This window comes from Calidris pugnax, unplaced genomic scaffold (assembly GCF_001431845.1).
Source record: "Calidris pugnax isolate Ruff unplaced genomic scaffold, ASM143184v1 scaffold60, whole genome shotgun sequence".
Classification (NCBI taxonomy): domain Eukaryota; kingdom Metazoa; phylum Chordata; class Aves; order Charadriiformes; family Scolopacidae; genus Calidris; species Calidris pugnax.
This window is the reverse complement of record NW_015090831.1, coordinates 2,887,478-3,031,656: the sequence shown is the minus strand read 5'-3', so window position 1 is coordinate 3,031,656 and position 144,179 is coordinate 2,887,478. Positions and strand designations below refer to the sequence as shown.

Here is a 144,179-nt window from a genome sequence, read left to right as displayed (position 1 = left end):
ACAGTATTACTGCTGTATTTCAAAATACATTGATAATATTATTCCAATGTATTCTGGTTTTATTTACATTTCAATATAGTACTAAATTTGCTATGTGCAGAATATGTTAGTTCTTTTATAGACGTCTCTCTGAGTCTGATGGGGTCCTGTGCATTTTGCCTGTCGCAATCTGGAGGCAAGTGATTAGCAGTAATATCCTGAAGGTGGAAAGTCCTCTCCTGGGACCTCCACCTGGCACATCCAACTTGCCATATGGCCATGTGTCCAGATGATCACTGTGCTGTTCTTGGCCACAGTCAGGATTTCAGGATAGCAGCTTCCCAGTACAAAGAGCTCTCCCGTGTCTTTTCCAGTGCCGGAATGTAAAAAGACAAAGAGACTGGCAGCTCTTACAGCACTCCCACTTTTCCTGTCCATTACACATATTTATAGTAAGCTCTGGACCACATCTGCTTGTGGAACTGAGGCACTTTCCTGAGCGATTGCCTGGGATTTTCCCAGGCACAGTCCCTAATTAGGTCAGGTATAGTTATAGCTGTACCTACCTCTGGTTACACATAATTCAGTGAAAATCCTTCCAGGTTTCTGTGCCCTGGTTGTGTCCTGCAAATGGCAGGATAAAGTTTTGACACTCAACAGCTTTCCTTTCCCAACCCAGTTTTCATGAAGGGAAACCTGCACACACAATTTGGAAGGGAGTAAGAGGGTCTCCTGCTCTGTAGTTTAAATGATGAGGGAAGCCAAATCCTCTAGTATGCCAAGGCACAGTGGCACTATCAGCTTGGTAGCAATCTTTTATTAGTTCTGGGTTCCCACAAAGCAATCCTCAAGCTCACTGTGCTCTATAAAAGAGAGAAATCTACAGGGACCATCCTCTGAAAGCAGTATAGTGGGCTATGTGCTAGATCAGATCCAAAATAGAGGCTGATGCTACACTGGCATGCTAACGATAGAATAAAACCTAAAGATTGGTCCTTGTCTTGTGGGCTGTATCTGGTCAGTTTCTGGTATCTTAATTTTCATGGGAATGATGGGTGCAGTGCCTGAGCTGAATCCAGTAAATGAGATGCCATCCCAGTATGTGATATTCTCTACAAAAGTCACTGTCATCACAAAGCAGCAGCAGTTTTAGAACATATGCAGAATACAGAAGGATGGAGAAAGAGGACTGGTAGAAGTATTTCAGAGAAATTTTCAACATTTTCTTATGTATTTCTTCTCAGGTCTAAATCTTTCTGCATGTTCTGCGCCTGGTAGTGTAATTAGTCGAAGTCTGCAGCAGTAGCCACTTAAGCTACCAGGTTTCAGAAGGAGTGAATATTTCTCAGCCTCCTCAATCCATTTTTGCAAATGTGCAAAAATGGGATTACTGGGAGGCTTTGTATGAGTTGCTTTAGCTGTAATTCCCGAAGAGTTTTTAGAGCTGCTAATCTAAGAGCTCGTCTCCAGGGGTTGATGACTCTTAAATCTATCTTACAGATTTAAATACCTTACCCTTAATATCCAGGGTTGGGGTTAGAAATGCCACTTACCCTTTCCATCCCTTCTCTGCTCTCTGAGAAGGATGATAAAATTACCAGGAGAGACAGATAAAGATGAGCAGAAGGGTTAGGAAGAAGGAGAGAGGCATTTTTCCTTGCTCAGCCCAGCTTGCACTCTAACAGGTATTTACAGTCTCTGGCTCGTGGTGCTTGTACTCAACTGTGTCAATCTGCTTCTATCCACAGGCTGACTGTAGCTAGGAGCAAGATAATTTATCTTTCTTGCTCTTACCCTTGTCTGTGTCCCCACACATTAAGGATGTTTCTCAGGCAGCACAAATATGTGTGAAATCTCTTGATTGCCTTTGCCCCTTGTGAGAAGGCATTGTGTGCTCTGTCCTTGACCAGCTATTGTTATGCCTTTATAGCCGGCTGATGAATTCTCTGTGCACAAGCACAAATTCTGATGGACTGAAAAAAATAAAAAACATATAATATATATATATATGTTCTGTACTGGAAGGGCATAGCTCTTGGTGACATTGCCTGCAGGAGAGCTGCCTGGCGTTCTCTGCGCTGGATTTTCATATTCATGGGATACCTTCTTAGCAGCTTGTCCCAGGTGCTTATGGACTCTGTGCTGTCCTCTGTCTTTGCAGATTAGTGTTTTTGGGTAGGGAAGGAAGGTGCTGTTGGCTGCTGCTCTTCTTAAAGGGCACTGCTCCTGAAAGGATCAGCAGCATCACTGGTACCATTACCCAGGCACAAGGTATTCCCAATTCTCCAAACCATAATGGCTCACAGTGATTTCTTACTTGTCAGCTGCAAGGAGAAAAAGCTGTGATTTCTTTTTTTTTTTTCCTCTTCTTTTTTAATGTAGAGAATTTCTGCAAGCATTTTTCACAATAGCTAAATATGTCTTAGGAAAAGACTAAGACTAAGTGAAAGCTGGGGGGGGGAGACACAATTTATTTTCAAGCAGTCATGTTCCTCATTGTCTATTTAATTCCTGATACAAATGGAGTCTTCCAGAGGTATTTATCAGGCTAAAGAGAGTTTCTGGTACTGGTAGACTGTTCACACTGCAAAATCATGCAGGTTGCAATTTTGTATTCACCATCTCTCAATTGACAAAATATAACATCTTGAATTTTAAAGAACAGTACCAGTAATAAAACAATATCTAAAGATTACAGAGGAATAACTTGTAAACAAAAGCATGACTGTAAATCACTTTTGGGAGACCAATACGTCATTCTGCCATTGCCTCAAAATATTTAGTTGTAAAGCTACTGGGGTAGTTTGTACAATGGAGACTCCCCTTCTTCTGGTCTATATGCATGACCAGTGGAATTGGCAAAAAAATGTTGGGTTTCTTATTCATTCAAAAAATGTATTGAAAATCAACTTCAATCTATGATTATTTTAGCTCTTGAAAATGGTTCAAGCACAACTAAAGGTACGAGGTAGAAAGTCCTTTAGTTTTTTTCTACATCAATGTCAGTGGAACAATGTCATTTTATATCAGGGGAACATCTGCCTGTGAGTGATTACAGATTCAAAATCCAAGGTTTGACTAAATTAATCATTTTTTATTTTGGGAAAAATGTCTGTGAAACATCACATAGCAGAGACATCAGTATTCATGATGTCTCCGAAATCCTCACTTCTGTCTTTTTCAAATGTATCAGGAAGAACATTATAGATTTAGTTCTAACTCTGTCTTCAAGAGAATTGCGAGTCAATTTGTATTTTACAACTATAATCAAAAGAGGCCTACAAAGATAAAGAAATACTGGAGAAATATTGGGAAATAGCAAAGAAAAACCTTTGCAGATTGATAAAATTTACAGGAAAATAATATTCTGAGGCTGCATAAATTGGCTTCATATGTGATATGCTAATACAATAATAAAGAATTAATTAGGATAAATTCTTGTAAGTTCTGTGCAGCTCTTTTGAAGCTTTTTTTTTTTTTTTTCCTGGCATAAGAGCTTCTTTGGTAGGCATATTTTGAGAACCATTGCTGGCAATATATGCTGCATGCATTCTCAGCAAAGCATTTTTGCAAATGTACGGCCATAGTCCAAATTAAAGATGAAAACGGGGCATAATTAATTCCAAAGAGAAAGCAGAGGCAACAGGAATATTTGGAGTGCTGTTTTTAGATAAGTAAGGAGATAATCAAATATATGGCAGCTGAAGCCAAAGCAAAACACTAGGATAAGAAGATGCTAATGTGCCTATAGCAATGTAGCAAAGAGCTAACCGATGGGACAAGGTCCAAGAGAAGCAGTCAAAGAGCTACCGTCAGCTCTGGGACCTCTGTATTAGGGAAGTCAAGGCTTACAACATGAAGGAAGTCCAGAAAGTCTTGTTTCTGACTTTATCTACTGCTACGATCTTGCAGGCACAAATATGCACCCACCAGATTGAATGGTTTCCTATAAATCAATGAGAAGATGGTATAAGCTGTATGTTGACTGTGACGCATCACTGTACTGGTTCATTACAGCCAGATGGATAATTACTGTCTTTAGATACCATCAAGACATTATCTGGAGGTTGTTCACATGCAATAAAGATGCTCTCAAGGCATAAAAAAAGGACCTATAATGCTGGCTGTATTTGAATACAGATGGAAGGTAATCTTCTCTATCTATCTGCCAGCGTGTGCTTGAGCTGCGTGTCTTCCAGTCACCACTTTAGTTAGGTCATCTTGTGAATTCTCTCATTTCCCTATGGGAGATTATTAAGCTGTATAAAACCCTTGACACACCTCATTTATTGGTCCGGGGGATGTCAAAAACCTTGAACAAGCAGGAATATTTTGATGTAGGAACAGTTTTCTTGCTCCTTGTTATGGGAGTGAAGTTAAGTGACCCAAAGGATACTGAGTTTGAACTGAAGCTCATTACAAGTGGATATATATCTATATATTCCTCAATATAAGCGGTAGACAGGAATAGAAAATTTATGGCAAATCCACATAAGTACAGCTCCTCCACCTCAGACCTTTGGCAAAACCCCAGTGCTTCAATTTTCTCCAGATCAGACCTAAAGGAACAGAAACTTTGTGCATTTAAGAAGCAGCACCAAGGGGAGTGAATCACATATTTTCACCCAAGCCTTTTGTTCTTTTGGGAAAAGTTTGGCCATGCTAAAAATATTTGAGCCTCAATTTGTATTTTCAATTTTTATTTTAAACGAATGCTTTTTGTGTTGCTCAGAATTGTGCTACTCCCCGTCACCTTGCCTGGTGTCTGTCAGAAGCATGTGTTGCCTTCAGATGTATGTGCAGCTCCTATTGAATTCAATGGCACTTCTTAACCACAAGGATTCAATTATCTGCTGTTAATGGCCCATCCATTTTGAAAACACCTATTGCTTTCTCTAAGTATTCTCTTAACTCATCCTAGTATTGACTAAGTTTGTCTGGAAAAGATATCTGCTGAGCGTGCTGTCAGGATACCACTTACCAGTGTAGACTTTTATTCATTTGTTGTTCTCTAATTCTTATTTGAGTAAAATTCTTTTCTACAGTGGTGCATGTACCATTGTGCTTCTGTCTGTGCGTGAATCTTAGAAAAGCGTCCAAAATTTTAACTTCAATGATATCCCTTAGAAAATATTGTCAGAATTTGAAGTAATATCTCTGGGAGAAGCCAGGAAAACAGTAGTGAGCTCAAACGTGTCACCAAAATGCCACCAGCTCATAAATGCTCAGATGGGACAGATATGATTCTACATTTTGACATTTCACCCCAAAGGAAATTAGGAGGTTGGGGGGCTGACCTGCTGGAGAGTAGCTCTGTGGAAAAAGACCTGGGAGTTGCGGTGGACAACAGGATGACCATGAGCCAGCAGTGTGCCCTTGTGGCCAAGAAGGCCAATGGCATCCTGGGGTGCATCATGAAGAGTGTGGTCAGCAGGTTGAGGGAGGTTATCCTCCCCCTCTACTATGCCCTGGTGAGGCCACAGCTGGAGTACTGGGTGCAGTTCTGGGCTCCCCAGCTCAAGAAGGTCAGGGAACTGCTGGAGAGGGTACAGCAGAGAGCTACAGAGAAGATGAGGAACCTGGAGCATCTGTTTTATGAGGAGAGGCTGAGGGACTTGGGTCTTTTTAGTCTGGAGAAGAATGAGGGGGCTGTGAGAAACTGGACTTGAGAAACCTACAGAAAACAGACTCCCTGACCTAACAGGGGGATCTGATCAATGCCTATAAATACTTAAAGGGCTGGTGTCAAGAGGATGGGACTGGTCATATTTTCAGTGGTGCCCAGTAACAGGTAAGAGGCAACAGACACAAACTTGACCATAGAAAGTTCCATCTAAACATGAGGAGGAACTTCTTTACTTTGAGGGTGGTAGAGCCCTGGAAGAGGTTGCCCAGAGAGGTGGTGGACATGCCCACCTGGACATGTTCCTGTGCAACCTGCTCTGGGTGGACCTGCTCTGTCAGGGGGTTGGACTAGATGATCTCCAGAGGTCCCTTTCAACTCTATGTGATTCTGTGATTCCCTCCACATAACAAAGAAAGCCACGATTTTTTCCCACGTCTTGTCTTAGCAGCAGCCCCTCCATGTGGGCACCTCCTGGCTGAAGCCTCACGCTGTGCATAAGAAGTTGAATATGTTCAGTATTCAAACACCAGTGAGGGTTGGCAAAAGCTTACTGACTCCCCGATGGCAGCAGCTTAGTACGGACAGCACATCTTTTTCCCCCTCCAACCAGTCTATGGAAAATTGAAGTCTTTCACGTGTTCACCTTGACAGATCTGGGTTAGCAGGATCCCTGACAGCCCAGCTGTCTTGCGTCCCTATGTCTCTATTTGGACACAGACAGCATATTTTAGGAGGGGCAGAAAGATGAACAAGAACATCTAATTTGCCCTTCTGAAAGAGCTGTGGTTTTATGAAATCCTGCCAACCGAGTGGTGCCACGCTTTCTGCTGCTGCCTTGTCACTGTCAAACAGGTTCGCACTCCCCATCCGTCGCTGACAGCCTGAGATGCAGAAACGGGAGATGTCCCTTTTTCTCTGTTTACATGTTTCATGTACTTGCTAATTACTTCAGAGGATAGTTAAATTTTACTTTGCAAACCATATTATGCAAGGCATTGTTTTTGTCTTTGTTCCTGGCAAGTGTAGTGTGTTGTTTCTTCTGGCACATAACATCGACAGTAGTCTCTGTGCTCGCTGTTATTATTTATTTATCAGTTCAGTGACTCCACTATGCTAAGGCAAATAAAAGGTATTGCCTTTGGCCGTGGGGGACAACACTGCTTTTGAATGCTTTTATTTACTGATTGATCCTTATTAATATGAATTCCTAGGTTTTAGTCAGGACATTTCCCTATTCATTAAAAATACATGGTTAAAAAAAAACCAAACCAAACTGATTGCACATGGTACTTGAAATCAGAGTCTTTCCAGATACAGGGCAGGTAGAAGTTTTCGTGGAGTGTTTATTTGTTTCGAGGATGCCAAGGAGCCTCACACTTCAGGTCACGATACTCCTGTGCAACACATGAAGGGTATAAGTGGAAATGCACACACGCAGGTGACTATTCCAGATATTTATCAGTTCACACAATGGAAGCAGGACGTTCTTCATCCCATTTCAGTGTTACACACAGGCACGCTCTGTGGGCAATGAACAATGTTAAGAAAATCTCGTTTTGGCCCGCACAAAGTTTTCATAGTCAGATTAAACAAGGATGAAGAATTCTCCTTCTTTGGCACTGCTGGCCCCATCCCAAGGCAGTAGGCTCACACAGATACAAAAGTTCTTCCCTGCACTCTAGCACTTCCCACACAGGAACAAGCTCTTCCAAAACACGTATGTGGCAGCTCCTGTTTGTTTGCACTTTCCCAGCAGTTGTTTTACATTCCTTCAAGGAGGTGTGACTGAGCCAAGTGAAACTTGCTGGTGGGAGGGGAGGCTGGCACGGGGGGGTTTGGCATGGCAGGGACCCCACTGGGAAGAGCTGGGAAGCACTGAGGGTAAGGTTTTGAGCTAAAGACATGCACATTAACGACTGATATAGATGTACCTTTAGCTTAGCCTCCGTGGAAATATTGCACAGTCTATTTTTTTTTTCTCTAATTACAGTAATATATGGAACTGAGTAAGTCTACTTTGTTATTCTAGCATGAAGTATTTTTCACATTAATCATTGTGTCCCAGCGGCCCACTAAAGTCCCTATGCTAATTTGAATTAATCACTCTATTCTGAGCAGGTATCTCATTGTATAGTCTTTCATTATTCCTATAATTTGTTTTGGTTTGTTATGGAGTGTTTTTTTTTTTTCTTCAAATATATGGGAGATGCCAAACAGGAGCTGGGGATAAACAGGCAGCATGCATGCATTAGTTTCTCGACTATGTTTATAAATTGCCAAACAAAGCAGAAGATGCAGTGGTTGCACCATGAGCGCAGCAATCATCATGCAAGTGAGATGGTGCACAGGTGTTTGGACTCAAACAAGGGGATGAATTTCTGTCTGCTGTTCCAGCGGGATGCTCCATCTCGGAGTCTGTTGGAGGAGGAGGAATGGCAATGGGGTGACAAAAAAAGTTATTTATTTTCTTGACAGCACTGATCTAAAGTAACTTACTGGAGAAATGGCTGAGCTCACAGGCATTGACTGGTGAGAAAGAATGATGACACAAACTGCTCACTGGTGGCTGAAATTAGGTCTGAGAAGGTCTGTTTTCTTAAAGACCTTTGCTGAGCTCATCTGTGTATTGTAGCAACAAAATGCTGACCTAAGTCTTCACCTCTGCATAAAGCAGTGAGTTGCTCTCCTCATCTGAAAATGGGTTCCTGGCTGCGTTAGTAGGAAAACTCCTGTGTTTAGAGATACCAAGTGGGTATAATTAGGTGGGAAATGAATCCCAGCAGCCTTTACTGATCTGTGGGATGCAAGGTACAAGAGCCTGGTGGGCAACACCAACTCAGCTGTGAAAGGAGCTTGTGATTGCACCCGTTTTCCTTCAGGCACTCCTTACTGAAAGCTCTTGAGTGAATTCACGTGGAAATACAGAGGGGCTCTGAAAGGCAAACCCCTCCTTGCCCAAGTAGCATTCCCCAGCTAGAACAGGAGGACAGCTAGGTAGCTGTCATCCAGAGCTCTGCCAAGGAGCTTCCACACCCTGATGGCAGTGGCCATCATATTATACACACTGATCCTCCAGAAGTGTTCAGTGGGTTAGAATACTAGCAAACTTTTAGTCATATTTATAAAGCATTCACCTTGAGGTTAATCTTAATGCCTGTTCTGAAAAGCCTTCATGGCACAATCTGGGTTATTTGCCTTGTAAAAGATGAGCAAATCATAAGCAGTTGCCTGTGCAACTTTTCTACCCCTTTGTTCTGTTCACCTAAGGAAAGGCATCTGTCTTGTGATGTGATTTATTTGTAGACTGATGTAGCTGACAACTTGCATGAAGGCTCAGGGGACTGTGCTGAGGGACAGGGCTTAGCAGTAACTTGGCAGTGCTGGGTTAATGGTTGGACTAGATGATCTTAAAGGTCTCTTCCAACCATAATGATTCTATGATTCTGTGGGTAGAGGGATCAGAGAGGGAAAATGGGCAGAAGCAGCCAGGAAGAGGGAAGGTGACCCCATAACTGCTAGGGAACAAGGTAACAAGGTGGCAAATAAGGACACTGCACTGGTGCATTTAAGCTCTCTGGAAAAGGAGGATATCAGATGTCATATGTCTGGGAATGAGCGTCCACATTGATATTTTTGTATAACATTTAAATCTGGTGAATCATACAGTTAATCACTATGTGGGATATTTCTGGTTGGTGTGGGCTTTGAAGGTCCGTGCTTCTAAATAATCTTATTCTTATGTTGAATCAAATTTGTATGTTGAATAACTCCTACTAATTATTGCAGGGGTGGAAGCAGTCTGTCAGAGTAGCATCCAGTCAAGGGGGTTTTCATACATTTGCTCACCCCTCCTCATAGAAGTGAGGTTTAACTGGGACTAAGGTAACTTTTCATGCACACCACTGAGGCATAATATAAATTGCAGCAGTCATGGCTGAATAAATCTGTTTTTGAGGATTTGATCCTTAATTGGGTGAGCTCATCACCCTTTCTACCACCACATTTACACCACACTAGCTACAAAACCGGTAAGAGGGTCTTTGGTTGCAAACTGTGTACTTTAGCTAAGGACACTTTTATACCTGTATGTGTGAAAATCTTGCTCAGAAAGGTCTGGTAACTGTGATTAAGCAGACCACTTTTTAAAGACTTTGAAGTGACAAACTCCACACTTTCTACCATGATTTTTTTTTAAAAGGTTTGTTAAATAGGGCATCACACTTGCAAAGGCTTTCTTGTTCTGACATTCCTGAGTAATTCAGATTGAGTTTCAGTCTACTGGACTTACTTATTTGCATTTCAAAGACCCAGAAAGTGAGCTGCAGAGCCCGACACTTCTTGGGTTGGGACTTTAAAAATAAAATAATCAAAAAAACTTTGGCAATTGTTAGTTGAAATGCTGACTCATCAGTGATGTCATGCCTTTGTAATCTGTCTCGGTGTCTAATTAAGGATTTCTAAAATGAAACGCGGTGAAAAATGGAGAAGAGCAAGGAGAATTTGGCTGACAGGAGATTAGCAAAGGACAGTGTTGGATCTAAAGGGAACATTATCCTCTGCGCATCCCTGAAACGCCTGACTGCGGATCAGAGAGCTGCAGGAGCATACCTGCTTGTGGGGACCGCTGATGAGTGCACAGGATTTATAATAAACTGCCAGGTCTACTATATCTCTCATTAGCTGACTGGATGCTTTTGTGGTCTCAAGTGAAGATGACACAGAGCTAATACCCTGTTAACCTGTATACTGCCTTGGAGCCGGCGATAAGCTGCCGAGACTTGATGAAGGGCTACTAAAAATGGTTAAGCCTGTGTTCCAGTAGCAACAAAGGAAAATGAGGGCAAAAAACTAGAAACACTGTTAATTTGTTTCCTTTTTTTTTTTTTTTTAATTTGCAAAAAAGAGCACAACCCATCGCTGAACATGGATCCCTTTAGACCTCCAGTCCCGCGTCCAACCCCTGGATTGGATCAGTTTGTACAAATTCTTCAAATAGCTGTAGTGAAATAAGTCACCTTTAGATATTGTTAATGATGGAATAGTAAACACATCCTTGTTTATGTATTTTGTTATTTCAAACACCTTCACTGACAAAGGAAATTAACCACACTTGAATTTTCCGGTTTAATTACCTAATGTCTCTAAATATCTATCTGATCTCAGTGTAGTATTGAGGAGAACTCATCAATTTTTTCAAGGTAATGGATGTTATAAAGCGATGGTGTGTTGTATTAGTTAAACCCTCAATTTTGGTGTCATCAGATAAGTAGATTAAGCCTGGAACTAAAGGCTAAGGTATATAATTACACAGATGGTCTTGTCCACTAGGCTAAAATACTGACAAGATGGTTTTGTCCTGATTTGTTCTGGTTATTTGGACTATCCCCAAATTATTTTAGTACTATATTATACTAATATAACAATGAATACTTATAAATATGTTATATTAACGGTTATGATAGCTGCTTTGCCAGAGATTTAAAAATTCTGGTGTGGAACTAATAAAACCACCTTTTTTTCTAGTTACCTTGATTACCACAGGAATTAAACCATTGACATATAATTTTTCAGAAGATCAAAAGACATCTTAACCTTAGCAATATTAGGCAAAATAATAGCACTCAGAACAAATGTTCTTTTCCTAACTTCAGAAAATGGGATGATTATTTTTGAAAAAAACAATATTTACCTAAAATTCACATTATACAGCTTGACTGTGAGTGGAAATCACAGAATCATGGAATCACAGAATAGAAATTCTTCTATCTTGTTAATTTATACATTTTTTCTAATCTCTTATTGGGATGAAAATTAAAAATAACAATCTTTCCAAGAAAACTTACTTCACATTAAACTAAACTTTTTACTTTCATGCTTTTGATATATTTGTTTGGGAGGATTTGTTTTTTGGGGTTTTTCTTCTTGGTGTTTGTTTTTTACTTTTTAGACTTGTTACAACATAAGGTTTCAAAAGGCATTCTGAAGTGGGAAACTAAAAATAAAAATAAGTAAAAATATACCTTTTCCCTTATTTCAAGTTTAAAGTAAATTATGCCAAGATATTAATAAAAGATTTACTCTTTTAAAAAAATGTTTTTCTTTTTATGTTTTTCATATTGGAGAACAATTAAAAATATTTTAAAATTCCAATGAGCGGTGAAGACAAAATCAGCACATTTTTATGTATGAATTTTCCTGAATCATATCATATTCTGTATATTCTTTTTTCTTTTTTTTTTTTTCTCTCCCCACCCATATGGCATCTGCTAATGAGTGTGCAGATTCAGCAGTGTGCAGTATGCCAACCAGGAATTGATTGAGATATTCCAGGTGAAGAGACAGGCACAAAACTTCTAGGGGACTCTAAAAGTTTAATTAAAGATGGAAACTGGAACCAATGTTACAATTTTAAAGGAGTTTGTAGAGTTCACTGACACAAGAAGTTTGACTAAATATCGATAGATTTGGCCAAAGGCAAGATAATTCAGTAATCAGTAACAAGACCACTCTTCCTGAAAACGAAAACAATGGACATAATGACTTGGGTAATCAAATCTTTACTATTTAAGTGTAAAAAGGTCTTTACACGAGAAAAAAAAAATATTTCTCTATGGCTCTGAACATCATAAATTTATTTGCAACTTGTCATTACTATTTCACAGCCCCAAGTACTAAGCTTGCACTGGAGGAAACTGAATAAGGATCAAAGATGGGTGGTGGTGAAATCATTAATATTTAAGATTTTAGAGGTCTGGTTAAGAAGTCTATCCTAACTTACAGAATATTCCTTGCAACTAAAAGCTGTGAGCGTTTCCAACTTGCCTATTCTGAGCTAAGATAATACTGGGTGTGCCGCTCCTGTAGGCTCCATATCTCTCTGTATTGTTACTTTATTTACTGTTTGGTTCCTTTTAAGCAATGTGGCAGTTAACAAGATACTTAAGAAGTCTGGCTTTGTCAACATCGAAATGATTGTTTTTTCTCACATCTTTTTTTTTTTTTTTTTTTTTTTTTTTCCTGAAACAATATATAGGCTACATCCCCTCAATCATTTGGGAAAGACCAGGGCAGGAGAGGGGGAGATGCTGTCCAAATATTTTCTCGCTATGATCATAATTAATAAAGCTTCTATCTAACCTGTCCTAAACTGTACTTGTAATATCACACACTAGGAGTCCCCAGATCTCTGACAGATACAAACATGTTTGCCCTGATGCTGCTCGAGTGTATTTCCAGTTCCATTCACATCTTCCACTTTCCAGGAACTAACTGGAGAAAGCCAGATTAATTATTTGTGTCTGCACATTTCCTGTCTAAACCACGCAAACTTTTATCTAGCGTCTCACAAGTTCAGGAGGTACTTTCCAGGAGACACCATTGTGTCCAAGCACAAGTCAGAGAATTCATCTGATATTATACAGCAACTTTTATTTTATTGTTTAACTTCTAGAATATGGAAGATATTTTTTTTCCACAAGCACAACTGTATTATTAATATTAAAGGAAAAAACCCATCACTATTATGTTGACATAGGAAAGATGAGTATTATGAGAAAAGTATTCATGATTTGCTTAATGGTGTTGCTGCTTCGGCTTTCGGATTAGGTTGTTCTCATGGTGGGATTAAGAGACATACATTGAAATAAAGGGCAGGAGTGTATGATGAATATTAACAAAAACTCAGACATCCCCATGTATAAGCAATGATTACCCACCTTGCTTTGCCTTTGCCAAAGCCCTAGAAACCAGGCTTTCTGCTTCTGCCACACAAGGTGTCAAAGTTTATGCAGTATAATTACCAACAAAGTCATAGCCAGACCACATAAAATATACTAACAAATGAAACGTAGTAAGAGGTCCTGCAGTGCTACGTATAGGATGAATGAAAGGTTTTATTTATATGTCTCAACAATTATTAGTCATGCTAATTTCTTTCATATAGTTTAAGTCAAAATTTGGTGAACAGCAATGTTGGTTTATCTGTAGGTCAGGTTCTTTTCCAGAAACTCTCACCTAGGTCAAGTCAATCTTTTTCATTGATTTCTCTTCTGTAATTTGTTTGAGACAAAATACCTTTTTTTTCTAATAAAATTAATTTCTTAGTGTCCCATAAACATAGTGGAATGAGTGTCTTCTCTGTTTCGTGCACTGCATTACAAATTCAGCACAAATTTATATTTACACATACGATGGTGCAAAATTCGAATTTTCCTTATCTTTTCAAAGAAGCAAAGACCTGAAGAAGGACTATTTTCTGAAGTTATCTGAAAATATACCCAATGTCACTGAGAATCTGGCTTTGGTCTTTTGAGATACGTGGAGCGAAGTCCTGGCTTGGCTGAGGGAATTCTGCCATGGACTTCAGGAATTCAAGGCTTTAGTCACCTTCTTCACCCCTGCTGCAAACTGGTTAGACATCTACTAAGATATAATAAGAATAATAAACCCTTAGGCTAGTCTGCACAGGAGTGATAATGGGGATGGACTGGAACAGGTGCAGTGGAGGGCCATGAAGATGATCAGAGGGATGGAGCACCTCTCCTATGAAGACAGGCTGAGGGAGCTGGGATTGTTCAGCCTGGAGAAGAGAAGGCTCCGGGGAGACCTTATAGCGGCCTTTCAATATCTGAAGGGTGCCTATAGAAGAGCTGGGGAGGGACTCTTTGCCAGGAAGGGTAATGATAGGACAAGGGGAAACGGTTTTAAATTGGAAGAAAAAAGATTCAGATTAGATCTCAGGAAGAAATTTTTTACTATGAGGGTGGTGAGACACTGGAACAGGTTGCCCAGGGAAGTTGTGGCTGCCCCATCCCTGGAGGTGTTCAAGGCCAGGCTGGATGGGGCCTTGAGCAACCTGCTCTAGTGGGAGGTGTCCCTGCCCATGGCAGGGGGGTTGGAACTAGATGATCTTTGAGGTCCCTTCCAACCCAAACCATTCTATGATTCTATGATTCTATGAATGTAAAGAGTCTTTTCCCTCCTGGGGTGTTAAACTGCCCCTTTCCCACCTCCAGAAGAGCTGAGAAGGGGGGTGACATGGTGCAAATCCATAATCTCCCCGGCTAAACCCCAGAGTAAGGGACACGCTTGACCTTTGCTTTGTGCTTTTCTCCAGTTTCAGTTCATGCACAGGGATCAGAGTAGGCATTTCTACCCCGAGTCTCTTCACGTGCCTCGTCCATGATCACCGCGGGGCAGCAGCCATCGTGCTGGTGCAGGGAGCTCGGCAAAGTTGCAAACACACTTTAAATTCATAACAGAGCTTGTTCTGCGCTGACCTCCCCATGTAGACAAGCCCTTTATGAGATCATCTGCAGTTTTGATGATAATGGCGGCTTTATTTTCTTCTATTAGGCCTTGGGGTGCGCGAGCTATTGTAAATCCTCTTGCACTTGTGCATGCTATTTCTCTTTACTCCTATCCTAATTCACATTTCCTATCCCCTAGACCAAAATACTGATGTAAATAAGCTTTTTATTTTCATTTTTCAAAGTTATAGCTCTGCACAGCACGACAAAAAAATCCACAGGCTTTATTTTTTTAAAAAAAAAGTGTTTTTTTCAGGGGGGGGCTTTACATAAGAAAGGTCAAATGCTCCCTCTCACATTTGATTCATTTAATAGCAGGATGCTCTTTCTGGCCATCTGCTTATTGTTGAATTAATTGTCAATTAATTGTCTCTTAATTGAAGCATTTGTTTCCAATTTTCAAAGATTAGCAGGGTATTAAACAAGAGAGGTCAACACAATTTAGGAGAATGTTTTAAATTTTGCGTATAGAAGCTGGGAATTGTAGCTTTCATTAAACATCACTCTGGTATAATTTGTGTCATTAAAAGTGGCAATTTCAGGCAATTACTGCAGCTGTTTTGAGTTTACTTGCTTGAATGATTCCTGATTCCAGGACTCAAGAAGATCTGAACTCTCACTATTGCCTGCTGTTGCTATTTCTGTTTAAAAGTAGAATTAATCATATGAAGAAACCTATTACAATTATTATATTTTACTGGAAAATTTAACTCTTTAATAATAAAAAAATATTAATATCTGTTGATAAAGGCAGGCACTAGATCCTAATTAAGTGGCTTTTAAACTAATCTAGGCATGTAAAAGAAAAGGCTGCTGCTGCTGGAAGTGAGATTCCAGCCCTGGCTCTTCACAAAGGCTGGTGAACTGGTCCCACATGCTTAATGACAATCTGTAGAGGCCAGAATCCAGCACAAGGAGCACAAAAACAGGCTGAGTTATATCAGGTGCAATTACACTGGGCAGATTATAAAAAGCCCTGGAACACTGAGGCACTGAGCTCTGGAGGTTGCATGGGACTGGTTGAGCTCATCCTCAGCACAACACTGGCTGTTGACCTGACCATCAGCTATTCAGGTGGGGAACCCTAGAAGTTGGCTTTGACTGATGAATGTTGTCCACAAAGTACCTGATTAAGCCCATGGCAGCTCAGGACTGCCAATAGCCATCGGTTTAACTTTTTGCTTCTGTTTTACATTCCATTAAGTAATTTAAAGGCTTTCATTGAATAACTCCTTGGTCCCTTAATGCATCTGCTTTATTAAAAGGAAATATTAGTTTTGGAAGAAATGTTTTTGAAACAGCTATTGTGTTTTATTCCCCAGAAAGTTCCATATTAAGGAAAAAAAAAATCATGCCTTAGTTTAATTCAATCTATAACTCTATTAACCAGTGATTCAGCAGGTCCTGGGGAGAATCTTTTCTTTGCATAGGGGATTTGATACTGCTTGTCTTTTCGCATTGAGTAATTTTAGATAAATTTTAGTAAATTTAGAGCTGGGAAAGCAGAGCCTGCTCCTTCTAATTTGACATTACTTTATTTAACAGACCACTACCTTCTGCTCAGAATTTGGGACGCAGACCAGAAGGGATCTGTTTTCCCAATATCAATGCCTAGACATCAGCGGCTGTGTATGCGAACTGATACAGCCGTTCATTTGAGCACATTATATCTGTCTAATCACAGAGAAAGATCTTCCAAAGGCCAAGCTAACAGAGTTTAGGAGATCAGAAATATCTGTGCCTGAGTAGATAATACTGATTGCTTGGACAATATGGTATGCTCTGTCTTATTTGATAGAGAAGAAATTAAATTGGAGTTTTGATGTTTGCATGCACTCAGTCTGTACGAGGATGAATGAGGATGAATGTATATTCAACTGTCACCATGTGGGGAGACTCTATAAACCCTACCCTTATCCTGCCCAGACAATCTTATTTGTCTCTTCTCAGACGTATAAAATACTATGTTCAGAATAGCCACAAGGAGAGCCAAGTTATATCAGATAGACTGTGATTAGCATATTTTGCAAACGGATAGATAAGACATCAAGAAAAGTAAAATGTTTTTTGATGCTACCCTTCAGCCTTGTGGTTCTTGTGGCTCTTCTCTGAGCCCTGCTGATTCACGGGACAACCTGCAAAGGGCAGCTCCAAGCCTGGCAGTGGCATTAATGCAGTGGAAAAAGGGATCAGGTGTTTTGAAGCTGCTCAGGGTTGGGAATTTTAGCTCAAGTCCTGAAGAAATGAATCCAAAAGAATGGTGAGCTAGGGGATACATTATTTCTCTCCCTGGCTCTGCAGTTTATCAGTAAATTGCCTCTATTGTGTGTGAGAAGCGTAGAGAAGAGGATGTTCAGGTGACAGTAGGATGTCAGCAAGTATCTGGGTCTGAATCACAGTTTAAATGGGATCACAAATCCTACTTAGAGTAATTAACACACTGTATACTTTCAGGGAAGATCAAAGTGATAATGAGTGTTACAAAACTCCAAATTTCAGGCTTGTTCTATAAACCAGGAGCAAAGACAAATCTGCTCTTTACTTGCATTTAGCATAAACCACAGAATCCTACAAATCTTTCCTGACTAAGCCCATACTTAACAGCTGGGAACCTGTTCTCACTGGGTCACGCCTGCTGGCTTCAGATGATTTATTTTTGATTTACATAAGCATGAGTGGGAAATAAGGCCTGATTGCTTTTACTGAATACTGCTGTAGAGGTGTGTTACAGTACAGTTCAGATAATTTAGTGGTTCAACATCAAGGTCTTTCCCAAAAAAGTAATAATTTTGTTAAGGGTACCTACACAATTTCACCAGCACAAAAGCACTGAAATGGAGGATGTTATTTATTTTTAAATAATATGCTTTGTGGAGGTCCTCACTAAATGCTGTGCAGAACAATCTTGCAGAGAAAGAGCAAGATTTAAAGTAAAAGTTAAAAGGTATAGGACCGTGTAGGTGAAAAATAAAGATTAAATAACCTGGAAAAACATGTATTTTCTATTCTGAAGATTCATAAAAAGCCTGTGTTCATTAAATAACCTGGAAAAACATGTATTTTCTATTCTGTTGAAGATTCATAAAAAGCCTGTGTTTGTTTATATTTATTTATTTATTGTGGAAATAATTTTAGATCGTGTGCACCAAAGCTCAGGATAAGGCTTTCACTACAGAAACTTTAGTTAATTCAGTTGTCCAATAATTTATCAATGTTGTGTATTTCTTTATGGATTTTTTTTCCTCTTTTAGTTAATTCAGTTGTCCAATAATTTATCAGTGTTGTATATTTCTTTATGGATTTTTTTTACTTCTGGAACCCTTTTATATCTAGGAATCACCTTTTTCAAATGCTTTCCAAATAACATCTCAGTACATCAGGAATCAGGTTAGAATTAATCTTTAACCACAAAAACTGACATCCCAAAAATATTGGCTTCACTGTCAAGATTAGCTCAGATGAGAGAGGCTCAACTGCATGCATTTCATTGACTAATTAGAAAAATTAATAGGTTTGCTATGCAAAATCTAAATAATTAGTTTGCACCCCATGTACTAAAACCCAAGCAGTCATCTACGTCAAGCCATTGAAGAAAGCAAGCAAGCTGAACATCAGCCCTTTTTTTTCTCTTTTTTTAACTTTTACAACTTTTTAATATGGTCTGGTATGTTGAGACGCTGTTGTGTCAATAGATATAGCCCAGGGAAAGCTCCAAATAACTACTCTCAGATGCTTTCATTAACTATGCATTCTTGCAAGCACATCTTTGCCCAAATTACACTTTTATATTTTCCTCAGACTGATATCAGCAATTTTCATCTTATTAGTGGAGCTTAACTATGAACATAGTTTCTAACAACAGCAATTCCTGCAGGCACCTGAAGTGTTCTAAATGTTTTAAAGTATCATTGTTTTCCTTTATAACTAACAGGTAAGGTTATTAATAAAGTCCTTATAGACTTTGATTAATGAACCTCCACTATTAATTCCCTTATGTCAAGCAAATTTCTGAAGCCTAATTTTTTTCTTCTTGCAATTTGGCAAAACTTAATCGTTCATAAAATCAATGCATATCACAGCTACTTAAATGTTGCTTCTTCCTGACATCCCTTTGAATTGGTAAACTGTTCAGCAAGACACAGAGCCATGTGGGGTGCCTTTATTTAAATGTTTAGAACCTCATTGCACATCCTGGTAAATTGAATACAAAAATTTGTGAGTTTTACCCTGGATGATATTAACTAGGTGTCTTGTTCCCGCTGTGAGCAAAACCCTTGCAGAAGAAAAAAATATGGGATGTGAGACGTGCCGCCACAGTGTAAAAATTGTCTGGCTTGTGTTACAAATGGCTTTATCTGTTTCAAAGCCATTGAAGAGAAAAATAATTTTAAATTATTGTGGAGTAACGTTCTAGCATATAAAATAAAAGAAGTGTCAGCTACAAACCACTGACTGTAACAGGTGACTTGCTCTTGAGACATCTGTCAGTAATATTGGGGGAAAATGCTGTGTTGTCAAAGAGTACTTCAGTTTGAGTGACATAATACTGGCGGCCTCATGCTGACAATTCTAAAATGTCCTTGAAATATTATCAATGGAAAATTCCTATAAAAACACTTTGAGGTATTCTATAAGAAATCTCATCTTGAAAGAGAAATAGATACTTACCACAGAAATAAAAATTAGTTCTCAAGTTGTTGAAAATAATCCTAATTTGATTGCCTTGGATATGTGCAAAAAATTTCAAATCCTTATTAATGTTAATGTTCTCAAACATGTAGACTCGGTACATCGCATCGTAGGCACTTTGCAAGGGGTGGCTTCACAATTTGGAATCAGTCATGAGCCTGATCAAAGCAGGGCAAAGAAATAAAAAATAACCAAGGGGTGGATATTAAATTGAAATGAATAAATTTACACATAGAGATTAGCAGATCCACAGGCTTCATTTAATAAAATTAAAAAAAAAAGTATTTTTGAGATGTTTGCATTGATTTTAGTACAGGAGCTCCATATATATTCATAAAGCATATATTACATAGAAAATAACTCTATTGGCTAAGCAGTATTTTAATTGCGAAGTTAAACATTTCAGAATTAAGATTGTAATTATGTAATTTTATCTTTGTTCGTTTGCATATCTGTCCTATAACAGCTCATCCAGGTGTCCCTGGGGTGGTAGTGGTAGTGGCCGTGGTGCTCACATGGGTTGTGACTGTCCTCTCCTGGTCATGGGCACCGCAAAATGTTGGTGCTGGTTCTGCTCAGCCTCCCAACAGTTCTTTTTCTTGCCCTTCATAGAAATGGGTTTTATAGTTTTATGAAGATTTTTCTGAGAACAGCCATGAGTTTCTCTTCTGATTTGAAGTGCAACCTACATTAGAAAAAAAGCTAATGTTTCAGAGCTTATTCAGATTAAGGAAGAGAGGCATACCTGATAAAATTTCAAATCTGAGAATTTTCTTAATTCTGACATCTCAATTAGTGGCGATAATGTTTCCTTACAAGTACTCCTATGTCTCATTTTTCAGCTTTCTGCTTTTAAATTCCTTACAGTCAGGATATGCTCAGTCCTGGGAGGGAGGTCGCAGTGTGCTTTGGCCGGCAGCGATGCTGAGATCTCGAATACTTCTGCGGATGCTCATGTTCAGCTCTGGGAAGAACATTAAATTAGACAAAATTGTCAGGGTTTTATCTTTGTTCTTTCCATCCCCTCCCTGTTTTCTTGAACAGTTGTGTACCCAAGAGAGCTGCTGACTGTACTAGCGGTACAGGCTCAAGGCATTTTGTTTGCTCCAGACCTGCAGCTGCAGAGTTTTCCCCACCCTCACACTGCTGCAAGCTGAGCCAGCCACTCTTCTCCCTGGGCGAGTGGTTTTATCATTCCTCACATCAGCTCATCTTGGAAACAGATGAGCCTTAATGCTGGTTTAGGAAAGGGAGCAGAAGCGTGTAAGACGTCAGCTCACACACAGTGCTTTAAATTCTCACGACACACTGATGGAACAGCACTGCTGCTGTGACTTGTAGGTGCAAATCAGCTGCAGGCAATGTTATATATGGTGGCCGTGTACAAGGAAAAAGTGCTCTACACTCTCTACACATACTGTGTAGAAATAGCCACGCTACAAATGATAATCTTTCAGAGAAAAAGATGGTATGGAAGCCTCCAAACGCTCCCTGATTGGGCTTTCAACAAAGAAATGAAAAGAAATGAAAAAGAGATTTCTAATATTTTATTTAATTAAAAAGAAATGCTATCATAATAACTACCAGTTCCACAGCAATAGAAGCACTGGGTTGTAATATAATTCACTGTCAGGAAAAATCAGCTTTATTAACGGTATAGCTACTCCCCTATGTCCAACTGATGTATAAGTTAGAGTATGTAACAGTGTATATACAAGACTGATTAAATGTATGGATATTGCATGTTTGTTTCTTTAGTCTCATTATAAAGTTAAAGAAAAATTATTGTCAAATCCATTTGGCTAGCGCCAAACAAGTAGTCTCATTATAAAGTTAAAGAAAAATTACTGTCAAATCCATTTGGCTAGAGCCAAACGAGCAAACCTGAGAAACAGATTCCTTTTTGAGCTGTTGTGATTGAACTTAAACCATGCTAAGGGAAGAACCTCCATTTCCTCCATTGGGAAGTAAAGGACCATGTTTCTATCACAGAATCACCCCCGTACTACAGCATTGACTTCATTTTTAAAGTCCACAGACAGAGAGGGTAACAGGAAAGAGGAGGTGTGAGACATCATAGATTTTCAGTTTGAATTTGTTTTTTCTCTATTGAGAGACAGGCAAAGCAATTTGTCAGAAGGATTCAGAAACACCAAGAGGGGTATGGTTATTAGATGTGTTCAACAGCTGCTTTTGAAACCCTATTAAAAGTTTCCACTAAGGAGACTGGTCTCACAGGTTCACCATCTGAACCAGCGAGAAGCAGAGGTGGGAGGAGAGTTACAGTATGGGTATTAAAGCCATTGCATAGATATTGGCCCTCTTTTTTTCTTCCAATTATCCACCACTAAAATATGTCTGCTGGCAAGGCTGCATCATAATATCTGCATCTCTGTGGTTATGAATGACCTGTGTATCTCTGAGTATGAATCACAACACTTCTCCCCATAGAAACGAACGAGACAACTGAAAGTGAGGGATCTGACAGCGACTTTTGAATATTACTTTGCGGAGGAGATTTTGAGTCAGAGGGGGAAAAACAAGAGTTTCTGGGCCCTGGAGAATCCAGTTAACAAACACAGGGTCTTTTAAGGTCATCTTAAAACCTAATTCTGTGGAATGTTCATAATATTGCTACACAAATATACCAGATGTAAAATATGCATATATGCTTTGGAACCCTGCAGCAAAATATATCTGTAATGTCAGCAAAGGTTTTTATTTTAATACAGAACAGCAAAGATTTACAACCAAGCATCTTTATTTAACACATTTTAAAGAATGAATCCTAAACCATTTGAAAATATTTAAGGACAAATTGATTTTTTTTTTTTTTTTTTCAGTAAATAATGAGGTACTTTCTCTGAGGCTGCCTGGCAGCTGGTACTATTGTTTTCTCTTTTTTTTGGTTAATGTTAAGCCCAGTGAGCTCCCTTGAGCCAGTAAGTTGGAGGGCAGGGAGATGTGGTTAGGGGCTCCATCCAGCAATCTGTGTTATCCCTTGCCCAGCTGTCTGGTGCTTTGGAGTCCTTTCTGCCTGTTTTGAGTGATTAAATCCAGATTTCTCAGTGCCAGTCAACATGCACTTATTTCACACACATATAGCAATACAAACCACAGAAAACAATGCATGAAACAGCAGAGGTTTTAAATGAAGAAATAGGGTTAAATATTTTGCATATTTTAACCTTGGCTCCTGCAAGTTTGGCAGGTCAAAGTTCTCAGCATGCTTTTGGTGACACTCACCCCTTGTGTTGGAAATGTGAATTTACAAAGATGAGAAGTTTGCTCTGAGCGTGACCAAGTGAATCCCATCAACCACAGGTTGTCCTCTGCATCATGGTTTTGCATTCCTTCTCTGCCTCTTGTCAAGGGCTGATGAAGTTTCTTGAAGGCTGGACCTGCCCAGGGCTTTGTTTCTCCTTTTTTTTACTCTTTGAATTAAGAAGGATATCCTCAGACTCTTTGTTGGAGATATTTGCCATTTCCTAGCAAATAGCTGTTTTGTACTTCTCTGAGGTTCCTTGGAATCCTTCTCTGTGCTGTTGTGCCCTGTCCTGCCTCATGGCCTTCTCCTCTCAAACCTGTTAGTAATTTAGCTTGGTGTCTTTGGGCTGGAAGGCATCAACCAGGTGAACTCTGGTGAATGTGATATTAATGTAGTAGGATAGATCTGGTCCTGTAATTTTATTAAGAAATGCATTGGCAAAAAAAAAAAAAAGTGGTTATGCATAAAAAGTGATATAAAAAGTGATTGGTTTCACCAGTTAGTAAGGAAAGGACACGGTTACTATGATCTTTTATTTCACTGTTATTTGCAAGACTTGCTCCAAATACATATTGGAGGAATAAGTAAGTGTGCTTAAAAGGCACATCAGATGGTAATAAATGTCATACTGCTTTTTATAAAATCATTGTTGGTTTGTTTTTCCTGTATTCCCTGATATTTTTGGGGGTCAGGGAAAGCATAACAGGCTTTCTGTGAATTCTAAAACTTCTGTGCATGCTGGGATTGTGTTATAAAGCAAAATGTGATAAGTGACCCATACATGCTTTGTGAAAATCCAGAACACTGTATCTCAATTTTCTCCTACCCTCTGGATCTTTTCTATTGTGCCCTGTTAATGCTAGAATAGCCTGTGCAGCCCCTATTTTACACATTTGTAATTAATGTTTTTTGTTTAATAAAAGCACTTCAGTAGAATGTGTTACTTCCGAGAAAAGTTAAATAACACTTTTGTTGCAACTTGGAAAAAAAAATCTCAGCATGTGTCTCAGTTAGATATATTTCATATACCTCTTCAATAACAAAAAACAAAATAACAGTGTGAGTAAGCTCTGTTGCAGATATATTACCACTGTTCCTGCAGGGTAGGTGATTGTAATCTTTTATAGTAAATTTTGAAAAAATGAACTGCTCCAATAAATTTCATGTTTTACAATGAACACACTCAACATGTTAATCTTTTATACGGTCATCGTCCAGAAGAAATATACATGGTGGATAGCTAAGACACCCCTGTAAGGCACTAGGGCAATGTGCTTTCTATTTCAAATTAGAATAGAATAGAATATAATCATCTAGGTTGGAAAAGTCCCTTGGGATCATCGAGTCCAACCATCTACCCTACACAGTTCTCCCCTACACCATAACCCTCAACACCACATCTAAATGACTCTTAAACTCACCCAAGGACGGTGTAGCCGAGCAGTTTTATCCTTTAAGGTTGCTGTAAAACCTTATCTAAATGAAAGGTATTAAATGAAGTTACGTGAAGGTGTGGTTCATTAAAATGTTACTGGAAGGTGATTCTGTTTTTTAACTATTAGTGTATTTCTGAAGGTATACTATAAAGCTAGGGAATTTATACTGGCACTGAAAAAGCCTTGCACATTTATTGCTTAATTGAAGATAATTGGCCTGGCCATAGGAGTGTAGACCTTGCCATCCCAAGATCATGAGATATAAAGGTTAAGTATCACTTCCAGTAAGATCTTCTCAGGGAATGTAAAAGTTGCAATACAAAGTTTGGTAAGACATCTAATTTTCTTGCTGACTGCAACTTTTCTATTTTTTAATTTAAGGTTAATATGGCATTTGAATTTATTTATAACGTGTATGCCCCAACCAAAAATTATCATTAAAGCACTTAATGTTACTTTAATAACTGCATTTTTTTTCTAAATAGCTACTGAATTGTTAAAGATATCTCAGTATAATATAGTTATTGTGAAATAGAATAAGACAATAAGGATAATCTTCTATGAAAACAGAAATAATAGGAAAAAAGTTCAATATTTCTACCTGCAAATTAACCTGCTTATTAGACAAAGCAAATTGTGAAATAACCACTATTCAAGATCAGTATACTAAGAAATTCATAAATATTTATCATTGCTACCTCAAAACTACATATCACAATTTAATGGCAATACTAGTATGCTGTAATTTATTTCGTGGGCTGCTGTAATAAACACTATGACTGAGGTAACTTCCAGCTGGGGCTAGATTGAGCTTGGTTCCTGTAGGTAAGCTGTATTGAAAAACTTACATTGCATCTTCCAGTCGTAGGTTTGCCATGGGGACACATTGGATTTTCTAGTGCTATATGTGCCACCCAGAAATGAAATATATTAACTTGTATCACATTTCTATCAGAAAACAAGATTCTTAGGTATTTATGACTAAGCTGTAAAGCTTGTTTCTGAGTGAAATGCAGAGACTTTCATCTTATCTAACAAGTTTGCCTCTCCCATTTTCAGACAGAACCAATTTGTTTTATTATATTGTGTGGTGTTTGCACTGCGCTTAATAGTTACAAACACAACATGAAAGATTGCACAGGTCTTCACGTAATGTGGACATCTATACTGCCTCAGACGAGGATGAATCAGGCTGCAAGTTTGCAACTAGTTTGAACAGGTCCAAGTACGTGTTAGCATTGAATATATCATCCCTTCATTCCCTCTTCTGTCTGTGCAAAACATCTTGGCATCTCCCACATAAGCCAGCAGTCCTAGTTTTGAGTTATCTTATAGTGAGCTGGATCAGGAGCTCACATGGCTGAAAATTAAGACAGGTTTTAAAAAAAAAAAAAAAAAACAAAAAAACAACCCAAAAATGGTTAAGAAAGGAAATAATTTCTCAACTACCTGATTATTGGTGCTGGCACGGGAGAGGTGCTGGAAGCATGTGGCCAAGACAAGAGAGGATCTTAAACCTTAATAAAACTGTGTGTTCAATTTTATTTCTTTGCCATCACAAGGCCAAAAATTTCATTTAAAGGGAAATGGGGAAGGACTTGCACTATTTTCCCAATGGCATGTACTGTTCATCTTCAGTTTTCACTGTGTTATGAGCTGCCAGAGGTCATTTTTAGCCACATGAATAATTAGAAAATGTTCTTATGCAAGTGGATGTGTTCTCTGCTAATCACATTTGTCCTTCTAAAGTCAGATGAAAGAGCGGAGGAGAGAGAGTGTGGCTTTTCACAACACACTGATACACAACACTAATTAAGTCCAGTATATGGTATCAGACTTTTAAAACTGAACACAGGTAGTGTTGAAACACTGATTTTATTTAAAAACGTCAATTTTTCTGCACATATGTGGCTGTTCCCACAAAGAATATTCTCCCAGAATTCTTCAATTTCCTTAATTATTACTAGAATTTTTATTCAGGACTCATTTTCCTGTGGAGCCCGTGTTGCAATTGCTTCGTGTGTGGGGTCATGGCTGATTCCTGCTGGGAACCTGCCCCTCTGTAGGCCATTATCTTCTGTGGGAGAAGAAAACCTGGTTTTGCATCTCTGCTGTGCTGTGTGCTGAGCAGCCACTTCACTCCCAGCACAATCACCAACAATATTTCTGTAGCTCTCTGTAGTTTCTGACTGATTTCACGAGTAGTGCTTGCTGAGGTTCTTTTAGCTGTACATATTATATATATTATTTTTTTTTTCTTTCCATAAAGATAACCCTCTGGGGGAGGCAAGGTACTACTCCAGCAGTGAAATCGTTAAGACTTGTACTGGGAAGAGGTTTTGAAGAGTAAGAAGTTTTATTGGTGGTATTTATAGACCTTTTGCACTACAGGAACTGTTGAAAAAGCCTGCAGTAAAGCTGAGAGCTTGGCTGGAAGGACTGGCCCTTCCCTGGTGGATACTGCATCTTAGCACCACTCAGAGAGACTTGAAAATAGTAATATTTTATGTGTGATACAGAACAAAATTAGATATTGACTAATAAAAATTTGTGATAGCCTGCAGTGAGGTGTTTTTCCAATCAGCTCCTGAGACATCAAAATTATGGTGTTGTCTTTTGTAAAGCTGTGATCAAGCGCTTCTGTAATAAATCCTGTTTTCAGGAATCTGTAATAGAGTATAGAGGCATACCTGGGAACATTTTGGGGTTAAGCCTGGCATTTTGTAGAAATACCTCATCACGTATGCAACCAATTTTCAAGTAGCTGAACTGGGATTTTTTTATTTTTTTTTTTAATGGGAAATACATTGAGAATTGCTTCAGGCAGGTATTTTATTTTCAAAGGTAGGTTAATATGTTTAACAGACTAGGGCAATTTGAAATGCTGACCAGAGATCCATAACCTGTATTAATGCAATCATTATCTTTTTTCTTTTTTTATTACTTTTTTTTTTTTTTTGGCAAAAGTTCACAGTGATTGCGGTGAGGTATTGGATCCTTGTGTATCACAGCCTGACCTGCCATAATGAAAAGATGCACCCTAATGCAAAAAGTTTATCTTAAACTTAGTTTTGCAACTGACTATGAAGTTGGGGGCTCATTTTTTCAACGCTCTATGGGAGAAGGATGGTGGAGAGTTCACAGATAAAACCGGTAGAACAAATATGTGGATGAGCCCTTGGTTCTAAATTGTTGGGAACTTTTTCCTCCAAGGTCAAATGAAACTTGCTTTCTGCCAGAAACGTGCAGCCTGTGCACATGTCAAGTAACATCATTTTTATGGGCCGTGTCTCTCAAAATCTCTGGCTGGTGTAAACTTCTTTTGCTTACACCAGTAGGAAGCACATTATACTTCATTAAAATAAGATCACAGAATAACCTTTCTCAGGGAAAAACTAGTGGGGGATAGTGACGGGGGCTTGCATATTCTTGTATTTTTGCAAAAAGGACCCTCCAAACCTTGTTGACCACCTCTTGTGTAAAAGATGATTTAACTGCACGGAGAGCAGTGTCTTTGTCTGAGCTAGATTGGGTGGAAACGTGGTGGAAACCTGAGACAATAATTCCTTTTGAAAGTATTTGTTCCTTGTGTTTCTTTTTAAAGGTAAATGCAATTCCTGGTAATCCAACCCCTTTAGATGGCCAGTGTGAGGAGACCCAAGCACCTGAGCTGGTGTGGGGACACAGGTTGTCCTTAGAAGCACAAATGTCCACAAATTCCCTTCCTGCTCTCTGATTTGGACACACTTCTGGCACTGCAGGATTCACGTACAATAAACCAAGATTAACAGAGCGGCAAGAAGTTGCCTTGTTGATAAAGGTCTTGTTCCAGCAAAGCAGTTCTGCACATACTTGACTGTAAGCATGTGTATTTTTTTGTTGATTTACGGGGCCTTAGATGAGTGAACCTGCATGCTCAAGTGCTTTGCTGAATCAGAAATACAAATTTTCCACCAGCAGAAGAGGGAAGGGTTGTTACTGGGGGCACCTCTGGCTTTGATCTAGCCACACTTAAGCAGGTGTTTCATTTTAAGTGTGTGAATAATCCTAAAGAATGACTTTGTGAAGTCAAGGCAGGGTGATAAGGGGGAGGCGGTGCTGGTGCACGAGTAACAGCTCTCTCCTGCCTTCTCACACGCGTTTCCCTGGAGCAGAGAATGGAAATGATTAAACAGGTTGAGAGCTACCTCCTTGGTACAGCAGCATGGCCACAACGTCTGCATTTATGCTTTGAATTGTTCGTTATAATAATTTTATTTGATTTATTACATTGGCATAAATGATTCTGAAGAAAATGCTTCGTGAAGAAAAAAACTTGCATTTCTATACAGGTGATGTTGATTTGGTATGAATTAAACCGATATAGAAGAAAATATTTATTTTTTTTATATTTGTATATCTTAAATAGCAATAGCCTTATTAAAAAAAAAACCACCAAAAATTCTGCATTTAATTTTTTTTGCAAAACATTTTAAAAATCTATTTTATTTTTTTGTAAGATAAAACTAATTTCCTCCCTCTAACAACTCTTCACAAAAGTTCTCAGTGCTATAAACTCTGGTTTTAGCGCGGTAATTTTATGTAAAATATTTCTAGCATTTTCTTTGAATCAATAAGCAATTTTCATGCCAATAGCTGGTAGAATTGGTGTGCTCTCTTGTAATTTACAAGCAAATTGTGTGCTTTCTTAAAATGTGGGACAAGTAGTTTTTCCCACATTGATATAATAACAAAAATTTTGCAACTGGATCTCACATTTTCAGCTCAAATTCTGGCTGAAGTCAATGGGCAGCTCTGAGAGGTGGCTCTTCTGCCACAAATGAATAAGCTTCTGTCAGGGAACTGAGTGATACCTGCCATCAGAAACTCTTTCAGGTTTCAAGGAGATGGTTGCATAGTTCAATTTACACAAATATTTTTTCCATTGAGGATATATTTACCCCACCATGCTTTTAATCTGTAAATATTTAGTCTCTAGAGTAATTGCAAGTTCTTCCTATGTTATATATGAGGGTTAATTTTTTTTAAAGAAAGATCCAGCACACTGAGAAAGAAACAACATAACGTTTGTCTGTGGAAAGCACTAAGGACAGTTCATGCCTTATAACTGGCCCATCACTTGGGACTCCTGTTGAGTTGCAAAAACCCTGAAATGACCCGTGAAGGAACCTGGCCTTTTGAATCTATAGTCTAAAAGCACATGGCATTACTACTTGAAAAAATGAAGTTGTTTGTTTAATGTTTTTCAAATATGTGGACATCCTACTGTGATTTACTTGCTCTTATTGGGCCAGATATTTACGTATGCCTTAGCGTTGCATTGCTAAACTCTGCGCATTCAAGATGTGGAGATGCATAATTCAGTAGCCACCCCCTTCAGGGCTGTAGTGGTTGATTTAGGCTGCAGAGCCATAGACAACTGAAGTCTGGACGACCCTACTTCGGAGTAGCTATTTATTTTTGTTATTTTTGCTATTTTCCCTATGTGAGTTCTAGCACCCCTGCAGATAATATGGCTGAAAATTAATCCAGCAATTCAATATATATAGCTGCAGCTCATGATTTGGTTATAGAAGTGCTACTGCTAGCAAAAAGGGGGGTGAACATTAACACACAGAGTAGACAGAGAGAGAGAGATCAAAAGAGTGATAGCAGTAGCCAAGCCTTGGGCCAAATTAAAGTGATTGTGGAACTGCACCTTTTAGGTCCTTTCTTCAACCTGAGAGATGCATCTTACCTATAAAGCTTTATGGAACAGCGAGTGAAGTGCAGGGCACCACAGCGTGTGTGACTCTTCTCCGAAGAGGCATAAATAATTAGCAAATGGAGCAGAGTCTGGCACAGTTGGGTTGAGTGGCAATGACCTTGAGCATCCTTAAATCCACTCTCACCAAGGCAATTAGTGGCTGATTCAAAGGGCAGAGAAAGCAGCCAGGAATCGATACGGTGCAAGACACTTCATGGCCACGGTCCTGTTTCCTCAGAACTGAATGCTTTCCGTACTGCAGAATACAGGGACAATGTGGGAACAACTGTATGATATTCTACTTATTATATGGAATGTTCACATACGTTTGCATGATATTCCTATAGACATCTATTTTGGCTTCAGCCTTTCTGGTAAAGTCTATATAGTAATTATATCATGCACTATTATTAGCTGAACATTTCATTAATTCTAAATACAGCCTCATTTTGTTATGTTCACAGAATCACAGAATTACAGAATTGCCTGGGTTGGAAGGGACCTTTAAGATCATCTAGTCCAACCTTAAAAAAAAAACAAAACAAAACAAAAAAAACAACCCCAAAAACCCACCACCATACCCACATGCCACCAACCAACACTAAACCATATCCCCAAGCACCGTGTCAACTCGTCTTTTGAATATCTCCAGGGATGGTGCCTCAACCACTTCCCTGGGCAGCCCATTCCAATGCTTGATAACGCTTTCTGTGAAGAAATTTTTCCTGACATCCAACCTGAACCTCCCCTGGCACAACTTGAGGCTGTTTCTTCTTGTCCTATTGCCTGTAACTTGGGAGAAGAGACCTACCCCTGCCTCTCCACAACCTCCTTGCAGGTAGTTGTAAAGAGCGATAACGTCTCCCCTCAGCCTTCTCTTCTCCAGGCTGAACAACCCCAGCTCCCTCAGCCTCTCCTCAGAAGACTTACTCTCCAGACCCCTCACCAGCTTTATTGCCTTTCTCTGAAATCACTCCAGCACCTCAATGTCTTTTATGTGGGAAGGGGCCCAAAACTGGACACATCCCTCGAGGTGAGGCCTCACCAGTGCCGAGTACAGGGGGACCATCACCTCTCGGGCCCTGCTTGGTCGGTCGGTTGGTGAGGCGGCGGCGGCAGCACCGGCAACGAGAACTAGGGTGAACTTGTGAGGAAGGTCGGATGGTGCTGGATGGAGGGGTTTCTGAGCTCAGGGACCCCCCACTCACAGCGCTTGGGCAGTCGGCAAGGCGGCAGCAGCCACCACAGCTTGTGGCGCGCCACAGGAGGAAAAAAAAAAACAAAAAAAACACCTCACACAGAAAACACCCGCCACCAGGCACAAAATTCGAAACAAATACATGAACCACACAACAGGTTACTGCTGAAGAGATCACATCAGGTCATGGTTGGGACTCGGTCAAAGATCGTTAGAAAAAAACCTGTGGGTGCCCAGACAGAGGCCCCACACAGGCACCCAGGCAACTGGTTGCAGCGAGTGCTGGAACCTGGCAATGGCGGATGATAGAGACAACACCTGTGTTAGGTGTGAGCAGATCAATGATCTGCTCCACATGGTGGCTGAACTGAAGGAAGAAGTGAATAGACTAAGGATCATTAGGGAGTGTGAAAAGGAGCTAGGTACATGGTATCAGGCCCTGCAGACCCCTGTAGCAGAGGGAGATGACACAAGGAACAGAGAGGAATGGAGACAGGTGCCTGTTGGAAGAGGCAAGGATAACCCTTCACAGCCCCCCTCATCTTTCCATTTGCCCCTGCATAACAAGTATGGGGCACTGGAGGTTGAAGGTGAAACAAATGAGAAGGCTGAAGAAACACCACCCAGGGTGTTGCCTGAAGCAAATCACACTCCCTCTCGCATCAAAATCAAAACTTCTACCCTAAAAAAAAAAGAGGAGGGTAATTGTCATTGGTGACTCCCTTCTGAAGGGAACAGAGGGCCCCATATGTCGGGCCGGATCCCTCCCACAGGGAAGTGTGCTGCCTCCCTGGAGCCCGCATCTGAGATGTAACCAGAAGGCTGCCTACTCTGGTACAGCCCTCTGACTACTACCCCTTAGTAGTTATGCAGGTGGGAAATGATGAGATCAACACTGGAAACTTAAAAACAATTAAAAAGGACTTTAAGACATCGGGGAAACTGGTTGAGGGATCAGGGGCACAGATAATTTTTTCAGCAATACCTTTAGTTGCAGGCGAGAATACTGAAAGGAATAGAAAGGCATATGCGATTAACAAGTGGCTCAGAAACTGGTGCCACCAACAAAATTTTGGGTTTTTTGACCTCAAGGGAAATTCACATGGCACCAGATATGATAGCAGCAGACGGAGCACACCTGTCTCAGAGGGGTAGAAAGATACTGGCCTGCGAGTTGGCAGGACTTGTTGAAAGGGCTTTAAACTAGGTCGGAAGGGGGAGGGGGTTAAACACAGGTCAAGCAGAAAAAAACTCAAGGAGAGCCATCAACCTACCATCTCAGCTAAAAAGTCATCCCCTTTAGGCACCCAGCTGAAGTGCCTATACACAAATGCACACAGCTTGGGGAATAAGCAAGAAGAATTAGAGATGTGCGCACACCTCCAAGGCTCAGTCCCAGTACCGAGCCCTGTGGGACACCACTCGTGACCGGCCGCCAACTGGATTTGACTCCATTCACCACCACTCTCTGGGCCCAGCCTCCAGCCAGTTTTTAACTCAGCGGAGAGTATACCCATCTCAGCCATGAGCAGCCAGTTTCTTCAGGAGGATACTGTGGGGTTCTTACACCAGGAATTAAGAATTAAAGCATTTGAGAAAGCTGTGGGAAGTGTGAAAATAACTTTTTCCCTGGAGTCTAAGAAAAAACAGGCCAAGTAGTTTCAAGAATTTGCTTTAATTGCAGCAAACAGCACGCAGCATAACTAGCCATCCATCATTTTTTGCCTTATATTTAGCAGAATGTCAAGAATTTAAAGTGGAAAAAAAGGTTAAGGAATAAATAAAAGGGTGACGGCACACTTGGTGCCCCTCACCCATCACAATCTGGTGTGGAAAGGGTCAAACATTTTGCTTTGTTGTGGTGACACTGACAACAGATGTTGCAGGACGCTAAGCTCCTGTAGCCATAAAGACAAGTTCTAGAGCATTGAAAATGATCGTGTGGATTTTCCTATGTCCTTGACTTCATCTTCCTTTGCATTTATCTCCTTTCACCTCCATCATCACCCTGGTATCCCCTTTAAGGCCTTCTCTTAAGGCCACCTGTGGAGGAACTCCTCTCTGAACTCACGCTAAGCACTCTGGGGGAAGGAAGACCTTCTGTATCACCTGAATTCACACATCTCTGCATGCATTCCACACAAGGTGTCCTACAGGGATTGTTGTGTGCCTCAGGTATCATGGCCACAGACTTTGGTGGTGACTAAGTAGATTACTGCACCAAAGTGTGCAGTTTTGGCAAATCTTCTTTATAACAGCAGGAAAAATAACAAACAGTAGGGGAGAGACGGTGAAAGACAGGGACGGAGAGCCATTTGTTTGTTTCAGGTTGCTAGTATACTTTCTCGTGAACAGTGACAGGTTTTAATCAAAATGTCTCAGGGCCAGTTATTCTGTACTGAATGAGCTTTTCTGTGAAAAGCAGAGTTACACCAGAAAAGTTTGTGGTTGCAATATGTGCAAAAGCATAGTTCAAATGACTCTGAACCCTTCTGGGGTCACCCTGGCCTAGTCCACAAAGGTCGGGGCCTTGCAAGGAGAGAAGAAGGTCTGTATCCACTTTTATGATAAACCCAACTGAGGGTTAAACACATAAAAGAGTTTCATTGTGGCTTGAATATAAGGCTGGCTGTGAGAAAAAACATAATTGTGTGAGAAAGGTAGCTCATAACAGGAACAGCTTGGTTCCCCAGACTGTGTCTGTGTCTGGTGATCACTGAAGACTAACTGCCCAGGCATTGTGCTGGGACATGTGAAGATCCATGAGTAGGTACCAAGGTGCCCACAGCCCCATGGACGTCTCGCATTGTGCCTACCAGGCGTTTGTTTCCCTTGAAGGAAATAAACAGTGAGTCTGCCAGGCACAAGTTGAAGAGACTTTACATCATGAAAAACCATCAGATGGCATTTCCCTAAGAGCATGCAAAATGTGCTCTGGGTGGCCATGATGTCTTCACAGGATGGTTCATTCTCTCCTGCTCGTCTCCATGCTGTCATAGCTGAAGATGCACTCCCTAAAGCTAATAGCTTTTAGGGACATTTCAGAGGGGACCTGCACAAGTACTTTAGCTCCTGTAAGGATGAGTAGGAGTTATCGTTCCTCCTGAGCCATGTACTTTGCACTTGCCTAAACTGCAAAGGGGTCTCAGCAAAGTGCCCCTCCCTTTGTGTTTCTCAAAAATTCCTGTTTGCAAAAGGCCTTTCCTGCAGTCCAGGTGTATCTCCTCCCAGCTATCATCTAAACTGTCAAAATACACAGATACACATGGTGATTTGGTCAGTGATGGCTACTAGCCCAGGAAAGGGGAGCAGGTGATGGTGCCCAACATTTTCTACCCACCAGCTGGTCTAATCACCCTTTCTGTGCCTGTTCATAATGTTGCCTCCCACTCTGGATTTTGGATATGTTCAGTTGTTTGGGAAGCTAAAACTCAGATGCCTACAAGTTTGGTCTAAGTCTGACATCAGATCATCATTGCAGTGCATCGGATATTCACATCTTTTCCTTTCTTCCCATTTTTATTAGAACATTTTTACTAAGTAGCTGGATGTCCAAATAGTTAATAATACCCACCAGACTTAGTATATTAAAAACCAGCAGCTGTGACATCTTTGATGTAATTTTCTGAGTTATGCTACTTTCACTGTATTATATGTTCTTTAAAAAATTTGGTATTTTAGCTTTAAAACCATGTTAAAATGATATGTGAAAAAAGCTAGCAGTTTTCCAAAAACCCCTGGCTTTTTCTTATCTTCTCTCTTTTTTTTTTTTTTTTTTTTTTTTTTTAAATGCAGAAGAATATACAAAGAACCTTGGCAAATAATTAAACATTCTAATTTGAGATAATCTTTGATTAATGAAGAAGCTGCTTTCGAATGCTCTTCTCTGGCTCTAATAATTGATCTCTAATTGTCCCATCTAAAGGTTATATATTGCCTTTCCTCATGATTGTGTCCTCCTAATGCCTTATAACTTGGATCCAGCTATTAGCAACGTTCATTAATTCCTCCTGAAAATGCTGTGAACTTTCCGAATTGAAATAGTGCTTTGTAAAACTAAGTTTAGTTTTGTACTAATTTTTAGCCTCTTGAGAAAAGCACACCAAAAGATGTCACAAACATGATGTGTAATTATTTAATTCTAAATTATTTTAGAATTTATAAACTATTTCAGGATGTTGGACAGAGCTTGTGTAGGAGAAGAACTTAATTAAAAATAATGGCACAGGTGCTTTTTGTTCTTTTACTGCAAGTAAACAGGTGATGGATTTGCAATTAAGTGTGTGATGTCTAAGTGGTAAATGCATTTATACAAACATTGGAGAACTATAGAATTTGGAATCTGGTAAAATGTTTGTGATAATAGAAAAACTCTGGGTTGTTTCAGAGGGATTTTTGTTGGATCTTTAACAAGCTTGGGACAGCTAAACATATTTACTTAATTGCTTACCTAATTGAGAGGTGAAGCTTCTTCATAGCATAAGTTATTAACTCATTTTTGGAATAAGCTGATTTTTAGCCTTATTCTATGTCGGCAAGACAAACTGTTTTAACCTGTCCCTTGGCAGGCTTGCTTTTACATGGCTTAAAGAAAATTGGCAAAATTGGCTAAACTTCTTTGTTTTTCCTGCTAGACATTAAATTATATACCTCAAATGTTGGTGTGTGCCTGATGCTTGACCACAGCATTACAGCACCAAAGGCTTGTAATTACCCAGCATATTTTCTGCGTAGTTTGATATTAAAAAATGCATAAGGCACTTGCATGAGGACAGATTTTTACAAATATGTCTAATTAATACAATTTGAAAATGCTTTTACTTCCTTTGCTCCTGAATTTTTCAGTCTAATTTCATTAAAGTAGAATACTTATTCATGTGCTGCTTTCCCCAATTTTGGCTTAATTGTTTCCAGTCTGTACAGCCCGGCTGTCTGGAGATGTTTATTAGTGAGTAAATGTATTCTGGAAGGAGAGAGCCTGGCTAAATTGCTGGAAAGAAAAATTCTACAATCTGACCTTATCAAGACAGGATCCAGAAGGGTCTTATTTTTCATCTTGACTGCGGACTGTTAACAAGGAATAAAAAAAAAAAATCCAGAGAAGTTAACAAAAGTCTATCACCACAGCTATTGGATCTGTGGGGAAAAAAAGAAGCAAAAAAAAAAAAAAAGCACTGTCAAATATTTATAAACCATTCTGCAGAATTGCAGAAAAAGTGTTACATATCCTGTAACGATACAAAGCTATTTTCTTCCAGCTTTGGAAAACACAAATCTATTCCACACAAATGCACTTGGTATTTAGGGAACCTTTTAATATACTTTAAGTATATGATAACACAGAAAGAGCGTATGGCATCAAAGTATTCAATAATACATTTTGAGTGATCTTTAGCAACTCTCCTGAGCATTTACGGCTTGCTGGAGGGAAATGCACTTTTCAAAGATCATGTGCAGTCCCTATGGAGACCTGTAACCTTCCTCAGAGCAATTCGCCACAAACTGATAGGTCTGATCACAGCACAAGTGAGACAGTGGGTTTAAAATGCTCTGGAAATGCCTCGAGAATACTAATGGGAGCCCTGCGACTGCTGAGTCACTGCCGGCAACCGGGGGGTCAAGCAAAGGCTTGTTTGAGGATTATAAATATCGGTAGGAAGCCGGGTATTGGCAAAGCTTCATTTAGACCTTGGCCGTTTCGCGGTCTGATTTGCTGCATAATCAGTTTATTAGTGAATCAAGCAAAGATAAAAATCTTCCGTTAGGGAGGGCTGAGGGGTTCAGATCTGGGGACAGGGAGGGAAGGAGTGATTGTACAGACATCAAAAGGCTGCTCGGAGTGGCACAAGAATCTGTGTTTGTTCTTCTAGAAAGAGTTTGGTACTTACCTGTTGTTCCCGCGGAACCTGCTGGATTTATGAGTAAAGGGCAAGTTTTTCTCCTCACCTCTGCCCCCGTGCAAGAGCAATGCTGTGCCCCGATGGCCTTAATACAGGAGCTTGTTGGTTTTCTTGTGTTATTTGGCATTAAAGTATTTTTCAGGAATTTCAGCTTTGCCAAAAAGATCTACCACTGTTTGAACGTGTGCTGCTAAACCCTCTCTGATAGAAAGCTGCAGATTGAGTTTCTTATCACAGAACATGTATGAATACATCCCCTTCCTAAGCCGTCTCTGGCTCTTTCAGTGGCCTCCCTGGGGTGTCACACACCCCTTTGCTGCCTCTCACGATCCTTTATGTACTGTTGCTTCCTCTACTGCTTCCAGGCCATCCAAAACAGTAGCATGCTATTTAAATCAAGCATAGCTTGTGTTTGCAATTTCCGCTCTTGGAGGGTCCGGATCCACGTGGTGCTTCTCATTAATCAGTACTACACTGTGTGTGCAGCTCTTTTTTTGCCTTTTTTTTTTTTTTTTTTTTTTTTTTTTTTTTTTTTTTATGTTACACACATGTAGTAAAAGCTCAGCTTGTTATTTTCTGACCTGTCTATTCTTCCTCCTTCTCTCCCTGAGTCTTGCTCCAGATGGGAACTGCTGCACGAGCTTAAAAATAAAAATGAGTGTGAGGGTGTGAGGTGCATTCACTTTTATGGAGCTGCAAACAGGGGGCAGAGCAGGAAGGAAAATGCACTGTTATCATTTGTCTGCCTTTGTTCAATTAATGTCCTCGGGTGCTAGTCAACCCACATTGGCACGAACTGCATCACAGAAGCCATGGTACACAAATATTTAAGAAAAAAAGAAAGCCCTGGTATACTGTGGGGAGCCTCTCCATGAGGGTTTGTTGTTATTATCCCATTGCATCTGGCCTGTAGCTGATTTCTGCTTCCCCCTTTCTCAGAAGCTCTTTGACCACAGGCAGGAAATGTGGGACAAGTAGATGAAGAAGTTGGCAATTGTCCTGTACTGTGAGTCCGGACACACAGCTAGTCGTTTGGTGGGTGATTAAACAGTGGCTGTGTAGAAAGAGGCTGTATCTGATGTACAGACACCTTTACCTGTCTTTGAGACCATCTTGGAGAAAGAGTACTTAGAAGATTTGCTGTAAATCCACCCCCAAAGCACGCACATTTACTTTTAAGAAGGTTAAGCAAGACGTAGCAAGCAGCTGCCGTGAGAAAAGGGGCTGCCAGGTCCCCCGTTTGGCTTTCAGTCTCTCAAGTGTCCCCTTTGCTGTCGTGCTGCTCCCCCTCCAGTCCCTGGGCTTGGTGAAAATGGCTTGAAAAGTCCTCGCTGTCCAAAGCAAACATTAACACCAAATATTTGACCAGAGGGGGAAAAAAACCCCAAACGTTCTTATCCTTTACAAAACATTAAGATAAACAACAGTGATAAACCATTTCTTAAAGCAAGTGGCTTTTAAAACTTATGTGTATGTGCATTCCACCTGGAAACACAGGTGAGGGCAACAGAAGTGCAGTTGTCTTTTATTAGTAGCAGCTAACTTGGAGAAATATAAGGAAGTTTCATCTGTTCAAAATATGTTCTCTTGCTGTTGCAGCTACTTTTGAGTTTTCAAAGCCAGGGGGAGTTACTGTTCTTGTGGGGTTTTTTACGTAGAAATCAGTTGACCCTGATTCCCTTATTGTCACTCTCTGGGTATTACTATTATTAGTGCAGTGGTGGAATATTTCTCCCTAAATGATACTGCAGAAAAGTAAATAATTTCTTATTTCTGTTTTTTTCCCCTCCATAGAGACTCTACTTTAAGAATAGATTTTAAAGGACAAATTCTATGGTTGAAGACTCAGAAAGGAATGAAAATGATAATTGACACAGAGCATGAAGAAAAACAATATTAGGAGCACGTCACAAAATGGTGAAAAATCCATATGTATTTAAGGAGGTGTGCCTAACAATCCAGCTGAAAAGAAAATAGGGAAAAGTGCTTTAGACAAGCAAGAAGATTTCAGCAGATCACTTTGGCTGCTCAGAAGGAGCCAATATTTTGGCAGAAGCTAATAACTAATAACTGTTCCATAAATAAAACCAAAACAATCCTGGATCATAGTAATAGGGAGTTAACTCTCTGTAAGGTGAGGCTCAATGGACAGAGCGTTTTTCAGTCTCAGCCAGAAGATCAAAAGTCCGAATTACACAACCAGAATGATCCACTGCTGCAAACAGGCCAAATATGCATTTTCCCTTCAAATCACTTCAGAAGCAAAATACAACTCTCTAGAGCCTGGGTGGGGTAGAGAACAAGGTAAGTGAGAGCAGGTGTAGGGCATCCTGATCAAGTGGGGTTTAAATGCAGCCTGAGGAAACAGCTGAGCTTTCCTGGCAGGGCAGGAGGGTTGATGGGGCGGAGAAGAAACAAAAGTGATAAGAAAGTTGGTGCAGCAAGCTCTGCAGAAAGAAGACCAAAGGTTTTATGCTGTTGTTTACTAAGTTGTTGCCGTTAGGCCTGAGGTGAAATGCATCATGCTATCATAACGTCCAGATGGCATGCTTTAAAAAATAGCGGTGGGCTTTGCCTCATAAATACAGACAACCTTGGGTTTTTCTAAGCAGATGTGTGCTGAGCAGAGCTCTGTGCTGCAGGTGCAGTGTGTGCTGCTTGGAAACATCGTAGCCTACTCCTGCTTTCCAGACTGTGGAACCCACAGTGTTTTTCTGCCTGAGGGTGTCTCCTAGGCCACCTCATCCTGGGTAAGACTTGCTTTTTTTTTCTGTTAAGGAGAATCCTGCTTTGTTTATTGGATCTCTTGCGTCTCCTAGGCCACCTCATCCTGGGTAAGACCTGCTTTTTTTTCTGTTAAGGAGACTCCTGCTTTGTTTATTGGATCTCTTGACAGCAAGAGAGCTCTGGGCTAACATTGCCAAGGCAAGGCTTCATGACCTGATGGACCAAGTGTCCTGGCATCCCATCTGCACGGGCTGGGCGTGCTTCAGGGCAGCCTTGGTTATTTGTTGTTGTCACATGTCTTGAGAAGAAGACATATGCTTTGTCAAATGAATTTCTTACAAGTTTTATTGGCATTCCTGTGGAAAAGCTTGCACAGTTTATTTCAGTAAAGGGACAAGGCTCCCACAATAAGGGCTTGGATGTGCTTCAGTGAGACTGGGGCTGGCAGTGATGGATAGCAGATGGGTATTACAAATGGCGAGGATGAAGGATGAGATGAAGAGGTATCAGGGTGCTTGTGGATGTGTCTGGCAGTGCATGGCTTAACTTGGTTAAGCACCTCTGAATGAGCTGGGGAAGCTGTTGGTATGAGAAATGTGTTTATCTGTCCCCCCTCTTAATTCCTTCTCTGCCCCGTGTACCCCCAGAGAACCCTCAGTTATAGACAGGCAGAGCTCATCTTCTTGCAAAGCTGTAAAACCTTTTTTAGGTTGGGTTATTTTGGGTTGTTTTTCTTTTTTTGCTTTTTCCCCTTCTCTAAACTGTCTGTCAAATGTTGCTGCCTTCCCATCACTCTCCTAACAGCTTCTTTGAGAGGGTGATGGCAGGGCTGCACTCTGTTGCATTTTCTGCCTTCTCTCTGCCACATCAGCCAGTGCCTGCTGGGATTTCAGCAGTCTCATGTTGCCCTACTCCCTTGTATGTTGGTCTCACCGTGGCTTGCAGTGGCTTCTTCTTCCTGTTCTGTTCCCTGGTCACTTCACAACATCACAGGAGTAAAAAAAGACAGACCAATAGATGAGTTCTGCAGCCAAAGAAAACTTCCAAGGAGACATGTTTGCTGATTCTTGAGCCTTGAATTTAAGGGCAAAGGTTTTTGGTTTTGTCTTTGTTTTTTTTTTCAATCCATCTGAAGAGTTGAGAAGAATAGCTGGGAAGAAGGGGTCAATGTTCTTGCTCTCATGAAAGTCTCATGAAGTCTGGCCTTTGCCAGCACAGCTGCTTTCCTGCCCCCATTGACAATCAAGGGAAAAACTCAGGACACTTTCAAAGGAAATGCAGTGGGAAAAATTTCACTCTGCTCTTCACATACTTCTGTTTCCAAGGGCAAAATGAAAAGTTTCAGTGTATTTCAGCTTGGTTTGATCTAAGTGGCCAAGCAAACAAGAAATAAATACCCTTTTGGGGTGAGTTTGACGTTGGATCCCACTTGCTTCAGTAACTGACATGCCTTGGCCTCCTGCTTCTCTTCTTTGGCCAAAATTCCTGGTGGTACAAAGTTCCTTGAGCAGCAGTCCAGTTGTCTTGCTGTAAACAACACAAGTCAGTGGGAAATCCAAAAAATCATTTGACAGTGCAAAAGAAGGTAAAAATACTGCAAGAACTGATGGATAGAGATTAGCTTTATTTTGAGTCAATATTAAGCACTTTGTGTGGTTGTTTTGTTGTTTTTATCTAGCAATGAAGAGGAAATCTTGCAGTTTAAGAGTGTCAAATATATTGGTGCTTACTGAAATTTTTTGGAAACCCAAATAATAAACAAGCATTACTGCAGGGGTCTGTGTATGCACAGCACCAGGATGGAGTTGTATCTCTAAATTACATTGCTAGTCCACAACTCTGACCCCTTTCCCCTTATATCTCTCCTTGCTGTTTTTTGGGGGGGTGTTGGTGGGGTTTTTTTGGTGCTGTGGGGTTTTTTTTGATTTTTTTTTTTTCCCTCCCCCTGAAACTTCAGAGGCTAAATAGAGACAAACTATTTTTGTTGCTTCCAGACACAACTGTGTTCTAACAATGGGTGATGTTCAAGCTCAAACGGGGGGATTGGGAGAACACGTGTCTGGCTTGAGATAAACTTTACAGAGAATAAAGAGAGATACCAGCTCTGTTTTTCACTAGTTTCACTCCTAATTTTTCTGTTTTCCACCCTGGCTAATCCATGTGCCATGCAAATTCCTACCGCTCCCTCTGCCATGTGGTTGTGAACATTGACTTCTAACTGTTAGAATATTGATCTGCTCCTTCGCTAAAGCAAAACAGTTTTGTTTAAAACCACTTTCATTATAATTGTGTGTGTATTCTTGTGCGTGGAAGGGAGAAGGGTGCTGTCTTAATCTAATCAGAGCTTTAAATTTTGCCACAGTGACAAAGGTGGGAGGGGAAAAAAAGGAAAAAAAAAAAATATACACCTGATTTTTGGTTAAGTCTCGGAAGTCATGTGTTTGGTCGCTGTGCAGGTCAGAGTCTGGAGGGGCAGGCATGTGATTCTGGCTGTTTCTTCATGCAGCGCCGAGTATTTGCACAAGAATTTCATCGTCCTCTCCCAGGAACAGCTGCCAACCGCAGGGTAACGTGGTTTTGCTGTGGAGGGGAAAAGATGAGTTTTACATGTAAAATTTATTTTAACACGAAAGCACTTCTTGATGTGAAGGTCAATATGTGCCTAAATTACTCTAAGTAACTGAGTTTATTATTATTCCTCTCTGTCACATTCCTTTGCTGCAGCTGTGACACTGTGCTGTATAACTTATTTAATTATACAGTTGTGTTTGCTGCTTTGTGTTGGTTGTTGAGTGTGCTATGAATATTTAGATTTCTCTTTCTCTGCAGTTCTGGAATTTAAACAAATTCACTGAAGTGTATTTAACCTGAAGTAATCTAGAATGTGTGTTGCTTTGGGCTGTGCTTTTTTTTAGGGACTTCCGTCTGCAAAATTGCATTCACAAAAGCAATTTTCTTCATGTAAAGATGGGATAGAGAATCAGCCCTTGCACGTTGTGTGTTTTGGTAGCTTTTTCGTTGTTTGTTTTTGAAACAACTTCAATCCACAGTGCTATTGGTGCTTTCAGTGGGTGTATTTTGACAACAGGGACCTATACTGCAAACTTGTGTGCTTACACGTGTGCACGCCCCCAGTTCTCCTTCCAAAGAGTCCATTTGGACGCTAACCTGAAAATGCCAAAGGTCTGTGGGCTGAGCTGCATTTAGCAACCCGGTAAACAGCTATTGGAGGGCAGAAAGTGCATTTCCATTATAAACTCTTTTTCTCTGTGGATATTGATACGGCTTTTTAAGTAGAGATTCATTGTGTGCCTGTCAGCACTGTGCTGGGTAGAAAGACTGTGAGTAAAATCTTGGAATATTTAAAGAAAATGTTTAAGCGGGGCAAGGGGACTTTTTTTTTTTTAAGAAAGACATCAAGATACAATTGAGTAAAATCTTGGAATATTTAAAGAAAATGTTTAAGTGGGGCAAGGGGACTTTTTTTTTAAGGAAGACATCAAGATACAATTATAGACAGAGTGTAGCTCTATAAAAATATCATAACTGGATCTAAAAATAGGACAAATTACTCTTATAATTAAGCCTAATGGACCTTCCTGTATAAGTTTGATAAGATGGCTTGTTAATATTCACACTTTTTTTCTATTTAGTCAGTAAATTATGCATAAAGGACAAAATAGAAATAATCGTGCAGACATTTGGGTCACTTGTGTCTGACTAGTTCTTGTCCATTGTCTTTCGTATGTTTAAAATGGGAGATCAAGTAGTGGGGCTGATATTATGTATTTTATTAGCAGAGATAATGACTGTTTTCTAAGTTTAAATTGTGTATGCTCTTTTTGAAAATGAAAGATTACCATCATTTGTGAGTTCTTTACATTGACTTAGTATACAGTAGAGGTAAATTCTGTGAAAGAGTCAAAAGAACAAAGACAGACTCAAAAAAATGCTGACCTAATGTCATCTATATCTTTTAAGTCAAACAGTGTAAGGAAATTTCAAAGAAAGGAAGAAGAAAACACCTGAATGCTTTTTTCAGAGTAGGTGGTGGAAGAAGTTGTTACTCTTAAGATGTTGGTTATTTTTACTCTAAAGAGTATTCATTATGTACATTATTTTTGCTTTAAGTTGTATGAAAAAATTACTGATAAGTAACCATGTTTTTCAAAGTGGAAATCATATTTTGCATTGATGGGTCAATGCAATCCTCATTTGAAGAGGATACAGAATATAGTTTTCAGTTAATTTGAGACAATTAGGTGGAGTAAAAGTGGGTTGTATTTTTTTCTACATGTATAAAATGGCAAATAACTCATAAATTATTGTAAATAAATTGCATGGGACTCTATTCTGCAACAATTAGAAATTGCAATAATGTTGGTCAGAGTTAAAAAAAAAAAAAGGGGGGGGAGGGCAGGGAGGAAATCCCAAGGAATTCTGATGTTCCCTCTCTAGGAAGCCTAATTCCCATTCAAAGGACAAAAGTATTTTCTTATTCTGGTCTCAGAATTGGATCTCTGAGATTTTATTCCTCAATAGGATTTTGATTGATTTTATTTTAGTAGTTTTATCTTATTTCATAATGTTTGTATTAAATCAGATACCTCTGAGCACTTAATCATTTTTAGCTTCTAGATCTTTGTATTTAATATTATATTTGCTGTCAAAATTTAATATAAATAAGAATCACAATAAGCATAAGTCATTGATCAGATGCAGCAAAGTACAGCAATGACAGGGAACCAAATGCATGATCCAGAAATCTTTGTCTGTAATGGAGACACCTATTGACTTCAGTAGGTTTTGGGTCAGGCCTCAAATGGAAACAAAACCCATCTATGTTTGCCAGACAGGTCAGCAGATGACCTGAAATATGATAGCCATTAATCCACTGTAATAACTGCGTGTCCTTACTGAAAAAATGGTTCTAGTAAGACAAATGGTAGGATGCTCCGCTGTGTTCATATGCTGTAAAGCAGAGATTCTACAGGCCAGATGAGAGGGATCTGGTGTATAAAACTAAACTGTCCTTCAAGCACCTGTATCATCCATTTCCTGATCATAAATCGCATAGGAATTGGGTAGTATTGCCTGTGTGGGCCTCAGGAGAGAAGCGTTGGAGGCTCCCAAACTTTCTTCATAGGCTGTGTCCAGTTGAGGACATAGGTGATAGCAATACTAATGCTGCATGGTCCTCCTCCTAGGCACCAGGCAGCTGAGCATCACTGAACAAATATCCCTAATTCAGGTGAGTCATCTGGCTCCTTACTTCAGGAGCTATGTCACTGGGGAGCTAAAGAAATCCAGGCATTAACTTGGGATGGAAGGAGATTGTGTATAAAATATTGCATAGGCTAGTGTGTCGTCATCTTATCTGGAAGGAGACAGTCAGGGAGACTTGATTTTCAGCCCATTCTCCAAGGATTGTTTCCATAATTTGCATTAAATACTCCTGATTATTAAAAAGAGAGGACTATATCTTGATTAGGTGAGTACATACTGGACATGCTTTGGTAATGCCTTTGCGATCAGGCCTCCCATGTTAGTGTTGTAAATCAAAGAAATAAGCCTTCGGAAGCAAAAAGTAGTTTCACTTTCCAAGTGCTGATCCCTGTATTGCTTGAAAACAAATCCTGATTTATTGATTACGCCCATGAGTTCTTAAAATTTGTCCCTCAAAGTGATAGTTACTTTGTGTCTTTAAAATATTCCGGAGGTGCAAGTATTAACGATGGTCATAGTATCTGTGAACCTATCTTGCATTTCCAGATGTTTTGCAACATCTACTGGAGGAAATATCTCTAAACATCTTCCCTGATAACTGCCGAATGGGTCCAGAAAGTCAATACTCCTCTGGCCTGCAGAGGAGCACAGATGTCATTACCCATATCCTACCAGAAGAGTTAGCAGAGGCAAGATCTTGGATCTGCTGTTCAGCTGTAGAGGAAGGTACTGAGAAGGGGTTGCCTAGGGCACAGGGCTTTCAGTGGGGTGGCAACTCTTTGTGAGTTGGCTGGTTGGGTGTATTGATTCCAGCCAGTTCAGACACTTTAGCATCACACCCAAATACTTGTCTAGATGTAGCTCTCTGCCTCCAAGAAGCCTTGAAAAACACCCTGAGAACAAAGATGTTCAAATATCTTTTTTTTTTTCCCCAACCATTTTTTTCCTTTATACCAGCTAAGGGATGATTAGGATGAATGAGTGGGAATGATAGATTTGGTGACAATGAGGAGGTGTGAACAACCTGTGTGGAGACAGCACAAAAATAGGATCTCTCCAATACCTCCTGCGAGAAGGTGAACATTATTAAAGGAAAACAGCTTGCTTAAAGAGCTCTATTGGCATTTATTTATTTATTTTAACCCTACCTGCTGGTGGGAGAGGAAAAATTGCTATTGTGTAAGATACCAAGTCTGGAGGGGAAAAAGAAAATGTTTTCATCATAAACTAAATGATAGCATATTAAACCAGGTAACTAGCATCATGCTGGCCATTTGGCTAGAGTATAAACAGGATTGGATTAATTGGCACTAATGAGGATGTGCTATTTAGGGTTTTATATTTAAATACCAACTGTTATCTCTCCCATGTGTGTTGATGAAGTTCTTCTGGATGGTCTTCAGGAATTGGCATAAAATATTGACAAAAAACATAATCTGGATCTCTGTATTTGCACCAAAAAGAATAAGGAAAAATGTGTCATAAGGGATTTAATGTTAAAAAAAAGTCTATAACCCAGAATACACCATCACACTGACTCTCAGAACCCCTCTTCCACAAAAACCCGAGATAGATTAATTGACAATGAATGTAATGCTCAGCTGGCTACAACCCATGTATCATCTGTTGTTCTCTAATATACTATTGGTTTTAAGAAAAGAGAGATGGTACTTATGGAGGGTACATACTTAGAGTTTTCTTTCTCAGAGGGGGAAAAGCCATATTCTCTGGTAGCTGCATGCTGCATATTGTGGGCTAATCTGTCCTATTTCTACCTAGAGAAATTTGTTGCAGCAAAACTCTTCAGGATGTTAAAAAGGCAGAGAATATTGTGTGGTTTAACTATACAGTTGCCTAAACTGGGGAAACCACCAAGCACCTCAATGAGCCTCTTGACTACCTTCTGCAGCAGAACGCAGTGCGCGGCACCGGCCAAGTTTTGCCCTGAAGCACAGAGTACATGGAGTACATGTCATAAATTCTCTTTGCCAATAGATCTGTAAAGCCAAGTGCACAAATGCTGTCTTGAACACAGTGGTGTCTCTGAACACTACAGTTACAGAACTATTCTTCTTACAAAGATCAATGAGCTTGTAAATTTTGCAGTTACTGTTTTGGATATTCTGTTAGAAACTGTGGTCTGTCATGTTTGCAGCTTGACTCGGGCTTTGCTCCCTTCCCAGGGCAACCAGAGCTAAAACACCAAGGATATTCGTGGTAGCTAGAAGGAAATATTAATTCAAGATCCTGGTCTTGAAAGCCACCTTTCTAAAGATGCTTTTGTCTGCCATCCCTATCTTGCTTGCTCTGCTCTCGTAGTGAGCACGGCTGTGCACAAACACCCCCTTCCTAGTTTTAAGAAAGAAAAGCTGAAAGAGACTGAGCGATGCAGAGCCTGGAAACAACTTCAGTGTAGCTGAGCACCTGCTATTTTTAGGAGCACAGACTGCAGGAACAATAATGCTGCCTCTGGCTTTGAGATCTCAAAATTGTGAATGACACTTGAGTGTTTGTAACTGCCATTGGTCTGGTGGGAGAACTTAGAAGGTGCTGATATAACTTAAAAAAGGGAAGAGCATCGTATCTATAGAGGGGGTGAAAAAAAAGCTTTTGGGGGTTGCAGCAATATGTTGTCTTGGAAATACTTGAATTTATCAGTTTTACCATTCTATTCAAATACTTCATTTTTTAAAAGCTTTAAATCAAGTGACTTTGGGTCTTGAATGATGCAGCTTTAGTGGCTGCTTATCAGCTGCTTGTGAATATGCATACTGCAGAAGCTAAACTGTGGCATTTTTCATTTTTAGGGTGAAATTGAATGACCTGAAAATGGATCCATCTTCTCCCGTGGCACCAGCAACCATTTTAGAGCAAACTGCCTTGCGGCTGGGCTGCAGCCCCACAGACAAGAAACTTGCTTTTCACTTAGATGAAGAAGATGAGTTAAAGCATCTTCGTGAATGTTTCTGTATCCCAAAAGTCAAGGACCTGCCCCCAAGTGAGAATTATAATTATGGTGGGGGAGCAAAGAGGGGGGGGGAAAGGGTGGGGCTTCACATGTTCTGTATGTGTTTGTCACAAATCTTTGGAAATCATTGTCACTTATGAGATAATTGAGCAATTGCAGTCATATCTGAGCACAGGATGTCCCTGATGTTGCTAAATCAATCCATCAGCTTATTCTAGCACCAAAAGCTTTAAGCTCTCATTCCCATCCTGAATAAAATGCGAGGATACAGTACTTACATGGTGCTTATGCTGTCAGTCAGCTGCTTTGAACAATATAGTGACTGATTGAAAATTATAGGCAGAAGCATTTCTATCTAATGGTTTGAAACGGCAGTGTCACTTCCAATAGTTTGGAGCAGTTGCTTCCTTGGTATAATATAGTATTATCTATCTAGTTACAATTATTTTAGTTAATGAAAGAAATGGTACATATATTATATTAACATTTATGCCTTATTGCTGGTAGTAGAGATGATATTCTTCCCGAGGCCAAATGGAAGACTGTGCCTTAGAACAAATAATTGATTTGAGCAAATAATTCATAATGAAATCTTTTATTTGAAGATCTTTCCTGCTTCCCTCATGAATTGCCTACAAATAGATAACTGCAAGGAGCTTTGAAGCAGCCATGCAAAATGCTTCTAGAAATCTTTCTGCTTCATTCCTGGTCTGTAGGTTGGTTCAGGGAACCTGTGACCTGCCTGGGCATGGAGAGGGCCTGGTGTGCAGGCAGGGAGGCAAGGAGGGATGTGCAGAAGGGCTGGCAAGCTCAGGTGAAAGCATTTGCTTCAGGTTAGCACCCCCAGCCCAGAAAAACAACAAAATATTTCCATGTTTGCGTTTGTTTGTTTGTTTTTCCTTTTTTTTTTTTTTGTACCCCCTGCTGCTGCTGTGTCTGGCCAAAATCATGCAGGGAAACCTGGTGGGAACACCCCCCTATGGAGGCAGCATGGTCCTGGGCTCTTCTCCTGCTTCCCAAGTCCTGTCTGGGTTTGTTTTCAGCTCTCATGTCAAATACATGGGGAGCAAAAGCTGTGCCTGCTCTGCAGGCCCTAGTCATAGCACATCAGAAGCTGAAGAAATGGCATACTATTTCCCTAGAACATATACAGGCATAGTTATTCTCCTCCTATTTGCCTTTACAGAAAGCATCAGTTAAAAAATTAAAGGAAAAAAATGTCCTATAGCTTTCCTGGAAAATGTTTTCCTTTTCTAATAAATGCAGGTTCAATTTTCTACAGATATTTTTCTGAAAAGAACAGTATTGATAGATAGTGCTTTCATCTAATTATGTCCAGTAAAGATCTGTGATAGAAAATGGTGTCAGTTGTCTAAATTTCTGGACATCTTTTGAAACTATCTTTGTCTTCAGTATCTTCCTGCTTAGCAAAGATGAATGTTGGGAATGCAGTCTGCTCATGTCCTTAGGACATGGGGATGATAAATCTTAGCTCTCTATATACTGGTGGTATCATCTTATCTTTCCTCACATTTAAATCTTTCAGTTTTGCTATTTATATTATTCAGAGCAGAACTGGACACTTTACAAATATTTAAACTAGGTGCTTCCTCCGCATGGAGGAGGTGTTCTCAGCCTGTCTGCCAAGAAGTCTCTTTTTTTTTTTTTTTTCTTTGGTCGTTTAAGAGGGTTTCCTAAACCCCATCTGTTTGTTTGCATATGACTATTCTGCACTCAAAGCCATTCCAGCTGCCACTGTGCTGCTGCAATATGTCCCTCTGAAGCTGGCAAGATGCTGGAAAGCAGCTCATGTGGCCATTGCACTGCTGCACTACTGAAATCCACCTCGACCATAGCCCTGTCTCTGACTGTGGCTGGTGAAATGTCTGTCAAGAATATGAAAGGTCACTTTTCAGTCCAGTGTCTCAGCAGTTTCAGATTAAAGACTCTTTTGAGAAGTGCACGGAGGTTTTGATACCCTGTGACAGTTTTCATTGCTTCTTCTCCAATGTTCATTATTGTTTGTTCATCAATTACCATAATATTTAGACCCAAAGACTTTTGATATGTTGGGGTTTTTTTTTGCCAGTTAACTACAATATTTAGTCCTGAGTCTGTGGATATATATATTTTAATGACAATATGCAGCCTACAAAGTAGTACCAGTTGAAAAGCCAGGGAACCTATCATTCTTGTTTCCCAAATTGAGGGTTTTTTTTCCCTCATCTCGTTCCCCTGTCTCTCTTTTCTGTGCTTCAGCTGTCATCAAGAGCAGATTTCCTGCTGAAAAACAGCAGGGGTGTAAATACATATATATATATTTACATTATGTGTCTATACCATAGAGACAGATCTCCCATGACATTTATCTGAGCACAGGAGCGGATCCTAGATAACATACTCCTGCAGATAAATGTCATTACAGATATTAGCCATCAAATATTCTTTATATATTTACATAAAACATTACAATGAGGTTTTAAAATGAAGCCTTACAAGAAGCAGATGAGAACATCCAAAGGAGACAACTGTAAGATGACGTACATAAAAAAATATGTAGAAAGTCATTATAATAGTTTAATTTAGTTATCAACTTATAAACTGTCAAAGCTGTTTATTTGTTATATCGATCAAGCGGAAACCAGGAGCAGACTAACTCCCTAGCAAATCTTTTTTCAAGTGTAAGCATAAGAGATGAGGCTCAGGTGAGCAAATAGGAAAAGATGACAGCAGAAGATTTAGAGAAATGTTTGGATCTCCGAGCTCTTCTCCAAGCTGACAACAAAGTCTCTTTAACGCTTTTTCGTGCACTGGGGGGATTTAGGAAGGACTGGATTGCACCCGGGCACCAAATCACCAATCTGATTAAGGCTATGGCTTGTGCTTTGTCATCTTGTAAAGGAACAGAACATCGTTTGGGTTTCTTGGGAATAAAAAGATGTCCCAGAGTGAAGGTGTTGAGCTATATTTCCCTGAAGAGATGGTTAAAGGTAGTGGTTAATCCTATAAATCTGGCTCTTTGTTTGAAAAGCTTGTGGGGGAGTATAGGAAGATGTGAAAGAGGTGATCTTTTATCCTTCAACGAAGCATAGGACTCAGATAATGTATAAACTGATTTAGTCCTTCCTTTCTGGTTAATAAAGATACTGTGTTTTTCCCTTTCATTTGGAATGAATACTTCTGAAAATAAACTTGCTTTTTCTTTGAGGTTTAAAATATATAGAAATACATCTTTAATGTAGACAAATGGGTATATTTAGTATGCAAAATGTATGTTATTAGATCTAACTAGTTTGCATGGTTCTGAGTAGGTGTGAGAATAATTTATACTGTACCTAACTAATCTTAATGTAAATTATTGTTCATGTATTTTTCTTTATTCAGGCTACTCTAAAGACATATTTCAATAATGATCTCCTATTTGGTTTGCACCAGCCTTTATTTTATCAATTGTGCTTATTTTCTATTTGAATATTTCAATATACGTTACATGTCAACCACAGCTCTTCTAGAAATAAAAAGGGCCAATACTGTGACAAATGAGGGTAAAGTAATTTGGGGAAAGACAAGTGCTAATCTTAGGAAAACAAACACATTCCTGTAAAGAATATCATGGTGACCAAGGAAATGTTGAAACACAATGCTGTGCTGGTCGGGAGAAGATGAGAAATGACAAAGATGCTGCGAAAACCAAGCCTAGTTTGGGAAGCAGCAGTGGTCCAAAATGAGTCTTTAATGATGTCAGAGAGGGCTAATTAAAGAGCTGTTTGTGAAAAGGAAAAGAGTACAGGCAATAGAGGGTTGATAACATGCCAAAAAAAGAATATCCAAAGTTACAGGCATGAAAAGAGAAAATTACCCTTTCTCAAAGTAGTAATGCCGTCTCTCTCCAACAGTGACCCAAGAGGTGTTTTCATTTAGAGAGTACTGTGGTGCAAGAAAAACTAACTTGCTTATAATTCCTTACCTGTTTTAATGCTTGATTGGAGTATAAAGATTATTAGTGAGATTGAGCTCCAAATTCTTGAGCAAAGATCCTTCTCTCTATTCCCAATGAGATGGTATTACTGTGTTTCTTGATAGGAAAAGAATTGTTAATAGAACCAATTTAGGAGCATGGATAATATTTATGCCTCTCTGTTTTCATTCATATTAGAATAGAGATGAAAAACAGACCTAGTATCTGTAAAACAGATTAGGTTGAAATTTCTCTCTGACTTATGCTTTTTAAAAGCTTCTAAAGCTTTAATTAAGAAATTACCTAAGCTGTCTATACTTCTGAAAAATGTGTTTCTGGTGAAGTCCAATGAAGTTGGTAATTATTAGTGCAAAAGGTAGTAAGAGACCTTTTCCAGGCATCTAATCTATTTTTCTACAGCCCTAACATAAAATTTTCACAGACAGAAGAGCAATCTTATAATTTGTTTCTGGCATGTATCTTAATACATTCATTCATTTGATCTTTTTTCTGAGGTATGTCGACTATGTTTACCAAAAATACAAGTAATGTTAGCTTTTGGGGTATTGTAAGTATATATACAGATGAATGCAAATTGCTTACTCTTTCTAGAAGGTCACCATAACTTGTCCCTCCAAGAATCTCTAACATGAGAAATAATAGAAAAAGACAATGTTTGGATTGATAGATGATGACACGGGGTAATTAGATTGTTCAGAACCTCACTAGAGCTATTATTTATAAATTTCTACCGCCTTGCTTTTCTCCTAATCATTGAAAGGATTTGTCAACATAGATTTCCTCCTCCTCAGATGATGATGATGATGACATGAATTGCAGCCCACAATATACGCTGACAAGACAAGAACTTTTGAGACTGCCTTAAAATATTCTGTGCAACGACTACATTTTTCTAAATAGTGATTTAATCATGTGGGGAGAACTTACATGAAAAACATAGATTTACTTAGTCTTAACTCTTATTAAATATATGATTCAAGCAGTTTCACAACTCGGAGTAGGAATATATTGATGGTGGAATAAATGTGGATATCCTGGTCAGGAAAACGCTCCTTTTTTCACTCACTGTTGGTTACAGACCTGACAAAATCAGTGCCAGTGGCTGCTTCCCACACAGTCCCAGATATCTGGGGATTTAATGCCGCGTGATCTCACATTAGATCCAGAACAGGTATTCGTGGACTCAGCCAAAAAATGTAGGAGGACGAGGGAAATAACTGCTTGCAGATTGACTGAAGGACTTCTTCCTTTGATCTCTTTGCAGGGTCACATGTGTAGTGTCTTGGGAGGAAGGGCAGGATGTGGCACCTCCCTTCGTGCCTGAGGACCATGGTGTCCCAGGAAGATACGGAGCAGGCAGGGCTCTGGGTGGTGGCACACATGTGTGTCTATGCATCTGTGCTGTCCCTCCTATGCTTGTTCCCACATACGTGTTGTTTCTGTGGTTTCCCTCCACAGCTGACCTGAGCCTGGTGGATGGAGAGGAGAGCTGCGTATACTTCGCTGGGAATTCTCTTGGGCTCCAGCCAAGAAAAGTTAAAACTTACTTGGATGAAGAGCTGGACAAGTGGGCTCGAACGTGAGTACACCTCGGAGAATGGGAGATGGTAACCTGTGCTTTGTTTTATTTTGGGATCTGCCTTGGAAAGGCCTGAATAGAGTAGTGTGTTAAAACCCCCGCAGGCCAGGAGTAAAACTTGTTCAGTGTTTTCCTAGCACTGTTTATATCTCCTTTGAAGATACAAGCAGTAAAACAGGCAAAGAGAAACTTCCAGCTGTGGTAACCTGTGCTGCGCGCGGTGGCTCTGCTTTGGTTCATCTGGAGGACCTGCAGAGTTTAACCATCCCCACCCCTTTGCTATGTGTGTTTGTGCACAAGACACGCAAAACCATTTGGTTACTTGCTGCTTGCTGCTGAGCATGGTTCAGTTTCAGGCCCTGTGGTTTTCTAATTAGTGTTTTTAACTGCGTGTGATCCACCCTGCAGGCCTTGCAATGGGCAGTTCCCCTTGAAATAGCACCGAGTGCAGGTGTTGCTGCTGCCAGTGCTGGCAGGTTTTTGGCTCCTCTTGAACCAGGTCTGTATCTGACAAGTTCATTTTATTTAGAAAGAAGCATTCCTGTCCTCTCAGGAGCATCTCGGTGAGGAGCTGAGGGTGGGTCACGGTGAGCTCTGCCAAACGGAGCTGATGTAGGAGAGACAGGAGGACAAAAGCAGGACAGGTTTCAGCATCGCAGGGAAGGGTCCTTGTCATTGTAGCAGATGGGAAACTTTCAGGTATATGGGGAGGGAAAAGGTATTTTATTTTTTTTATATTATATTTAGTTTCCAGGGGGAGCTTGTGCTTTGAGGTGTCCAGCACCTACCTGAGCAGCTGGAGCAGGAAAGGAAAAAATAACTGAAAAACAGGGAGCTGAAGGTGAGGAAGGAAAATAACATGTAGATGAGCGAGCTAGGAGAGAGATGAATACTTTTGTAGGATGTGGGATATGAGGGGAACAGATGTGGTCTCATGGTGAGAGAGCTGAGGAAATATGGGGAGACAGAAGAGGAAAATCTAATTCTGTGAACCGGGTGGCCTTGTTTCAGTAGAAATGGTCTGGATGGAGGCTTCCCAATGTAAATGTGGAAACCCTGTAGCTGCTGTTTCACTTGTTCGTATGTGAATGTTGTGGGTTAATGAAAAAGGTTTTACTGTTTCCTATTTATTACTTGTGTTCTTATAAGTGAGGAGAAGCTTGAGAATGAATGGGAATGAATGTGAACTTTGGGAAGCACTTGTTCCTCCTGGTTATTCATTCATTCATTCAGCACAGCGCTGCAGTTTCTCCAGTCATTTGAAAAAAAATTGCAACTCTGTCCATTTCTGTACGATTATCCTACTTTATCAGAGAAACAGCTGAGCTCTTTCAAAAGGTAGAAGTCAGATAGCAGTCTTACCTGTTAGAGCAATGCACTGGGAGTGCAAACATATTGCGGCTCCTTCCCCGTACCTTTTCATTGGTTCACTTCCATTCTTATGTTTGTCTTTGCTACAGTGAAGGATGTTTAGGTTTTTTTCTGGATGATTATAAAAACCTGAAATAAAAGGGTAGGGAGCATCTTCAGAAGACCATCAGTGCCTTCAGTAGCTGTATTTAAGGGGGAAATAGGTCTGAACATGATTTTAAGCCATCAGAAGAGAGGCAGCAAATTTAGAAAGGCTGTTTGTCAAAAATACAACTTGTCCCCAAACACCTTAACCAGAATAAATCCGAAAAGTTTTTTTTAAAAAAAAAAACACCCAAAATACCAAACCCAAACTAAACTCAACAAAACCCCAGAACAAAGTCCTTCTAGGTGCAGATGTACCTACAGCAAGTGAGAGATTCAGGGTAAGGTCAAGCTGAATTTAAAATGAGCAATGTGTGCTTAAAGAAGCTGATGCGTGGGATCTGGTGCTGGGGGCTGCCAAGGAATCGATGACTGGAGATGCACAAATGGATGCTTTTATTCCAGTCACCAAGGACACCTTAGGAAAATCCAGTCTAAGGCAGTAGCTCTTACCAGCCAAAGACTGTTGAATGGCTTGTGTGTTGGCAGCGTGGAATTTAGTGGCTGTGGCTTAGATAAGTAATGAGAATCTAAGAAATGGCGTGCAAATTAGGTACATCCTTCAAGTCAGCAATGATATAGATTCTGACTTCCTTATAAATTGGTTTATCGCATTTTCTGTTTGTTGTGTCTTGGGACTCATCTCAAACAGCCACTATACTTGTCTATATAAATGGTTTTCAGTGCTTATAGCTGATGGCAAGAGTGAAAAGGAAGATTACCCTGTAGCTGTTGTCAAGGGCAGGGAAGCTCATAGCTTTAGCCCTGTGTGGTGATGACAACTGATTTAAGTAAGGCCTGGAGAGAAAGGGGCCTTTTCACGTATTTCTTTCTTGCTGTGTTCCTGCTTACAGTGTCACTATCACTTTTTTTCCTCCCCGCCTTTAAATGGTGGGTTACAGCTTTCTGCTCTTACATCTGCCTCCCACATACCTGTTCTGATTTTGTATTCTTTCTTTCCACATTCCTCAGTCCTCTTTTTTAATGCTAATGTAAAAAGACCAGAAATTCAAGCCACTGGTGTTCTTAATATGAACTAAAAAAGAGCCGTTGAGACCTCATCTGTCTTTCTGTTTTGATTTCTGCTAAATCCAAGATTTACTGAATGAGGGGCAAAAAGGGATGAAGAGTTGTCTCTTCCATGCTTAGCCTAGAGTTAGTCAATAATCCAGTTCTTTTAATCTAGAAGACCGAGGTTGAAGTGACTCCTTTGGTTGGATAAAGGCCAATAGGTGCTTTGCAGTGTCTGGTTTTCCCTTTCTCCCGCCGCAACTGTTTAAGCAATTAATGTATTTTATAGAATCTTTATTGCATGTGAACATACTCGCTGCAGCGGGCAAAGTCTCACACGTCCGAGTAACTCATTAAAGTGGAACTATTAAAACAGGAGGGAGTCTGACGTAGCCGGCTGTTATGCTCTTGCGAAGGGCTGGCAGGGTGATTGGGGAGTGGAGAACCTGCTGAATGGAAGTCTCGAGGATTAGAGTTGTTTAGTTGAGTAAAATGAAGACTGAGAGGAAAAAGGATTGTTCTCTGTGAATGCATGAGGAAGTAAACATAGAGGGGGAAAAAAGGAGCCACTTATGTGAAGTAACACTCTGGCACAGTGAATATAAACTAGTAATTAATAAATTGAGGCAAGAAACTAAATATGTATGTATACTTTTAAACATTGAAGCAGTCTGGCAACAAGCTTCTGGCAAGAACGTAGTAGACAAAAAGTCCAAGTCTGTGGAAGGTTGTATAATACAGTGCCTGTGGTAGGAAAGGACTGGTTTTGGTGAGTCAAAAGGTATTTTTGGTTCTATGTGCTGAACTAATCCTGCAAGATATAACAATCCTGTGAGCAGGAGTGCAGCTTGGAGGGACTGGGTCATATTCCGTTTGACAGACCCAGTTCTCCTGCCGTTTGTCAGGAGTCACCTCTGCGTTGTGCCTTTCAGCAGGTTGTATGTTAGAGCTGTAAATGCCTTGGGTTTAATGCCCTGGGTTTCTTTCATTTTGCCTTCAATCTACTGCTCCATACAGTTCTCTTTCCTTGGATATGTCTTCCTTTCTTTTGGCTATTTCTTTGCTTGAAACCATCATCAAAGTTAAGAGTCTGTATTGGCTCATAAAATACCTTGCATCATTTTTGGCAAAGAAGCAAGAAGGAAATTTCCACTTGAACAAGATTTGGATGAGCGCAGAAGATTCCTGAAGCTGGCAATTAATTTAAATCCCTTTTGTAACCGCCTTTGAAACCCTGGGATCGTATCAGAAAATGTGTTTCTAGCTCCCCCAGTGAGCTTTAAATCAACCAGACCTCGGCGAGTAAAATGTGGCGTTGTGATTTCTTGCCAAATTGAAAATAAAATGGTAGCCGACTAAAAATTAATTTGCGCAATGAGAAACGCTCAGAGTAGTTTAAGAAATAGTTCTGTTTGTGTGATGCTTTATGATTTGATGGGCCACGTTCTGTATTCTTTAATTTGGGTACCTTGATTTAAATCTCTCTTGCTACCCAGGGTGCAGTGGAAACAAAAGGCTATCGGTGTCTGAGGGGAACGCCAGAAGCACTGCGGTTGTGTCCTTAAAGATTATTACCCCCAGTGCCTACCAGAGCTGAGAGAGGGGTGGCGTAATATACAGAGATATAAATTCTCTGAGGCAGAGCATAGAATTTTACAACCTAAGTGTAATAGGATGTATTGTGCCATCAGCAAAGGCTACAGAGTTTCATGTGATTAAAATAAAAAAAGGGTCCAAGAATATGCCTTTAACTACCATTTCAGCTGCAATAATTTTTGTCTCTTGGCATTTATATTGGCCATCAAGAGGGAGGCAAGCTGTAAGCTGTGCCGTAATAATAATAATAATATGAATAATAATTAATGCTGCCTCTCCCCTCTTTCACTATACTTAAATTTCCATGTTTTCATCTCAAAATAAAATATTCTCATACCCAAAATTTCATATCTGTTTTCCTGATAACTTGGAAACTTATTCTGAAATTTTGTTAGTTCTGTGTGCTGGAGAGAGCTTTCGTCAGTAAATTCCCATTAGAAGGACACTAATGGCTATAAAATCAGAGAAAGCTAATGAAAGAGAATCCCATAGGTACTTAGGGCTTCTTTTTCCCATCTTATTACATTCGCTACCCTCTTTGAGAAATACAGATCCCCTTGGGCTGGGAGCCACTGAAAATCTTTGCTTTTTCTTTTTATTTTAACAGTCTGTATTATCCCAAAGTCCCTTGATCACTGTATTACAGTTAAGAATAAGAGGGGAAATTAGCAATAAATGTCTTGCTGTTTGTGAAATACATTCCTCTGTCTTCAGGGTATGCAGCTGCACGATGGCCTGATCGAAGGGAGGAACTTTGAGCACTAATCCTGCCCCTTACTGCATTGGCTCCCCTGCCCACCTACTGCCTTTATTCCTCATCTATGAAATGTTCTTGTAAATGAGTGCTATTTCACACTGCCTGCTTTCTGCTATCACGGTCTCATCACAGCACAATTCTGAAACAGAGAAAAGCAGTCAGCTAGTGTACAGCGACCTTCTCAGAATTAGGGATCAGGGTCCTTGTTGTCTGTGTGGGTTGGACTTGTTGAACGTAGGGAGGTTATTCTATCCATAAGAGATATTCAGTGGTACCTGTGCCCTCCTCCAGTTTCTGACCTAAACTAGTCCAAAAGCAAATGGTGTTTCACAAGCATAAGAGGCACAAAACGGTTAAGACAAATCGTGCTTTTAGCAGCAGTTATTTTTTCTTTAGGACTGTGATTCTTTTTGGAAATACACCTAGCATGAATTGGTCCCAAGTCAATCAGAAAGGGTCTGACTGTAAAACATCCAGGTAATCTTTGTGGGAGACAGAACGAAATTCTACCTGAGAAGGGAAAGTAGGAGGTGGATAGGGAAAACCCAATCTTTTAAATAATCTTAAGCATGGGGGGCTAGCTGGTTGTGTCTCATGCGCCTTCCTTTCTCATGTCTTAATCTGCCAGACATTTCCTTGTGATTTTGAGTGAACATTGTGGGCCTGTTCTTCTTTGAAAGGTTTATTATTTGTTGATTTTTTTAAATTTTGTTTCTTTATTTTATTTATCTCATCACAGCCTTTAGGGCTTTTTTTTCCCCTCTCTACCCAGTTTCCTACTGGCTTTTTCCCTATTTTGAAACAGCTTTGTACTTTGTTTGCCTCAGCCACATGCAGCCTGCCATTTCTGACTCCACAAGTCCCCCGTGGTGCTCAGCAAATATGAAAATCATCCAGTGTGAGATGGAAGCCCAAAGCAATGTTCCCCTGGATTAGCACCATTATTACTTTTCTCAATCTGCCTTCATTTGCATTTAAATCTGTGTGCTACACACTGCATGTTTAAGAAACTTTGCAACTTTTTTATTTATAAATGGTTACCTTCGTAGTTTACTTCCCTGTCACATTTGAAGCAAGAATTAGTTCAGAGCACTTAATCCAGAACTGACTGTACATATCTGTCACCTCGGAGTAGTGATGCATTCAGGTTTAAGGTGCCCATATGATCCACCACAGACGGGAACAGTTTGCAAAATAAAGTTTTTAAAAGCCCTCTGTCAAACCAAAAAGCTTTATGCACACTTAGATCTAGAACAATTTGGCAGGGAGAAGAGAAGCAATAAAAATTAGCAAGCAGCTCTGTTTGGGCAGGTGCTTCCCTGCATATACATTAAGTACCTGCTGGCTTATGCAGAAGGGTGAGTTCAGACAGGAGATTCAGGAGGATAGAAATTGCTTCTGACAAGACATATCTCTGTCTGGGAACAAGGCAGTATTCAAGCCTGCCATCCTCTGCACCACAGAAGAAATGCTAGAAATGCAGGTGGAGTAACTCTGCAGGGTGATCTCTGCTCTCTCGGTGGTTTATGAGCTGGGGATAGAGGGGTGCCATCCTGCACCGGCCACCACCATGCCTGTCCCCAGAGGCCCCATCCAGCCACTTCCAGAGAGCTTGTGAAAAAGGTATTGTTACCTTTAATTTTGAGGGATTTCTAGAGGAATTTTGGGGGTCAAAATAAAGTTTTCAAGCAACTGAAAACCTGCCAGAAACCAACAAATAATTGCATTTGCTATGAGCTCTAATGGCTGGATAACAGTGCCCTGCTCAGCTTAGGTGAGCATCTTCCACCACATGTGGGGTCTCCAAATCAGGTATGTTTCTTAGGGTTGACCCAAAGGGAACAGAACATGTTTTTATCATTTGCCTCTTCCTTTTTCAGAGGTGTTCACGGCCACTTCAATGGTCAGCGCCCGTGGGCTTTGGCAGATGAGTGCATCCTGGACCTGATGGCGGTGCTGGTTGGTAGGTATGAACTGCAGTGAAAAATCTGTCTCTAAAAATGACAACAATTTTCTATTTTCTTTTTAGACTCAAAGTCCTGAAATTCTGTAACCAGAATTTAATTCCTTGCATTCTTTTGTTTTAAAGTAGGTTTTCTGACTGCCTTGTAAATGGGCTAGCAAGTGATTTAAGAGATGAATGTATGAGATAATATATGAGCATATGCATATCACAAAGATAATTGCAGCAAAGGGTTTCTTGGAGCATCGTAAACCACTTGGTGTAACACGTGAAGCCCTTTTAAAGGGCACTTGGCATTGCAGATTCTCAGTTTCTCTCCTAGAATTGAACCAACGAACTTTCCCCTTTGAAAAATTATTTCCATCTAGACATTTTCTGCTTTTCCTCCTTTCCCTGCCACTAAATCCAGCCTCATATTTGAGAACTGCTTATGTCAATGAAGCAGATAATTGGGGCAGGACCTGTTATTTGTAAGTTCCCATTACCCTGCTGTACCCCTTGAGGAGTCTGCAGTGCTGCAGGACCTTGGTAGTAAATGCTTCTGGTTATTCTAGAGATTGAAAAGGAGCCCTGGAGACTTCTCCTGGTGAGTTTTCCAGCCATGAAGGCGGTCTTCTGAGGCTCAATGCAAATTTCCTCTATCGCCTCTTACTCTAACCTGTGTGTAGTTGTTGAAATAATCTTTCACAGGGATTTCCTTCAGAGTTGTTGCTGTCAGAGGGGGGAAGAGAAGTAATCTTGGCAGGCTTTCTCATAGACACTTTCCCACCCAACCCTTACAATCATTGTCAAGGCTAGGTTAGTAGATTTTAGTGAGATTTGGGCCAGTATTTCAGTTTAGCTGCCAATACTGACTGTCTGAACTAAATTATCATGTGCTCATTTGTGCCTTCACTGAGGAAAAAATATTACAGTTAAGTTGACCTGCTGTACACTAGATATTGCCTCATAATTTCTCCTCCAACTATAGACAAGTGTTCAATGAGAAAGTTCAATGAAAAGCAAATGGGGTTTGAACTGGAAACTGAGACAGTAAGGAATGTTTCGTGACAAGTTTATTTATATATTTATAAATAAAGTAACTTCCTGACTTCTTCATGAAATTTCCAAATAGCTAAAATACTCCAATTATTATTGGAGCAGAATAACTATAAGAAAATATTGTTGTAGTTAGTCTACCTGTGATGTGAGCACTAAGATAATATAAATAGGAGCATGGCTAGGTTGGGCATTACAGGGCTATGCGGAGCAATCCCATCTGCAGAATTAAATAAAACCCAAAATGCAGATTGATTGTTCTGATTTTGGAAATTGCAATTGTACTACCTGGTACTGCTCAGGAGGTTAAGAAATTACTTTTCTTGCTTTCATTATGTTCAAGGGCAAGCTCAGTACATTTATTTATTAACTATCATAGAACATAAAAATGTGAGAATATAAAGAAATGAAGGGTGTTGAAATGCTGAATACAGCTGATTTAGGGATTTCTGTAGTTTGACTAATCTTTCCTGGCAAGTGGGTGTTCTCATTCTGGTAGAGTATAACTGGGAAGCTGTGGGCAGGTGGGGAAATGTGACTTGACACACAACTGCTCTATACATAGTAAGGGCTTTCAACTTGAAAACCTTGAATTTAATTAACTGGAGGGCAGAGAATTTCTCTTGCATTTCGTGAGGATGGGAGAGTATCACAGAATCACAGAATGGTAGGGGTTGGAAGGGACCTTTGGAGTTTATCCAGTCCAACCTCCTGCCAAAGTAGGTTCACCCAGAGAAGGTTGGACAGGATCATGTCCAGGTGGGTTTTGAATATCTCCAGAGTAAAATGGTAAGACCATTGGTGTTCTCTCCATACCCAGGAGAGAGAGACAAGATCCCCCAAAGGGCAACTGGGATTATCATCCTTCTCTGCATCACCTTCTGTGAATGTCTGCCACCACTCTGCAAACCATGGGCCCCTATGTCCAGGTGGGTTTTGAATATATCCAGAGTAGCAAGGTAAGACCATTGGTGTTCTTTCCATACCCAGGAGAGACAAGAGCCCCCAAAGGCAACCAGAATTATCATCCTTCTCTGCATCACCTGCTGTGAATGTCTGCCATCACTCTGCAAACCATGGGCCCCCATGACCTCCCTGAAGGGTGTGGGACAGGCTGGGCACTGACCTCCTGCTTGTGCCGGGGTCACTTTGGTCACTGCTCTGGGTTAAGAGTCATTGCAGAAAGCAGGGAGTCAGGCTGGGACTTTTTTTTTTCCCTTAGCCATCTGCCTTGTGGAGGCTGCCAGCTCAATGTGTATTGTAATATTTGTTTAACTAAAATACATATTCTGGGTGTAAGGAGAGGGGAATGAAAGCTTTGCTTAAACTACATCTAATTGCTTTTCAGTCTCCTTATTTTTCTTTTCTTTTCCAAACTTTATATCACACTAGTGCTTTCTTTTTTTTTAATCACAAATGTCAGACACTGAACTTATTACAATTTTCTTAATTTTCAATGCATATTTTAAAGTTTTCTATAAAAATTGTGACTGAGGTCACCTTGCTGTTAACCTACTTTTGTTCTTAAAATTCTTTACTGGGAAGTATTTCATAGTTCTGTTGTTTTCCTCAACAGGAAAGGACATGTGAACGTTATTGGTTTGGATTTTGTTCTCCAGGATTTTGGGGGCTTTGTTTAATTGAACAATAAAATGTCGTTTGGGCTCATATCTGACCCTCAGATTCAGATGCCAGCAGGGTTTTATTTATCTAATAACCTTACAGCTTTTTTTCAGGATCTAGGCGAGCAATTCTGAGAATGCAAATTAATTAATATTCCCCAAATAATGGATGCATTGTAATAAATTCTGATTTTTAAAATTGCAGGTAATAGTGAAAAGACTAAGTGAATAAGTGCAGGAAAAATGTTACGTTAAAATGCTCTCTACCAATATGATATTTAGGATCAATTTTCCAGCAAGGTATGATACTGAGTATGTATGAGTTGAGTGAATTCTGAATTTCTGCTTTTAGTGAATTTAATGTAAGAACATAAACAGAACTTTACCCTGTTTTTTATTCAATATTTAATATGTTACGGAGGAGGAGGAAGAATTGTTATTTTTCACTCTAAGCAGTAGTAAGTAAGTAAAAATTGTCTGGTGAGATTTATTCAGGAATGGACTAAAGACTGTAAAACATCTTTGTCCGTTTAATGGTTTATAGTGCTATAACACCTTGCTTATTAAATGCAGTCACACTTTCTTGTTCAATGAAAGTTACAGTAGTAAATACCTTGTGAAATGCAAAGTCAAGGTCAGTGGAGGCCAAAGCCTTTTTTGTCTACGCTCACGCCGAGTGGCATAACGGTGGTGACGGTAATCTCGGCTTCTCCTACCAGACTTTATTAAAACATTACAACCTTGGCAGGATCACCTTCTGATGGAACAAGATTAACTGTGTGGCTGCTGCCGTACAACGTGCTCCGGCAGGTCTCTGTTGAGGGAAGACTGAATGCCGAGCAGATTTGTAGTGACTTTGAGCGATAAGGATTATTTGAAATAACCAAACTGTTTTCAGAACTGGGGCCCTTGGCCTTTTTTTTTTTTTCAATCATGTTACAAAACGCTTTTTACTTACTCTGGTGAGGATCAGGCTCCCGCTGCAGTCAGAGAGGAGAAGGATGGCAGTGTCTGCCTAACGCAATCATAATTGTCTCTGAAGTTGTACTTTGCAAATGCTGCTTCCTTTTATTAAAGAGGAGATTTATCAAGCAGAACATACAGGTTTTAGCCTGTCTTGGAGATATGGTATAAAGTTAGGAAATAAAGAAAGCAAACATAATTTTGTCTCCTGTGTGCTGGGTCTTTGAATATTGTAATAGGTTAATTGGATCATAGAAAGGTTGCTTTCTGAAACGCAGTGCAGGTTATAAAGGATAACAGTTTTCCAATGACACGGATGAGGTTTGTTTTGTGGGCATGAAATTCAATAATGGAAAGCTTTTAATAAATATATAATTTACGGAAGACCAAGACTTACATGACAAATGTAGTGTCATATTTAATTTGGGATGCTAGCATGCAGCTAAAAGTGATCTACTGATTAACCATTTGTTTTATGCGGAAATGGTACAGCAGGCAGAGGATTGCTTGTCCAGAATTTGCTGTGAAAGCCACAGATTTCATGGAAGGAGCAGAGGGAGAAATAAGAACAATACCATTTCTTGATGCTATCCTTTTTTTCAGCCTCAGGAGTTCCATAGAAATATTAAGACTACAAATAATACTGTTTTGAGCTGCAATCACTCTCTCTTGCTGTCTTCTGTATCTGCAATAGAACAGCCACAAGGTGACCTCTTCCAGCAGCATGGAGCCTGCCAATGCAATGCTATCAGAGAGAAGAAAAGAAAGGAGAGCAGTTTAAGTGAGGAAAAGAGTTTATTTTTCCCTATGAAGAATGAGGGTTACCTATATCTCTTCTCCCAAACTTGATGGTGTTCCCGGTGTCTGAAGGAGGGAGCTTATTAATGACATCTTTTTCCTCCAGGTCATCCCCAGGTCCCTCAGAGTTACCAACAACTATTGACATATCTTTCTGTCCAATCCTTGGAGATCTCAGCAACATGAAGGAAGGCCCTTGAATACCTCAATCAGAACGGTTCTTGGCTTTTCCTGCAGTGGCAGAAGCTGAGGCCTGCTTGGCCAGGATTTATGGATAAAACCTTAGTTACAGATTTTTGTGTTCTTTGACTGCATTTGCTTGTATTGTGTTCAACCCACAGCTATGTCTTTTTCCGGGGCTGGCAAAGTAATAACTCCATGAACCTAAACTCTGGGATATGGCAGGAGTGTCTCTGTGCTCTTGCTGCCTTTCCCCCATATTGGTTGGGACTTTATGTGTCCTACAAGGCAGGCCCATGAGAAATCCAGGATTTGCCTCTCAATTTCTTGTGGTTCCCTTTACCCTTTTTACCCTAACACCGCGTTTTCCTTTCCCCTTTATCGATCTCAAGGGTGGCTATTGCCCTCCTTGCCTTCTTACACTTGTCTTCATCCCTCTCTGTCTGCAACCTCTTTCCATCTGCAGCCAACTCCACTCGTGGGGTGATGACTAGGGCAAGGTGCATGAGCCCATCATCCAGTTGAAGAAGACTCTCAAAGCACTGATTTGTGTCAAGGGTGAATTACTGCTTTTCAGCAACAGACATCAGGCAAAACAGAAAGAAACAGGAATTGATTTTCTCCATATCTCAGTGGCGCCCTGCCCAACATGCAGTCCCTCATCCTGCCTAAAACCTTTCACCAGTGGTTGATAAGGGTTCGGGAATTTGTTACTAAATACTTTGTAATAACAGTTAGTTGTTACTCCATTAGCTCTGCCCATGATTAGCTGTAGCCCAAAGGCATCTGTTATTAGCTTCCTCGGAGCTATGTAAGTTTGACTCCTTGCTAAGTTGCTACATTAATAATGGTCTGTTATATTCAATAGGCCAATTTTGCTTTTTTTTAAAATTTATTTTTATTAGGGATGAGATTTAGCTTGACATTACAGTAACCACTTACAATAGATGATTGTCTCAGTATGTTTTCTGACTTGCTTTGCGTATAAACTTATGATAAAAATAAGCCTGAAAGTCCTGCATTGCATATAGTCTTCTGACCTGATTTTTGTCTGAGGTATTAATGATAATAAATCCACTGGTGGTTTGCCGGTAAATGGAAATACTTCATTGTTTTTTTGTTTTTTTTGAGGCTGACCTGAAAAAAATAAATATTTTCCTGCCAGTGTGGTGTGGTGAGTCAGACAAGAAATCTTTTTGCTTCACTGTGATGACACCTCAAACGTTTGTTTGCTTTCCAGTCTTTAGAGAGACATTGACTGAAAACATACTTTTGCTTTCTTGATACCGTACTAGATTTCTCTGAAATTATAAAGAAAAACCCTAACCAGTTTGGTTTTTTTTTAATTATTATTATTTCAGGAGCTCAAAGACATGAAGTAGCCTTAATGAACGGGCTAACTGTTAACTTGCACCTCCAGATGGTATGTCTTTACAAAGTTTATTTGATGTTGTGTTGACGAATATATTTTTCCTTTCTTTGTGAATGTAAGCAAAATGTTTTCTGAGGACCTCACAAAGATAGCGCTGGATGATAGTCTAGCTTTTCTTAGGCCTTAGAGGTTGTACCTTGAATAATGCTTTGGTTTGTGCAAGACCTGACTCTACTTAATACTAAGCAGAAAAACTGGACAGGGAAATGTTTTCGAGGAGTCTGTAGGGGAAGTTTGAGCTGTTCTTGTGTATGCTACCTGTCGGGCCTCAGAGGGGAGACCTTATTATTTAAGAAACATTTCCAAATAACTTCTTAAATTTGAATTTCACACCAAATTTCAGAGTTTAAGATACAGGACCTCAACCACGAGTCAGAAAAAGCTGTAATTTCAGTCAAGCTTAAAATGCAGTTGCATGCAAGAGATGGCATTTTGACTCATACTGTTTTATATACACCTTAAAGGTGGTAATCTAATTTTAATTTTTATGAGATAGTGGCGTTATGACATGCATGTGGTTTCCCTTATGCTTGGGTCTCTCTGTGGTTGCATACAGCCTGTCTCTGGTTCTCTAGTATTTCCAAAAATTTGGTTCAACTAAATGAAGATGTGAAACTTCATTTTGTGTGGCTCACACAAAAACGACTTACCACTCAGAATTAATAATTAAAATTAAGAAACCTGAAGGAAGGTGGGACGATGGCTCATTACAAGCTGGTGTACCTGGCTGCTCTGCCTTGAGTTAGGTGCAATGCAGCCAGGCTTGTGCCAGACAACTCAGGCACACAGTCTATGCTGAGCCCCGTGTAACCACCACTAGCATTAGGAGCAGGGCTTGGAAGTCTTCTCCTAGACCTCTCAGTATGGTCACAAACCCATCTTGCCTCCAGGCAGGGGGCTGAGAAGGAAAGACCATTCAACTTGAAGTGGTGAGATGGTTGAGGAGGTTTGCAGGAGGCTTAGTCCTTTGGTCAGGCTTATTTCAGAGGAGGGGAGGATTTGGTAACGAATGTTTTAGGGCTGGAATGGAAATTCAATTCCTTTGCACTCTTCAGCTACTGCTTTTCCTTGTGGGATGGAGCCGGGTGAAATCCCAGCCTCCCCGGCCGCAGTCAAAGCTTTGTCATCGATTTCTGTAAGTGCAAGTTTTCACTGCTGGCTTTTTGTGGCCTTTGTTATGGATATATCAAATGCAGTATTATAGCACTTTCCTACTTTGATAAATGTTATATGGACAAAGAAATATTTGTAATTTCTGGGGGATTCTATGTAGTCTGCATGAAAGTAAAGCAGTCTTTATTAAGTTATATACTGGGAACATCTCTCATATCTCTGCTTAGATACATTTCAACATATCTTTTTTCTTTTGTTCTTAACAGCTATCTTTCTTTAAGCCTACTCCAAGACGTTATAAAATTCTTCTAGAAGCCAGAGCCTTTCCCTCTGACCATGTAAGAAATTAATATTTCACCGTATTTGTATTATTAATCATATTTTTCCAAAGAATATCAGTAGCCTGATTTGAATATTTATTAGCTCATCTTGTCCAAGTAACATTACAATAAAAAAAATCTGTCAGAAGCTTTTGAGCTCAGCATATTTTACAGATCGTAGCTTTATTCCTTTTGTTCAAATAAAAAATGTTACAAGAGGAAAAGATTGAATGGGTACATTGATTTATTAGTCTTTTTAAAGACATTGAGCAAACTACTGGCCTAAATCAACTGAAGTTGTAAATGTTTTATTAATTCTTGTTGCTGTTTTACTTTATGAAACCAAATCAATACAAACTCACAACATTAACACTTATATATCCCCAGACAGAGATGGAAATGTTTGTTCTTAGCACTTTAGATTACTAGTTCAAACATAATTTGTCTGCTATAAAATAGGAGACAATAGCCCGTGCATCACATCTTAGAGCAAATTAATCTTTGGGTTTGTGGCCCACTGCTACTTTATCATCAACGCTGTAAACTCATGGAAATTGATAACAAATTTGATCTCTAAGGTGCGATAAAAATGACTCAAGCTGCTAACAGGTTTATTTGCAATGAAGATGGCGGCACAGATGTATAAACCTCAAATTGCCTTTATTCTAAATAATGTTCATACTAATCCCACGTTTGTTCCAGGCGTGCTTGCACATTTAGACTCCATCTTCTTAAATTTCTATGGCACTTCAGTTAACAATCTGTGCAACTGCTGTCACTTCAGTTCCTATTATGTAATTTCAAACTATTTTATAGTATTATTCGATGATTTTTATCCTATCTCCAGAACTATTATTTATTGATAAAAATCGGTGGGTAGAATTTTAAAAATAGCTGGAGAGTTTAGAGCTCTCATTTCCTCCCAGCTGTGCAACAAATCTAAGACATGAGAGGAGCATGGGACAATATGAATTTTCTGGCCAAACCTCCTTTGCAGTGACAGCAGCACACGTGTGACGGCCTGGGGTTTAGCATGTGCTACCAAGCAAAGTGGGCACCCAGGACCCCTGGAGAAGTGATATTCAGTCTTCTCCGTGGCTGTTATCTGTGCAGGCTTTGCTTGCTGGCATGTGGTAAAGCACATCTTCCACCACATTTCCACCCTCATTCTGCTCCGTGAACTTATCCAGTAGGATTTAGGTTTTGACTTTATCCTTGCTGTCTGATGATGTGAATTAAATTCTGATCTTTTTCACACCAAAGGGAATCTAGAAACTTTTCAATGGAGTTGGATTAGGCTTCAAAGCATTAATTTTAGTGAAAGGCAGGCATTTGAATCCCTTTTCTGAGGTTCTGATGTGTTTTCTTTTTAGTTGTTTTGTCATGTAATTGTGCTAATGTGCTCTGCATGGGAATCTCTTCCAGTATGCTGTTGAGTCCCAGCTTCGACTTCACGGACTTGATGTGGAGAAATGCATGCTCATGATGCAGCCACGGGAGGTTGGTGAGAAATATGTCAGTTCTGCTTGCTATTGCTAAGGGCAGAACCATATTTCATAGGAGAGTAGTCATACATTCTCATATATTCTAGTGTCTGCCTGCAGAAGTTATAATCTTTTTCTACTAATGCTTTTAGGTAGAATTTGTGAATCATGTCTTCTGTTTCTGTGTATATTTTTTGGTATCAGAACCCATTTTATAATCCTCTGGTTCAACTAGCACATTTGCCTTGAAGAACAGAAAACAAAAAAGTTATTTTCATTCTTTTTCCTGCTTGCAAAACCTGACATCATCCTGAGAGAACTGCAAAATATAGTAGCTCATTGAGAAACCCAAATGTCCTTTTAATGTCCTGAGGTAAGAGATAGCCACAATGCGAACAGCACTGTGTCTGTATCAGCACAGACCGAGGGAAAGGTCTGCTTTGGGTAATATGCAATTCAGATTAATTTGAAAGACTGCCTTGCTTCACTTTTGCTGTATTAAGAACTTTGCCACCTAACTATAAACTGATGGTGACCTTTTGCTTCTGAAATCTGAGTCATCTTGTGAGTAAAGAGCCCACTCCTGAACGCTTGATAGATTTGCAAAGATTGTTGAGATAATAACAGTTACTTGCAATTCAACAATCTTGCCCAAGCCCTTTTCAGTAACAAGTCTAATTTAATTCTAGGTTTTCACTGCTTAATTGATCCCTAGGTGGTGGTATGTTTTACATGATCCCTTGCTAGGAAGATGGGAGGAGGACGGGGCAGTAATTTTCCTATAAAGAATCAAGAATGAGCAAGGGGTTTTTTTGTGTGTGTGTGGTTTTTTTTTGTTTTGTTTTGTTGAAATTCCTCTATATTTAGTGATCCCATGTTTGGGGATTTTTGTACTTTTGATGATGTGAGACTGATTGTTTTTGAAATATAAATATGGTAGGTTTATAATAGCTTCCTGTGGGATATGAAGTTTATCAGAAAAGTACAGAATGAAACCAATAGACAACTTTCAGATCTTGTAGGTGTCACAAATTTCAAATGCCACATAAAAATCATTATATATGCTGTTTGCATCAAGATTTTTTTTACTGTAAATTAAAACTGTCTGAAATATTAAAGAGTATGAAGCATACTAGAATATGAAGTGAATAGACTTTTTATAACTGGCACCTTCAAGATAAGTTTGCTAATGATTTTTTTTTTTTGAGGGTAACTTACTCATAGGCCAGTTCACAGCACTACCTTTGTATATCATTACCACGCTAAGGATTTGCTTTTGATCTCCTTATGCAAGCAGCACGGCTCATGGTAAAATATAGATTATGAAATAAGAAATGACAGTTTCATTACTGCCAGAGTTGATGTAAAATGTGTGCTTTAACTTTGTTTTAGGGGGAGGAGACCTTGAGGACTGAAGATATCCTTGCTGTAATTGAGAAGGAAGGGGACTCTATTGCTGTCATTCTGTTCAGTGGGGTGCAGTACTACACGGGACAGCTGTTTGACATCCCTAGAATAACAAAGGCTGGCCAAGAAAAGGTAGGATTGCTCCAAACCCATCCTTTTCACACCAATTTTATATCAGCTTTCTTTGTGGAACAAAACAGAGCACATGTGGAAACTTGTGGGGCTTTGATAAAAAGTAAAGCATTCTCTGCTCAAATCCTGCAGGGTCTGTGTGCTGCGTGAAGGAACAGCCCTGGAAGAGTGATCTTGCAGGTGTGACTTAAACTATACAGAGAGATAATTCATGGCTATTAACTTCTACAGGGCTTTTCTTAAAGGATAGAATTTCAAGAGGTTCAGTGGAGAAGGAGGAGGAGGTAATCACAGCTCTAATCTCTCTTTAAAAGTTAGTCTGCATTAGATTTCTGCTTTTTTGCCAGACTTTCATGATTTCCCTCCTCTCCCGCAGCGACGCTGTGGCAGTTTTGGCCCCTGGTGAGCTCCCCACGGAGCCAGCAGTGTTCAGACTCAGCGGATCAGTTTTCCATAGACAGGCACAACGTGGAGTACATCAACGTCACAAGACGACAGTATTTTAGTGATGACTCAGCCTTCAGAGCTTGCAGGCAGTGTGCTCTGTGGACATAGCTGTAAAACTTCTTTAACCATCTCAATTGCCTCAGGAATCTGGGAGAAAACAGTTTTTAATTAAGTCGTCTTATCAACAGGAGGTCACAAGACTTTCCGTAGGGGCAGTCTTTTACTGGATGTACCTTATCTTATATAAGATTAAACCACTCAAGGATAAACTTATTTAGTATCACTGGGTTCTGGCAAACCAGCTAACTATTTATATTTGATGTTTTAACTCTCTGGAGAGGTTCCTGGCTCACATCAGGCTATACATCTTCTGTTGCTATAGGTTTGGCAGTGGAAATTTTTCTGGAGGTCAGGGAGTAAGTTATGCTGCTGGAAAGTGATGGTAAAATCTCCCCCGGGAGAGCACAGCAGGTGTGAGAGCTAGTGCAGGGCCTGTGGGATATAAAAAGGGAATGTTCTCACAGAGCAGCACCTGGCAATAAAATTGGTCCTGAACACAGTACGAAACAAGACTGACTTCTGACATGGATGCAGAAAACTAAGGAAAAAAGAAACGGGGGGAGTCAGCTGCAGGGGGAAACGTGCCAGTGCACTAGCTCCACGCAGCACTAAAAGCAACACCTTCATGGTGCCTTCCTTGAGGGTCTTCCAGTACTTTGCTGACCACAAATAATCAGGAGGCTATGCTGAAATGTTTGAAAGGGAAGATAGGTTATTAATAGGACGATGCCACCCACTGCTCTGCTCACTCTGGCTCCTGGTGGCAGCAGAGCTTTCATTCAGCCACCAACGCCTGTGTGCCTACGGTGCTTCTTCCCCAAAATCTGCTCTGTGATGTGTCTGAAAGGTGTCTGAGAGAAGTTTTTCTCCTCCACTGTATTTATGAACAACCTGGGAAAAGCCTATCAATTTACCACCTCTCTGAAGATGCTCTCTGGGCTGTGGGACACATGCTTGGGCGAGTGGAAATGGTGCACTTTCACTGAAAGCTATAAACTACCCCAAAGTGTATGAGAACCTGATTTCTGGGGAAAAGTAATCACTGGCAGTTCATTATATGGAGTAAAAATGGATTTGATGTTTATATTTTCTGGGGAGATAATCAGGACTTGGTAGAGAGAGCTTAATATTTCCATAAAGCAGGGCAAATAATATTAACTTTGGGGGTATGTTCTTCCACATGGATATACACAAAACCACCGTAGACTTATACAGAGACTATATTGTGTTACTGAAGAGGAGAGCAACTTCTCACAGCAGTTCCATACTCCGGCAGGCACTGATAGATGTCAAAGGCCTGTTGCTACCTGTGTGCCTGTTAGAGATGCCATAACATAGAATTGAATCTCTTCTTCCACAAATCTTCGAAGAGCGGGGAAAAAAAAGAATAGTATTACCAGCATCTTTGTGGTTAGAGCACATAGGACTGGCACTCAGGTAGATTCATGACTTAAAATGTCATTAGAGTATTTAAAAAAAAAAAAAGTAATTCAATCTAAAGAACTGCTTGAGTACTCTTAAGGCTTGAAAAGCACCAGCCAGCCCTGTTTCTATTTCCCTACTGTTAGGTACACTCAGCTCAATTTCCTTATGGATTCTGCCCCCCTGGTTTAAGTCATGTTTATATGTTCATACAAAACCAGGATGTAATGTACTGTTACACTACACTTAAGCATCTGCATATGACAAATATTTGCTTGAACGGCTACAAAATCTGTGATTCATGGAGTTTGCTGTCTTAATATTAGTAAAAGGTAGTCCTGTACCCTGCTGCTTCTTTTGGTTTCAGGGCTTCTGGTTACCAAAAAGCCCAAAATGTTGGATCTTCAAAAGCAATTGGCTGCCCTCCTGTGTTCCCAGGTCAGAGCTGATGTTAGGGGCTGAATTTGGGTTAGAGAACAAGAAAAATACTGCTGAACCAGAGTCATTAGCATCTATGTAATGTGCATAGGGTTAATTTCTGTTTGGTGGCATCCAACCAGTCTCTGTCTCCAGGCTTGCAAGCTTTCAAGACAGTAAGTGCATGGAGTTAAAGACCGTATCTCCTTGAAGAGCTTCTGGACCTGATGAAACCAGGATTTTCTTATTCATAACATATTATCACAGAAAAGCTGAAAGTCCTTTAAAGTATATGTTGAAAGAGGATAAACCTGAGAAGTCACGTTCAAAGCAAAAATGCAAGGCACCTCTTCCCAGTGATGAAGGGTGGTGAACGACCCCATGCTCCTGAACAGAAAATAGGTTGAGGAGAGCTGACAAGCAAGAAAGTCAGAAGGGGAAAATACAAGGTGGAAATGACATTTGAGAAGAGGAAGGAAAAAAAAAAAATAAATCACTTGTCAGCCAGTATAGGAGAGAGAAAAGTCCTACACAGATGATCTTAATAATTCTTTTAATGTACAGTTGAAATAAAATGTTGTGCCCTATCAGGTTTTGGCTAGAGATTTGAGCTGCGAGCTCAGGAGGTCTGGAAAATGTCCTAGGAATCTTGAAGTCAATCATTTATGAATTAAGTTACTGATTTCCTTTTACATTTTTTAAGCCAATTTCCTAAGTTCTCTACGTAAGTTAAGATTCCTCCCAGAGTGAAAGCTCTGCACATAGACAGCTTCATTAAGTCATTAAATATTAAATGAACTAAATTAAGCTTGAAAAATTACCTCAGGCTATTTTTCCATCTTAGGTCTCTCAGATAAATCAAAATTACTATGTATTGTGCAAGAGACTCATCAGCAGGCTGAAGAGGATGTAACAGTTTTCCTTGTTTTGTACTTTGGAGCTTGTTCTAGAGGATGGAGGGGGTTCAGTCATTTTATTCTTCTACAAGCTAAGAAATGGCTGACTTTTAGGAGACCCTACCTTTCAAATACAATTTTCATTTCATAAGTTATATTGTACTTTCCACTGACTCTGTACCGTATGTAAAGTATTTTAATCTCTTGAGTCCCAGTAGGAAGAGCTTTAAGATCCTTCATCTTCATTTCTTTTCCTGTCTCTCTTTCTAAATGTCCCAGCTTTGCTGGTGTGAAGCTGTCATTTCTCTCCCTCTCTCCAAATGTCATTGTCCATGCTGAGTTGTTACCTGCTGGTTATCAGCAGCTACCCAGGCACTTTGCAGAAATGACTTTTAGATGTTAGAATAAAACGGAAGAGGCAGGGGAGAGCACACGTCCTCCTCTTCGCCCACAGCAGATGGAGAGCTCTGTTTTCCCCCTAGTCTGGGGAAGCGACATTCCCACACAGTCCTTGTTCTGCGTGGCTTGTGCAGGGAGGGCTGTTTCAGTTTGTTTTACTTTTTCCCCATGCAATCTGTGTGGTTAAACATTTGCTGTTTGTGCGACTCGAGTGCCAGACGCCTCCCCCGGGGGAAAGCAAACCAGCACCACCCATCTTGCAGATGACGACTCGAAGAAAATGGTACGAGTGGGTGTTTCCGAGATGATGCTGGAAACCTGCCAGCACTGAACCCAGATTTTCAGGCCGTTCCTCGTTAGTAAGTTAAATAGTGCCCAGTAGGGTTTACCAACCAAGTTCAAAACATTGGGGAGCAGTGAAAGCAGTTCAGGAAGATAATCCTTGGGTGGTGTGTTGGTGGCCATCCTGTTTGCGGGCTACAAGCCCAAGGCTAGGGTGCAAGCTGATCTCTTCCAGTCAGTGCCCAAGGAAGTTTGTGTGTGTTGAAGTTACAGGTATAGATATGGCTATGGAGCATCATTATACTACCATGACTGCAAGGGCATCCAGCCTGCTGATGTCCTGAATAGTCTTGTCCTACCTCCCATCTACTGTCTTCTCGTAACTTGTCATCTTGTGCTTTGACATATTTTTTTAGAGAGTTTATCACTTATCAACAAGGAAAGGACAACTGAATGGAACACAAGACAACATAGAATTAAACTTCTTACAGGCTTTTTTTTTTTTTATCGAGTGACTATTGTTTTTTGGTTTTTTGGTTTAAATTTTGTTAGTGTGCTGTCAGGCACATACATTCTGCAAGACTCACAGTATATTGTGGTGTTCCTCATTTCCACTGCAACCAATGAATCTGTCATACAAGTTCTTCAAAAAAGTTTGTGCGGGACATATGTACAAAGGGATATCTGTAAATGTTTAGATCCAGTCAACTGAAGTTCTGAAGTTAATGCCTTGAAACCCTATGAAAGCCTTCTCATTCAATAGCAGATTTGCTTTAGTTTGCTGTAGCTTATTTCTCTGAACCGAGGCCATTTGGTCTCTAAATGAGAGTGTTCCCACAGGCATTCACTGTGCTTCAGCTTCTCTGCATCAACTTCACCATTGCAGTTGATTTGTCTTAACTCACTTCTGAGTGTCCCTGTTAAGACAGGCCACTGAGAGTGTGAAGGCTAGACTATTTATTGGAACTTTGCTTCTGTTTCAGAGCAAATGTTGAGATTGTGCAAATGCTATGGCAGTGAGTTTTCTTCCCATTGTTCTGGAGCAACTTCTCCAGCTGATAACTTCCCTAACACCTCCATTAGAATTAGTGTGTCACATCTTAAAATGCTGCTTCATTCAAATTGTTATCTAGTTTATACAGAAGATTAAGTATATCAAAGTACCATTTAAATAATTTAGCTAAGGCTCCCTTCGTGCAAGAAACAGCAAGAGGCTCTTAAAAAAAATCCTTTGTTTTATTATTGGACGTTGATCTTTCCGAAGCCTGTGCTCTCACTCTTATTCCTACCATGCTGCTTGCAAGTAGGCTGTTTGTGTTTTAAAAGCAAAATGCAAAATAGCATGACATTTGTCGTCCAGGCACAAAAGGCAGTTTTGTCTCTCTGCATTTAAATAAATAGCAAAACTTGGAAGAACTTTTTAGTTTAAAAATGCTGCCATCCAGTGGTTATTTTGTGTGTAAAACTGCTACTTTTTGATCTAGACATCTGTAGTGCTTTTATGCTTTTTCCCACCCAACAGTGCCCTATGCAAATTGTGATTATGACAAATGCAGTGCTTTTCACTGAGAAATGACAGAATGATTTTGTAACTTTTTAGGGACAAGTACGCAAGTCCTTAAAGATCAGTGTGTTGCATGGGCTGCTACCTCACAAATTTGAGTTCCCAAAGAGTGAGCTCTTCGTAGTTTAAATATCAGGGATGCCTTAAGTATAAGCATATAGTGGAATGTAATTGTCCGTGAGAGACTGGCGTCATTATGTACATTGCTATTTTGTCTCTGCCTAGAGCTTGTCATAGCATGCAACATGCATTCGTTATGAATACTTATTTCAAGTGATTCTACTTTACTGCATGAGAAAAAAACCTTAGGAATCTAAAGCACATCCAAGCGTCCTTGAAGACAAACCTACAAAATAATTCATGATTTCTGCGTGTATCTATGGTATAGAAAACTTGTTTCTAGTAATAACTCAAAACAGATGGGACTTAATAGCATGCCTATACTGAGAGCAAGTAGTTTTTTCAAAATAATTTTATAGTTATGATTATTTTGATAAGTAATATATTAATTATCTCTTTCCTGCAGGGTTGCTTTGTTGGATTTGACCTGGCTCATGCTGTGGGGAATGTAGAGCTTCATTTGCATGACTGGGGAGTAGATTTTGCCTGCTGGTGCTCCTACAAGGTAAAATAGATTCCTTGTTTGAGACTCTTTTCCATAATGTCACTTATATGATGGGTCAGTGAACAGGTCAGATGAATAAGAACTGCACCTGAACTGATCAAGACTTGGCTGAATCATTTTACTGGTTACAATGAGGAGATGAACACTGACTTTAGTGATGGTTTTGTTACAAGAAGTTCCAAAAGATAATAGTGGCAATGACCTGCAAGGTCTTGTGGATGTGAGGTGGGTACTAGTGTTGGTTAATCATCTGCTCTGAAGCACAGTGAGCTCAGTAGTCACAGTATCAGAGGATCGGCTCTTATTTCCCACACTGAGAAGGTCTTGCAGCTATAGGATTTTCTTAAATGGTCCCTAAATAAGAGAATATTCTTGCCTAAACTTAAATACTTTCAGATCATAGAACAGAGTATCTTTAGTTCCTTTGACTTCTCCTGAGATTAAGAATCAACAGATATAATCAGATGAATTGTTTGATGACTTTGCTATATGTATTATGATATGGGATTGTTTCAACCATACTTCAATTTTCTAGTCTTTTGTCTGTTAGACTTCCAATATCATATGTAAGCCAAGGAAGATATTTTTAGAAGTAATCTGAAAAAATGTATCTGCTTTTACCTACTTCAGCAATTTGAGAAAAATGCTAAGATCTCCAGTTAGAAACCACTAGAAATGCTAATATTGGTCTGTTTTATAGAGCAGGATGATGGAAGGAAAGCTAAATTTTACAGATAATGAGCACGACTTGTACATGTTGATTTATTATTTGCAGTATTTAAATTCTGGAGCAGGAGGCCTCGCTGGTGCCTACATTCATGAGAAGCATTCCCAGAGTATTAAACCGGCGTAAGTATATTTCTATACCTAAATAAAAGGTGCTGTGAAGTTTAGATGGGAAAATATCTTCCCTTTGAGTTGAGATCTGAAAGTGAGAAAGTGTATAGATTCCTAATCTTAGATTATAGACATGTGTATCTATGTATGTATATGTGTATGGATGCAGAAGAAATTCCCTGTGTCAAAAAAAACTCATTGGGCCAATATTTGTTACTGACTTGTTGCATCAATGAAAAGGGTAGTACAACTTTAGATAATTTGGTTATCTGACTTTTTACCTTAGATGGATTGTTTTATGTTACTTTTAGTAACTTTTGAAATTGTTAATGTATATGCTCACATCTTAAATGCATTTCTTCCTTGAAGTCTGCCATCAATTCTTAACTAATCATTAAAGAGAATGCTTATAATATTAAAAACAAGTAACCTGAATCATGCCTATGAGACTGTTTAATGTACAGAGAATCTTTAACATCGTCTTTTAAAAATGGATTTTTTTAAAATCATTGAAGTTTTTGGTTGGTGAACAAAATCAAAGACAATTTCAACTCTGTGTCTAATAGCTCTTTAATACTGGCATGTTTTCATTAAAATTATATCCACTGCTAAAGCTAGGAAGAATTACATGGAGATCTGCGTTCTCAAAGACTGTATAATCCATGAAAAGCTGTGCTATCAACTGAGGTTAGCTGCATTAAAAAAAACCCAACCTGTTATTTAAAATGTTATATTACTGTACTCTATGTATGTATATTAAGAACAGTAGGATTAATGCTTTTAATGCACTGACAAATGTAAACATTTATTTCTGGCTATAATGCTTGGAGAAATTGCTGGCACTTACTTTTATTTTGGCTTCAAGAGGGCAAACTAAATCAGGTTTCAGAGAGAAATAATATTATAATAAGCAGCTTCACTGCACTATGTGCTGGTTTCAGACTGTCTAGACTCCCAGGAGATAACAAAATAACGCTGATAAGTTCTTCTCAGTCACCCATATCAGAAAACTCATTAGGATGACATATGACCTGTTGTGAGCTGATTCGATTCACACACGTGAACATCGGCAAAATATTCTGAATATCTGGATAGTACTTCTGGAAACTTGTTGTTTTCTTTTTGTTCCCTGCTTCCCTGTTAGCCAGGCACTGCTCCTATGGCCAAACCTCTGGGCCTGGCTGTGGGGAGCTGGGAAGATGCTGAGCAATGAAAAAAGTATAAGCCAGCTAGAAATCACAGAATAGCAATAGGAGGAATGAATAAAATCTCAAGGACTTTGAGTCTTTTTTCCTCTTTGATGAAATTTTGAAACTTCTGTGAGGGTACTAGCTTGGTATTGTAGGTAAGAGCTTAAATTAGTTTTTCCTGAACCAGCTTCTTCATACATAGTCATTAACTTGTGTACTGAATCTGGATACTGAATATCTTAAGTACAATTGCCTATATGAAATAGGCTTTTTCAGACTGGGGCTCAATTAAGGATATAATTCCAAACTTCCTGCATAGATCCTTTGCATTATTTAATCATAGTTATTTCATATTTCTTGAGATTTGATAATCACTCATCAAACTGTTTGTAGTTAATATGCCCCAGTTGTATTACTTTCCTTTCTTTTCCCCATCAACCAGCCATTTCAGGTCTCCAAATAAGGCAGTGAGACAAAGGAGAATTTGTCTATGTCAAAGTATTCAATTTTATAGCTGATTTAAATGCAGAGCAATTTGCTGCATGTTGTACAATCAAATAGAGTGGAATTTAACTGCTCTGGAAGTTGCAGGTTTTATGTTGTATGTAAGAAGTCTTTGGCTGTCATCTGAATCAAGGATGACACCCAGTGGCCAGACAACTTCATTCAAAAAACAGAAGCACCAAACACTTTATTTCTTTGCATCTCAGCACACACATACGTGGGTAGTTAAATTCCAATCCAGCCGATATCCTTTTGTCATTTAAACCATCTGAAATATTGTTTTTAAGTCCTGGCCAATATTATTCAAGTCCCTTTACCCACCTATATAGATTTCTTTAATTTGTCTCATCCTTCATATTTTCTGCAAGCTATTGACTAGGTAGTTATTTTTATATCAAAATAATGTATTGTATTTCACTACAAAAAAAGTGTATGTTCTGATCATAATTCAGAGAGGCAGACCCAGAACGTTTGCCAAGTGTTTTTGCCTGTTACCGGCTGATACTGGGGCAAAAAGGAATTATTGAAAATCAAACAGCTCAATCCAAAATTTCAATTAAAAATCCTCAAGCCCAGATACTGTCTGTCACAAAAGGCACTTAGGTATTTTGTCTTAACTTCTCTTAATTCCATGGGTATGTTTTTGTCTATGCAGTATAAGCAAACAGGGGCTCACACTGTAGCTATGAACAGTTTCAGACAGTTCCCCTCCAGCAGCTCCATCCAGAGCTTGCTCCCTGGACAACAAAACACTTACTTATTGCTGCTTTCTTTTGAAATGCAACTTGAGAAAGGTTTATGAATTTATTTAATAGCCAGACAGGTATTAATTTATTTAATACCACCAGCAGCTCTGGCCATGCCGAAATTGCTTTCTGCTTGGAGTCTGCAGACCGAGGTTGTGGCAACCTAACTGCCAACCTACCCGACCCAAACCTGGCGTTATTCAGTAATACCATGTCACATCCCAGCAGACAAAAGGCAACACTAATCCCACTTCTTTATGGATGTGCAAGCTTCCCACAAGAGTTTTAAAAGCTGGTAATTCACCAACTTGGAAAAGGATTTATGCCCAAGAGCAAAGTTTGATCCTTAGGTCCCATGGAAGGTTGGAAGATGGAGGCTACAGGCAATGCAGTCTCGTATGTCCCCTTCTTTTGTGTCACTGCAAACACCGTCCCGCACTCCCTGGCTTAATAGGGATAGTTCTCTAATTCACTGCAAGGGCCATGGGTCTAAAAGTTACATGTTGTAACCATCCGAATTAACACTTGGACCAAATATGTTGGGTAGTCCATTGCTAGTCCTCTATCGTTCTTCCTAGAGCAGTAAAACTGAATCAATCTGACATATATGGGTCTAATATATCCCTAGTCTCTCATGATCTCACCTCCTTTGAAGTCTCTTTTAATACTTGAATAGCTTTTTTAATACCTGCTCTATATATCTCAGTGCAATATATTCTTGGCTAATTGTGCTAGAGTGATTTCTTTGTGGGAAGGTTTTAAAAAAAAAAAAAAAAAAAAAAAAAAGACCTGGACAGAGCAAAGCTATGAAAGACCATTGACACTGTTGGGTCAGTGCAGGCTGATCGTATACCACCAAGTTTCTACATCAGTGCATTTATGTTGTGTAGGAGAGGTTTCCAAGACACAGAGAGCACTAAGCTGACTTACTTATACTGAAATTTTGCTTGTTGGGCTCCAGAAAAGTTTTGTGTTTTGTTTTTATTTTTTTTTTCCATCCCTTGTTTCTCAATTTCTCCATTTATAAAACCAAAGATAACTAAAATCTACCAATCAAATTATCTGTGATGAACTGTGAATGTTTGTGAGCACGTGGGTTAGAAGGTACAGGAGAAAAGTCAGGTGCTCACAGTAGAGTATCTGCAGCTGCAAACACTCAATGAGTTCAGCTCTGCGTTCAGCTGGCATAAGGGACAGGAGAGGACAAACTTGAAGTGTCCTGATATAGGAGAAGGAAAAAAGCTGGCATAAGGGACAGGAGAGGACAAACTCAAAGCGTCCTGATATAGGAGAAGGAAAAAAAAGTCCTAGTCAAATCCCTGTAAGAAAAAGTAAGGCAAAATTTAAAAAAGATGAAAGGGAAATAAATGTATGTAAAGCAGCCAGGAGAATAACAATAAGCCTTGGCAGAGGATTAAATGAAAATTGTACACAGTCTAGTGTTTGAAATGAAAGGATTTATCACGACTTAACTTTAGCACAGGCTGGCAGCAGGTAGAGTTTAAAAATAAAAAGTTTGTGTGATGTGAAGAAATGCTGTATGTGCAGGAAGCAACCAATGTCCAAAGAGCTTGTCGGCTTTTACTATAGGATTAAAAAAAAAAAAGTATCAAAGAGCAGGAAACCAAATGATAACTATTTCATACTAGCTTTGAGAAACCCAAGATATCTTCAGACGATTTCCTTATAGACAGAGGTGAGATATCAAACCTTTCTCTTAGATCACTTTCCTTTTTGGCATCCTGATGCCAGTGAAAACGCTAGAGCACAAATAGCTTCTTTTTACTTTGTTACAGAGACCTGCAAAGTTTTTTTTGTTATGTGAACTTTTAACCTGGCACAAGATAAAGATATGCTATTCCAGCTCCATACATCTCCCCCCTTCCCATTTTTTCCAGGTGCTCTGTGTCCCCACCCTACTCCAGTGCTGCTCCTCTCTGCCCAGTGACTTTGTTTTACAAGAAGTTGCTCAATCCCTTCCAGGGTTGGTAGCTCCAGTTGAGTTTTTCTCTAGTTATTTTCTTGATCTATGGGGAGATACCGCTTTATTCCTTTTTGAATTAGAGCCACATAATCCCCAAACTAAATAGCTGAAGCTTCTCTGAAAGTGCTGAAAATAATGTAGCTTTAGGGCAATGTGAGTTGGGAGCAAAGGACAGTCATAAAAAAGATTGGGAAGGTTGTTTTATATCTGCTGTTTTAGAAAGAGCTAAAGCTGCTCTTGTTTCAAACGGTTCTAGGAATAATTGACTAAGATGGTCCAACTCTCACTTGATGCTTGGAGTCTATCAGCTCTGAGTATCTCAGCAGCACTGAAAGTTTTAGCAGAACAGAGCACCATGGCCCAGACGAGGAGAGGGTCTGCAGAACAGTGTGGAGACTTCCAGGGAGCAAGGTGGAAAGCCAGCGCTCACGGATGGAAGTGTACATGCTGCTGTTTGCGGAAGGACTCATCACTGGTCCTAGTGGACTCAAATTGTGGACTAACATATGGATAAATTATTCGTGGAGCTCAACACCTGCCCCCCGAGTGCATAAAGTACCCCATACTAAGGTAAAAATGAACTGTTTCTATGCCAAGGAGGTGAGAACAATTTAGATCCTTGAGCTGATTTAAAAAGCAAAAATTAAAACCTCCCTTGGGAAGAGATTGTTTAGGAATAAAGGCATTGGCTAATTAGGCTTAATTGCATTGTCTTGGGACAAGTGATTTATTAGGCCAATCTAGACCCATGATGGGCCTGCAGGGGTGTGTTCTCAGATTCACCAACTGAATGGCAAATATCCAAGAGCATTTTTTAACTTTGGAGTGAGTCTTTGGCATAAAGAAAAAAAAAGAGAGGTTAATGTGCATTCACATCATCTATTCCCATTCTCGTTTCTTCAGCTCTGTACATCCTTTTATGTGGCTCCCATGATTGTCTCCTTGTTCTCTGTCAGGCATGTTCTCTCTTTATTTCTTCAAATTCTCCCTTGTAATTAAGCTTTATTTTCAAGCAATCTTGCTTCTTTTCTCATTATAAATAATCTTCTCACTCTTTTCTCCCTGAAGGTCTTCCCCTGTGTTTTGTCATCTTTGCGCTGATTAGATTTTAAGGTCTTTGAGGGAGGAGCTGTATGCCTGCTTGTAGACTCATAGAACTACGTATGAGTAAATGTGCTGTATATGCATCATCTATATTATAGCCAGAGTGAGTCTAAGAGTAATGTGCTGTTTTCATTCCCTGTGTGTACTCACATACTACCTAGGCGCTTTGCTCTTAGTTTTGAAAACTCAGACATTAAAATGGAGCATGTTGAAAATCAGAGACATGGTTCCTGTCAAATTTCTCAAATATATAGAGTAGTGTTTTTAAAAAGCATGGTGCTGGACTGATTCCTAAATTTCATGCCTGTTATCAAGGCATCAAGATGCTGGGATAAGTGGAGATAAACAAGTCAATAAAACCACTTAGCTTCTATGAGTCATATGTTCTCCAAAATGCTTTTTATAGTATAGGTGTGTTTGGCTGCAGACACCTGAGGACATCTTGGTTGCAGATTTGAAGGTTTTATATATGTTTAAATCTTTGCCTAACAACTTGCTCTTTCTTTTGTCCAAAACTCCACCAAGAATATAAAGTCATTTAAAACATGAAGCTTGTCACAGCCTTTTTTTTCAAAATAGTTTTTATTTTAAGGCTGAGCACAGTCAAATTCTTGCAATAGGTCTTTAATGGTATTCCTTCTTCATTAATCACTCACTAAATTAGTGAGTTTGCATCTTAGATCTGAGGAGATTCAAATTTCTCGTGCACCTCTCCTCCAGGACCACATAGATGGGACATACAGCACTAAGTCAGCTCTGCCATGGCCCCTTTCCACTCCCAGCCTCTGAAACGAGAGGGAGGTGGCTTTGTTCCTAGCAGATTTGGTTTCCCATCTGCTGCCTCTAGTTTTTTCTCATCAGATGGTGTAAGATACAACTGCTTCAACACATGAAAGTAACCCAACAGGCTTAGCCTGATGGAAAGGTGAATGTAGCCTGGGGGCAATTCTTGCATCCCTGTTAACTAGCAGGGAAGAGATCCTGGGGCTCTCCTCAGAGTCTGTATGGTTGCTGTGATTTTTTTCCCCCCCGCTTCAAAGGACGAGTGTTGTTAGCTGCCTGCTCTTTGTGCCTCAGTTCTCCACTTTGAAACAGGTAGTTTTGAAAGCACTTGTCTGTGTCTCAATTTTCCCCAATAAGAGAAGGCTGAATGAACTTCCAGAGATGCAACACTCAAGCTGGTGTCGCACACATTTAACAAAACGCAAAGAAAGACTTCTTTACCTGCCTTTTTAATTAGTAACAGAGACAGTATTTCTCCTTTTATACTTATCTCAATCTGTACCTTTCTGTATCCACCTCACAGAAACCTTCTCTCTTAGGGAGGAAAAAGTTTATTTTCCACAAAAAAAATCAAGTAAATCTTCTGTCGTTTCCACTAAGAGCTAGTTTACCTCTGTGCAGAAATGTGCTGGAACTAATGCAATTTTGCATTTGGGATTTCCTACTAGCTGTTGACTCACTTTCACTATTTGATCATTTTTCACTTTTTTTCGACTTGAGATTCCTACCTTGGGTACTTTCTATGAAGCTTTCCTTTTAAGATTCTCAATTAAAACTGTAGTCTACACGTGTCCTCTAAAAATGAGATTTGCTCATGCTTTTGTATTAGTTCATTAGCCCACAGTGGGGAATTGTTTCTAATTTTTCCTTACTGAATGTGCTTCGAGATCCTGGTATGCCTTGAAATTGCTCTATGCTGAAAGCACCAGCAATAGACATTATGCTTCTGCGCCATTAATACAGTTACCTTTTTTTTCCCCCTTTAATGTCCCCTGGAGTATATTCCTGTAATTGTCAGTTACCGGTTCAGATGGGGTCTCCTGCACTGCATGTCTCCCAGAGCTATTCGTGTCCCTGTCCTGGCTGAATACCTCTCTGGCTTTAGCCGCAGCCCTGGGATCACACATACAGCTCATATTGTGATTCATATCACAGCCAGCACCTGATTCAAACCATAAGCATTTTTAAAGGTAATTGGAAGGTCGTTACCCAGGTTAAGGAAATAATTCAGACTCTTTATTACTTGCAAAGTTGGTTTTCTGTGCATGAGCACCGGAGGGATTTTGTATGGGTTTTCTTTTTCACTTGATTTACCCCTGGTGGTTTTTTGTTTTCACTTTTTCATAGAGTTTCTCGTCCTCATACAGCCTCTTTCTCCCAGCTCAACCTTCGTATCTCCAGTGCTCAGCCAGGAGAAGATGGTCTCACCAGTGCACACAACTTCGTATATTTCTTTTTGGGCTCCCTTAGTCAAATCTATTTTATCTTTACCATTGCTGTGGGCAAACTAGATCATTTTTTTTGCCCCCACCCCAGCTACTTTCTTGGTAAGCCCAGCAAAGCAAGTCCACAGCCTGCTGTCCTTCACTTCTTGCCCATCTCCATGCATCTTTGAGCCATGAGTTTCTTAGAGACTTTTGTGACATACACTGTTTCTTCTTGCCTGCTTGCTTTAAGCCGTCCTTCCTCTCGCTTTCCATTTGTGAAATATTTATTTTCAAAGCTGTTTGCTGTTGATGGCAAGTTCTTGCCATCACAGTCACTACTCTTCATTTCTTCATTAGAGGGCAGCTACAGCAACAGGTTGGGTATGGAACACAAATCAGTGTTTACTTGTGTCTGAAGAGCAGTTTCCAGGGAACTGTTGAGAAGGGCACTATATCCCTCTCTTATCCCCTTCCTTCTCCTGGTTTCTCAGCATCAAATCAGGGAGCTAATCTTACCAGTGCAATTCTTTCAGGAAACTTGTGGTTTCTTCCTGCCCCATGGCATGAAAAACAGCTCAAGTGAAGTATTATTTATTAATTTCTGTAGCTGTGTACAATTAATTGAAAAAAAATCTAATAATTTCCTAACCTATTCTAGTTTTTCAGCATCGCTCAGTTTTCATTGACAGTTTTCTGACTTTGTAGAAACCCATTGTAAGCAAGTGGAGAGAGATTTGATCAGTGTGCATTGATGGTCCATGCTGCAGATACAGTTAGTTTGTGACATGAGAATAAGCCCAAATAAGCGTCCGTATCCTATGGTTTCCCACCTGCTTCTGCAGTGAGAAGAGCTTGGGGGCTTCTGAAACCAGTGTTGGACTTTGTGTCAAACATTTGACGTAAATACATTGGACCTTATTTCAAACATTTGACCTCGTGTCAGACATATTTTAGGGCCCAAAATACTGGTAGTTTGTGATACTGAAAATCAGAGCAGCTACAGCCCTGTAAAGAAAGGTCCCTAAGTCACTTTTCTCTCAAGTTCTCTAGAGACAGATGAAATTTCAACTTTTCAAGGAGGGATTCTTTAAAATAACTGTGAAAAATGTCCATTTCTATTCTCTCTTGTTGATTGCATGTCTTAGACTCCAGCTCAACAAACTCCATTTGAGTTCTTTTCTCCTTGAGTATCACCTAGTGTTAGTAAAAGCTTTGTAACAAAACTGCTGGATTCTGTGGCAACTCAGCTGGCACTTAAAACTTTGAATTCAATTAGTTCCAGCCATTGACATTACAAAAAAAATAAAAAAATTAACCGCATCTAATGTGGATTGCTTCTTGTTTCAGGCAAAGAGCAGAGGTGATAACTTTTACATTTTAGCTAATAAGGATTCTAGTATGATAAAGGTCTTGCATTAATATTGTGATTACTGTATTCAAAAACAACAAAGACTGGAGGAAGTGCAGCTTCCCAGATCTTAAAATTTTTATATTATAGTTCAATCAGATACATGTATTATTTAGAAATCTATCTAGATCTCAGTCCCTTGAATGAACCTTTGAGGGGATGATAAGACTGTATAGTTCAGTAAATGCATCATGGTAATCAAAACCGTCAAAGTCTCCTTTAAGTCAGAATTCACATTTAAAAGTACCTCTAGGAGAGATTGTTGCTTTTGCTTCTTTTTTAATTTAATCTATTTGAAACAACCTAGAAATAAATGACCGAATTCTTAAAGAACGTAATATGCTGTTTTTTATCACCATAATATAATTGGGAACTATTCAATACTTTATAAAAATCGCTGAGAACTTTATTAATATCTCTATGAGTAAATTGGCTCCCTGCTTGATTTTTAATTTCTGGTATTACGAGGAATATTTGATTTCCCCTTACTAAATGTGCTAACATACTGTTGGCTTTATTCCCCCCTTTCATATATCTGATATTTGGCTAGTGGAAGTGATATACGAGCACTTTGTGATAATAGTTGTTCGTAAGCTGATTTAACAGTTTTTAATTCAACTTCATTAGCCTTAGAGGCGTTGTTTTTTGTGAGATCTTTTCCTGGGATTTAATTTAGGCTCCAATTTTGTCTGCTGCTTGATCATACCTTTCTTTTGCCTGATCATGGTGAATGAAATTATCATCCCTTATCGCAAGCCCCTCAGAGGTTTGGCAGAGAGCTCTGTGCGACTCCAAGGGGCCCTGATTGGATTCACAGTGTTGCAGCCATTTCTCTTTCTCATGCCCTGATCACAGCAACTTGTTTCCTGCTACAAAAGTGAACTCAATCTCCCTTTGTTTTGACCTGGAGGGGTAATATGAAGGGACACATTGAAATTGGTGTATTCCCACTTGTGTCGAGTCTAAAAGACTAACAAGGAAAAAATCAATTCAAGAAGAGCATGTATACCCTCTGTCTTCAAATACCTATCAGCCGTAAATCACCTTGCACTTGATTGACCAGAAATCCTAGGTTTTCACCCAAGAGTCTCTCTAATTGTGGCAACAGTTGCATCAAATTCCCCACCTTAGAGAACAGTGAAACTCAGCAAGCTGCTTGGCTACTTTTGGCAAAAGGATGGTTACTCAAATCTAGAGTTTTCCTAATTTCACCCTCACAGTTGCATAGTTAAGTGTCATTGTTTAGGTTATGAAACTGTTTTTCAGGATTTTGGTCTTCGCTGTTAAAATTTGCTGCGAGGCAGAAAGTGAATTTAGCCATTTTTTAACCAAGACAAGCCTCAAAATAGAGGAGAAAAATTGTCTCCCTTAGATGGTATGGAAAGTGCAAGCTACTTAACAGAAGAAAAATGTCATGCTATTAGCCTCTAATACAATCATATTACTTTGGTCTTTTGACAAAGTAAAGCCTCATTGATATTAAATATGAAAAGTTACTACTTTCACAGTAGCAACTTTTCATAAGGAGTCTTGATTTTTTCCACTGAGTTCTAAGAGACTGGCCCATTAATAATGTATGACATTGCTCACAAGTCACATATGCTTAATAATTAGGAAACATTTGTAATGAGTTGAAAAGGGTAAGGAAAGCATCAGAATATGTACAAGTCCAAAACTACAGAAGTCTGAGGCTAATAATTACCTGGGCTTCAAAAGCTTTTCAAATTCTAACAACAGACCCTACTTAAAATTAACAACAGACATTGCACAGAAGAGAATAATGAAAGAAGCCCAATCTTACCATTTGGGATAAAGGATATCTAAATAGATATAAGGGAGGGGGAAAAAAAAAAGAGAGGCTTGAAATATAGCTTCTGGCAATCTTGGCAAGGTCTTCTGAAGGAGACAGAGAGAGTTAAGTTTCCAAATATTGCTAGACTCTAACAGGGGCTAGTTACTAGCTCCCTTAATCCCTCATGCAAATCCTAGCCCATATATATATACTATGAAATACACTCTGTAACTGACAGCTTCACAGCATATGAAGAATTTCACCTACACAGGAAGGTTAAAACCTTTGAGTTCTGCATTTCGGTGATGAAAGTGGGGAGTCACTTTTCAATTTTTCTTTGTTTTGATTAAAGAGACCCCTCGTCAGCACACCAAGTATTATGTGAATTATTTTTCTCCCTTTCAGTGAGCTGTCAGCAGGGGAGCCCTGGGTCAGAGCAGGGCCTTGCTGTGGTGCCCGGGATGGAGAGGACAGAGTTGCAGTGGAATAACATTGTCCATCTGCTTGGGCTTCAGTTTTGTTTCGGCACAGCTGAAAAATACTATAATACTATATGGAATTAAGCAAAAGAAATATTGATTATTTTTTCTTTTTTTTTTTCTTGACATAAGTGCCAGTTAGGTGACATGGATCAAGAAAAATATTAAATTCTGAACTCAACAGAAATCTGACACTGAAAACAACTTCTGAGCCCGAGAGGATAATTTGGGGAAAGGCTGAGAAGAGGGGAAAAAAACAGTGGTATCAGTCAATACCTCCAAATCCCCTTTCCCTATCTGTATTTCAAAAAATCCAGTGTAAGGTACTCCAAGGAAATCTTTTTCTCCATTCTTACATGGTCCTCATTTCAAAGTATGTGAAAATATTTTAACAAATATATTCTCACAACTCACCAGAGAGTCAGGGCCGTACTGCACAGCATTTCTAGATATGAGGGCTTGAGGCATGGAAAGACTAAATGACTCATCCATGATCAGACAAGTCTGTGATAGCAAATTTTTGAATCAATGACTAGAGTTTGAGAAGGAGTTTCAATTTTCTTTGCTATGTAAAATGGTGATCAGTTTTTTTTCTGTTTTCTTTGGGGGTAGGGAGGGTATTACCCTTGCTATTTATTCTGAATTTTGGCAGTGAATCCAAAGAAGCACAGTCATGCACATGTGCTTGCAACAAAATTAATTCAATAAGATTAATGCAATAAAAATTACATTAAAACATATAAAAAATTGCAAGAGTAGAATGCAAAGATTGTGCCCCAGGTGTTAAGCCTGGGGATCAGGTCTGTGTCAGAGGCTGTGGAGAGCTTTTTAGAAAATCTGGGTAAGAGTAAGGTGGCTTAGAGGGAGTGCTACAGCTGTTTATATGAGGTTGGCTTCTGTGATTAACTTTTACCTGAATGTGGCAGCATTAGGAGATGGTCTTGCCCAGAACCTGAGTCTGGCTACTTTTCCTACCTGTGTTGTGCTACATGGAGTCCAGGACACTGGAGGAATGTTCTTCTAGGTCTGGAACTAAAATTTCAGTTGAGCTGAAGATTCATAGGTGGATGTAAGGCATGTTAAGGAATACTTTGGTCTTTAGGAGCTGGCAGTACCTTTTTTTTTTAAGTGTGAAAGCTGGGCAGAGCTGGACTCTGGATGTGGCACTGTGGTGTGGTACCACCACGTTCTCCTAGGCCGCAGGACAGCGGTCAAGCATGGTCAGATCACTGTGACTGAGGTCAGATGTAGCTTGTTCCTAGCTTCAAGCTGGCTCAAGCCTCCAGGCTTCCTGTAGAGTTCCTTTTGAACTCTAATTCGTAAGACCTAACGGGTTTTTTATTTAACACATTTCCCACTAATGGAGTGATATTAGAGACGCTTAACCGCTGTTCTCTAAGCCTGTGTCAAACTGCACTGTGTTTCTTGGTATCTGTTAGAGTTCTTAAAGGTGTTGTGAGGTGTAAGCAGAGGGGATGGATGGGCTACAGATGGGTTCCGTTTCACTCTTTTTCCTGTGCAAAGTTGCCTTGAAGACATAGTACAATCTGTCTGATACCTGTCTGAGTTCTGTGTAATAGACTCTGGGAGCAGGGAGACGTCTCATTAACTCTTCAAAGCTGATTCTTACTCACTGCTGGAACAGTAGCATGAAAACTCAAATAAATCTTTGTCAACATCTGGATATTTTTTTTTTTTTTGCAAAAATAGAGCTGTGTGTGAATGAAGGGCAGCTACAGCAGCCGCTTTGTGGACACAGCCTGCCCCAAAACTGCCTGTTTATGATTTAGCTTAACCCTCAGTTTCATAAACATAGCACACTTTGCTGGTATATGCTCCAAATAATATAGATATAATCTAAGTAATGAATATGAAATTTCTAGCATTGGGACCTGATAACGGAGGGAAGACAAACTGTTCCATGCTCAGTGAAGTGGGCAAACGTAATATAAAGTATTACAAATTTCACACTGCATTCCTGTGGTAGCTTTTCAACATGTTTTCTCATGGACGTAAAATGTTTTCTCACACAGTATAGTGACAGGATATTTCCAGTGCATTGCCCTGGATTGTAAAAGTTGGGCCACATTAATAGTATTTCCCTGTTTTTTTTCTGTCACTAGTCTTTTTTTTTTTTTTCTTGCTGAGAAGGGAAATGAGACCCATGTTGCTTCAGGCTGTAAATTATGAATGAGTAGCATGATCATCTGTAACTTCGAAGCAAAGGTCAAAGGAATTTTTTTTTATTATTTTTTCTGTGTTCTTTAAAAGGATCTTCTTTGATGTTTACACTGCACGTACATCATGATCATTATATCCTGCGTTCTTGCATCATTAATGCAACTACAAACGTTATGGCTCAAGTTATGAACAACCAGCGCTTCAGTCTCACACAGACAGATATGAAGGAGGAAAATGAGCTAAATAAAAACACTTATTGAAGGGATTGTTCCCTGGTGTAAATGCCCTTAAAGAGAGTATGACTAAATGAGAAGATACTGCTCCTTTCTGGAGTCATTTTCCAATCCAGCAAATCTTTGTTCATTAATTTGTAAAATAAGAGAACCTTTTGGGATAAAAATAAGAAATTTGAAAATCTTTCAGCAATATTTCATATATGTCTACTTGTTTCATGAAACTGAGCTGGTAACAGTTTGCTTTAAATTTTATGTGTCGCATTTAAAAACTACTTCTGTGCATAGGCTGGAAAGCTGCAGAGCTCCCTGGGAAAGTCTCAGTGCCATCAAACCATGAGGACATGGGTTTTATTTGAAGGATAAAATAGAATAATGTGTTATCTGTTTTAACATTTATTATAGAAGTGGGTTTGTAAGAACAGGCATGCCTCACAGAAAAAGCCATAGCTGATCCGGCACTAATTCACTTTCCTTTTTGGCATGATTGCCAAAATGGATTTAATGTTCGTTTTTGCTATTGGGTGGAGACATGTTAGCTGTAGAGGGCCTCCAGGAGAACCTGAGCAACCTTGGGAGGCCATGGGTACCTGGGGCTGACAGCAGGATGCCATCTGGGCACATACCACAAGCTAGCCATCACTGGGATAACCATTTTAATTGGTTTGGTGTTAAAATAAGGCGAGTGCTCTGTTTGGATACACTTTCATGTAATGGGCAGTGACCAGTAAAACATTATTCTCAAAGGTTTATAGTGGAGTGGAATGTTTGCAAAATTAGACCCTCTTCTCCCCAGACGCTGATTTTTACATCACTTCACAAAATGGGTTTTACCTGTAATGAAAATGTTGTAAACCTAGAGTCCAGATAGAAACAATGTTAAGGTGTTTTTAGCCACAAACACGTCATACAAGGCTTTTCAGGGCCTTTCATGTTATGCGTTTTGCAAAGATTATGGTTTGGAATTCAAAATCAATTTAGATCTTGGTGCCTTTGTTTTTGAAGCAGGAGTAGTCAAAATGGTGACTGCGTTTCAAACTACTCATTTTGCATGCAGAGTAACAACTCTTTAATAAGAAATTTTACTGCAGTATCTTAATGTGCAGTTTTATTGCCTATTATTTTTAGCGAGCATTTATAAAGCCTTATGTTTGGGGTTTAACACCTTAGCTGTTTCCCACCATAACAGGTTGAAATTTGGCATAGCAAGGGTAACCTTCATTTCAAAATTTTCACAGAAAATTGTAAACAGCAAATTGCTAATTTGTAAAGATTTTGTTAATTTCCACACTTTGAAGCCTGTCAACTTAAATGTCAAATAATGTGACATCCATATGGACCATTAGATCAATGAGAGTGTAGGACCGGAGCTGCCTCAAAGTGCACATCCTGTAGTGACACCTCTGAAGTTCTAGCACAGCCAAAAAGAAAAAAAAGAAAAAAAAAAGAAAAAAAAGAAGAAAAAGCAAATTGTCAAAGTTATGGTAGGAAAGGGCAAGACAGCTAAAACTGTCTTTAAAATATCCTTCATTCTGTCATTTTGGAAAAGTTCTGAAATTTCAGTTTCCAAGTTGCAAACGCGCTGCAGCAGAGGTCTGGTTTTAAGCCAGATTCAGAGTTAGCGAGTTTTGAGTATTCAAAATGCAACCAGAGTGTTTTTCATCAGGCTCTATCTGGGTAATATTCTGGCTGGTCTTTATTTTGTCTTTGACTTTAGCATGTGGTCCAAATAGAACATAGTATTGTTTTCTCTTTGGTACAGAGTAATAATCCAAATGTTATGTTTCCCATGGGTATTTTTTCTGTTTAAAACTTCATGGAATGGGTGTGCCATTGACATTAGTAGTGTGTTGTAGTAACATATAATATTCAGGGTTTATAGTAAAACGTTCTATATATATTATACAGTTCATATTAAATAGCTGGAATATCTTTTATTATTCAAAGCATCCGTAACTGAGTCACTTGGGCAGAAGCTGCATTATAGTTTATTTGGGGTATATGCATTTGGGCAATGTAATATCTCATTTGAAATGAATGTATATTGCACTATTGATTTTCATGGGTCTTAGAATAATAAAAACATCATGCAGCAATAAAGAAAAAAGCATGCTTTTTCTGTATACACTATGTTTGGATGCAGCTCAGAGCCTTTCATAGAAGTAAACATAAAACCTATGTTGTCATACAGAAATACAAAGTGCTTTATTTTACACCATGGTGTAATGGTATCCATATAACAAGTCTTTAACTCAAATGTGCTCTTAATTCTGCAGAACTAAGCTCTTCTAAGCACACTGCAAAGAAGCGCTCCTGTTTTAGAGAGGGGAAGAGGGGCACAATGCCTTTCTTTTTGCTTATTTACTTCCAGGAAGGCTAATCTACTGTGAGTTTTACTTACAGATTTTTTTTTTCACTATGAAAAATTTTGAATACTTGCCAGGCTTTGCTCCTAACAACTCTGCTACTTGACATAGAGAAAACTGAGCAAAGTCTTGGAAGAAACGGTGTCAAATATGTTCAGTCCTGGAGACCACAGACGCCTTCCTGACATTCTAAGGTGGTGATTTCCTGATATTTAATAGTATTGATACATGGGAAATTTCTAGTAGCGCTGATGTTATTAGTCACCACGTACTGAGTTAAGAAGTACAGAACCCAAGGGAGATGTGGAAAGACTCCTTGATTTTGTCACCCTGACTTTATTTGCAGTGCCTTGGATAATAGGTAATCCAGTGCATCCAGCTGCTTTGGAAGACTGTTTCATAGCTATGTTCTTGAGCATATGTTTTTAGAAAATATTAATAATGAATTATCATCCTAATTTGAAAGCTTGGATAAATGATTTACAAAGTAATTGATCTTTAAAATATTTTATTCTTTAGCTTGGATAAATGATTTACAAAGTAATTGATTTTTAAAATTTTTCTTCTTTTTTTTTTCCTGGAGATGATCTAAAAAAAGATTTTTGGTTTAAACTGGTTTGGTTTTTATTTTAAAGAAAGACTTTTTTAATAAGAAGCTCAGTTCAGGAGAAGAAAAGTTTGTTCAGAATTCACATTGCTGTCTCACAGTAGGGAAAAGGCAATGCTCACACAACCCTTCTGAGCTCCTATTGTGCTGTCCATCACCAGCTCCTCTGCTTGGTGAAACTAAGTTGGATTTTATAATACCTTTTATCTTTCAATATTCATTAAACAAAGTTTAGGGGAAGTTGAATTTAATGTCTTGGAAAAAAAAAAGTGGAAATATTTCTGTTCTGTTTCTCCTTTTGTGAAATGAATTCACGCAAAATGGATATTGTTAGAAATCAATAGTTAATTGAAATATGTGGTATATTTTATCATTAGTAGTTAAATTCCCAAATAGTAATATTAAGTTTTTAGTGCTAACTATTTATAGAATTTATTGCATTTCTATGCCACTGTCAGAAATACAGTGTACTATTAGAACTATATATACTTCTTAATCTTACGTATATATTTCTTAACTCTGAAATGTAAATGAAAAGATATTAACAGTGTACTATTAGAACTATATATACTTCTTAATCTTACGTATATATTTCTTCAATTTGAAATGTAAATGAAAATATATTATACCAAGATTGCTATTAATTTACTTTCTTTACAAAATTTTAGGTTAATCGGCTGGTGGGGTCATGAATTCAAAACACGATTCCTCATGGAAAACAGTATGTACTTTTACACTTACAGTTTTACCTTATTTGATGTATATAAATAATCAGCTTCACTTTTATAGTAGTTTGAGCAGAAAGGATAGAAGTTCGGATTTCTGCTCTTATATTAAAGGTTTTAAGCTAAACTCATCCCAAATATGTAATGCAGTGGAGTTAACAAAGTAAAAGTGGGAATAAATTTGGTCTCTGGGCATATGTGTCTGACTGTCTGCTTCTAGATATTTTGCTGAAATACTTTCAAAATGCAGATGTAGAATATGGATGAAAGTTTGAAAGTATGTCAGTGAATTAAACACATAAGTCTCTGAGGAGTGAGAATCTGCTATCATTCACTTGGGTAATATCTTACTTTAGGATTACTTCCACTGGAATTAATGAGAAATTATATAAATAAAGGTGAGGCAATCTGACATAAGTCATGAAATACTACTAATGTTTCAGCATCTCCAAATCCCTTGCCCCCTAGCAAAGGATGGGTTATATGACAAAACCAAACCTGCTCTGAAATAGCTAAATATTTATTGTCCCAGTATGATGTGAGGACTCCTTTCCGAGTCTGACAGCTAGACTGCTCAGCTCCATTTGAAAGTATGGCAGAGAGAATATCCTGAACCAGTATGATGTGAGGACTCCTTTCCGAGTCTGACAGTTAGACTGTTCAGCTCCATACAGAAAGTATGGCAGAGAGAATATCCTGAGGGATCAGGAGAAGAAAGGAGCTTTTTGGTTTGATTGGTTCCTGTGTTTTTTAATATATTTTTAATTTTCTGTGGCAGAGCCTATTGATGTGACTTTGGCTGGAGAACACCTCTCTAATAGCCTCAGTCTGCTCTTTGTTTTCTGACCACAAGTAAGAGAGTGGCACTATGGAAAGCCGGCAGGAGACACAAATTGCCTTGAAATACTGTTAGATGAAGAAAAATATTGTTTATTCATTTCCATGGGCAGTTTATAGGGGAGAAGTTGGGCAACGATCGTTATAAAATTAGCCAGTCTGCTGTGCATGAAAAGCATTTCCTCTGCAGCATCCTCCTGCTCTGGTGCTGGAGCATGAAATATAAATAGTGACACAAAACTTACAGCCAGGCTTTTATAGATTTATTAAATAGATTTTGTGAAATTTCACAGCCTTAAGTCTATGCAACTTGTCTAGGTGGCCTGAAGCTACACTTAGCCGCATATGCAGTCTCCCACGTGTCTCGTCAGTTTAATAAAGTTAAGGAACATGATTCCCTGTTCATCTACCGTGGGTCCACACGAGCACGCCTCTGCTGACTTGGAATTTCTCTGGTTTCTGCCAGTGTTAAAAGAGATTCAAGTGTAAAGATGGTTTTAAACAAATTAATTTTGGTGGGTTTAACAAATTAATTGCAGTTCTCTAGTTCCCATGAAGCTGTTAATGAGGTCTTCTGCTGGATGAAACTTGGCTTCTCTAGAAGTTAAAAGTATTAGCTGTGAATAGATTACTATTTCCTTTTAATAACTGATTCCTACAGGCCACATTAGTGAAATATTTTATTGCATGAGGACAGACTTCAAGATAACGTCCAATCCATTAAGAGGAAGAAATCAAAAACACTAATATAAGTTATTCATTTTCCAGAATTACAACTAAGCAAAGGAATTAATGGGTTTCGGTTATCGAATCCTCCAATTTTACTGGTCTGTGCTCTGCAAGCTAGTTTAGAGGTAAGTAATTGCTTTACTTTGAGCCTGAATTTAGGAGTATAAAAACATTAAATGAGTGCTATGTGTATTACTGCTGTCTCCCTAAAAAAAAATTTGCAGAATAGCTAAAAAGCGAAGGGGGGAAGAGGAATAAAAACCAAAGAAAATAACTCCATAACCCTTTAATAAATGTACTCGTCCCTCCACTGTTCTCACAAACTTTGGTGTTGGACCCAGTGTACATGAGGTTTGTCCCACCAAGCCTGAGCACCAGCACTGGGTTTGTCCTGGCTTTTGGGGGCTCAGTGCAAACAGCAGCTTTACCCTTAGAGATATTCTGGGCTTGACTCAGTGCAACTCATACAAAGGATGCCATTAGAGACTTTCCTAGGAAGGAACCACAAAGCTCTAAAAAGTTGCATCAGAAATGGTTCTATGTATATTATCTTGGGCAAAACAGGCTTAGCTCCTTTATGAAAGCAAATGGATGTGGCTACTGGGTGTCCTGGAGTCTAAATTGAACCAGTGGTTGTGAGAACTCTGCTGTAGTCCCTTTTATTATAAACAGAAAAGGCAGAAGCTGTCTTTGAATGCTTCCCAAAAAGGGGAATTAATGAGCATGGTATAGCTCCAGACTGGGTTTTGCTTCATGTCACCATTATTTTTTTGGTGGCCAAAGGAGCACAGCCCCATCTCTGTATGAACATTGTGATCACGGCTGTGGGAAAGGCAATCCTGACATACTCACCTAATTCATTCCTGGCTACGAAGGGGTGACCCATGTGCTGAAAGCCCTTTGGTCCACCTTGGAGAGAAAGATTCAGCCCTGTCTGGAGGCACGCAGCTCTTTCCCAAACACCTTGTATCACATTGCATTTCACGTCCAGGCATAGTAGTATTTACTTATGGATGCAGATCTCTAGGTCTTTGGGGCTAAAAAGGATGGTTTTACATAGATTTCCCATCTATATGCTACTATATTAAAATTTTTCCTAAGCTGCTTTTCAAACCAGCCTTGGTTACCAAGGTTTTGCCATCAGAATAAATGGGAGAAATTTATTTCTGCTGGCATTCCATTAATGCTAGTGCCATGGCAAAGCTGATGCTGGAAAAAAGAGAAATGTCCATACACTGTATGTCCCTCTTCTTTATTTGCTGAAAAAACAGTATCTTAAGCAAACAAAGTCAGAAAATTGCCAATTGTGCTCTCTCCAGCTTCCATGCAACGCTGAAGGACTGCAAAGGGCACAGCAATCCTTCTTGTTCTGCCTGACAATTTATTTTGTTAGTCCTTAAACATCCAATATATTTTTTTAAACTTTATGTGACCTTCGAGATAAGCTGAAAGCTATTCTGCTATGACCCAGATTGTCAGTGCTCCAGTTTGTGTGGGTTGCTGTCATTTAGCCCACTGCAGGGAGCCTCGAACAATGAGGGCTGAGCCGTTTCCATCGCCTCCCCTTCCCGTGCTTGCATTACCTTTTGGCACAGCCAGGATTTCCCAGTGCTAATTGCTCTAATACAGTGGGAAACAAAACAGTTTTCATGTCTGGCAAGAGATGGCTAGTGAAATTGCATGCCACCTTCACTGGGACACATTAAGCAGAAGGCAGTGTTTCCAATGGAAACAATGAAAACTGCAAGTGTTAATGCATGTTATTCCTCAATAATGCTTAAAATGACTGTTATGGCGGTAGCTGCTCCCTTTTATGGAAAAAAGGGGAGCACTCTACCGCCACACTTAAAAGATCTTTTTCAAAAATTTCACCCAGGAGGCCAAATATTCCTTGCACAAAGCCTGAGCAAACAGATTTTTGCAGGCAGCCTAAGGAGAGCCATCCCTCAAACTGCCGCAAAGCCCGGAGGAGCAGGAGGCAGGTCTCCATTTTACCTCCAGTGATGTGCTGAACAGTTGTGTGCACGCTCTGCTGGCCTGTGCAGAGAGGGAAGCACCTCTGGATTTTTTGTTGACCCGTACAAATAGTGACTGTTGGTGGCTCTGTCCCTGTCACATTAATTTCTATGACTGCACTGCCTTTGTATAAAGTCTTACAGCAGCCATATTTTCTTCCACACATATAACAACATACTCACCTAATTCATTCCTGGCTACGAAGGGGTGACCCATGTGCTGAAAGCCCTTTGGTCCACCTTGGAGAGAAAGATTCAGCCCTGTCTGGAGGCACGCAGCTCTTTCCCAAACACCTTGTATCACATTGCATTTCACGTCCAGGCATAGTAGTATTTACTTATGGATGCAGATCTCTAGGTCTTTGGGGCTAAAAAGGATGGTTTTACATAGATTTCCCATCTATATGCTACTATATTAAAATTTTTCCTAAGCTGCTTTTCAAACCAGCCTTGGTTACCAAGGTTTTGCCATCAGAATAAATGGGAGAAATTTATTTCTGCTGGCATTCCATTAATGCTAGTGCCATGGCAAAGCTGATGCTGGAAAAAAGAGAAATGTCCATACACTGTATGTCCCTCTTCTTTATTTGCTGAAAAAACAGTATCTTAAGCAAACAAAGTCAGAAAATTGCCAATTGTGCTCTCTCCAGCTTCCATGCAACGCTGAAGGACTGCAAAGGGCACAGCAATCCTTCTTGTTCTGCCTGACAATTTATTTTGTTAGTCCTTAAACATCCAATATATTTTTTTAAACTTTATGTGACCTTCGAGATAAGCTGAAAGCTATTCTGCTATGACCCAGATTGTCAGTGCTCCAGTTTGTGTGGGTTGCTGTCATTTAGCCCACTGCAGGGAGCCTCGAACAATGAGGGCTGAGCCGTTTCCATCGCCTCCCCTTCCCGTGCCTGCATTACCTTTTGGCACAGCCAGGATTTCCCAGTGCTAATTGCTCTAATACAGTGGGAAACAAAACAGTTTTCATGTCTGGCAAGAGATGGCTAGTGAAATTGCATGCCACCTTCACTGGGACACATTAAGCAGAAGGCAGTGTTTCCAATGGAAACAATGAAAACTGCAAGTGTTAATGCATGTTATTCCTCAATAATGCTTAAAATGACTGTTATGGCGGTAGCTGCTCCCTTTTATGGAAAAAAGGGGAGCACTCTACCGCCACACTTAAAAGATCTTTTTCAAAAATTTCACCCAGGAGGCCAAATATTCCTTGCACAAAGCCTGAGCAAACAGATTTTTGCAGGCAGCCTAAGGAGAGCCATCCCTCAAACTGCCGCAAAGCCCGGAGGAGCAGGAGGCAGGTCTCCATTTTACCTCCAGTGATGTGCTGAACAGTTGTGTGCACGCTCTGCTGGCCTGTGCAGAGAGGGAAGCACCTCTGGATTTTTTGTTGACCCGTACAAATAGTGACTGTTGGTGGCTCTGTCCCTGTCACATTAATTTCTATGACTGCACTGCCTTTGTATAAAGTCTTACAGCAGCCATATTTTCTTCCACACATATAACATAGAATCATCAAATTGTCTAGGTTGGAAGGGTCCAACCATAAACCTAACACTGCCAAAATCACCACTTAACCATGTCTCTCAGCACCACGTCTACCCATCTTATAAATACCTCCAGGGATGGTGATTCCATCACTTCCCTGGGCAGCCTGTTCCAGTTCTTGATAACCCTTTGGTTTTGTGCAGTATCGAATGGCTGTGACAGCATCATGGAGTAATACTTGGGACATTGTGCAAAAGAGTGATTTCCAGGTGCTGCTGGAAACCAGACTTTGTTGTATTTCAAGTAGGATTTCTCAGTTACCTTTTTATACACTCTTCCAGGTAATGAGATAAGGAATCTTAAAAGTGTTACTCTTGCAGTGTGGAGCCGTGATTTCTTGAGGGTGAAGATCACGGATTTTCATACAGGAACTTTGCCATTATGCCTCTGTGGAGGCATAATTGTCCATGAGATGCGATATTGTATTTACATGTCAGAATCTGATTTGAAGTGACTATTGGGTACTTGCCTGTCTATATCATGTCACCTTTCCCTGAAGCTACTTGCATGGAAAGAAGAAAAGGGAGGGTTTGAGGAAAGCAGGGATAAATTGTTTCTGGAGTCACATTTTCCATTATTCCCTGTAACTGAGCCTTTCCAGAGCATAAGCAGAAACTGTCTTGCCTTCTCCTGCTCCCAACATCTTCTGCCACATTGTTTGTTCTCGTTTGTGTGGTAAAATAGCACTGAAATTTTAAAGCAATCACTTTTGCACGCCTCATGATGTTCTGAGTTTCTGCAGCTCACCAGTCCTTGTAGCTGTGTAAGAGCATAAAGCTACTAAACCAGAATCAAGTGACTATTTTACCTTCATGCAGACTAGCAAAGACAGAGCCTGTACAGGACTTAAAACAGTAAGGTCAATACATTAGTATCAATTCTGTGTTTTTAAAGACAAGAATTTGTAGATCAGCCATGATGTTTCAGTCTTGACCCTTGATTTTTGTTCCTTGAGGTACATACAAGGAAAAACTTGTATGTGATTTTGAGTTTCGTGCAGCCCTGTTGTGCGTATAGGGAATTTATGGATCCTCTTCAGATATGCAAATGATGCTCTCTTAGCAAACTGTTTTTGTGTGCAAGTTAATTTATGCAGATATGGATGTGTGTAAAACTTTCTAATAGTAGACAGAAATGTCTTTCATTATCTAAAGTAATAACATTATCCTGTGTTTTCAAAAGCCCAATTCTGCCATGTTTATGTATAATGTCTGTCTGATATTACCGCTTGATTCTAGTGATAATGTACAGAGAAATCTGCTACCCTTTTAGTCTTCCTTATTTCCTTTTTATTTTCTATAGCAACTTGTTACCATTATAATAATTTAAAATTATTATAGGTTTTTGGTCAAACTACAATGAAGGCATTGAGAAGGAAATCCATTCTCCTGACTGGTTACTTGGAATACCTGATAAGACATTACTACAAAGAGGATAAAACAAAGCCAGAGAAGCCCTTCATAAAAATAATCACGCCATCTCGGATTGAGGAAAGAGGATGCCAACTCACACTATCTTTTTCCCTTCCAATCAAATCTGTGTTTAAAGAGCTGGAGAAGAGAGGAGTAGCTGTGAGTAAATCAAACTTCATCTTGTTATGCACTGTTTTGTGAACATATACCATAACAAAGTAATAATTTTACTTTTATGCAAATACAATCTCATATAAAGCCAAAAAAGACGGGGAATGATAAAAATTGCTTACATAGCATCTTCAATCTTTAGTTGTGAAAATAATGAAATAAGTACAGTTATTTTATAAATTATTTGTTAGTCTGTATATTGTCCTTTCCCTACTGATTTATTCCTAGTAGTTCAGCAGGGAGCACCCAGGAATCCCTACTGAGGTTAGATCTGCTTTATGGGTGCATTACGGTGGGAGGCATTATGGAGCTGAACAGGAAAGATAGGAAAAAAAGAAAGAAAAACCCCAAATCACTGGAAAAACACAAATATGAATATGTCATTCTGTCCAGTGCAATTTACTGCCTGCACAGGCCTATCCTGCTCCATGTGTTTGTCCAGAAACCCTGCGGTGGGTCCAGGCATGAGGCCAGAGACCACAAAGAGGAGATCTGTGCCACCCCAGGGTGCTGGCAGTCAGCAGAGCTCAAAGGGTGCTCACCATCCTCAACGCCACAACTCTCACACCTACAGCCCAATGATGGCAAGGAGCTCTGAGCCTCCACCGGTCCCTTTCATACTCTGAAAATGGCCAAACCCTTGCTCTTTGTGAGGCATCAAAGTGTAGGAATTAAAAAGCTGCTGTTTCCTTGAACATGTGTTTTAGCACTTGGAAAAAGAGGCCCCTGAATGGCAGTGCCACGTAATGGCATAGTTACCGCTGAGCACTGCTCAAAAAGACTAAAAGCTGAATTTAAGGCTATACATTTGGTGATTTAGAAGTTCTGGGAGGTGAGGCTGATAGCGTAATGCCATATAAATGATATATGGGTTTTATCTCTACTGGTGACTTGTGTCCCCAAAGGGCAACTCTTCTCTGCTAAATATGCTGCTGTTTTGGTGCTGCCAGGGAATTCCAGGAACTGCTGCTTTTAAGAGGGCACAGGGCCTTACACTGTTGGCTTGTCTTCGCGATGCAGTAATATGCTTCAAAAATGAAGGATTATTCCATTCAGCAAAAGGTTCAAATTCACAGAGGGGGGGGAAGGAATATAATGCAAGCCATGCAATATTACTTTTACTTGTAATAGTGGGACCAGGGTTGTTTAACATAGACTCATAGAATTGTTTTGGTTGGAAGAGACCTTTAAGATCGTTGAGGCCAACCATTAACCTAACACTACCAAGTCCCCCACTAAACTCAGGGCTACATCTACACCTCTTTTTAAATACCTCCATGGATGGTGACTCAGCCACTTCCCTGGACAGCCTGTTCCAATGTTTGATAACCTTTTCAATCAAGAAATTTTTCCTAATATCAAATCTAAACCTCCCCCCAGAGCAACCTGGGGACATATCCTCTTGTCTTATCACTTGTTACTTGGGAGAAGAGACTGACACCCACCTCACTACACCCTCCTGTCAGGTAGTTGTAGAGAGCTTTCTTTTCTCGAGGCAGAAGAACCCCATTCCACTCAGCTGCTCCCCATATCTAGACCCCTTCCCAGCTTTGTTGCTCTTATCTGGACTCGCTCCAGCACCTCAATGCCTTTCTTGTAGTGGGGAGCCCAAAACTGAACGAAGTATTCGGGGTGGGGCCTCACCTCGAATGCAGCACTGAGTACAGGATGACAATCACTTCCCTAGTCCTGCTGGCCACCCTGTTTCTGATAAAAACCAGGATGCTGTTGGCTTTCTTGGCCACCTGGGCACACTGCTGGCTCATATTCATCTGGCTGTCAACCAACACCCCCAGGTCCTTTTCCATCCAGCAGCTTTCCTGCCTCAAGACTGTAGCACTGCATGGGGCTGTTGTGACCCAAGTGCATTTGGCCTTTTTGAACGTCATAGACTTGTGTGTGTCTAAGTGGTGTAGTAGGTTGCTTTGTAATCTTCCTGGTGAGACCTCACCTGGAGTAATGCATCCAGCTCTAGAGCCTCCAACATAAGAAGGACATGGTTCTCTTGTGACTAGTCCAGAGGAGAGCTGCAAAGATGATCAGAGGGCTGGAACACCTCTCCTATGAAGACAGGCTGAGAGAGTTGGGGTTGTACAGCCTGGAGAAGAGAAGGCTCTGGGGAGACCTTATACAGGCATTCCAGTGCTTAAAGGGAGCCTACAGGAGAGATGCAGAGGTACTCTTTATTAGGGTGTGTAGCAATAGGAAGAGGGTTAGCAGTTTTAAACTGAAAGAGGGGAGATTTAGATTAGATATTAGGAAGAAATTCTTTACTGTGAGGGTGTTGAGACACTGGATCAGGTTGCCCAGAGAAGTTGTGGAGGTCCCACCCCTGGAGGTGTTCAAGGTCAGGTTGGATGGGGCTTTGAGCAGCCTGGTCTAATGGGAGGTGTCCCTGCCCATGATCTTTAAGGTTCCTTTGAACTCTAACCTTTTTATGATTCTATACTGGCAAGTTTCTGTTTTGTGGTGGCTTTTTTTGTCACCTGTGTGTCTCTTCAACTATGGGTTCCTGTAGGTGGTAAAATAGATTATGGGGATACATAGTTGGTTTTGAGGCCCCCTGTGGTACTGCTAGATTCTTGTCCATCCTAAGCCTTGCCTCCTTTTTTAGGCAACACACCACTCTCCTTGCTACGTTCTTCACAATAATACTCCTCATGGTAGTTTCTTAGGAGTCCGAAAATTTTTCCATGTGTCTCCTTGTCAGTTCAGACATTCTTCCTTGCTGTAGTTCCATGAAGACAAAGATGACATTTAAAAATATAATCTGACAAAGAAATATGAAGTGACCTGAATTTACTAAGCATTCCCTTTTTATTTTGCAGTGTGACATGCGAGAACCAAATGCTCTTCGCGTTGCCCCAGTTCCTCTCTACAATTCTTTCCGTGATGTGCACAGATTTATTGAAATCCTGGGATCTGCAATTACATCTTCAAAACAAACAGCAAACAATACTGCACTATCTGGTTCTTATTGATGGCTCAGCTGTATCTTTTAATCTATTTCTGACTAAGATGCATTTATCCCGCTGAGTGATTCTTCCCTTCGAGTAGACCGAGCTACATCCCATGCAATTTGCAAAAAAATGACTGTGCTTTGAATAGTTATTTACAACAGACATAGTTTTATTAAAGCTCATATTTCCACTCTGCTTTGACTTTGACTTCATGAATTAGTGTGCTTTGTATATTTTAATGGGGCTTTTCTTAAACATTTTATGTAGTTTTATTACATTAGCTTTGAGGAGCATGGAAGAATTGCTATCAACTAGAACAGGAATGAAAAAAAAATCCCTTCTTTATTATAAAAATGATGCATAATAAAAAGTGGAAAATAGACAAATCACCAACAGTTAAAAGATACAGTCCAATTTACATTTTTAATTTATCAGTTCTATTTAAAGTACATGGTATACTTGAAAAGTAGAAGTTGAATAATTAGTTGTTTAAAAACTGTTAACTGCTGCATACTAGATTTTTCAAAGGGCCCAACATTTTGAAATTCTTGTTTAATTAATGATTTAATTGAAGAATGAATTTACATTGCAGGTACCTTTATTTTGCGTGATGCTGTTGGCTAAAACAAAACATTTTATCTTTCTAGGTAGTCTTCTTGGAGATGATATGCTTGAGAAAGCTGAGAAAATGTTAAACTCGAGTAAGCCAGTGTGAAGGGCTATAGGAGCACTTACTGCAGTTTTAACAAGGCTTATTTTGGATTAGGCAAAATGAACCCTGAACTGTTCAAGCAGCAGCAAAATATCTCATTGTTAAGTTACAGTGTGGCCCAAATTTTTACAGTGATTTGCTCTAGACAGCTAAAAGCAATGAAGAAAAACTGTTTACATTTAACAAAAACTTTACCTGCAGTTGTTTTAAGACATAAGTAAGACCTTGGCGTAAAAGGCAACTGAACTCTTAAGTCTGTAGCTATTCAGCATGTACCATTTTTGAAGAATCAACTAAAACTTGCTCTCTGATGATACTTAATGTGACTGAGTTTTGGTATGAAATACTTAGAAAATTACTTCTGGTAGTACTTCTTTTAATTCCATTTCAAGGGTGAAAAAGGATTTGGGGGAAGAGGTGAGGAGTACTCCACACCATTTTGGCTCAAGGACATTTTTACTGGTTGGGATTTTCGCACCCTTTGAGCATCTCCTGCTGCAGAAGGAAACCCAAGAGACTTCAAAATGTCTACCCATGTTCTAAAATTAAAAAAAAAAAAAAAGAGGTAGTTTTAAAATCTCTGCTGCAGTGATACTTATTTCATTGGTTGTAATATGGAGGGAAAAGCTGAAAGAACTGCAAACTAAACATTTGTTGGTATTTTTAGCACCTGTGAAGAGGAAGAACAACTTCTTAAACTAGAATATTGTTATAAAAAATAGCTCAGGAATCTTAATCACTTGGAAAGCTCTGGCTCACTCAAGAGGTTTTGATTACGTTGACGTCATGGCTCTTTAATTCAGCTGAGACTGTGTCATTGTATGGCTGACCAGGTTTCTGTATTTCAGTGGCTGCAGCTTAATTTTTATACTTGCATCTGCAGCATAGCTGCTTTCATCTGTCAAGTGACATGATCTTAGAAAAGGACCACTTTCCATAAAGTAACTGTTGATGAAAAAAGCACTGAATATAAAACTGTGATGGTCCACAGTATTGAAAAGGGTTTTAATTCACTGCCAGTGGCTTTGAAGCACTTGTGCTGCTCTACATCTCTGACTAACAGTCACTTATGTCTGCCCTATAAAGTTTGACAAGCTTAACATAAATCCAGATATGACACTAGGTCATACTCTAAAATGCCTTATTTTGATATCAACTGGGCCTTGGTAAACTCAGGAAGAGTAAGAACCTCATAATCTCTTCGTAAATAGCACCTAGACACCAGGGTTTGGACAAGGTGTCTTGGAGGTTACAAGGAGATAAATGGTGAATTTCAATGTCACACTTTGGCATCTGCATTACATTCACAAACTGTGAAAACAATTCCTTGTGTGTTTGAGGAAAGCGAATGGAGTAGGTAAAGTACTCACTGAATCTTTACAGTCCAGGTTTCAAAAGATAACAGATGATTACTGACTGTTTAATAGTATTTTTTTTTTAGAAACAGTTCAGGCTTCAGTACTGACTTTATAAATAAGCATTTGGATTTGATTAAATTCAGTGCATCAAACCTTACTTATTTAAGCTTTTCTGAATTACCCCTCTCTTACCTATGAGCTGTGAAGGTAATAATGAAAGTTCCTTATTTTTATAGTCATATATATAAATAATTTCCAAAAAGTGAGGGAAGGCTATATTACCTTTTAGTGAAAGAAAATTGCAGCTTGAGCACCAGTTTCACATGGTCTTTCCCTACGTGTAGTAAAAGTTTTGCGAAATGAATAATACTGAAAGTTAACATTAGGTGTCAGTATTTTACATATTATTTAGTGAGAGAATATCAAGTGAAAGAGCTTCTGTGGAAAAAAAAAAAAAGAATATTACAGTCTGCTTTTTCAAATGCTCTAAGTTATCACAGTTAGAGTAATATCAGGAATAATTATGTGTGAAATAATTAATTGTATATACCCTGAACGCTTCTTGCTAGTTACATCTCTGATTTAAAATTCAGTATTAAGTACTACTGCTTTCTAATTGTGATAACATTTAGTTCTTGGATTGTCTGAAGAAATTACATTTTTCAAATTAAACTGCACGACATGAGTGTCTGTAGATGACAGAAAATTGATACCCAGGTAGAGTGATAAAATGCCCACAAAATGAAGGAAGATAAAAGTGAATATGTAGATCGCTGGTTGTATGTGATCTTTCTCAGCACAGCACAATTTAATAGTGTGCAGGTCTCTTAAACTCACTGCAATTGTGGAAAACATAAGGGAAAAATACTATCGGATCCATTTGTGCATTTTTTCCTGTTTTGCCATGAAAAGACTAGAAAGAAGGCAAAGTCCACTTCCATAAGCAGAAAAGGATGTTTTTGTTTTCCGAAAGAACAGTCCGCTCTGAGTGGAAAAAAAAAAAAAAGATATGACATATAGTTATTTTACCATCTGAGCTTATTGCGTGATTGAGAATGGAAAGGACATGACCTGTTCAGAGAGATTAAGATGAAAAATGTTGGGAGCCCTTGGTCTGACTACAGCAGAATCCACCTTGCTTTCATTTATCAGCAGACTATTATACACTGGTATATTAAGAAAGAAAGAGGAAAAGAGAAAGAAAGGGTGAAAACCCCCAACCTAATCTGGCCCTGTAATATGTTAAATTCTAGAAGAAGAAAGAATGGAAAATAATAATAAAAAAAAATAATTTTTAAAGCTATATTAGTTTATACAATGATCAGGTTTCCAAATACAACTGGGTACAGGTGGGAATTCCCCAGGAAATTCCCAAGCCTCAGGGGTAGGAATTGGCCTTGGTTGTGGTCGAAAAGGTGAAAATAAGCATCTAGGACTAAATCCACAGAGGAGCCTCACAGGATGTGTAGACATCAAAGCACTGGCAGCAATATAATGAAGACATGGCTGAGGTAGGTATGTTATTTCATACACTCACTTATAAAAGCCACTCGTTCCAGATGCAATTAACATGTATGATCTAAGATATTTCAGAGGGAGCTGACCTGCTCAGAGACCCTTAAAAATCTCAGCAGGTTCCCATTTGAACCTCTGGGCACTCAAACTGATGAAAATACGTTTTGGAAAAGCTAGTCATTCTTTATCACCGACTGGGAGACAGTTTTGCATTGTAAGCTTAAACTTTTGTCAATATTTGTGAAATATATTTAGAAGGCTTAGTCAGAAATGAATAAGTTATAGATCAGTAATTCATACTTTTTATATTCCAAGTTTTTATTACCTAAACTTACTCTTCTAAGCATCATTTTATGTTTCTAGTTAAATATAAGTGAGAATTGATTGGGGTATTTCTCAATGGAATTCTATCTTTATTTCATCATAATTGCTTCATATTTGAATAATGACAGATGAACTACTTCATTCAATTGCAGTTTTAAGGCTTTGAAGTCACAATAGGAGCAAAGGATTTAAATCCTGAAGCCATTATTATGGCAGAGAAGACACCAGGGAGAAGGGAAACTTATGGTCGTGTAATTTTCTAGACAGAGAAATACTTCTGTGGTTGCACTTTTTTTCTTTCTTTCTTTTTTCTTTTTTTTTTCTGGACATTTTGCTAACATTAAAAGGACCCACTAAACTTCAACAAAATGAAGTAGCTGGAACTTCTAGCAAAACAAATGGCTTCCATCTGCCCTGGAAGAAGACATTAGAAATGCTGAATGAGAATCCACTCTGTAAGTAAACTTCTATAGTTATTTTGCTTTGGAGCTAGCTACAAATCATTTAAAATTCTAGGCAGCTGTAGTACAGTATTTCACCAATAAAGAGTTCATTAGATCTTTTTTCTCTCTGACATTTACATCTAGTCCTGAGTACATGTTAATACTCCAAGGTATGAATTTCAAAGTTCCCTTTATCTTTGTGTACAGTTTTAAGCAATTAATCAAATGATAAAAAATAGCTGTAAAAATAAGAAACGAATTGTGAATTTAAAGTATATGTTAAAAAATTTGCTACATTATCATTTGTGGGGGATGGGGCATCAACTTATCAACTAAGTGTGATTTTTTATTTTTTTTTTTCTTTTAAACTTACATTTTATTGAAGGATTTTGAAAAGATCATCAAATTGTTAAAACATGACCAAGTCATATATCCAGGATAGTTCTTTCTCCTAGGAGGCTACATCAAAGTGGGAGAGACATAGAAAAATCATTATTTAATGCGTTCAAAATGACTCCCATGTGGGGCAAGATTTATATAGGCTTCTGAAATAAGCATGGGGGAAAGCAGCACTGAAAACCCTTCATTTGAAATAAAAGCAAATGACAGTCTTATCATCACAGTGTCAGGTATAAATATGAAGATATATATTAAAATTTTTCCAATCCTTTCTTCATAACGAAGCACGTTCTGAGTGAAAGAAAGCATCTGAGCACTAGAGATACAACTGTAGCTCGAAAGAAATGATGTCTTCTGGGATGCCACCTGTCCTGTGGAGCACAGGTTGTGTAGGTATCCATACAGATTGCTGCGTAGCTCACGGTCTCACCTATTGCAACACAAATCAAGTTCCCTCCTCCTGGAGAGACCGTCTTCAGTGGGATAGGTGTTACCACATGTTTGAGGTAACAGTGTATGGACAGAGCCTCATGGGTCCAACTTGCAGTTGTGCTGCTTTGCAAATTTTCCTGGTGTCTTGATTTCCTGTCTGGGGGAGAGCATGATGTGGGGTGGTTGTTGCAAGGTGCTGTCTCCAGGACAGCTGCGAAGTTCACACTGATACTTGAGCACAAGATGTTAAGTATGAGCTATTAAAATGTCATTAATGAATCTCAACAGAAACAGGCCTGTGATATATTTCCTATTTTAGCAGTAAGGTATGTCTGACATATCTCATGCATATTGATACTGTGTTTCTTTTTAATGAGTGTTTTACTTGAATTTCCACCTGGGATGTGAAAATAAATTTTCAGAAATATTCATCCTTTAGATAGTGCATAGAAGCAGTTTTAATATTTTAGTTGAAACTTTATGCAGAGTACTTAAATTCTCTTGTATACAGTATTGAATTTATACCAGTGTGGTCAAGAGGACCATAGATTCCCCTAGTTTTTACCTTCTTAGCATAACATCTTGCAATTGGGCAACTTGTGAATGTGTGGATGTTTCCTTCTAAGGATGCTCCTTTTAAGGATGCTCCTAGACTTTCCTGTACTGCTCCTTCCTAGAGAAAAATATGGTGGTCTCCTTAGAGAAATTGTCTGTGAGTGAAAGTCTAGATTCACTTGCCTCCAGGTTCTCTTAATCACCTCTGAAAGGGTTATTTTTCCTGATTCCACAGCTGAGTTTCTGTATCACTGAGACTGTAAAAATGGTTTTGGTCTGAAAGCTAAAAACTGTAGAATATATGAGCAAGGGGTAAATATTATGACTAATAACATAAATTTATTTTCAATAGGCTATCTTAAAAGTTATTCAGCACAACAGCTTGGAAAAGGTTTCACCTATTAGAATGGGGGATTGAAGATTTGACTCCTTATGATCCAGGATGAAAGCAGTGCTTTGGTCTCCTGGGCAGCCCAGTCAAAGCAAGTATTGAGAAAACCTCCCTAGCACACCACAACTGGATAAAACCCAGCAGCAAGTAGAGCAATTATAGTTATTCTGGTAGAAAAGTGTGTGGTGAAACCATCAGCCTTACTAAGAAGAGCTCACTAGTGAGACTACAAACTTGGGAGGAGGGCCTTTGCATGTTACACCATTGTCAGCCAAAGGAAATTCCATGGTTTTTCCATTTTTTATGAGTAGATGCGAACCAACAGCTGCAATTGTGTAGAGCCATGGTTGGGGAGGTTGGGCAGATAAAGTGTGAGCTTCAGCCCAGAGAGGTGTGCTGCCAAGTATGCCAGAGCTATTGAGCCCAATGGGAACTGGCAAAAAGTTTAAAGACATTTTTCACTGCTAAATTTAAGGGATTCTGCTCAGTGCAGGGGCTGTGGAAAGTGCTGCTGAAGCCTACTTCCCTCTGCTGGCAGTGCAGCCTGCCTTTGGTGTCCCTCACTTCCTCTCCACCCAGCAGAGAACCTCAGGACACAACGTGATTTCTGTGGTTCACCCTCCTGGTGTCAGGTATTTCAGTTTTAGTGATTATGAAGTCATACTAAAGTGCATTTTGAGACCTCACACTTGGTTTCTAGAGTCTAACGGTTGATTGTGCTTCCTACTTTCCTAGGTCATATCCTATTTAATATACAGCTGTGCAAAAAATAACTTATTAAGATAATGGCATACATCATGTATAGTGGCATACTGAAAAATAGTGGAACTTGACTCTTAAATTGATGTGCAAATCCCATTCATTATCATTGTTTATGACTTCTAGTTTGAACATAGTTCAGTGGCAGATTAATGAATTTATAAACCTCTATAACATCTAAGTTTCATCTGTTGTTGAAATAACTTGAGTTAGATAAGCTAAACTCCTTTTGGACCAAAGCAGGAGTGACAAGTACACTAAATTTTACTAAGAAATTACTCTCAACTTCTCAAATTTAACTAATAAATCAAAGACTATTGCTCTGTATCAGATATGGATGAAGGATAAAGCTATGTGTCAATTTTTGGAAGATCCTATATTCTGTGGAAGTTTGGACATAGCATACGACTGCTTCATTTTCATTAGTATTCTTATTTTATTCAAAGTTTCTTGCTTTAACTGGATATTAAAACTGAAGTGATAAAATACCAGAAAAAGCATGAATCACCAAAATTACATGCTAAAGTCTGTTATCTTGACATTTTTCTGAATGAATATTGAAATGCTTAGCAAAAAAAGATCTTGAAGTTTCTCCATCAGTAATCAGACCCAGACTTTACTTGAAAAAAATTCCTTTTATATTTAGTTATAAAAAGCATGTTCTTAATTATAACGATGTTCATTAAAACAATTGCCTTGAAAGACTACTATTTTCAATTCAAAGACTCTTCAAAAAACTATGTAAAAAAACCCATAATCTACACTAAATCTAGCCTGGAAAAATAGACAGAAAAACATATCAATTGATTGTATATGATACATATGTACATCTATATGTGTGTATGTGTGTGCACTTCTTCAGAGAATCAAGAGGTTTGGTTCTGTCTTCTATTTTTTTCACATTTATAGAAAGTATAAGAAGTGGTTTAATTTGATGAAATCAAACATTCAACGAAAACAAAGATGTTAGCTCTGAAATAAGACATTAGTTTTGCAGGGCTACAGATCCTTTGAACTTGGATGACATTGTCTCTGAGGACAAGATGTTTGATGAATTTTAGACTTTAAAGCCTTTAGTAGGAAAAATTAGTCCAGAATCTGTTCCTGTAGGATGGGAAAAAAAATAATTCATTCTTCAAAAGATCAGGAAAAAAATGATGTCATTTTCTATTTCCCTTAAGTACCTTTCCTTCAGCTGCTTATATTGGAAGAGGCTCAACAGCCATGAATTCAGGGGCTTATGCTTCTACTGATCTGGACATTTATGTCCTCTATGCACAGAATACTGAGGAGAAAAAAACCCAGCCCTTGGAATATAAAGATAAAGAGATCTATGGTAAGATGGTCTTAAAAAACATTGCTGTCTAATTTTAATCTATTAATTTAATATAATGAACATAATGATTTGTGTAAAATTACGTTACCCTTGTTATAAGCCAAATCTGCTAGGAACAGCTGTTTTGCATTCAGTATAATATAGTGACATAGGCTGTGGAGTTAAAATGTTTAAATTTTTTTTTTCATTAAGGTCTCCTATTTTAGATTTGCAACCTTGTGCACGAGGGGAGAAGGGCTGGTGCCTCCCTCGCACTGTCGCTGTTAAAGGTCATAAAAAAGAACTCTTGGCTCTGTGAAGAAATGACTAATGAGTGCAAGTTGGTTTTGCAGACCCTGTTCCTAGGGAAGAATAAACCAGGATTAAGAAGTCTCATGGAGAACACTTTTCCCAACAGGCCTAAAGGTCAACTACTTTTTGCTCAGAAGAACTAGAAGGGTCTTGATAACCGAAGCCTGAAATAAAGGTGAACTGATGGGTGTGGGGATGGACTAAAGGGACTATAATTAATTGAATCTTTACAAACACACAGAGGCTGCAGCTGAGATGTACTTCTGCTGACACTCCTGTCCATGTCCACAAAGGAGCGGAGGCTGCTACCTGCTCTGCCACACCTAACACCTTAAACTCCCTCTCTTCCTCTGTCCTAAATTGAAAATACTCCTAAAACTCTAAAAATATTCACTAAACCTAAATACCACTTGCCTTTTCACCTGCTGATGATACACTCTGACCCATTGCAGAGGCTCATAGAAGTAACAGATCTGGATGAATCCTTTTCACAGCTCATAAGGTATAATTCTGACTGATAAGAAGTCAGCATTGTAATATTTTTGCTAAACACATGCCCACCCCAACATCAGACAAGAGTGGAGATGATGTAAAACATGGCACTAGATAGGCACCTCCTATCATAGCGCAAAGGTGGTCCTTCTATGATAACCAAAATAGGTGACTGTGGCATCGGAATATCACAGTGCTGTGTACCTGCTTTAGGAGAGCCCCTAATCAGTCTGGCAGAGATAGAATAAAAAGGGGCTCACAAAAGCAAGATTACAAGCATGAACCAGATGAACAGGGGAAACCGAGGGGTCTTGAGAAACAAAGAAAAAGGAAGTATATGACTTCAGAGACCACAGACTATAGAGATTAGAAGGAACTGAAAAACTGGAACACTTTCAAAAGCTATAGAATGAAGGCTATCAGTTTTCTATTTTTGCCTGCTTGAAGCAAGGTGAAATTAAATGTATCTGTGTGGATGTGTTGGAGTGGTCTGAGTAAAGACCTGATTTTCTGTAGGTGGCTGCTGTGAAGAAGTCTTCCAAGAAGTGCTCAACCCAGTGGCTATTAGTTGCGCTGATGGTGCATTTCATTTTCTCTGTCTTATCTTTTTTCCCCCCCAAATCTCAATACCTCTATTCACCAATAACCATTAAGATTTCCCGACACCTCACAGATCATATGAGAATGTACGATAGCAATTGCCTGTCAGATGGGGGGACCTGGGGAAAAGGGCAACGGAGTACAGTCATGTACAAAAATTAGAAGTAGCCTTGTATTATGTGGGTAAATAAAATCAAAAGAAGGGATAAGACCTGACATACTTGATTATTTAATTCAATTACTTGCTTTAAGTCTTTAATAAACTGGTTCTTTTTTGTTTGTTTCCTGGTCCATTTCAGACAGCATGGTCTCCCTTGAAAGCTTCTGGACATGGGAGAGGACGATCATCTGTCTGCAGAGGAGTTCTGCTTCCTGCATCTGACTTTCTCTTGTTTTTATTGACTTCTTTCTTCTTGCACAACTGCCTGGGCAGTTCTGACTCACTCTGTGATGGCAGTATGGGAGGGAGCAGGACGAGGTCAGAGCCTACCATGCTGATAGAAGCTGCATTAGACAAACAACAACTTCAGCAATTCTGGTTTCCACTAGATTTGTTGGTGGCCGCAATATATTTGTGAATGCCTTGTATTGCAATATGCTGGCGTTTATCTTTGTGTGACTGTGAAATTTGATACTGTAAAAATGAACCTTTTCTTCTTCAAAGGCTGAAGCAAATGAAGAGAATAACCCAGAAGATCTCAGCTTTCTTCTGGATTCATCCTCAACATGGGATTTTACAGGGTATGGTACTTTCTCCACTGTTATTCACCATGTAGTTCTTTTTTAATAGAGGTAGAAACAACACTGGCTGGAGTATCAGTTTTATATCAAGGACAGAGCCTTCATACTTCTTTTACTGTGAAAACATTGACAGCTTTTGGAATATCTCCAGTCAACAAGCTATTGGCATGGAGAGTTTGGGTCACACCTGAAGTGGTGAACACCACGGAGAAGAGAAAGGCTTTGAAGAGCAGACACCACTTTGTAACTCTGACTTGATTGCGGGTGCATAGATTAAGATATTGTCACCCAAAGTGCATGACTCATTTGTCTTTTTAAGGTCCGTTATTGTGTGATGTAAAACCACCTTTTTGGCAGTTTGGTATTGTAGCACTTTTAGCACTTGGAGGCCTAACACTCCAGAAAATGCATTTGCACTGCATTTAAAGCTTGCATGTAACTAAATCCTGTCAAGGAAAGTCTTTACATAATGCATCAACATATGCTGGATTTTTGTCTCTTTTTTAGTACAGTATAGCTATACAATGGGTTGGAGTGGCTTTGCTCAGTTATTAAAAATAGCCCTAGGTAAGGCTGGCCTTTAAAACAAGTGTGAAGATCCCTGAAACACCTGGGAAAGAAAGGACCAGCTTGGATTTATGTAGAGCTTTCTTACCTAGTAGGTTTCATTAAGTTCAATTTCCTAATTTTTTGTAAACAGTGAAAAATTACAGTAGGTGGGCTTGAAAACTAAAGAGTGTAAAAATAAAGAAACATGTTTTTTTTTTTCCTGGAGATGATCTAAAAAAAGATTTTTGGTTTAAACTGGTTTGGTTTTTATTTTAAAGAAAGACTTTTTTAATAAGAAGCTCAGTTCAGGAGAAGAAAAGTTTGTTCAGAATTCACATTGCTGTCTCACAGTAGGGAAAAGGCAATGCTCACACAACCCTTCTGAGCTCCTATTGTGCTGTCCATCACCAGCTCCTCTGCTTGGTGAAACTAAGTTGGATTTTATAATACCTTTTATCTTTCAATATTCATTAAACAAAGTTTAGGGGAAGTTGAATTTAATGTCTTGGAAAAAAAAAAGTGGAAATATTTCTGTTCTGTTTCTCCTTTTGTGAAATGAATTCACGCAAAATGGATATTGTTAGAAATCAATAGTTAATTGAAATATGTGGTATATTTTATCATTAGTAGTTAAATTCCCAAATAGTAATATTAAGTTTTTAGTGCTAACTATTTATAGAATTTATTGCATTTCTATGCCACTGTCAGAAATACAGTGTACTATTAGAACTATATATACTTCTTAATCTTACGTATATATTTCTTCAATTTGAAATGTAAATGAAAATATATTATACCAAGATTGCTATTAATTTACTTTCTTTACAAAATTTTAGGTTAATCGGCTGGTGGGGTCATGAATTCAAAACACGATTCCTCATGGAAAACAGTATGTACTTTTACACTTACAGTTTTACCTTATTTGATGTATATAAATAACCAGCTTCACTTTTATAGTAGTTTGAGTAGAAAGGATAGAAGTTTGAATTTCTGCACTTATATTAAAGGTTTTAAGCTAAACTCATCCCAAATATGTAATGCAGTGGAGTTAACAAGGTAAAAATGGGAATAAATTTGGTCTCTGGGCATATGTGTCTGACTGTCTGCTTCTAGATATTTTGCTGAAATACTTTCAAAATGCAGATGTAGAATATGGATGAAAGTTTGAAAGTATGTCAGTGAATTAAACACATAAGTCTCTGAGGAGTGAGAATCTGCTATCATTCACTTGGGTAATATCTTACTTCAGGATTACTTCCACTGGAATTAATGAGAAATTATATAAATAAAGGTGAGGCAATCTGACATAAGTCATGAAATACTACTAATGTTTCAGCATCTCCAAATCCCTTGCCCCCTAGCAAAGGATGGGTTATATGACAAAACCAAACCTGCTCTGAAATAGCTAAATATTTATTGTCCCAGTATGATGTGAGGACTCCTTTCCGAGTCTGACAGTTAGACTGTTCAGCTCCATACAGAAAGTATGGCAGAGAGAATATCCTGAGGGATCAGGAGAAGAAAGGAGCTTTTTGGTTTGATTGGTTCCTGTGTTTTTTAATATATTTTTAATTTTCTGTGGCAGAGCCTATTGATGTGACTTTGGCTGGAGAACACCTCTCTAATAGCCTCAGTCTGCTCTTTGTTTTCTGACCACAAGTAAGAGAGTGGCACTATGGAAAGCCGGCAGGAGACACAAATTGCCTTGAAATAACTGTTAGAAGAAGAAAAATATTGTTTATTCATTTCCATGGGCAGTTTATAGGGGAGAAGTTGGGCAACGATCGTTATAAAATTAGCCAGTCTGCTGTGCATGAAAAGCATTTCCTCTGCAGCATCCTCCTGCTCTGGTGCTGGAGCATGAAATATAAATAGTGACACAAAACTTACAGCCAGGCTTTTATAGATTTATTAAATAGATTTTGTGAAATTTCACAGCCTTAAGTCTATGCAACTTGTCTAGGTGGCCTGAAGCTACACTTAGCCGCATATGCAGTCTCCCACGTGTCTCGTCAGTTTAATAAAGTTAAGGAACATGATTCCCTGTTCATCTACCGTGGGTCCACACGAGCACGCCTCTGCTGACTTGGAATTTCTCTGGTTTCTGCCAGTGTTAAAAGAGATTCAAGTGTAAAGATGGTTTTAAACAAATTAATTTTGGTGGGTTTAACAAATTAATTGCAGTTCTCTAGTTCCCATGAAGCTGTTAATGAGGTCTTCTGCTGGATGAAACTTGGCTTCTCTAGAAGTTAAAAGTATTAGCTGTGAATAGATTACTATTTCCTTTTAATAACTGATTCCTACAGGCCACATTAGTGAAATATTTTATTGCATGAGGACAGACTTCAAGATAACGTCCAATCCATTAAGAGGAAGAAATCAAAAACACTAATATAAGTTATTCATTTTCCAGAATTACAACTAAGCAAAGGAATTAATGGGTTTCGGTTATCGAATCCTCCAATTTTACTGGTCTGTGCTCTGCAAGCTAGTTTAGAGGTAAGTAATTGCTTTACTTTGAGCCTGAATTTAGGAGTATAAAAACATTAAATGAGTGCTATGTGTATTACCGCTGTCTCCCTAAAAAAAAATTGCAGAATAGTTAAAAAGCGAAGGGGGAAGGAGGAATAAAAACCAAAGAAAACAACCCCTTAACCCTTTAATAAATATAGTCATCCCTCCACTGTTCTCACAAACTTTGGTGTTGGACCCAGTGTACATGAGGTTTGTCCCACCAAGCCTGAGCACCAGCACTGGGTTTGTCCCAGCTTTTTGGGGGCTCAGTGCAAACAGCAGCTTTACCCTTAGAGATATTCTGGGCTTGACTCGGTGCAACTCGTACAAAGGATGCCATTAGAGACTTTCCTAGGAAGGAACCACAAAGCTCTAAAAAGTTGCATCAGAAATGGTTCTATGTATATTATCTTGGGCAAAACAGGCTTAGCTCCTTTATGAAAGCAAATGGATGTGGCTACTGGGTGTCCTGGAGTCTAAATTGAACCAGTGGTTGTGAGAACTCTGCTGTAGTCCCTTTTATTATAAACAGAAAAGGCAGAAGCTGTCTTTGAATGCTTCCCAAAAAGGGGAATTAATGAGCATGGTATAGCTCCAGACTGGGTTTTGCTTCATTTCACCATTATTTTTTTGGTGGCCAAAGGAGCACAGCCCCATCTCTGTATGAACATTGTGATCACGGCTGTGGGAAAGGCAATCCTGACATACTCACCTAATTCATTCCTGGCTACGAAGGGGTGACCCATGTGCTGAAAGCCCTTTGGTCCACCTTGGAGAGAAAGATTCAGCCCTGTCTGGAGGCACGCAGCTCTTTCCCAAACACCTTGTATCACATTGCATTTCACGTCCAGGCATAGTAGTATTTACTTATGGATGCAGATCTCTAGGTCTTTGGGGCTAAAAAGGATGGTTTTACATAGATTTCCCATCTATATGCTACTATATTAAAATTTTTCCTAAGCTGCTTTTCAAACCAGCCTTGGTTACCAAGGTTTTGCCATCAGAATAAATGGGAGAAATTTATTTCTGCTGGCATTCCATTAATGCTAGTGCCATGGCAAAGCTGATGCTGGAAAAAAGAGAAATGTCCATACACTGTATGTCCCTCTTCTTTATTTGCTGAAAAAACAGTATCTTAAGCAAACAAAGTCAGAAAATTGCCAATTGTGCTCTCTCCAGCTTCCATGCAACGCTGAAGGACTGCAAAGGGCACAGCAATCCTTCTTGTTCTGCCTGACAATTTATTTTGTTAGTCCTTAAACATCCAATATATTTTTTTAAACTTTATGTGACCTTCGAGATAAGCTGAAAGCTATTCTGCTATGACCCAGATTGTCAGTGCTCCAGTTTGTGTGGGTTGCTGTCATTTAGCCCACTGCAGGGAGCCTCGAACAATGAGGGCTGAGCCGTTTCCATCGCCTCCCCTTCCCGTGCCTGCATTACCTTTTGGCACAGCCAGGATTTCCCAGTGCTAATTGCTCTAATACAGTGGGAAACAAAACAGTTTTCATGTCTGGCAAGAGATGGCTAGTGAAATTGCATGCCACCTTCACTGGGACACATTAAGCAGAAGGCAGTGTTTCCAATGGAAACAATGAAAACTGCAAGTGTTAATGCATGTTATTCCTCAATAATGCTTAAAATGACTGTTATGGCGGTAGCTGCTCCCTTTTATGGAAAAAAGGGGAGCACTCTACCGCCACACTTAAAAGATCTTTTTCAAAAATTTCACCCAGGAGGCCAAATATTCCTTGCACAAAGCCTGAGCAAACAGATTTTTGCAGGCAGCCTAAGGAGAGCCATCCCTCAAACTGCCGCAAAGCCCGGAGGAGCAGGAGGCAGGTCTCCATTTTACCTCCAGTGATGTGCTGAACAGTTGTGTGCACGCTCTGCTGGCCTGTGCAGAGAGGGAAGCACCTCTGGATTTTTTGTTGACCCGTACAAATAGTGACTGTTGGTGGCTCTGTCCCTGTCACATTAATTTCTATGACTGCACTGCCTTTGTATAAAGTCTTACAGCAGCCATATTTTCTTCCACACATATAACATAGAATCATCAAATTGTCTAGGTTGGAAGGGTCCAACCATAAACCTAACACTGCCAAAATCACCACTTAACCATGTCTCTCAGCACCACGTCTACCCATCTTATAAATACCTCCAGGGATGGTGATTCCATCACTTCCCTGGGCAGCCTGTTCCAGTTCTTGATAACCCTTTGGTTTTGTGCAGTATCGAATGGCTGTGACAGCATCATGGAGTAATACTTGGGACATTGTGCAAAAGAGTGATTTCCAGGTGCTGCTGGAAACCAGACTTTGTTGTATTTCAAGTAGGATTTCTCAGTTACCTTTTTATACACTCTTCCAGGTAATGAGATAAGGAATCTTAAAAGTGTTACTCTTGCAGTGTGGAGCCGTGATTTCTTGAGGGTGAAGATCACGGATTTTCATACAGGAACTTTGCCATTATGCCTCTGTGGAGGCATAATTGTCCATGAGATGCGATATTGTATTTACATGTCAGAATCTGATTTGAAGTGACTATTGGGTACTTGCCTGTCTATATCATGTCACCTTTCCCTGAAGCTACTTGCATGGAAAGAAGAAAAGGGAGGGTTTGAGGAAAGCAGGGATAAATTGTTTCTGGAGTCACATTTTCCATTATTCCCTGTAACTGAGCCTTTCCAGAGCATAAGCAGAAACTGTCTTGCCTTCTCCTGCTCCCAACATCTTCTGCCACATTGTTTGTTCTCGTTTGTGTGGTAAAATAGCACTGAAATTTTAAAGCAATCACTTTTGCACGCCTCATGATGTTCTGAGTTTCTGCAGCTCACCAGTCCTTGTAGCTGTGTAAGAGCATAAAGCTACTAAACCAGAATCAAGTGACTATTTTACCTTCATGCAGACTAGCAAAGACAGAGCCTGTACAGGACTTAAAACAGTAAGGTCAATACATTAGTATCAATTCTGTGTTTTTAAAGACAAGAATTTGTAGATCAGCCGTGATGTTTCAGTCTTGACCCTTGATTTTTGTTCCTTGAGGTACATACAAGGAAAAACTTGTATGTGATTTTGAGTTTCGTGCAGCCCTGTTGTGCGTATAGGGAATTTATGGATCCTCTTCAGATATGCAAATGATGCTCTCTTAGCAAACTGTTTTTGTGTGCAAGTTAATTTATGCAGATATGGATGTGTGTAAAACTTTCTAATAGTAGACAGAAATGTCTTTCATTATCTAAAGTAATAACATTATCCTGTGTTTTCAAAAGCCCAATTCTGCCATGTTTATGTATAATGTCTGTCTGATATTACCGCTTGATTCTAGTGATAATGTACAGAGAAATCTGCTACCCTTTTAGTCTTCCTTATTTCCTTTTTATTTTCTATAGCAACTTGTTACCATTATAATAATTTAAAATTATTATAGGTTTTTGGTCAAACTACAATGAAGGCATTGAGAAGGAAATCCATTCTCCTGACTGGTTACTTGGAATACCTGATAAGACATTACTACAAAGAGGATAAAACAAAGCCAGAGAAGCCCTTCGTAAAAATAATCACGCCATCTCGGATTGAGGAAAGAGGATGCCAACTCACACTATCTTTTTCCCTTCCAATCAAATCTGTGTTTAAAGAGCTGGAGAAGAGAGGAGTAGCTGTGAGTAAATCAAACTTCATCTTGTTATGCACTGTTTTGTGAACATATACCATAACAAAGTAATAATTTTACTTTTATGCAAATACAATCTCATATAAAGCCAAAAAAGACGGGGAATGATAAAAATTGCTTACATAGCATCTTCAATCTTTAGTTGTGAAAATAATGAAATAAGTACAGTTATTTTATAAATTATTTGTTAGTCTGTATATTGTCCTTTCCCTACTGATTTATTCCTAGTAGTTCAGCAGGGAGCACCCAGGAATCCCTACTGAGGTTAGATCTGCTTTATGGGTGCATTACGGTGGGAGGCATTATGGAGCTGAACAGGAAAGATAGGAAAAAAAGAAAGAAAAACCCCAAATCACTGGAAAAACACAAATATGAATATGTCATTCTGTCCAGTGCAATTTACTGCCTGCACAGGCCTATCCTGCTCCATGTGTTTGTCCAGAAACCCTGCGGTGGGTCCAGGCATGAGGCCAGAGACCACAAAGAGGAGATCTGTGCCACCCCAGGGTGCTGGCAGTCAGCAGAGCTCAAAGGGTGCTCACCATCCTCAACGCCACAACTCTCACACCTACAGCCCAATGATGGCAAGGAGCTCTGAGCCTCCACCGGTCCCTTTCATACTCTGAAAATGGCCAAACCCTTGCTCTTTGTGAGGCATCAAAGTGTAGGAATTAAAAAGCTGCTGTTTCCTTGAACATGTGTTTTAGCACTTGGAAAAAGAGGCCCCTGAATGGCAGTGCCACGTAATGGCATAGTTACCGCTGAGCACTGCTCAAAAAGACTAAAAGCTGAATTTAAGGCTATACATTTGGTGATTTAGAAGTTCTGGGAGGTGAGGCTGATAGCGTAATGCCATATAAATGATATATGGGTTTTATCTCTACTGGTGACTTGTGTCCCCAAAGGGCAACTCTTCTCTGCTAAATATGCTGCTGTTTTGGTGCTGCCAGGGAATTCCAGGAACTGCTGCTTTTAAGAGGGCACAGGGCCTTACACTGTTGGCTTGTCTTCGCGATGCAGTAATATGCTTCAAAAATGAAGGATTATTCCATTCAGCAAAAGGTTCAAATTCACAGAGGGGGGGGAAGGAATATAATGCAAGCCATGCAATATTACTTTTACTTGTAATAGTGGGACCAGGGTTGTTTAACATAGACTCATAGAATTGTTTTGGTTGGAAGAGACCTTTAAGATCGTTGAGGCCAACCATTAACCTAACACTACCAAGTCCCCCACTAAACTCAGGGCTACATCTACACCTCTTTTTAAATACCTCCATGGATGGTGACTCAGCCACTTCCCTGGACAGCCTGTTCCAATGTTTGATAACCTTTTCAATCAAGAAATTTTTCCTAATATCAAATCTAAACCTCCCCCCAGAGCAACCTGGGGACATATCCTCTTGTCTTATCACTTGTTACTTGGGAGAAGAGACTGACACCCACCTCACTACACCCTCCTGTCAGGTAGTTGTAGAGAGCTTCCTTTTCTCCAGGATGAAGAACCCCAGTTCTCTCAGCTGCTCCTCATATCTAGACCCCTTACCAGCTTTATTGCTCTTTTCTGGACTCGCTCCAGCACCTCAATGCCTTTCTTGTAGTGGGGAGCCCAAAACTGAACGAAGTATTCGGGGTGGGGCCTCACCTCGAATACAGCACTGAGTACAGGATGACAATCACTTCCCTAGTCCTGCTGGCCACCCTGTTTCTGATAAAAACCAGGATGCTGTTGGCTTTCTTGGCCACCTGGGCACACTGCTGGCTCATATTCATCTGGCTGTCAACCAACACCCCCAGGTCCTTTTCCATCCAGCAGCTTTCCTGCCTCAAGACTGTAGCACTGCATGGGGCTGTTGTGACCCAAGTGCATTTGGCCTTTTTGAACGTCATAGACTTGTGTGTGTCTAAGTGGTGTAGTAGGTTGCTTTGTAATCTTCCTGGTGAGACCTCACCTGGAGTAATGCATCCAGCTCTAGAGCCTCCAACATAAGAAGGACATGGTTCTCTTGTGACTAGTCCAGAGGAGAGCTGCAAAGATGATCAGAGGGCTGGAACACCTCTCCTATGAAGACAGGCTGAGAGAGTTGGGGTTGTACAGCCTGGAGAAGAGAAGGCTCTGGGGAGACCTTATACAGGCATTCCAGTGCTTAAAGGGAGCCTACAGGAGAGATGCAGAGGTACTCTTTATTAGGGTGTGTAGCAATAGGAAGAGGGTTAGCAGTTTTAAACTGAAAGAGGGGAGATTTAGATTAGATATTAGGAAGAAATTCTTTACTGTGAGGGTGTTGAGACACTGGATCAGGTTGCCCAGAGAAGTTGTGGAGGTCCCACCCCTGGAGGTGTTCAAGGTCAGGTTGGATGGGGCTTTGAGCAGCCTGGTCTAATGGGAGGTGTCCCTGCCCATGATCTTTAAGGTTCCTTTGAACTCTAACCTTTTTATGATTCTATACTGGCAAGTTTCTGTTTTGTGGTGGCTTTTTTTGTCACCTGTGTGTCTCTTCAACTATGGGTTCCTGTAGGTGGTAAAATAGATTATGGGGATACATAGTTGGTTTTGAGGCCCCCTGTGGTACTGCTAGATTCTTGTCCATCCTAAGCCTTGCCTCCTTTTTTAGGCAACACACCACTCTCCTTGCTACGTTCTTCACAATAATACTCCTCATGGTAGTTTCTTAGGAGTCCGAAAATTTTTCCATGTGTCTCCTTGTCAGTTCAGACATTCTTCCTTGCTGTAGTTCCATGAAGACAAAGATGACATTTAAAAATATAATCTGACAAAGAAATATGAAGTGACCTGAATTTACTAAGCATTCCCTTTTTATTTTGCAGTGTGACATGCGAGAACCAAATGCTCTTCGCGTTGCCCCAGTTCCTCTCTACAATTCTTTCCGTGATGTGCACAGATTTATTGAAATCCTGGGATCTGCAATTACATCTTCAAAACAAACAGCAAACAATACTGCACTATCTGGTTCTTATTGATGGCTCAGCTGTATCTTTTAATCTATTTCTGACTAAGATGCATTTATCCCGCTGAGTGATTCTTCCCTTCGAGTAGACCGAGCTACATCCCATGCAATTTGCAAAAAAATGACTGTGCTTTGAATAGTTATTTACAACAGACATAGTTTTATTAAAGCTCATATTTCCACTCTGCTTTGACTTTGACTTCATGAATTAGTGTGCTTTGTATATTTTAATGGGGCTTTTCTTAAACATTTTATGTAGTTTTATTACATTAGCTTTGAGGAGCATGGAAGAATTGCTATCAACTAGAACAGGAATGAAAAAAAAATCCCTTCTTTATTATAAAAATGATGCATAATAAAAAGTGGAAAATAGACAAATCACCAACAGTTAAAAGATACAGTCCAATTTACATTTTTAATTTATCAGTTCTATTTAAAGTACATGGTATACTTGAAAAGTAGAAGTTGAATAATTAGTTGTTTAAAAACTGTTAACTGCTGCATACTAGATTTTTCAAAGGGCCCAACATTTTGAAATTCTTGTTTAATTAATGATTTAATTGAAGAATGAATTTACATTGCAGGTACCTTTATTTTGCGTGATGCTGTTGGCTAAAACAAAACATTTTATCTTTCTAGGTAGTCTTCTTGGAGATGATATGCTTGAGAAAGCTGAGAAAATGTTAAACTCGAGTAAGCCAGTGTGAAGGGCTATAGGAGCACTTACTGCAGTTTTAACAAGGCTTATTTTGGATTAGGCAAAATGAACCCTGAACTGTTCAAGCAGCAGCAAAATATCTCATTGTTAAGTTACAGTGTGGCCCAAATTTTTACAGTGATTTGCTCTAGACAGCTAAAAGCAATGAAGAAAAACTGTTTACATTTAACAAAAACTTTACCTGCAGTTGTTTTAAGACATAAGTAAGACCTTGGCGTAAAAGGCAACTGAACTCTTAAGTCTGTAGCTATTCAGCATGTACCATTTTTGAAGAATCAACTAAAACTTGCTCTCTGATGATACTTAATGTGACTGAGTTTTGGTATGAAATACTTAGAAAATTACTTCTGGTAGTACTTCTTTTAATTCCATTTCAAGGGTGAAAAAGGATTTGGGGGAAGAGGTGAGGAGTACTCCACACCATTTTGGCTCAAGGACATTTTTTTTTTTTTTCCTGGAGATGATCTAAAAAAAGATTTTTGGTTTAAACTGGTTTGGTTTTTATTTTAAAGAAAGACTTTTTTAATAAGAAGCTCAGTTCAGGAGAAGAAAAGTTTGTTCAGAATTCACATTGCTGTCTCACAGTAGGGAAAAGGCAATGCTCACACAACCCTTCTGAGCTCCTATTGTGCTGTCCATCACCAGCTCCTCTGCTTGGTGAAACTAAGTTGGATTTTATAATACCTTTTATCTTTCAATATTCATTAAACAAAGTTTAGGGGAAGTTGAATTTAATGTCTTGGAAAAAAAAAAGTGGAAATATTTCTGTTCTGTTTCTCCTTTTGTGAAATGAATTCACGCAAAATGGATATTGTTAGAAATCAATAGTTAATTGAAATATGTGGTATATTTTATCATTAGTAGTTAAATTCCCAAATAGTAATATTAAGTTTTTAGTGCTAACTATTTATAGAATTTATTGCATTTCTATGCCACTGTCAGAAATACAGTGTACTATTAGAACTATATATACTTCTTAATCTTACGTATATATTTCTTCAATTTGAAATGTAAATGAAAATATATTATACCAAGATTGCTATTAATTTACTTTCTTTACAAAATTTTAGGTTAATCGGCTGGTGGGGTCATGAATTCAAAACACGATTCCTCATGGAAAACAGTATGTACTTTTACACTTACAGTTTTACCTTATTTGATGTATATAAATAACCAGCTTCACTTTTATAGTAGTTTGAGTAGAAAGGATAGAAGTTTGAATTTCTGCACTTATATTAAAGGTTTTAAGCTAAACTCATCCCAAATATGTAATGCAGTGGAGTTAACAAGGTAAAAATGGGAATAAATTTGGTCTCTGGGCATATGTGTCTGACTGTCTGCTTCTAGATATTTTGCTGAAATACTTTCAAAATGCAGATGTAGAATATGGATGAAAGTTTGAAAGTATGTCAGTGAATTAAACACATAAGTCTCTGAGGAGTGAGAATCTGCTATCATTCACTTGGGTAATATCTTACTTCAGGATTACTTCCACTGGAATTAATGAGAAATTATATAAATAAAGGTGAGGCAATCTGACATAAGTCATGAAATACTACTAATGTTTCAGCATCTCCAAATCCCTTGCCCCCTAGCAAAGGATGGGTTATATGACAAAACCAAACCTGCTCTGAAATAGCTAAATATTTATTGTCCCAGTATGATGTGAGGACTCCTTTCCGAGTCTGACAGTTAGACTGTTCAGCTCCATACAGAAAGTATGGCAGAGAGAATATCCTGAGGGATCAGGAGAAGAAAGGAGCTTTTTGGTTTGATTGGTTCCTGTGTTTTTTAATATATTTTTAATTTTCTGTGGCAGAGCCTATTGATGTGACTTTGGCTGGAGAACACCTCTCTAATAGCCTCAGTCTGCTCTTTGTTTTCTGACCACAAGTAAGAGAGTGGCACTATGGAAAGCCGGCAGGAGACACAAATTGCCTTGAAATAACTGTTAGAAGAAGAAAAATATTGTTTATTCATTTCCATGGGCAGTTTATAGGGGAGAAGTTGGGCAACGATCGTTATAAAATTAGCCAGTCTGCTGTGCATGAAAAGCATTTCCTCTGCAGCATCCTCCTGCTCTGGTGCTGGAGCATGAAATATAAATAGTGACACAAAACTTACAGCCAGGCTTTTATAGATTTATTAAATAGATTTTGTGAAATTTCACAGCCTTAAGTCTATGCAACTTGTCTAGGTGGCCTGAAGCTACACTTAGCCGCATATGCAGTCTCCCACGTGTCTCGTCAGTTTAATAAAGTTAAGGAACATGATTCCCTGTTCATCTACCGTGGGTCCACACGAGCACGCCTCTGCTGACTTGGAATTTCTCTGGTTTCTGCCAGTGTTAAAAGAGATTCAAGTGTAAAGATGGTTTTAAACAAATTAATTTTGGTGGGTTTAACAAATTAATTGCAGTTCTCTAGTTCCCATGAAGCTGTTAATGAGGTCTTCTGCTGGATGAAACTTGGCTTCTCTAGAAGTTAAAAGTATTAGCTGTGAATAGATTACTATTTCCTTTTAATAACTGATTCCTACAGGCCACATTAGTGAAATATTTTATTGCATGAGGACAGACTTCAAGATAACGTCCAATCCATTAAGAGGAAGAAATCAAAAACACTAATATAAGTTATTCATTTTCCAGAATTACAACTAAGCAAAGGAATTAATGGGTTTCGGTTATCGAATCCTCCAATTTTACTGGTCTGTGCTCTGCAAGCTAGTTTAGAGGTAAGTAATTGCTTTACTTTGAGCCTGAATTTAGGAGTATAAAAACATTAAATGAGTGCTATGTGTATTACCGCTGTCTCCCTAAAAAAAAATTGCAGAATAGTTAAAAAGCGAAGGGGGAAGGAGGAATAAAAACCAAAGAAAACAACCCCTTAACCCTTTAATAAATATAGTCATCCCTCCACTGTTCTCACAAACTTTGGTGTTGGACCCAGTGTACATGAGGTTTGTCCCACCAAGCCTGAGCACCAGCACTGGGTTTGTCCCAGCTTTTTGGGGGCTCAGTGCAAACAGCAGCTTTACCCTTAGAGATATTCTGGGCTTGACTCGGTGCAACTCGTACAAAGGATGCCATTAGAGACTTTCCTAGGAAGGAACCACAAAGCTCTAAAAAGTTGCATCAGAAATGGTTCTATGTATATTATCTTGGGCAAAACAGGCTTAGCTCCTTTATGAAAGCAAATGGATGTGGCTACTGGGTGTCCTGGAGTCTAAATTGAACCAGTGGTTGTGAGAACTCTGCTGTAGTCCCTTTTATTATAAACAGAAAAGGCAGAAGCTGTCTTTGAATGCTTCCCAAAAAGGGGAATTAATGAGCATGGTATAGCTCCAGACTGGGTTTTGCTTCATTTCACCATTATTTTTTTGGTGGCCAAAGGAGCACAGCCCCATCTCTGTATGAACATTGTGATCACGGCTGTGGGAAAGGCAATCCTGACATACTCACCTAATTCATTCCTGGCTACGAAGGGGTGACCCATGTGCTGAAAGCCCTTTGGTCCACCTTGGAGAGAAAGATTCAGCCCTGTCTGGAGGCACGCAGCTCTTTCCCAAACACCTTGTATCACATTGCATTTCACGTCCAGGCATAGTAGTATTTACTTATGGATGCAGATCTCTAGGTCTTTGGGGCTAAAAAGGATGGTTTTACATAGATTTCCCATCTATATGCTACTATATTAAAATTTTTCCTAAGCTGCTTTTCAAACCAGCCTTGGTTACCAAGGTTTTGCCATCAGAATAAATGGGAGAAATTTATTTCTGCTGGCATTCCATTAATGCTAGTGCCATGGCAAAGCTGATGCTGGAAAAAAGAGAAATGTCCATACACTGTATGTCCCTCTTCTTTATTTGCTGAAAAAACAGTATCTTAAGCAAACAAAGTCAGAAAATTGCCAATTGTGCTCTCTCCAGCTTCCATGCAACGCTGAAGGACTGCAAAGGGCACAGCAATCCTTCTTGTTCTGCCTGACAATTTATTTTGTTAGTCCTTAAACATCCAATATATTTTTTTAAACTTTATGTGACCTTCGAGATAAGCTGAAAGCTATTCTGCTATGACCCAGATTGTCAGTGCTCCAGTTTGTGTGGGTTGCTGTCATTTAGCCCACTGCAGGGAGCCTCGAACAATGAGGGCTGAGCCGTTTCCATCGCCTCCCCTTCCCGTGCCTGCATTACCTTTTGGCACAGCCAGGATTTCCCAGTGCTAATTGCTCTAATACAGTGGGAAACAAAACAGTTTTCATGTCTGGCAAGAGATGGCTAGTGAAATTGCATGCCACCTTCACTGGGACACATTAAGCAGAAGGCAGTGTTTCCAATGGAAACAATGAAAACTGCAAGTGTTAATGCATGTTATTCCTCAATAATGCTTAAAATGACTGTTATGGCGGTAGCTGCTCCCTTTTATGGAAAAAAGGGGAGCACTCTACCGCCACACTTAAAAGATCTTTTTCAAAAATTTCACCCAGGAGGCCAAATATTCCTTGCACAAAGCCTGAGCAAACAGATTTTTGCAGGCAGCCTAAGGAGAGCCATCCCTCAAACTGCCGCAAAGCCCGGAGGAGCAGGAGGCAGGTCTCCATTTTACCTCCAGTGATGTGCTGAACAGTTGTGTGCACGCTCTGCTGGCCTGTGCAGAGAGGGAAGCACCTCTGGATTTTTTGTTGACCCGTACAAATAGTGACTGTTGGTGGCTCTGTCCCTGTCACATTAATTTCTATGACTGCACTGCCTTTGTATAAAGTCTTACAGCAGCCATATTTTCTTCCACACATATAACATAGAATCATCAAATTGTCTAGGTTGGAAGGGTCCAACCATAAACCTAACACTGCCAAAATCACCACTTAACCATGTCTCTCAGCACCACGTCTACCCATCTTATAAATACCTCCAGGGATGGTGATTCCATCACTTCCCTGGGCAGCCTGTTCCAGTTCTTGATAACCCTTTGGTTTTGTGCAGTATCGAATGGCTGTGACAGCATCATGGAGTAATACTTGGGACATTGTGCAAAAGAGTGATTTCCAGGTGCTGCTGGAAACCAGACTTTGTTGTATTTCAAGTAGGATTTCTCAGTTACCTTTTTATACACTCTTCCAGGTAATGAGATAAGGAATCTTAAAAGTGTTACTCTTGCAGTGTGGAGCCGTGATTTCTTGAGGGTGAAGATCACGGATTTTCATACAGGAACTTTGCCATTATGCCTCTGTGGAGGCATAATTGTCCATGAGATGCGATATTGTATTTACATGTCAGAATCTGATTTGAAGTGACTATTGGGTACTTGCCTGTCTATATCATGTCACCTTTCCCTGAAGCTACTTGCATGGAAAGAAGAAAAGGGAGGGTTTGAGGAAAGCAGGGATAAATTGTTTCTGGAGTCACATTTTCCATTATTCCCTGTAACTGAGCCTTTCCAGAGCATAAGCAGAAACTGTCTTGCCTTCTCCTGCTCCCAACATCTTCTGCCACATTGTTTGTTCTCGTTTGTGTGGTAAAATAGCACTGAAATTTTAAAGCAATCACTTTTGCACGCCTCATGATGTTCTGAGTTTCTGCAGCTCACCAGTCCTTGTAGCTGTGTAAGAGCATAAAGCTACTAAACCAGAATCAAGTGACTATTTTACCTTCATGCAGACTAGCAAAGACAGAGCCTGTACAGGACTTAAAACAGTAAGGTCAATACATTAGTATCAATTCTGTGTTTTTAAAGACAAGAATTTGTAGATCAGCCGTGATGTTTCAGTCTTGACCCTTGATTTTTGTTCCTTGAGGTACATACAAGGAAAAACTTGTATGTGATTTTGAGTTTCGTGCAGCCCTGTTGTGCGTATAGGGAATTTATGGATCCTCTTCAGATATGCAAATGATGCTCTCTTAGCAAACTGTTTTTGTGTGCAAGTTAATTTATGCAGATATGGATGTGTGTAAAACTTTCTAATAGTAGACAGAAATGTCTTTCATTATCTAAAGTAATAACATTATCCTGTGTTTTCAAAAGCCCAATTCTGCCATGTTTATGTATAATGTCTGTCTGATATTACCGCTTGATTCTAGTGATAATGTACAGAGAAATCTGCTACCCTTTTAGTCTTCCTTATTTCCTTTTTATTTTCTATAGCAACTTGTTACCATTATAATAATTTAAAATTATTATAGGTTTTTGGTCAAACTACAATGAAGGCATTGAGAAGGAAATCCATTCTCCTGACTGGTTACTTGGAATACCTGATAAGACATTACTACAAAGAGGATAAAACAAAGCCAGAGAAGCCCTTCGTAAAAATAATCACGCCATCTCGGATTGAGGAAAGAGGATGCCAACTCACACTATCTTTTTCCCTTCCAATCAAATCTGTGTTTAAAGAGCTGGAGAAGAGAGGAGTAGCTGTGAGTAAATCAAACTTCATCTTGTTATGCACTGTTTTGTGAACATATACCATAACAAAGTAATAATTTTACTTTTATGCAAATACAATCTCATATAAAGCCAAAAAAGACGGGGAATGATAAAAATTGCTTACATAGCATCTTCAATCTTTAGTTGTGAAAATAATGAAATAAGTACAGTTATTTTATAAATTATTTGTTAGTCTGTATATTGTCCTTTCCCTACTGATTTATTCCTAGTAGTTCAGCAGGGAGCACCCAGGAATCCCTACTGAGGTTAGATCTGCTTTATGGGTGCATTACGGTGGGAGGCATTATGGAGCTGAACAGGAAAGATAGGAAAAAAAGAAAGAAAAACCCCAAATCACTGGAAAAACACAAATATGAATATGTCATTCTGTCCAGTGCAATTTACTGCCTGCACAGGCCTATCCTGCTCCATGTGTTTGTCCAGAAACCCTGCGGTGGGTCCAGGCATGAGGCCAGAGACCACAAAGAGGAGATCTGTGCCACCCCAGGGTGCTGGCAGTCAGCAGAGCTCAAAGGGTGCTCACCATCCTCAACGCCACAACTCTCACACCTACAGCCCAATGATGGCAAGGAGCTCTGAGCCTCCACCGGTCCCTTTCATACTCTGAAAATGGCCAAACCCTTGCTCTTTGTGAGGCATCAAAGTGTAGGAATTAAAAAGCTGCTGTTTCCTTGAACATGTGTTTTAGCACTTGGAAAAAGAGGCCCCTGAATGGCAGTGCCACGTAATGGCATAGTTACCGCTGAGCACTGCTCAAAAAGACTAAAAGCTGAATTTAAGGCTATACATTTGGTGATTTAGAAGTTCTGGGAGGTGAGGCTGATAGCGTAATGCCATATAAATGATATATGGGTTTTATCTCTACTGGTGACTTGTGTCCCCAAAGGGCAACTCTTCTCTGCTAAATATGCTGCTGTTTTGGTGCTGCCAGGGAATTCCAGGAACTGCTGCTTTTAAGAGGGCACAGGGCCTTACACTGTTGGCTTGTCTTCGCGATGCAGTAATATGCTTCAAAAATGAAGGATTATTCCATTCAGCAAAAGGTTCAAATTCACAGAGGGGGGGGAAGGAATATAATGCAAGCCATGCAATATTACTTTTACTTGTAATAGTGGGACCAGGGTTGTTTAACATAGACTCATAGAATTGTTTTGGTTGGAAGAGACCTTTAAGATCGTTGAGGCCAACCATTAACCTAACACTACCAAGTCCCCCACTAAACTCAGGGCTACATCTACACCTCTTTTTAAATACCTCCATGGATGGTGACTCAGCCACTTCCCTGGACAGCCTGTTCCAATGTTTGATAACCTTTTCAATCAAGAAATTTTTCCTAATATCAAATCTAAACCTCCCCCCAGAGCAACCTGGGGACATATCCTCTTGTCTTATCACTTGTTACTTGGGAGAAGAGACTGACACCCACCTCACTACACCCTCCTGTCAGGTAGTTGTAGAGAGCTTCCTTTTCTCCAGGATGAAGAACCCCAGTTCTCTCAGCTGCTCCTCATATCTAGACCCCTTACCAGCTTTATTGCTCTTTTCTGGACTCGCTCCAGCACCTCAATGCCTTTCTTGTAGTGGGGAGCCCAAAACTGAACGAAGTATTCGGGGTGGGGCCTCACCTCGAATGCAGCACTGAGTACAGGATGACAATCACTTCCCTAGTCCTGCTGGCCACCCTGTTTCTGATAAAAACCAGGATGCTGTTGGCTTTCTTGGCCACCTGGGCACACTGCTGGCTCATATTCATCTGGCTGTCAACCAACACCCCCAGGTCCTTTTCCATCCAGCAGCTTTCCTGCCTCAAGACTGTAGCACTGCATGGGGCTGTTGTGACCCAAGTGCATTTGGCCTTTTTGAACGTCATAGACTTGTGTGTGTCTAAGTGGTGTAGTAGGTTGCTTTGTAATCTTCCTGGTGAGACCTCACCTGGAGTAATGCATCCAGCTCTAGAGCCTCCAACATAAGAAGGACATGGTTCTCTTGTGACTAGTCCAGAGGAGAGCTGCAAAGATGATCAGAGGGCTGGAACACCTCTCCTATGAAGACAGGCTGAGAGAGTTGGGGTTGTACAGCCTGGAGAAGAGAAGGCTCTGGGGAGACCTTATACAGGCATTCCAGTGCTTAAAGGGAGCCTACAGGAGAGATGCAGAGGTACTCTTTATTAGGGTGTGTAGCAATAGGAAGAGGGTTAGCAGTTTTAAACTGAAAGAGGGGAGATTTAGATTAGATATTAGGAAGAAATTCTTTACTGTGAGGGTGTTGAGACACTGGATCAGGTTGCCCAGAGAAGTTGTGGAGGTCCCACCCCTGGAGGTGTTCAAGGTCAGGTTGGATGGGGCTTTGAGCAGCCTGGTCTAATGGGAGGTGTCCCTGCCCATGATCTTTAAGGTTCCTTTGAACTCTAACCTTTTTATGATTCTATACTGGCAAGTTTCTGTTTTGTGGTGGCTTTTTTTGTCACCTGTGTGTCTCTTCAACTATGGGTTCCTGTAGGTGGTAAAATAGATTATGGGGATACATAGTTGGTTTTGAGGCCCCCTGTGGTACTGCTAGATTCTTGTCCATCCTAAGCCTTGCCTCCTTTTTTAGGCAACACACCACTCTCCTTGCTACGTTCTTCACAATAATACTCCTCATGGTAGTTTCTTAGGAGTCCGAAAATTTTTCCATGTGTCTCCTTGTCAGTTCAGACATTCTTCCTTGCTGTAGTTCCATGAAGACAAAGATGACATTTAAAAATATAATCTGACAAAGAAATATGAAGTGACCTGAATTTACTAAGCATTCCCTTTTTATTTTGCAGTGTGACATGCGAGAACCAAATGCTCTTCGCGTTGCCCCAGTTCCTCTCTACAATTCTTTCCGTGATGTGCACAGATTTATTGAAATCCTGGGATCTGCAATTACATCTTCAAAACAAACAGCAAACAATACTGCACTATCTGGTTCTTATTGATGGCTCAGCTGTATCTTTTAATCTATTTCTGACTAAGATGCATTTATCCCGCTGAGTGATTCTTCCCTTCGAGTAGACCGAGCTACATCCCATGCAATTTGCAAAAAAATGACTGTGCTTTGAATAGTTATTTACAACAGACATAGTTTTATTAAAGCTCATATTTCCACTCTGCTTTGACTTTGACTTCATGAATTAGTGTGCTTTGTATATTTTAATGGGGCTTTTCTTAAACATTTTATGTAGTTTTATTACATTAGCTTTGAGGAGCATGGAAGAATTGCTATCAACTAGAACAGGAATGAAAAAAAAATCCCTTCTTTATTATAAAAATGATGCATAATAAAAAGTGGAAAATAGACAAATCACCAACAGTTAAAAGATACAGTCCAATTTACATTTTTAATTTATCAGTTCTATTTAAAGTACATGGTATACTTGAAAAGTAGAAGTTGAATAATTAGTTGTTTAAAAACTGTTAACTGCTGCATACTAGATTTTTCAAAGGGCCCAACATTTTGAAATTCTTGTTTAATTAATGATTTAATTGAAGAATGAATTTACATTGCAGGTACCTTTATTTTGCGTGATGCTGTTGGCTAAAACAAAACATTTTATCTTTCTAGGTAGTCTTCTTGGAGATGATATGCTTGAGAAAGCTGAGAAAATGTTAAACTCGAGTAAGCCAGTGTGAAGGGCTATAGGAGCACTTACTGCAGTTTTAACAAGGCTTATTTTGGATTAGGCAAAATGAACCCTGAACTGTTCAAGCAGCAGCAAAATATCTCATTGTTAAGTTACAGTGTGGCCCAAATTTTTACAGTGATTTGCTCTAGACAGCTAAAAGCAATGAAGAAAAACTGTTTACATTTAACAAAAACTTTACCTGCAGTTGTTTTAAGACATAAGTAAGACCTTGGCGTAAAAGGCAACTGAACTCTTAAGTCTGTAGCTATTCAGCATGTACCATTTTTGAAGAATCAACTAAAACTTGCTCTCTGATGATACTTAATGTGACTGAGTTTTGGTATGAAATACTTAGAAAATTACTTCTGGTAGTACTTCTTTTAATTCCATTTCAAGGGTGAAAAAGGATTTGGGGGAAGAGGTGAGGAGTACTCCACACCATTTTGGCTCAAGGACATTTTTACTGGTTGGGATTTTCGCACCCTTTGAGCATCTCCTGCTGCAGAAGGAAACCCAAGAGACTTCAAAATGTCTACCCATGTTCTAAAATTAAAAAAAAAAAAAAAGAGGTAGTTTTAAAATCTCTGCTGCAGTGATACTTATTTCATTGGTTGTAATATGGAGGGAAAAGCTGAAAGAACTGCAAACTAAACATTTGTTGGTATTTTTAGCACCTGTGAAGAGGAAGAACAACTTCTTAAACTAGAATATTGTTATAAAAAATAGCTCAGGAATCTTAATCACTTGGAAAGCTCTGGCTCACTCAAGAGGTTTTGATTACGTTGACGTCATGGCTCTTTAATTCAGCTGAGACTGTGTCATTGTATGGCTGACCAGGTTTCTGTATTTCAGTGGCTGCAGCTTAATTTTTATACTTGCATCTGCAGCATAGCTGCTTTCATCTGTCAAGTGACATGATCTTAGAAAAGGACCACTTTCCATAAAGTAACTGTTGATGAAAAAAGCACTGAATATAAAACTGTGATGGTCCACAGTATTGAAAAGGGTTTTAATTCACTGCCAGTGGCTTTGAAGCACTTGTGCTGCTCTACATCTCTGACTAACAGTCACTTATGTCTGCCCTATAAAGTTTGACAAGCTTAACATAAATCCAGATATGACACTAGGTCATACTCTAAAATGCCTTATTTTGATATCAACTGGGCCTTGGTAAACTCAGGAAGAGTAAGAACCTCATAATCTCTTCGTAAATAGCACCTAGACACCAGGGTTTGGACAAGGTGTCTTGGAGGTTACAAGGAGATAAATGGTGAATTTCAATGTCACACTTTGGCATCTGCATTACATTCACAAACTGTGAAAACAATTCCTTGTGTGTTTGAGGAAAGCGAATGGAGTAGGTAAAGTACTCACTGAATCTTTACAGTCCAGGTTTCAAAAGATAACAGATGATTACTGACTGTTTAATAGTATTTTTTTTTTAGAAACAGTTCAGGCTTCAGTACTGACTTTATAAATAAGCATTTGGATTTGATTAAATTCAGTGCATCAAACCTTACTTATTTAAGCTTTTCTGAATTACCCCTCTCTTACCTATGAGCTGTGAAGGTAATAATGAAAGTTCCTTATTTTTATAGTCATATATATAAATAATTTCCAAAAAGTGAGGGAAGGCTATATTACCTTTTAGTGAAAGAAAATTGCAGCTTGAGCACCAGTTTCACATGGTCTTTCCCTACGTGTAGTAAAAGTTTTGCGAAATGAATAATACTGAAAGTTAACATTAGGTGTCAGTATTTTACATATTATTTAGTGAGAGAATATCAAGTGAAAGAGCTTCTGTGGAAAAAAAAAAAAAAGAATATTACAGTCTGCTTTTTCAAATGCTCTAAGTTATCACAGTTAGAGTAATATCAGGAATAATTATGTGTGAAATAATTAATTGTATATACCCTGAACGCTTCTTGCTAGTTACATCTCTGATTTAAAATTCAGTATTAAGTACTACTGCTTTCTAATTGTGATAACATTTAGTTCTTGGATTGTCTGAAGAAATTACATTTTTCAAATTAAACTGCACGACATGAGTGTCTGTAGATGACAGAAAATTGATACCCAGGTAGAGTGATAAAATGCCCACAAAATGAAGGAAGATAAAAGTGAATATGTAGATCGCTGGTTGTATGTGATCTTTCTCAGCACAGCACAATTTAATAGTGTGCAGGTCTCTTAAACTCACTGCAATTGTGGAAAACATAAGGGAAAAATACTATCGGATCCATTTGTGCATTTTTTCCTGTTTTGCCATGAAAAGACTAGAAAGAAGGCAAAGTCCACTTCCATAAGCAGAAAAGGATGTTTTTGTTTTCCGAAAGAACAGTCCGCTCTGAGTGGAAAAAAAAAAAAAAGATATGACATATAGTTATTTTACCATCTGAGCTTATTGCGTGATTGAGAATGGAAAGGACATGACCTGTTCAGAGAGATTAAGATGAAAAATGTTGGGAGCCCTTGGTCTGACTACAGCAGAATCCACCTTGCTTTCATTTATCAGCAGACTATTATACACTGGTATATTAAGAAAGAAAGAGGAAAAGAGAAAGAAAGGGTGAAAACCCCCAACCTAATCTGGCCCTGTAATATGTTAAATTCTAGAAGAAGAAAGAATGGAAAATAATAATAAAAAAAATAATTTTTAAAGCTATATTAGTTTATACAATGATCAGGTTTCCAAATACAACTGGGTACAGGTGGGAATTCCCCAGGAAATTCCCAAGCCTCAGGGGTAGGAATTGGCCTTGGTTGTGGTCGAAAAGGTGAAAATAAGCATCTAGGACTAAATCCACAGAGGAGCCTCACAGGATGTGTAGACATCAAAGCACTGGCAGCAATATAATGAAGACATGGCTGAGGTAGGTATGTTATTTCATACACTCACTTATAAAAGCCACTCGTTCCAGATGCAATTAACATGTATGATCTAAGATATTTCAGAGGGAGCTGACCTGCTCAGAGACCCTTAAAAATCTCAGCAGGTTCCCATTTGAACCTCTGGGCACTCAAACTGATGAAAATACGTTTTGGAAAAGCTAGTCATTCTTTATCACCGACTGGGAGACAGTTTTGCATTGTAAGCTTAAACTTTTGTCAATATTTGTGAAATATATTTAGAAGGCTTAGTCAGAAATGAATAAGTTATAGATCAGTAATTCATACTTTTTATATTCCAAGTTTTTATTACCTAAACTTACTCTTCTAAGCATCATTTTATGTTTCTAGTTAAATATAAGTGAGAATTGATTGGGGTATTTCTCAATGGAATTCTATCTTTATTTCATCATAATTGCTTCATATTTGAATAATGACAGATGAACTACTTCATTCAATTGCAGTTTTAAGGCTTTGAAGTCACAATAGGAGCAAAGGATTTAAATCCTGAAGCCATTATTATGGCAGAGAAGACACCAGGGAGAAGGGAAACTTATGGTCGTGTAATTTTCTAGACAGAGAAATACTTCTGTGGTTGCACTTTTTTTCTTTCTTTCTTTTTTCTTTTTTTTTTCTGGACATTTTGCTAACATTAAAAGGACCCACTAAACTTCAACAAAATGAAGTAGCTGGAACTTCTAGCAAAACAAATGGCTTCCATCTGCCCTGGAAGAAGACATTAGAAATGCTGAATGAGAATCCACTCTGTAAGTAAACTTCTATAGTTATTTTGCTTTGGAGCTAGCTACAAATCATTTAAAATTCTAGGCAGCTGTAGTACAGTATTTCACCAATAAAGAGTTCATTAGATCTTTTTTCTCTCTGACATTTACATCTAGTCCTGAGTACATGTTAATACTCCAAGGTATGAATTTCAAAGTTCCCTTTATCTTTGTGTACAGTTTTAAGCAATTAATCAAATGATAAAAAATAGCTTTAAAAATAAGAAACGAATTGTGAATTTAAAGTATATGTTAAAAAATTTGCTACATTATCATTTGTGGGGGATGGGGCATCAACTTATCAACTAAGTGTGATTTTTTATTTTTTTTTTTCTTTTAAACTTACATTTTATTGAAGGATTTTGAAAAGATCATCAAATTGTTAAAACATGACCAAGTCATATATCCAGGATAGTTCTTTCTCCTAGGAGGCTACATCAAAGTGGGAGAGACATAGAAAAATCATTATTTAATGCGTTCAAAATGACTCCCATGTGGGGCAAGATTTATATAGGCTTCTGAAATAAGCATGGGGGAAAGCAGCACTGAAAACCCTTCATTTGAAATAAAAGCAAATGACAGTCTTATCATCACAGTGTCAGGTATAAATATGAAGATATATATTAAAATTTTTCCAATCCTTTCTTCATAACGAAGCACGTTCTGAGTGAAAGAAAGCATCTGAGCACTAGAGATACAACTGTAGCTCGAAAGAAATGATGTCTTCTGGGATGCCACCTGTCCTGTGGAGCACAGGTTGTGTAGGTATCCATACAGATTGCTGCGTAGCTCACGGTCTCACCTATTGCAACACAGATCAAGTTCCCTCCTCCTGGAGAGACCGTCTTCAGTGGGACAGGTGTTACCACATGTTTGTGGTAACAGTGTATGGACAGAGCCTCATGGGTCCAACTTGCAGTTGTGCTGCTTTGCAAATTTTCCTGGTGTCTTGATTTCCTGTCTGGGGGAGAGCATGATGTGGGGTGGTTGTTGCAAGGTGCTGTCTCCAGGACAGCTGCAAAGTTCACACTGATACTTGAGCACAAGATGTTAAGTATGAGCTATTAAAATGTCATTAATGAATCTCAACAGAAACAGGCCTGCGATATATTTCCTATTTTAGCAGTAAGGTATGTCTGACATATCTCATGCATATTGATACTGTGTTTCTTTTTAATGAGTGTTTTACTTGAATTTCCACCTGGGATGTGAAAATAAATTTTCAGAAATATTCATCCTTTAGATAGTGCATAGAAGCAGTTTTAATATTTTAGTTGAAACTTTATGCAGAGTACTTAAATTCTCTTGTATACAGTATTGAATTTATACCAGTGTGGTCAAGAGGACCATAGATTCCCCTAGTTTTTACCTTCTTAGCATAACATCTTGCAATTGGGCAACTTGTGAATGTGTGGATGTTTCCTTCTAAGGATGCTCCTTTTAAGGATGCTCCTAGACTTTCCTGTACTGCTCCTTCCTAGAGAAAAATATGGTGGTCTCCTTAGAGAAATTGTCTGTGAGTGAAAGTCTAGATTCACTTGCCTCCAGGTTCTCTTAATCACCTCTGAAAGGGTTATTTTTCCTGATTCCACAGCTGAGTTTCTGTATCACTGAGACTGTAAAAATGGTTTTGGTCTGAAAGCTAAAAACTGTAGAATATATGAGCAAGGGGTAAATATTATGACTAATAACATAAATTTATTTTCAATAGGCTATCTTAAAAGTTATTCAGCACAACAGCTTGGAAAAGGTTTCACCTATTAGAATAGGGGATTGAAGGTTTGACTCCTTATGATCCAGGACCAAAGCAGTGCTTTGGTCTCCTGGGCAGCCCAGTCAAAGCAAGTATTGAGAAAACCTCCCTAGCACACCACAACTGGATAAAACCCAGCAGCAAGTAGAGCAATTATAGTTATTCTGGTAGAAAAGTGTGTGGTGAAACCATCAGCCTTACTAAGAAGAGCTCACTAGTGAGACTACAAACTTGGGAGGAGGGCCTTTGCATGTTACACCATTGTCAGCCAAAGGAAATTCCATGGTTTTTCCATTTTTTATGAGTAGATGCGAACCAACAGCTGCAATTGTGTAGAGCCATGGTTGGGGAGGTTGGGCAGATAAAGTGTGAGCTTCAGCCCAGAGAGGTGTGCTGCCAAGTATGCCAGAGCTATTGAGCCCAATGGGAACTGGCAAAAAGTTTAAAGACATTTTTCACTGCTAAATTTAAGGGATTCTGCTCAGTGCAGGGGCTGTGGAAAGTGCTGCTGAAGCCTACTTCCCTCTGCTGGCAGTGCAGCCTGCCTTTGGTGTCCCTCACTTCCTCTCCACCCAGCAGAGAACCTCAGGACACAACGTGATTTCTGTGGTTCACCCTCCTGGTGTCAGGTATTTCAGTTTTAGTGATTATGAAGTCATACTAAAGTGCATTTTGAGACCTCACACTTGGTTTCTAGAGTCTAACGGTTGATTGTGCTTCCTACTTTCCTAGGTCATATCCTATTTAATATACAGCTGTGCAAAAAATAACTTATTAAGATAATGGCATACATCATGTATAGTGGCATACTGAAAAATAGTGGAACTTGACTCTTAAATTGATGTGCAAATCCCATTCATTATCATTGTTTATGACTTCTAGTTTGAACATAGTTCAGTGGCAGATTAATGAATTTATAAACCTCTATAACATCTAAGTTTCATCTGTTGTTGAAATAACTTGAGTTAGATAAGCTAAACTCCTTTTGGACCAAAGCAGGAGTGACAAGTACACTAAATTTTACTAAGAAATTACTCTCAACTTCTCAAATTTAACTAATAAATCAAAGACTATTGCTCTGTATCAGATATGGATGAAGGATAAAGCTATGTGTCAATTTTTGGAAGATCCTATATTCTGTGGAAGTTTGGACATAGCATACGACTGCTTCATTTTCATTAGTATTCTTATTTTATTCAAAGTTTCTTGCTTTAACTGGATATTAAAACTGAAGTGATAAAATACCAGAAAAAGCATGAATCACCAAAATTACATGCTAAAGTCTGTTATCTTGACATTTTTCTGAATGAATATTGAAATGCTTAGCAAAAAAAGATCTTGAAGTTTCTCCATCAGTAATCAGACCCAGACTTTACTTGAAAAAAATTCCTTTTATATTTAGTTATAAAAAGCATGTTCTTAATTATAACGATGTTCATTAAAACAATTGCCTTGAAAGACTACTATTTTCAATTCAAAGACTCTTCAAAAAACTATGTAAAAAAACCCATAATCTACACTAAATCTAGACTGGAAAAATAGAAAAACATATCAATTGATGCAATTCAAAGACTCTTCAAAAAACTATGTAAAAAAACCCATAATCTACACTAAATCTAGCCTGGAAAAATAGACAGAAAAACATATCAATTGATTGTATATGATACATATGTACATCTATATGTGTGTATGTGTGTGCACTTCTTCAGAGAATCAAGAGGTTTGGTTCTGTCTTCTATTTTTTTCACATTTATAGAAAGTATAAGAAGTGGTTTAATTTGATGAAATCAAACATTCAACGAAAACAAAGATGTTAGCTCTGAAATAAGACATTAGTTTTGCAGGGCTACAGATCCTTTGAACTTGGATGACATTGTCTCTGAGGACAAGATGTTTGATGAATTTTAGACTTTAAAGCCTTTAGTAGGAAAAATTAGTCCAGAATCTGTTCCTGTAGGATGGGAAAAAAAATAATTCATTCTTCAAAAGATCAGGAAAAAAATGATGTCATTTTCTATTTCCCTTAAGTACCTTTCCTTCAGCTGCTTATATTGGAAGAGGCTCAACAGCCATGAATTCAGGGGCTTATGCTTCTACTGATCTGGACATTTATGTCCTCTATGCACAGAATACTGAGGAGAAAAAAACCCAGCCCTTGGAATATAAAGATAAAGAGATCTATCATTTATGTCCTCTATGCACAGAATACTGAGGAGAAAAAAACCCAGCCCTTGGAATATAAAGAGATCTATGGGTAAGATGGTCTTAAAAAACATTGCTGTCTAATTTTAATCTATTAATTTAATATAATGAACATAATGATTTGTGTAAAATTACGTTACCCTTGTTATAAGCCAAATCTGCTAGGAACAGCTGTTTTGCATTCAGTATAATATAGTGACATAGGCTGTGGAGTTAAAATGTTTAAATTTTTTTTTTCATTAAGGTCTCCTATTTTAGATTTGCAACCTTGTGCACGAGGGGAGAAGGGCTGGTGCCTCCCTCGCACTGTCGCTGTTAAAGGTCATAAAAAAGAACTCTTGGCTCTGTGAAGAAATGACTAATGAGTGCAAGTTGGTTTTGCAGACCCTGTTCCTAGGGAAGAATAAACCAGGATTAAGAAATCTCATGGAGAACACTTTTCCCAACAGGCCTAAAGGTCAACTACTTTTTGCTCAGAAGAACTAGAAGGGTCTTGATAACCGAAGCCTGAAATAAAGGTGAACTGATGGGTGTGGGGATGGACTAAAGGGACTATAATTAATTGAATCTTTAC

The 144,179-nt window shown here is 39.3% G+C and overlaps 3 protein-coding genes across 10 annotated transcripts; all 3 read left to right on the top strand.

The window, feature by feature from the left end:
- The first annotated feature begins 39,766 nt into the window (after nt 1-39,766).
- Nucleotides 39,767-105,369, top strand: LOC106887554 (kynureninase-like). Of its 8 annotated transcripts, none has more exons than XM_014941150.1 (15): nt 43,033-43,060; nt 45,650-45,829; nt 47,911-48,101; nt 53,509-53,629; nt 60,389-60,471; nt 66,434-66,495; nt 67,884-67,955; nt 69,363-69,437; nt 70,814-70,960; nt 76,974-77,072; nt 77,848-77,921; nt 95,382-95,434; nt 97,044-97,129; nt 101,920-102,150; nt 104,991-105,369. In XM_014941150.1, the coding sequence occupies exons 3-15, from the start codon at nt 47,933-47,935 to the stop codon at nt 105,141-105,143; spliced, it is 1,425 nt and encodes a 474-aa protein (XP_014796636.1). In that variant the 5' UTR covers nt 43,033-43,060; nt 45,650-45,829; nt 47,911-47,932; the 3' UTR covers nt 105,144-105,369. The 8 variants fall into 8 exon arrangements, with proteins under 8 accessions (XP_014796635.1, XP_014796632.1, XP_014796634.1 ...); XM_014941145.1 differs by lacking the exon at nt 43,033-43,060 and adding an exon at nt 43,071-43,218; XM_014941149.1 differs by lacking the exons at nt 43,033-43,060; nt 45,650-45,829 and adding an exon at nt 39,767-39,900.
- An 11,469-nt stretch (nt 105,370-116,838) lies between these two features.
- Nucleotides 116,839-125,392, top strand: LOC106887558 (kynureninase-like). The gene is made up of 4 exons (XM_014941155.1): nt 116,839-116,908; nt 118,433-118,518; nt 121,963-122,193; nt 125,034-125,392. The coding sequence occupies exons 1-4, from the start codon at nt 116,899-116,901 to the stop codon at nt 125,184-125,186; spliced, it is 480 nt and encodes a 159-aa protein (XP_014796641.1). The 5' UTR covers nt 116,839-116,898; the 3' UTR covers nt 125,187-125,392.
- Nucleotides 125,393-126,944: 1,552 nt separating this feature from the next.
- Nucleotides 126,945-135,497, top strand: LOC106887557 (kynureninase-like). The gene is made up of 4 exons (XM_014941154.1): nt 126,945-127,014; nt 128,539-128,624; nt 132,069-132,299; nt 135,140-135,497. The coding sequence occupies exons 1-4, from the start codon at nt 127,005-127,007 to the stop codon at nt 135,290-135,292; spliced, it is 480 nt and encodes a 159-aa protein (XP_014796640.1). The 5' UTR covers nt 126,945-127,004; the 3' UTR covers nt 135,293-135,497.
- Nucleotides 135,498-144,179: the final 8,682 nt, after the last annotated feature.

Coding starts and splice junctions, on each gene's coding strand:
- LOC106887558 (XM_014941155.1), top strand. Junction 118,519..121,962: donor CTCTGCAAGCTAGTTTAGAG/GTAAGTAATTGC, acceptor AAATTATTATAG/GTTTTTGGTCAAACTACAAT. Junction 122,194..125,033: donor TGGAGAAGAGAGGAGTAGCT/GTGAGTAAATCA, acceptor TTTATTTTGCAG/TGTGACATGCGAGAACCAAA.
- LOC106887554 (XM_014941149.1), top strand. CDS start 47,933: ATGGATCCATCTTCTCCCGTGGCACCAGCAACCATTTTAGAGCAAACT. Junction 69,438..70,813: donor TCATGATGCAGCCACGGGAG/GTTGGTGAGAAA, acceptor ACTTTGTTTTAG/GGGGAGGAGACCTTGAGGAC. Junction 70,961..76,973: donor CAAAGGCTGGCCAAGAAAAG/GTAGGATTGCTC, acceptor TCTTTCCTGCAG/GGTTGCTTTGTTGGATTTGA.
- LOC106887557 (XM_014941154.1), top strand. Junction 128,625..132,068: donor CTCTGCAAGCTAGTTTAGAG/GTAAGTAATTGC, acceptor AAATTATTATAG/GTTTTTGGTCAAACTACAAT. Junction 132,300..135,139: donor TGGAGAAGAGAGGAGTAGCT/GTGAGTAAATCA, acceptor TTTATTTTGCAG/TGTGACATGCGAGAACCAAA.